We start from the raw sequence: 108,795 nt of genomic DNA, 5'->3' as shown, positions 1-108,795 counted from the left end.
AGGAAACTGAGGCCCACGGGGTTCAAGTGGCGTAAGTCACTGTCTATTCAGGCAGTGGGAATGGGAAGTGAATGGGTATTTATTAACTTACTATGCACCGGAAGGGTCAGCTAGATGGTGCAGTTGGATAGATCACCAGGCCTGGAGCCAGGAAGATCCAAGTTCAAGTCCAGCCTCGGATGCTTGCTAGTTATATGACCCTGGGTAAGTCATTTCACCCCTGTTTGCCTCAGTTTCTCATCTGTAACATGGGGACGCATTGAAGAAGGAGATGGCAAACCACTTCAGTATCTCTGCCAAGAAAAGTGTCGCGTAGAGTCAGACATGATAGAGCAAGGAAAAAACATTCCAGGAACTGATCTAAGTGCTTCACAAATATCTCATTCGATCCTCACATTAACCCCTGGAGGTAGGTGCTAGTGTAATCCTTATTTTACAAGGGAGGAAACTGAGGCAGGAATGCTTTGTGACTTGCCCTGGATCAATAGCTAGTAAATGTTTGAGGCCAGATTTGAACTCTGGTCTTCCTAACTCCAGGCCTAGCTATCTGTTGCTTCACCCACCTGTCTAAATATTTAACAAAATAAAAACACACTAGAACACAGCTGATGTTAATATGTGATTTTCTAAGTCAGTGTGTGCCCGGCAGGAATCCTCATGTATGGTTTATTGGCCCCTGTTTCTGAGCGATGCCATTGGTCTAGACCCGTCCTTCCGACTTCACAAATATGGAGACAGCCTTGGAGAAGGGGCTTGGGGGAGGTCATCCAGCTAGTAAGTCACCAAGCTGGGACTCTCCCTAGCAGATGGTGTGGGCAGCTTTGTCCTCAGCTTACAACGGTTGGCAAGAGGAGAGTCACTCTGAGGGGTGAATCAGGTAAACTCCCTCAGGGGTTGGGAGCGGCTGGTTAGGAGGGAGAACCCAGTGCCTTGTGGGAATGAGGACTGGCACAGAGAAAGTTCCCTGAGCCCTACCCCTGGGGGGGCAGGGAGTGGTCAGCCCTGCTGCTATCTGTGGAGCTCTGGAGCTGCAGACAGACTGGCCTGGCATCAGCTCCCTTCCTCCCATGGCTGGGTCCTCAAGACAACCCACTGTGAGACAAGAACCATTTCATTTCTTGTCCTTCTGTTCTCTGTTTTTTGTCCCTGATGTGTTCCTGTACGTACTAGTACCTAGCACATGGTAGAAGCTTAACACTTGATTGATAATACTTTGCGCATATATGGTGTTTTAAGATTTGCAAAGCACTTTTCAAATATTGTAACCTCACAACAATCCTGGGAGTTAGGCATTGTTATCCCCACTTTTGAGATGAGGAAACTGAGGCAGAGGTTGTGACTTGCCCAGGGTCACACAGCTAGCCTCTGAGGCCTGACTCCAGGTCCAGTAAGCTAAACCTTACCTGCCTATTATAGCTGGAAGGGACCTCAGAGATCATCTAATCCACCTTCATCACTTTACAGATGAGGAAACTGAGGCAGAGGTTAAGTGACTTGCCCAGGATCATGCAGCAGTAAATCACAGAGCCAGGAATCTGATCCTGGTCCTCAGATTCCAAATCTAGGGCTTTCCCCTGTACCCCAGTGAAACTGACTCTCTGACTCCAGTCAGATGTGCCTAGCCATATTTTTGCCTGGACTTATATTTGTGAGCTGTTAGTTGGAAGAACACAAGTCACTTGACAGATGTGGCCACGGGGGTGCAAAGAGGGGAAGCTCACAAAGCTGCTGAGAGGCCGAATCACTTTCCATGACGCCTCTGCTGTTTTCCTTCCCAAGGCTCTGGGCTTGGGGCAGTGGGAGGGCTGGTCTAGGGCTTCCATGTACATCGTCCCTTGGGGACATCAGTTTCCTCTTCTGGATGCTGAGTGGGTGAGAGGAGGCGATCTTCTTCTAGCATGATCTCACATGATTCCCCTCGGGGCCTTGCACACTCCAGCCAGACTAGACTGCTCTCTTGGCCTCCTGACCTCCATCCTGAGCTGGCGGCTCACGTCTCCCCACCTCTGTCAGCACTTGTGTTATTTATACCAAACAATGGACATTCCCTGAATTCCTTCCATCTCTTCTGTTGAATTCCGACCCATCCTTTAAAGCCCAACAGGGATGCTGCCGCTCCTCCTCCACTTAGCCTCTCCGGAACCCTCATTTTGAACACAGCCCTTGGTCCACATCTCTTTAATCCGCTTACTGTATAATAAAGCTGTTTGTCCCATCTCCTCCCTAGTCTGATCTCCAGGGGGACAGGGACTCTCCTATACCTTAGCAGGGAGCTTAATTAGTGTCTGTTGAATGGCATGGAATAATCTGTAAGATCCTTTCTAATTCTAACTTACCGAAGAGTCCAGAATCCTGAATCGCAGCTCTGGTTTTGTTACTAACTCTCCTTTCTGATCTGTTTCTTCAACTGAACTTTTGGGGGGGTGGGGGTGGGGAGATGAGGCACAATTTCTCCTCTAGTTCTTTTTAACTAGCTGGAAGTCAATAACTTCAGGTTTCAGGCCTCACACTAAAAATTTACTTGCGATATGATCCTGGGGTACGATTCTTCCTTTCTTAACTCATAGAAAATAAACATATCAGTGTCTGGGATACTCTCACAAAATGGAGAACCGAGCGGCGGGCTACACCCAGTGGACAATTTCCACCTCTATAAGATGTAGGCCGTTGGAGCAGATATTTCTCTCTGGTCCCTCCCAGTTTATGGTCCTGTGGGCTCCCTGCCGGATGATTGTCTTGATTCAAGCACTTAGATGGGGTGGGGGTGGGTAGGGAGGGACCTGAGCCATCTTTCAGGCAGAAGGTCAGAGCCCAGGCCCCCACACAGCTGTTCAATGATTCTTGGAGCATGGAGGGTTCTTTGTTCTGCCTCGGTTGTTTATTTTTGAGAGGGCTGAAGCAGGAGGACCAAAGAATTTCTCACAGGAGGAGAAACGATCTAATCCTTTCTGAAAACTCAACCAGGGAGGGTGCTGAGATGTGGGTGGTAGCTAAAGGGGAGGGCTTGAGCAGATGCCTCCATGGAATGCTTTACTGGCCTAATAAAAGTTCCAGAGTTGACCCCTCTAACTCTAAAGTTAAAGCATAACTTGGTAATAGGAGGCTCACCGTCTGGAAAATATTACTACCCCTGGAGACGGACCGGTCCCACAGCCTCCCTCTCCTAATAAAAATCTCTGGCTCAGCTTCTGGTTCCAGAACTGCTTACCAGGAAGGAATCCTATTACCCACTAAGATATCAGGGAACTGATTCATTCCGGCTTGAACCAGATCAAGTCCAGAAGACTTTTAACTAATAATTGGAGGCTGTGGAAGGGAGGGTGGAGCGAAGAACCAACAGACAAAAGAATACCACGATTTGGCAGTTTTGCGACATTTCCCTTCCATTATGGGAGGGCATGGAAAGTAAATTTATAGACTTTTTTTTCCTCCCCAGAAACCATTAATGAACAACTAAAACAATGAAATCTCACAGACACTCAAAGAGTCAACAGAAAACAAGCAAAAGCCCAGTTTGAAAGGAGTCTGGCTAGTTTTCAGTGACTGGGAAATTGTTACTAGAGGATTTGAATTTTTACAGGACCCCAAATTTAAGTCCCTTTCTCTTTATGCAGCTGGCTGCCTTTTCTCCATTTTACAGAGCAGCCGGTGAATGTTCCAACTTCCTCACTTAAGGATCCTACCACTGGAAACCTTACAACATGGACACACAAGTATGGCCTCCTTGCTGTTTTGGATCAGATGAAGAAAACCATTGAAGGCACACGAAACAGAAGAGAATGCCCCAGTAGGGAAGTGAAGCTTTCGGAGACCATCTCCTTTCTTGGGGTTACCCAACTCCTTTGCCATTTGCCCAAAACCACAATAGCTGATGAGCAAGTTGGAGAACGGTTTTAAACTGATTTTCCACTGACCACGTTAATAAGAGAAGGTAAGCTCAAATTTTCCCATGATCCTGTGTGGCCCAAGATGATGCAGCAATTTCAAAGAGCAGTGAGATGGATGGTCAAAAAAAAAATTCAAATTTAGATTGTAGGATAATTATCGCAGACTAGCACCAACCTGACTCATTCGAGTCGAGTCTAAAGTAAAGTCTCATTCTGCTATGAGAGGGATTCTCTATTAACCCTCAAAGAGAATGGATCGCAAGCTTCCTAGTAGAGTTTCTCCAGCCCAGTCTTCTATTGCCAATGCATCCAGTATGACAGTTGGTACCCAGATTTTTTTCCCCTTTCCCACAGATATGTATCTCTCTCACAGTGGTAAGTCTTCAGTTAATATGCCCCAGCCCACTTAGGCAAATGGAAGTCAGACTTCCAATAGGAGTTCTAACATTTGTCTCCACTCTCTTCCTGTATCCAAGAACATGGCCAATGCTTTGATGCAAAGATTGTGTTTGTTTTTTAATAGAGCATGCTGGAATTCATGTAAACGAAGCATCCCTGGTGGGGATGAAACAAGAGCCAGCTGTGCCTCTCCTCAGAGCTCCAATGGAAACACTATGGAACTGGGAGGGGCCCGAAAAGTATCATTCCTTTCCTCCTCAGCACACCTCTGCCCCTGGCTACCAGATGGTCAGTTCTCACGGTTATTTCAAGCCCACATAGAAAAGTGGAGTTTCAGAAATCTCATGGGAACAATTTACCAGCCTGTTTGTGAGCCCCAAGGGATTGAGATAAGTATCTGAAGTTACTGCCTCTGTGGTCCCTTTGAAGTTTATCCATCACTAATAAACCTGTCAGAAAGCCAGGGTTGGATCCAACTGAGTGACTTTCTTTGGAAACCCTTTTAGACACCAGTTATTTTTGCACAGGGCAACCAGCCCACTGGGCCAGAAGGATCAAGCATTTGGAAAAAATGAATGAGGATGAAGCTGGTTCAGGAGTGTTTCTATGCTGCCTTTTTTTGACCTGGTCATTGTACAGAGGCAGGCAGGAGTCATTTCACCAAACCCCATCGGATTTAGTGCATCAGAGATTCAGAAACAAAATCGGTAGTTCCCACATCGTCAGGGACCTCAATATGCCCATTGCAAGCTGATTTCCAAACCAGAGACTCAGGTTACCTTGTAAAAGAAACAGGCAGTGAGTTAGAATCCCAGCTGATGCAATTTGCAGTTTGGAAAAGGGGTTGTCAGAAGCATCTTTTGAAGACAAGGCTAGAGATTATCGCAGGCAGGAGGTTCCACCTCATCTCCCTCCAAGCGTTCCCTAGCTGTCTCTGCCAGGGATATACGCTTGTCCTTCTCCCTTTTGCATAGGCCCTCCATCATCAGCGAGTTACTGAACCGATGAGCAGGGATAACATGCCTGAAGGCACTGCCAGGCAGCCGAGTGTAAATGCGGGCATTCTCCAAGGTGCAGGGAAAGCTAAACAAGGCAGGATGTTGCTCACAGTCTACACCTGGGGATGGACATCCGGGCAAGACTGTTTTCAGGCAAGGGAATGAGGAGGGACCTCTATGAGTCAGAAGTGGCATTTTGGAACCTCCCTTCACCCAAAGGCTAAGCTAAGTTACTTCTCCAGGCCTCCTGAGGAACATCCTGAGGAGGAGGGGGTGAGAGCCTCAGAGACATTGTCTTGATGGAATAAAACTAGAAGAAAGAAAAAGGAAAAGAAACTAGAAAGAAGAAAAAAAACGAAGAGAAACTGCTGAAAAAAAAAAGAAACCTGGAGTCAGGAGCCATTACTGACCATTTCTGGCTTGAGCATAGATGACAAGGGATATTACCTCTCCTGAACCTGGAACAGGCCAACAGAGAACAAGGACAGACATGGGATTTGGAGAGCATGTGTGTCTGTGCGTGCCTGTGTGTGCCTGTGTGTGTGCTCGTGTGTGTGTGTGTGTGTGTGTGTGTGTGTGTGTGTGCATATGTATGTGTGTGTTTTGGAGGAGGTGTTTTCTTTAAAAAAATATCAACAGCAATTTTAAAAATCATTCACAACCAGTCAGAAGGACCACAGAGCTTTGGCTGTCCCAACAGAGTCCTTAATGCCAATGGTCAGCGCGTGGCTTCAACCAAATGGCCCCTTCATGCTTTTCACTGGTGGATACTGCTGCTCCATTGGCATAGCACTGAAGCAATCTGAAGGGTTACAGTGTCCGGCCTTTCCAGGCTGTCCTGTGGGGCCCGGGGGGCCAGGGATGCCAGGGATCCCCTGCTGACCCATGGGCCCAGTCGGGCCCAGCTTTCCATACCCTGGGGGTCCTTGGGGACCTAGAGTGAGAAGATAAAGAGGTCATTAGGAAACTCATCGCTTCTCCCCCAGTACAAGCACCTCCCCTACCTGATTCTCTGGAGAAAAACTGAACTCAAGGGCAAAGGGCCATGGACTTGATGTCAGAAGATGTGGTTCAAACCCTGGCCCTGATGCTTCCCATGTATAAGGATGGGTAAGTCCCTTCTCCCTGAGCCTGTTTCCCCACCTGCAAAATGGGCATGATTTCCCCTGCACTACTTGCTCCCCTGGCTGTGGAGAGGAGAGCATTTGTCAGCTTATTCCTACAGAAAGGGAAGCTGCTTTTGTTAGTCTCACCGTCCTCCTCCTCTCCCTACAGGCGGTCGTGGCACTTTGTACCTGCACCCTCATCTTTGTATATTTATTTATTTCCTCCATTGAGGGCAGAAATTGGCCATTTTTAAATCCTCCTTAGTGCATGGTCTCACCCTTAGTAGATATTAAATTGAATTGACTCAACTAGTAAGTGAATAAAGATGGCGTAAAACATAGTTTCATTATCCAAATGAGTCCGGTAAGTGGCCACCGCACAGGACAGGACCCTGGGCACTGTGGGTTCTCCATGAGCGTAGGTAGATGGATTGAGGTGTGGTTGTGTGCAATTCTACCGAGATGTGATTAAGGAAGCCATCTGATGGCTCTTCCAGGCTCATTCCCTGGTCAGTGCTACTGACAACTCTTACCTGGAGGCCCAGGGAGCCCGCTTTCTCCAGCAATGCCAATGCCAATGTCTCCTTTTTCACCTTTGGTACCGGGCAAACCTGAAACGAGGGAAGTGAAGGTAAGAAGACACACCTGGGCAGGAAAGTGTTATACCAGGCAGGCTGGCAGTGCTGGAACAGCCACACACACACACACACACACACACACACACACACACACACACACACACACGCACATACATGCACACCTCCTCTCACACACCTTACTCACATATACTCCTCAGACCTACCCACATACTCTCCATCACACACATGCTCATATACAATCATACATGTGCTCACAGAGTCACAGACAGGTATAAAGAATGCACCTAAGAGGCCTCTCGGTAGTAATACTGCAGAGAACCACAAGAAGTGTCTAAGGGGATCTGGCCCAGAGCAGGAGGGGAAAGCATGACCAAATAAAATCTGCAAAATGCTAACAAGTTGCCAAAGGGTTCAGGAATTGGGGACCAGCCATGAGCATCTCAGATAAGCTGTTCAGTGTTGCAGACAAAGCTACCTCTCATCCCTGGCAAGCCCTGGCGGCCTTCTCTGCCGATCTGTCCCGGAAGCCCAGGTGAGCCTGGAGAGCCTGGTCGGCCTGGAGAGCCATCCTTTCCTGGGGGGCCTGGTCTGCCAGGGGCTGCTGCCATCTCCACAGGGAACTGCATTCTGGATGTGTAGTAAGCCATCCTCTCTGCAAGGAAAGGCAGAGGCTCAGCACTGGCAGTTACCACCCAAGCTGCCCTGGGGAGCCCTTTGTCATGTGTGGTTGTGAACCCTGCAGGAGCACAGCAGACAGCTGGGAAGCGGAGATCAATGCAAACATCTTTAAAGGGGGAGCAGGAGAGGGAATCAAATATGGGAGTTGGTTCAGCATTATTCATTTTTCTCTTCTGGAGAAAGAGATGCTTGTTAGGCTCCCTCCCAGCTCAGATGCTGTGTGTTCCAAAGTCCTTTGTGCTCAAATTAGAGATCTCCTGGAGAACACTTTAGCCTCGCTCTTCTCCCAAGTCCCCAGACAACAGAATAAGGGACATAAAGGCGGCACAAAGGCCTTTCATTTGGATGCTAAGAGTAGAGGTGAACACTACAGGTTGTGATGCTTCTTCTTCCTTCCCTGGGGAGGGTCAAGCATAGGAGAGGAGAAGCTGGGGCCTGCTTGCCACTGGCCATCCTGCTTACAAAGCCTTACACTCCTTGGGTCTTCAAGAAGCTTTTAGGTGGAGAAGCCCAGGGAGGCATGAGGCTTAGACTCAGAGACCTGGCTTCCGGTCCTTGTATGAGGCCTCCTGGCTCGGTAACCCTGAACAGGTCTCTGGACCTTTCTGAGCCTGTGCCCGATGGCAAAATGGGAACAATGCTTAGACTATGTGCTTCGTGGAATTATGGGGAGGAGAGCCCTTTGGAGACTCTCGGGTATTGTAGAAGTTGGGGTTAACAACAAAGGAGGGGGCTCCTTGTGTGCAGGTATGTGGCGGTGAGACATAGAACACAATGATCCCTGAAGACCTGGAAGTGAGTGTCAGTCACACCGAGGGCCATGGAGAAGTATAGAGTGCATGGTGGTTGTGAACTGGCTGTGACATTGAGTGGGGAGCTCTGAAGGAGAGCTGGGGGGACCGGAGAGAGCCGGACTGAACAAAGAGGTTGGTCTGGTTGCCTGATAAGGGCAAGAGGCAGATAATGAGAGGGGAAATCGAGGAAGGCCCCCAGCACATTGGGCAGACCCTGAGGCAAGTGGATGGGAAGCCACGGCTAGGAGTCCCATAGGATGAGCAGGCATGGGCTGGGTGTGATTGGCATCCCAATCAGTGGGATCACACCTCCCAAGGAGGAGGAGCTGAACAAGGCCTTCAAACCAGGCCTACCCTCTCATTGGACGGGAATGCTGCTCTAGGCCACAGTAGGGTGGCTGGGGGAAAGGCAAAAGATAGAAGCAACCCCCGCCCACCATAAATGACCAGTTACCATCAAACATTTTGATGATCTCCTGTCTGATGAATCTCTTGATTTCATCATAATTCACCGAATCTGCCTGTGAGAGAGAGAGCGAGAGAGAGAGTGCTTCAGGCCTCTTTCTAAATAGAATGTTTTTCATCTGAGTAGCTGCTTTCCAGAGAAGAGCAACATTTCTTTGGGGGCCCTGGTTCCTCGCCTTGCTGAGAGCTTCTGGATCTTCTTTCTCTCAACAAAGTCCAGAAGAGCTCACAAGGTGCTTCCATGCCATACCTCCCATCTTTCTGAGGGACCCCGTCCTCTGTGTGTCAGCCGTCCTTCCTTCTTACCATTGTTCCAGGCAGTCCTGGCATCCCTGGGGACCCAGCAGGCCCTGGAGAACCCGGGTGGCCTCTCTCACCAGAAGGTCCTGGTGGACCAATAGGGCCCATGGAGCCACTCTTGCCAGGTCCTCCCGGCATGCCAGCTCTTCCCTTCTCTCCAGCCTCGCCCTTCTGTCCTGCAGATCCAGGGTCACCCTACAGAGGAGAGGAAGTGATTTATCAGTACTAAAGTTGAGGAATTCCTGTTCCCCTTCCAAGCCCAGGCCAATATGTATCCTCTAAGTGGGACTCAGTTAGCAGGACCTGGCCTGTGGTTTTTCTCCGGCCTTTCTCTCTTGTCTCTTGGTCTTACTCTATGGCTGCCTAGTGTCTTATACCCAGAGGTTCTGACCCCTCAGCTCTCCTCCTAGTCCAAATATATTACCCAGACTATGGGTGCCAGGGATTGCTCCTCCCCTCAGAACAGAAGCTAGAAGGGGTTTGATCTTACCTTTGGGCCAACAAGGCCATAAGGTCCTGGTTTTCCAGGAGGTCCCTAGAAGAAAGCAAAAGTCAGGAATCAATATCACAGGAGACAAAACAGGCTATCATGGGCAGAGACATTGCAGAGATGCGGAGGGCCTGGGGCCATGGCAGACTATGTTCTAGGTCTGTGGAGAAAGGAGAAGACCTTCTCTTTAGCTCAGAGTTTGAAGGCCTTGATGAGAAAATGAAAGCTGAGTCTGGACTCCAAGAAATGGCTGCACAGCAGGAGCTGTGGTTTGAGTATGTTGGCAGGATGCTGGTGGCACGTGGTGCGGAAGAGGGAGGCTGAGCAAAAGCGAGAGGAGGGAAGAGGGCAAGCAAGAAGCATGCACGTCGGCCAAGGGCAGGGAGGAGGAACCTTCATCATACAGTACCTCTTTGCCAGTTGCTCCATCGGCGCCAGGCTCACCCTGAGCATGATAAGAGTAAACAGAGTCAGGAGCCATGGCGTGGAACCATCCCGAGTCAGCCTTGCTCTGCAGCAGCCCCAGCCCACTCCCTGCCCTATCACCTGCCCACAACCCTGAGGAAGAGCTCAGGGCCCTGCATGCTTCCCAAGCCTGGGACAAAGATCCCATCACAAGATCTCTGGCTTTCAGACCACCCAGGATGGCTCAGTTAAGTCCAAAACCCTGAGCTCTACTGAGGAGGGTCTGAGGCCCACAACTGCACCCTCAAAGGAAAGAACGACCACCTGACTGGTTCTCCTCTGCTCAGTCTGTTGGCAATGATCGAAGGCAAATTACATTAATCATTGCTATTATAATAAATAACCTCTCATCATTTTTTCCCCAGAGAGAGAGCATGGCACAGTGGCATCTGAGTCTGGAAGACCTGGGTCCAGATCCCGTCTCTGACACCTACTGGCTGTGTGACCCTGGGCACATCATTTAACTTCTTGTTGTCCCGGGCAATTCTCTAAGGCTATGAGCTGCAGAAGTGACCACCTTACAGAGGTCAAAGGCGTTTCCTCCCTTAGAGTTCAATGCAATATGGGTCCAGACAAATAATCACCACCACCACAGCTCAGATTTCTATGGTTTTCTTTAAAGATAGGGATAGAGACAGGGTCTGAGGTTTCCTTGATACAGAGTACTCCTTCCCGGATGAGGCAATGCCTGCTACCAATGCAGGCTGACACCTTCTATGAAATGTCCAGGCTTAGAGAGTTGCCTAGCTGGCTAAGTGGTTAAGTGACTTGTCCAGGGTCACGCAGTCAGTGTGTGTCAGGGGTGGGCCTGAGCCCAGGTAACTTTCCTTTCTGCCTGCCTTACAGCCCATCTGCTCTGGCCGCCTCTCTAGGGATTACTTTACCATGTATTGATTATAGGATCAGAACATCATGTAGAGCTGGAGGGGATGTTAGAAATGATCAAATTTAGCCTCCTCATTTTTTGGAGGGGCTCCTAACTTTATTCTTTCAAAGCAAGTACCTAAATAACATTTTTTAGATTTTATTTTTGTTGCTGTCTTTTTACATTCCCTTCATTTTTGACTATATACCTCCACTCTTCCCAGTGAGTTGTCCTTTGTAACAAAGAACAAAGAGTCAAACTAACCAAACGTATGAACTGAATCTGATAGAATAGACATTCCATTTTTATGGATGGGGAAACTGAGGCCCAGAGAGGTCTAAAGAATCCTAGGATAATAGATTTAGAGCTAGAAGGGCCCCTAGTGGTCATCTACTCCACCCCCTCCAGTTTTACTGTTGAAGAAAACTGAGACCCACCCAGGGACACCAAGCTAGTATGCCAGGATTCAAACTCAGATTCTGTGACTCCCAATTCAGCGCTCTCTCCACTGCCTCCCTAATAATGGATTGCATCTTTTGCTTTCCTCGCAATAAGCCTTTGTGCTAGATTATACATTGTATTATGGTCCCTATTTACAGATGAAAAATTGAGGCTTAGAGAGGGAAAGTGACTTACCCACAGTCACAAGCTTTTAAGTACTAGGGCCAGGATCTGAACCCAGCCCTCTTGACTCCTAGGCCCATGTTCTTGCCATGATAGCACACTGACTTCATGTCAAAGGTGACGACATCTTATTATATTTGCATATGATGTAAAGTGGTCTATCTGCAGCATGGGTCTAGCCAGGTCAGCCACCCACCTGATAAACTCCCTATGGCCCCAAGCTGAAATGTCAACTCCTCCATTTGTCATTGAAAGGTCTCGCCCCTTTCCTATCTATCCAGTTTTCTCTCATACTACTGCCCCTCTGCTCCTCTTCTGACCCAGCCTTAGTGGCCATCCCTCGTTGTTCCTCATGCATGGTCCCCTCATCTTCCTTCTCTGCTGCCTTTCCCCCATGCCTGGGGTGCTCTCTCCTCCCCTCTGCCTCCCAGGCTCCCTGGCTTCCTTCAAGCCTCAGCTCAAACAAAGGAGGGCCTTCCTGGCCCCTTGATGCTAAAGCCTTCCCCCTTCAGATTGCTGTCCATCCCTACATAGATAGTCTCCACTTGTCTACATCTCTCCCCAGAGGAGATAGTGGAGACTCTATAATTTTTGTCTTGTATTCTCAACACTGACTGTGACAATTGGTACATTAAATGTTTATCAACTGCCCCAAACAAAGGAGAATATCTTCTTCTGCCCTGGTTAGAACTCAGCTGAATAACTGTATTTGGTGCTAGGTGCCCCATTTTAGAGAGGACAATGACAAATATGTTCAGAGGAGGGTGACAAAGGGCATGGCAGAGGGACTAGCAACCTCGCCATAGAAAGATCTGTTAATGGGACTGGGGAGATTTGGTTGGGGGAAGCCTTCAGAGGACTGGTTGGCTTGCAAATATCTCAGGAGCTGTTATCTGGAAATTCTTTGTTCTAGGGACATCAGTGAGGCCAGGCACATCGGTGAGGAACATAGGCTGGCTTTATGTCCCAGCGGCAGGTTTGACAGTTTGTGAAGCCCTTTCCCAACTCTATAAGGCAGGAGCACAAAAAGCCAAAATAGGAGCAAGGGAGAAAGATTTTAGGGAGACATTTCAACTTAATAGAAGAAAAAAAATTCCCAACCATTATAGCTTTTCAAAAATGGAGTTGGCTGCCTCAGGAGACAGAACATTAGACCATACAGGATGAATTTAAACAAAGTTTGGATGGTCACCTGTTTAGGGAGGGGATTACTATTCAGTGTGTGAGTCTATGACTCATTTGCTAAGGCAGGAATCCTGCCCCTCCATGGTTACACCCAAGGCAATCTTCCTGTCAGCCCCCTATACCCATTGGTGTGGTCCTAGTGGGATGTGGAACTGTAGGAGTGTGGGTCCATTCACGACAGTGGTGGCTGTGGGGCCTGCAAGGCAATGAGAGGGAGCAGTAGTACTGTACGCTGCCCTGCCCCCATGGGAAGATCTACCCCAGAGAGAAGCATCAAACTCCACGTCTTTTTACCAGCTGCTCCCAGTGCCTGGAACGGTCTTCACTTCTCACCTCAGCCTCTTGGTCTCCTTCAAGACTCAGCTCAGATCCTGCCTTGTGCAAGTGGTCCCTCCCTGCCCAATGGTGACAGCCTTCCTTCTGGAATCACCTCCTATTTACAACGTATGTGTCTCATATGTAGAGTCTCCACTAGCACATGAGCTCCTTGAGAGCAGGACTGGGTTTTCTGCCTAGCTCTGTATTCCCACCACTTAGCACAGTGCCAGGCACAGAGCAGACTTTTAATAAATGCTTGTTGACAGAGTGACTGATGGTTTGGTGGCTCCTTCATACACTGCCAGGCTGCTGTCCAGAGTGTCCAGCACAGGCCCCATGGCTTTCTGGGGCACTGTGTCCTAGCTCCTAATTCCCAAGGTTCATAGAACCACTACTGTCTTTCTGAAGGCTAAGTTCACTGATTGAAAGCACCAAGAGAGCCTGGTGGCCTTGAGGCCAGGAAACAATTATTATTATGTAGCCCAGGGAGCTGTTGTGACACTCCCATGTGTAGTGTTGGGTCATGGTTTACTATGTCCTTAGAGGTTTTCCACAGTTGGAAACAGCTGAACACATCAAGTGAATGTTCTCTCCCTTAGAATGGGAGCTGCCCAGGAACAAAAGAAAAATGGCTTCCTTGTCCTAAGTGACCAGCCCACCAGGCACATCAGTGAGGAACATAGGTTGGCTTTATGTCCCAGCAGCAGCTCTAGGTACTTCAAGGTTTGACAGTTTGTGAAGGCCTTTCCTAACCCTACAAGGCAGGAGCACAAAACTTGGAAACTGAGGCTCAGAGAAATCACTTGTGTGCTCTCACATGGCTAGGATATGGTGGCCCTAGGGTTTGTACCCTGGTGGAGTAGTTTTACTGCCTCACTCCACCTCCACTCTGCCTCTAACTTTGTAAATTTGCTTTTACTATGATGTATGTAAATGCAACCAATTATCGGGTATCAGTCCTAGCTGTCCACAAGACCTTGAGATCTCTGACAGCACAGGCCTTGTCCAGCTTCCCTTATTTTTGTAATAGCTGTTGGTAGGACTCTGTGTAAAACCTTCTGGGTATTGATCAAGAGATGGACAGGATCTTTACTTCCAGGCAGTCACATGACCCTTCCCCAGCCAGGTACTTACTGTGGGTCCAGGGTGCCCAGGCGCTCCAGGTTCACCTGGAAGACCTGCAAGACCCCTTTCTCCTGGGGCTCCCCGATCTCCTTTTAGTCCCTAGAGAACAGAAGGGGAAGAGGCAGAAGAGGGATAATGAGAAGAAGGGAGAGAGAGAAGGCCCATCATTAGTTTAGGTTGGCTATAAGACCTATCTCCACTCTTCCCACTTGGTATCTACTCTCTACAGTGAGATGGTGTGGGCCTCCACATCCCTCTTTTTAATTTTCTCTCAGGCAGTGTATGTATGTATGTGTGTGTGTGTGTGTGTGTGTGTGTGTATGCATGTATGTATGTGTGTGTATGTGAGAGAGAAAGAGTGTGAGTGTGTGTGAGTGTGTATGTGTGTGTGTGATGGCGTATATGTGTGTTGGGGAGCAAAGGTGTAGTAGGGGCTGACACCAGATGGTGTGGAATGGGGACAAAAGGTTTCTTCTTCCTTCCATTCATGGCTGAGCGGGGCAGGTCTACTAGGAGGCATAATGAACAAGAGTAAATGGTACTTACAATTCCACTGATCCCAGAAGGCCCAGGCTGGCCAGGAGATCCAGGGGGACCCTAAGGAGAGAAAGAAAAAGAATGAAGGCATGGAAAAGACCAGCTGGGAAGGCTCACGGGAACTCTGCATGGCCCAGCAATAGAGAGGAGGACACTGAGAATAATGAAAAGGATACCTAATATACTGAAAGCTTAAAAAAAATCTTCCTTCCCATTTCTTATAGTCTGGGACTTCATCCTCATTGTCTTCCTGGGAAGCATGCTACGTCAGAATTGGGCTGGGGCACTCTCCTAGACCACTCTGCTGCCATCTCACTCAGTCCTGAATGACTTCCCACACTGGAAGTGCCTTCAGCCCCCATGGCCTCTCCCTCTGATTAGCTGGTTCCTCCCAGAAGCCCCTATTCAAGGAGGTACCCTAACCAACCACGTCTTTTCCCCTTCCAGCCTGTACTTCTGCAGACTCATATCCACAGGACATTCACACTCTGGCCCCCATCTCTTTCCAGTTTTCTTTTATGTTCCATCTCTCTCCATCAGTGGGAGTTCCTTAATGACAAGGACTGCCTGTCTTGCTGTGCCTGGCACATAGTAAATGCTCAATAAATGCTCTCTGACTTGACTCCACTCAATGGGAAGTCTGTCAAGATCAGTCAGGTGACTTGGTTGTGCCCTATGGGACCTTGACCACTGAATTTGAATTATGAGGGTCAAGTGAGACAGCCACGCCCCTGAGAAGGAGTTTTGGGGGAATGAGGTGGACCTCGACCTCAGCTTCATTCTCCTGCTGTCCTTCCCACCCCTTGGCTGGAGGATTTGGACTTTTGGGAATGTTTATTGGTGTCCAACTGGATATGTTTGTTTCATCTCTTGTACTCAACTGTGAGCTTCTGGAGAGCAGGAACTGAATGTTATTCATCTGGGTATTGCCCACCCATTTCACACAGAAAAACAGCAAAAGTCAGTAAATGCCTTTGCACTGTGACCTCATCCACACTAACACAAACTTCCTGAGCGCCTGTCTTGTGGGTATCATTAACAAAGGGTCCCTTCCCTTCTCTGCTGCTGGGCCTAGAGGATAATGAGGTGCTTGTCTCACTCTGGGGAGAATGAGGAAGAGATGAAGCTCCCTTAATGACCACTGACTGCCTCAAAATCATCAGACCTAGGGGCCCTGGCACCACCATCCATTTTGACATTATCTTACTCTGTCTCTGCTCTAGTGTACTGACTCTTTCTCCCCTCCCTGAAGCTAGGGCTTCTCTCTGATAGGAGCAGCAGTCAAATTTCAACTCACCGCATGGCCAGGTGGGCCCGGTCTTCCCTGGGGTCCCATAGGGCCAGGATCACCCTATAGGACATAAGAAAAGGCAGAAACAGAAGAGCTGATTTGTATCTCCAGCCATTTCTTCTACTAGACTCTACAGCAGAGTGATGTGCTCAGGAGACCAGGCAAATTGTGAGGCCAACTTCTAGAGGCAAGACTTCTAGAAACCAGTGAAGGACCAGATGACATCACAAAAGAGGAGAGATTGGGCAAGGTGGAATAGTTCTTTAAGGCAGGTTGGCCACCATCTCTATGCAGCTAGATAAGCGTAGATGGCCATATCACAGCAGGCTACTGTCTTCCCCCATGGAAAAGAATCAAAGTGATAGGTCAATACCCTGCAATTGGGTACATGTTCTGATGGCCCCAGGGAATCTCCTCCCAGTAAGACAAGGAAGGAGCTGAGGGTATTCTAGAGCACCTTGTGATCTGTGGGGAGATTGCAGAAGTAGAAGAGACTTTAGGGATTATCAATCTAATCTCCTCATTTCATAGATGAGAAACTAGGCCCAGAGAAAGAAAGGGACTTTGCCAAGATCTGAGAGAGAATCGGTGGTGGAGTCAGAACAGGAACTCATGTCTCCTGACCCTTCCCATGCAACATTCTTTCCACTGCCCCATGCTAATATATACAGGGGGAGCAGAGAATAAGAGTCTTGCTCCTAATGCCTATGGATCAAAGATGCTTGCACTGAGGAGTCTCAGGAAGCTGCTGAGCCTCAGACAGCAGCAGGGCTCCAAGGCTGCTGGGAGCCTGGAAGCAAAGGTCTCCAGGTCTGGCTAACTGCAACCTTCTTGCAGGGTTAAACATATTCGATGCCTCCTGAGAATGTCAGCATTCAACAAGTTACCATAATGGAGCCAGGCCTTACCTCAGCTCCTGGCCGTCCACTGCTGCCAGGAGGGCCTGGCTTACCACAGTCACCCTGGAAGAGAAAAGAGCAGCTGAGGCCCCGGACCGCAGAAGCCACATGTCACTGGCGATGGTCAGCCCCCACCAGAGCTCGATGGCTACCTGCTATGCTCCAGGAGAGGACTCCTGTTGGCTCAGGCCAGTGAGGGAAGCAGCTGGGAGTAGGCCAAGCCTTAAGGCTGCACTTGGTGAGGACAAGGGGGGCATAGAGATCTTCTAGAATGCCTAAAGTGTGACAATGGGCATCCTTGGGGTGGCTGGCACCTCTGCTACACCGGGTCAGGTCACCATCCCTGGAGAGCATTGGGTTTCCAGGGAGAACAAAAAGGCCCCTGACAGGAAAAGAGACCCCGCTACTCACCTTGGGCCCAGGGAGGCCTGGATGTCCTGTTTTTCCCTTGAAGCCCTGGAAGAAAGAGCTAGAGTTCATTCTCAAATAAGATGAAGACCCTCTTATGCCTGCTCTTTCATTAAAATACAAACTCCAGAATCATGTCTTGTGGCTCTGAATGCAACACGTACATGACATAGAAAAGCCCGGGCCCTAAGAACGGACTCCATCCTTAGGAAGTCTTTGGATAGAGCCTCTTTCTGCAGAGTTGGTTCATTCTAGCTAAGTGGCCTGATTTGAGTTTGCTGTTCAACTTACCGGGATTCCCATGAGTCCTGGGGGTCCAGGAGGGCCAGGGTCCCCCTAAGGAAAGACAACAAGAGCATCAGGACAAAGGGCTGGTCCAGTTATTCCTTGACCATGTTCACTGAGGCCAAGCTCACCCCGCCCCATACTCCTGGATAAAGGGAACATGGACAGTTGGAAAAGAGATTCATGGAAAGTGGCTTGAGCCTAGACTAGGAATCAAAGGACTGGCTTTGCCACCCCCACACTCTGGCCAATCTCTTCTCTTGGCGGGGCCCCATCTGTAAAGGAGGCAGCTGGACTAGATGAATGCTGAGGTCCCTCGAAGTTTAATGGTTTAGAATTCCATCCCACTTCCCACTTCTCTGATGGAAGCTCAGTAAAATGAGACACAAGGAGATGGGGATTGTTCCAAGCCTTTGAAGCCCGCAGCCTGAGCTCATAATCCAGCCTCACTGCCCAGTTTTGTTGGGAACTTGGGCAGTCGTTCACTTTGCTTCTTGTCCTGGTTTCTGTGAGTACCAACAAGCCTCAGAGGAACAGAACCTTCCAGGTGCCTAAGAACATCCCAATCTCTCACCCTGGAGAAGATCAGCAAAGAGACAGGGGCTCTGAAGCCCAGGGCTTTGACAAAGGCAAGGTATTCTTGACTTGATTAAACACCAAGATGGGGGAGGGTGGTGGGGTTCTAAGGCTTTCTTCGTGGGGGCTGGAATGGGGCAGGAAGTCTGGCCATAAAACCTCCCTGGCTACCCTGATCCCACCATCTTACCCTCAAACCAGGCTTTCCATCCTTCCCATCTAGCCCCTCGAGGCCGGCAGGACCCTGAAAAGTAGAGAGAAGAAGTGAAGTATTCCATGTGCCTAGGACAGTGACTGGATTAGGGCCACAGGGAATAAAGCTTACCTGGCCCCCGTGTATCCTGGGGCAAGTGAGACCCTTACCTGTATGCCAGGGGGTCCGGGAGGTCCTGGGGGGCCCGGCATGCCTGATGGTCCTCGAATGCCTTCGCTTCCCTGCAAAATCCCGCCAGAGTCAATGGTGCCTGATTACCCTTGGGGGTGGAGTAGAGAGGAGCTGGCCCAGCAGCAGTGTGTGTGGTCTCTGACTACTGGAAACCAGGGCCCCCCCACCCCTGTTCTAGATAATGGATAATAACTACTCACATTTCCATATTATTTTACAGTGAACAGTCTTATCTTTTCTCAACACCACCCTGTGAAAAAGGTATTTTAAATAGTACTGTACCCATTTTACAGACAAGGAAACTGAGGACCAAAGTTATCCCCAAGTTCACACAGCTAGTGACATATGAGATGTGGGACTCCGGCTCAGGTCTGCTGATGGCAGATCCAATTCTCCTTCCACTGCTCCACCCTGCCTCCTTATATGAGCTTTCACTATGACTTGGACCCCTCCCCCATCCCCTGCCTTCCCCTAGGACGCCCCTCCCTCACCATGCAAGCAAATGGAGCACGTACAAACAGCTCCCAAGGCCATCTGGGACCTTGGACAAGTCACCTTCCTTCTCTGAGCCTCAATTTACCATCTGTAAAATCAGGGGTAGGGATTAACAGTAATATTCTTCAAAAGGTCCAGGGAGCAATTAAGAGAACTATTCTGAACCTGCTTCTGACCAATTGTGGGGAACTAACTGGTTGTTGAAGTAGGGATGGGGGCGATCGTCTGGGAGTTGGCGAGAGAAGAAAACAGAGCACAGGTTGGACTCATACCCTAGATTTAGGAAGAGCAGATTTGAAAGGTTCAAAGAGAGAATCAGTAGGTCTGGAGGCCTAAAAAGTCAGCACAAATTGACCCAAGAGGCATAGAAAGGTCTCAAGAATGAAATTTAGAAGTACAAATGGAAATGATATGTACGCAAAGGGAATTCATTAACCAACTCAGCTATGTTAAAGATGATAAAATGGAAGCAAGGACAGGTAACTGACAACATCAAACCACATTATGGTCCTGTTGAACTGGGATCCAGAACACCAAAGTCTGGAATGAGCTGAAGTTAGTGAGGAATCCTAAGGACAATAGAATGAGCTCTCTCTCTTGTTTTGTTTTTAAAGCTATGTTGGAGGAAGGAGAAAACTCCCAGAGAGGATAGCATCATTTCTAGGGATGGATGGTACAATAGTAATGGCAGAGAGAAGGAAGAAATACTCAATTCTTATTCTGCTTCTGTTTTCTCTGTTGACAAAAATGATCATTGTAATGAGAAGAATCGACAAAAAGAGAGTTGAGACCCCAGATAAACAAGGAAATGGTAAGACGGTTTGAGTCATTAGGCCCAGAAAGCCCACTCCCTGCAGTAGCAGATAGAATTGCTTAATCATTGCTAGTAATCTCTGAAGGATGGCAGACAATTGGGAGAGGGGCCACAGGCCTGGAGAAGGGCAAAGACTATTTTGATTTTCAAAAAAGGGAGGAGGAATAGAGTTTGAGAACTACATGTTACTTGACTTGGATCCCTGTCAAAATTCTAGAACTTATTATTAAAGGGATGGTTCATGAACATCTGGAAAGGACAGTGGTGATTACCACAGGCCAGCATAGCTTCATGGAGAACAGGTGACCAGATGACCCTAGTTTCCTTTTCTGATGGGATTACTTTCTGATGGAATTACTAGATTGGTAGATAAGGGGAAGGCTATACATGCTCCCAATATCTCAGCAAGGCATTTGACAGTCTCTTGTGATAACCTCGTAGATAAGAAAAAGGAACATGGACTAGATGACAGTTTAGCTAGTCAAGTTAGAACTAGTCGAATGACTGTGACCAGACACAAAGAGTATCAATTAACAAGCCAAGCCAATGTCAAATGGGGTGGGGAGGCCTTCTAACATAGCACCCCAGGGATCTGTCCTTGGCTCTATAATATTAAACACAATAAGATGAAAGAGTAGCTGGGAAGCTTATCAACTTGGCCAATGACACAGAGCTAATGCACGGGATAGGAAGAGTCAAGATCCAAAAGAAAGTCTCAACAGGCTAGGATAACACTGGGCCAAATCTAACGAGATAAAATTTGATAAAGGTTAATGTAAAGTCTTATACTTGGATTAAAAAACAATTACTGCAGAAGTGCAGGATGAGGCAAAGCGTGGCTAGGTAACAGTTCATCTGAAAAAGATCTGGGGGTGTTAATGAATTGTCAGTAGAGTCACATGGCAGCTGGAACAACTAATGTGACCCCAGGCCCTATTAAGAGAGGCCTAGTGCCTAGAAATGGAGGAGGCAATTGTTCTGCTAGACTCTGGCATGTTGAGACCCCACCCTGGAATACCACATTCAGTTCTGTGTGCCATGACCCAGGAAGAACAGCGAGTCACTGAAGCAAGTCCAGAGGAGGGTAGCCAGGAAGAAGAGGAGACTGACAAGCCTGGCACCCAAGGATCGGCTGAAGGAACCAGGGATGTGGAGCCTGAAGAGAAGGCCTGTGGGAGGTGGCCGCTGGCTTCAAGTACTGGAGGAAGTGGGGCAGGGGGGGGGGCAGGAACGAAGCCTCTTCTCAGGCCCAGAGAACAGGAGTGGGAGCAATAGGGGCAAGGTCCAGGTGTGGGCCAAGGTAGGGACCACTTTCCTAACATTCAGAGTGGTCTTAAGTGGAATGGGCAGCCTTGGCACAGGAGGGCTGCCTCCTCCTGGAGCAGAAGTGGGAAATAGTAGAGAAGTGGTTCTTTGTCAGGTATACGCTGGATTAATCGGCCTCTGAGCTCGCTTCCAAATCTGAGGTTTTGTGACTGGATGTTCTCCAAGGTCCCTTCCAGGTCTGACAGCATTCTCTATTTTAAGGCTCTTTCCAGCTCTGAAATTCTGTGTTCTACATTCCAAGGTCCCTTAAGTGTCTATCTAGTGCACTCCCTCTGTGCCTGTGCTGGCAGGCATTGCAATGCCTGCACTAGCTGAGAGGGGGCAGTATAACTTTAGAAATATCAGTGCTCGATTCCCCAAACCCCAGCCTACCCAGGGGCAGAGAGCAGCTGCTTGGGTTTCTCAGCAAAACTAGCCTGATTATAGTAGGAACCCAGAGAGGCAAAGGGAGCCACCAGCCCAGCTCTTTCCCTATACTAGACAGGCTCTTCTCAACATGTCTGAACGTGTGTCTCCTCCTCCTAGTAGGGGGGGAAGGGAGGAGGAGGGACCCCCAGGGCAGAATGTGCTGCTGTAGGAGGAGATGGAACAGTAAGGAAGCAAGGAGGAAATGCTCTTCTCTGCTGGGAAGGGGGAGCTGATGAGAGAAAGACAAGGCAGCCAGCTGCTTGGCTGCTTTTAAAGCTCTGTGCTCTGGGTGGGTCAGGGTTCTGTGCTGACAGGCTGGGAGGGACAGAGAGGAGAGAGAAGCATCGCTTCCCTGCAGTCACTATCAGTTTTAGCCAGTCTCCTCCAGCTTCTTATTCATTCTCTCTCTCTCTCTCTCTCTCTCTCTCCCCCCCCCCCTCGTCTCTCTCCTCTCAGTCTGTCTCTCTTTCTCTCTTCTCTCTCTGTTTCTCCCTCCTTCCCTTCCCCCACCCCTCCCCTCAGTCTTTTGCTCTCCCTCTCTCCTCTCTGTCTCTTTCTCTCCACTTCCAAACACCCGCCCAACTCTGCCTCTTTCCCAGCTGGCTCAGGGCCCTGACTCAGGAGCTTCCCCTGGTTACCTTCCTTCTCCCCTTACCACCGTGGTAGGGTGATGGCACCAGCTCCATCACAGAACCCCCGACTCTGCATTCCTATGACCATCCTCATGCAAGTCCTTGTTGTTGCCAGCTTGGGATCTGGCCTATACTAGCTCCTTAATGTGTCTTCCCAGCTCCATTCTCTCTCCATCTGGGCTACCCTCGCTGCCAAGAGTCTTCCTTGTGCACAGGTGTGATGAGTTCAATCTTTTGCTCAAAACCATTGGTAGTTTCCTACTCCCTCCCCAAGTAAAGGCTCCTTTGCCTGGCATTCAAGGCCCTCTATAACCTGCATGGCATCATCCTACCTTCTAGTTTCATCTCATGTCTCTTTGCAGACCTTCTACTTTCTAGCTAAACTTGACTACCTTCCTCCCCCAGAGTGGCCTGGTAGTTTTTTATTTGTTTTGGTCACACAGTTCCTTAAGCCTAGAATGCCTTATTTCTCTCCTCTCACCTGCTGATCTCCTTCCTACCCATCACATAAAACCCAACTGAGATACCTCTTCCTCCAATAAGTCCTTCCTGGTAATGACCTTCTGCCTCATCTAATCCTAAATTCGTGTTTTGCTCCTCTTGAAGGCACTGATGAAATTCTGCATGCCAGAAGTCAGCGATATTTTGGCAGGACATTTGGAGTTGGGAAAGAATCATATTCTTATCCTGACTCTGGCACTTACTGTTGTGTGACCCAGAGCAAACCATTTTACCATTCTAAGCCTTGGTTTGCCTTCTCTCTCAAATGGGGATAATCCTACTCATGACCCACCTATCTCACAGAAGCACTTAGTAAACCTGGAAGCACTATATAAATGTGAGTTGGTACTGATGTGTCATCCCTCCCTCCTTGACTGTAAGCGCTGGGAGGGCAGAGGCCTAGCTAAACTTCCTATTTCCCCTAGCACCCTACACAGGATGCTGTACACAGGAGGTATTTAATCAGTGTTGAATTGAGCCCTCCCCCCCTGCCCCCAAAAGCCAGACCAGGGGACAGAAGATCTAGAAGTTTAGATCACTGCTGCCCCATCTCTCCCCTTAAGGAAAGGCCTCACTGAGCAGGCCCCATTGCCCTCTGGGACCTAAAGGAAAAACAGGGATTTGCCTAGTCCCCTTCTTCCCCCTCCCCTCTTCCCTATTTTTCTCTGCAGATAGGCAGACCCTGTGAGAAGCCAACTGAAGGGGCACAGCAGCCAACTGAGAGGAGGGACTGAGGTTCAAGCCAAAGGGACCTCTGGGGGATTGGCTTCACTTTTTTACCCCACTCCCTTCCCTATGCAGGAGGAGAAGTCTTTTCACTCAGAATGTCTGTCCTTCCACTCCCCAAATTGGAAGCTACACAGAGGCAAGGCCCCTAGCCCATCCCCTTCCCCATCATCTCTCCCTCTCTTCCCACCCCAGAATCCATCTGTTTCTTCCATCCACCAGGGCCCTTCCCTGATCCTCCTTCCCTCGCCTTCCCTCACATACCACAGGGAAGTGTCTTGGTATCTGTTTATGCAACTTGGACTGGCTGATAGAGGAAATAAGCCAGATTCCTGGTGGCTCTGAAGAGAGGCTTAGCTCATAATTCACCCCCTCCTCCAGTTCTTCCTGCTCACCTTCTCAGCTGGGGGGCCAGGTGGGCCAGCTGGTCCTGCTTTGCCTGGGAATCCTGGGGGCCCCTATAAGAACAGAGGAGACTGACTTCAGAGCGAGATCTCTCCATGTGGCTTTGCTGGGGATCTCACAGCTACTGCTCAGCTCTTAGACATTATAATTCCATCTTCTGGAAGCAGGAAACCCTCTGCCCCAGGCACTAAGTACTCCCCTAGCATCCTCCGCCTGTGTCTTCCCCACCCCCTTGTTTGCCTCAGCTTTAAGCCACCTCCTCTCTTCCTGGTCATTCTTTCTATCAGGCAAATGCCCTTCTGCAACATCGTGCATCCCTTCCTGATTCTACCTGGGTAGATCCTTTACTCACCGGTGGGCCTGGGAATCCTGGCTGTCCCTGAAATCCCTGCAGGACAAAACAAGGAATGGTAAGCTCTGGAAGGGCAGGGACCTTTATCTATGTGAAGGATTGCCATGTAGAAGACAGATTCACTTTGTTCTGCATGGCCCCAGTGGAGTGAAGGGAAGGAACACTTCAGCTTGATGTAAATGAAAACTTGCTGATAATTAGAGATGTCCCTAAGTGGAACAGGTGGTTTCTGGGGGCAGTGAGTACCCCATCACCAAAGCTCTTCTGGTAGAGGCTCATGTCCTCTTGTCAGGGATGCTCTGGGTGGGTGGAGGAGGATTAGTGAGATTTGGGGACCCTACGGCCATGTCCTACATGCTCATCCACTTTGTATTTCTCTAGCATTGTCTTCTGGGAGCAGATTACCTTCTGCCCAGCCCCAGTGTCCTATCCATTTCTCCACTCCCATCCTGCTTCCAACACAGGGTAGGTGACAAAGGAAACCAGTGGGACTCAAGGGGACACCCATCCAGAAAAAAGAATCAAGACTCCCATCACTCATGGGCACCAAACTCAGTGCCATCTCCTCCTTGATCCATAAGAAATAATCAGACTCAAGTCATCTTTATTTGTGTTGTCCCTACCTACCTCACACATGCACATCCTTCACATGATAAAATGTAAGGTCCCTGAGGGCAGGGGCTTTTTCTTTTTTTGTCTATATGCCAGTACTGGGCACAGTGCCTGGCACATAGAAGATGTTTAATAAATGTTGATTGATTTTCCTTCTCCCCCTTCCCCTCCTATAAATACAGACCTGCCTATGAGTGAGCACACACACACACACACACACACACACACACACACACACACAAACACTCTCTTACATCCCTTCTCTTCCCACTCACCTGGTCTCCCTTCTCACCAGCACCACCTTGGGCACCTCTTTCTCCTCGGGGACCCTGTCACCCACAGAAAACAAAGAGCACTAGCACCATGCCCTTACCCTCTTCTTTCAGCCCCTCAAGCAGTACTAGCTCTGAGAGGACTCTGCTGACAAGTCAGCATCTCCCCACCGGCCCCCCAAGACCCCTCCCATACTCACTGCAGGGCCCATGGGGCCTGGGAGACCTTCAGCTCCTGGTGGACCCTAGAAACAGAGAGAAAACCAATGAGTGGAAGTGGGGAAGTGAGCTGTGACTGTGCTGAACTTGAAGGATTGGAGGTGGGGGCAGGGAGGACACAGTGACCTTGCCTGACCTGACTGAGGGTTAATGGTGACCAGGGACCACAACCCTCTCAGGTAGAAGGAGAATTCATACCAATTCTACTTGGACGAGGAGGGAAGACATGACCAGAGACCCTGTTTGCTTAGAGGGAGTAACTCAAAAATTCAGCAGGGTTGCAGGGTAGGGCTGAGGGCCAGAGAAGCTATTTATAGGCTGTCCAGGTAGGCCCAGAAGGGAAGAGTGGGACAAACCCTAATTGATTAGTATGCCAGTGTGAGACTTGGGGGAACAGTGTAGTCTCCTAGAAGGAAAGGAGACCCAGGAATTACAGCAAAATGTTCTCCTGCATTGCAGTGGCATGGTGGAGGAAGAGGATGCACACACACAGTCTTGAAGCCCAGAGTGAAGGAGAGTCTTCCCTGGGATGGAGGATTGCAGGATTGATCACTGAACATCAGAGCTGGAATGGTCCAAGGCCCTATTGACAGGCAGGGAGCTTGAGGCCAAAAGAGGCCTACAGAGAGTAAAGAGCAGGGCTGGACCAGGCTCCTGATTCCCAAGTCAGGGCTGGCTCCCCGCATCTCTTTTACAGACAGGGATGCACAGGCTGAAAACAGTCCAGAAGCCAAGGCAGGGCCAGAAGCAGCAGCTCCCAGCCTGGGCCTCTTCATACCAGCCCTTCCTTCTGGTCAGCTCTGCTTTTGAGGGGAGTGGAGGGGAAGAGGAAAGGAGGGAGGCACCTCGGCCATAAAGAGCTGCCTTTGTGAGGCTGCCAGCTTTCTGCACTGGGAAGCAGAAGATGTGGATTTCCATCCTGACTCTGGCTAGTAACCTGTGGGACCTGAGCTGCATGGCTTCATTTCCCTAGGTGAGGGAGTTGAATTCTCACAGGACCTGACAGATATCTAAGGCCAACCCCCTGGTTTTACAGGTGAGGATCAGACACTTGGCAGGTGGCCGGGCAGGTTGTAAGTGGGAGAATCAGGATGTGAACCAGAGCCCCAGTCTAGAAGGCTTTTTCTACCCTATCCCGTTGGTTCTCTCAGGTCCCTCCCAGTTCTAGACCCTCCCTCCCACATGGGCTGATCCCTCTATGATACAGCTGGGGAGGCCGAGAGCATGGCAGGAAGTAGGCAGGGGGTAGCATAGTCTGCTCTTCTCAAACTGCCAGAATCATCTTCCAATGTATTGGGTCGGGTGGGGGGCAGGGCGTGGATCAACAAACACCTTCCAAGGTTGCAACTCACCGACTCTCCCTTCTCTCCAGCAGGACCTGTGTAGCCACGCTCTCCCTTGATGCCCTTGGCAAATCGGTGGAAAAACCAAAATCAGTCCCATAGCCCATCCTAGCTGTCATAGGAGGGGGTGGAGAAGGCAGCTAGTAGACAGCCTGGTGCTGAAGCAGATGGTACTGGGGAAGGCTGCCGGTGGAGAGTGGGGAAGTGGGGGCCACTCCTTCAGCCCTTGCACAAAGCTGTCCTGAAATTGTAGGCACTGCCCCTGGGTGATTTCTGCCTCGATCTCCTCCCTCACATCCCATCAATTACCAGGTCAGTCAAATCCGTCTCTGGGGTATCTATTGTATCTGTTTCTTCCTCTCCATTCCCACGGCCAACATGGATCCCTGTTGCCCGGCATTCAAGACCCTTCACAGTGCATTTCCCTCAACATGCCCTGAACTTTCCTGCCATGCTGTTCCTAATACTGGGAGTGTCATTTCCCCCTAATGAGCTGCTCCGCATCCTTTTAAAACCCAATTCAAATGCCCACCACTCTGCTCTACAAACTGCCAGCAATGATCTTTCCCCTCGGGCCTCGAAGAACATTATGAATGCATTCTGTCCAATGCCCTTATTACTGCTGATTAGCTCCAGGAGGGCAGGGATTGTGTCTTATCTAAACTTTGCAATTCTCCTAGCACAGAAGCATCCCTGCACTGTGTAGGATAAGTATATGTTTGCTGAATGAATATATATATCTATATCTACATATATATATATATATACACACACACACACACACATATACCTACATACATACATACATACATACATACATACATACATACATATATATATATATGTTGAATGCCTGCCCAGACTGGCAATCCAGTCAGATCACTGCAGTGAGATGCCCAGGATCCCTGGATGTGGGATCAGCTACCTCAGAGAGACCCTCTGGGATGTCATGGAAGTGGGGCCTGACAGCTGGACAGAAAACCCCTCTAAGTCCCAGCTGCCCTGGCATCAATAAAACCATGAGATTCAGTCCGTAGGTAGACAATTGCAGGCAGAAGGGCAGGAGGGAAGCAAGTTGGAGGCAAAGGTAGAGAGGAAGAAGGGAGGATTTGAGGCAATCAGCTATTTCAGAAGAGGGACCTCCAAAGCTTCTCTGATGCCCATTCTGTTCGTGGCACTTGGCCTAGTGTGAGCCTATTCTCATTCACCTTCCCCCTGCCAGTCCCATGTGACTTTGAAGTGACTACCCTCTCCAGTTCTTACTCACAGGAAGTCCTGGAGGTCCCATGGCACCTGGGTAGCCTGGTTGTCCTGGTGGGCCCTGCAAAGGAAAGCAGGGATGATGCAGCAACTTCTCCCCAAATCCAGGCTCAGCTCTGAATTCCTGGCTGCCAAAGGCAGTGCCAAAACTTAAGGCTTTTGAAGCCTGTTGGCACCACACCACCAAACCATTGGCCTGGTTCCCCCACCGCCAGGCCTCAGGCTCAGTACTTCTGCTTCCACCCTCGTCCTCCTGGACATACAACTCTTCCTGTCTCGGCCCATGCCCACCCTGCCAGCCTGCCTGGCAGCAGGACTTAATTAACAGGACTCAGTAGCAAGTTCCAGATTGACTCTATCCTTGGGAACTAGGCTGGAGACAGCTCTGGGTGGGTGGAGAAAGATGGAAGGAGACTTCTAAGGTGGAGGGAAAAGACCAGGGCATAGGAAGGTAGAACCTCTAAAGTATGTGGAGGGAAGGCTGTGAGGCCAGGGAATCTGCCCTTCCAATCTAGAAGCGATGTGGAAAGCAACCCCTGAAGGAGCCAGGATGGAGCGACATGGCTGGGAGCTACCTTCCCTGCCCCCCACCCCATGACGCCCATTTACCTCTGCTCCTGCTGAGCCCCACTGGTTCCTGTCAGGAGCCATCTTGCAGGCAGTTAGTCACTTACACCATCCCTAGGTCCCTCCATCAGATCCCGTCTTCCCTTGCTGGATCCACCTCTTCTTACCACCTCCCTGCTCCTGTTCCTCCTTCCCTCTCCCCCTAGCTCCCTGGTTTTCGGGATAGAAGCTGCCCCTAATGATGAGTCCTTTGTGTGTCTTTATGGACTACAGGACAGTCTATCACACTGGTATTGTACACCCATATGGTGCGAAGTGGAAAGAGAGGCTGCCACGGTTTGGTTCCAATGGGGATTTTGTTCCTCGGAATTGGGGGCCTTTGCCTACAGGCCCATAATGGTAGGTCTCCTACCCTGCTCCCTGAAGCTCTATCCCAGATGAGCTGCATCCTTTGAATTTGGGGGCCCAGAATCTGACATCTTCAGGAGAAGACCCCAGGGGCCATCTAACTGAAAGAAATCCCTTCTCTGTCCCTGACAGATGGGTCATCCAGCCTCCGATGAAAGGGGAAAGCAGCAGCCTGTTTCACTTGGAAGGAGCTTATTGGGAGGGAGTCTTTTCTGGCATCAAGCTCAAATCTGCCATGTTGCAACTTTCACCAGTTGCTTTAGTTCTGCCCTTTGGGGCCAAACAAAACAAGTCTGATAATTTTGCCACATGGCAGCCCTTTAACTATCTGAAAGCAGTGATTATGCCCCCCCCCCACTTTCTTCTCCAGGCTAAACATACCTGGTTTAAACTGAGGCTTCTAAGGCCTGGCTCCCCGACTTTGGTTTGTCGGTGTCTGTCCTAAAGTGATGTATCTCCAGCCAGACATTCTCTCCTCCAGATGTGCTCTGACCAAGGGTCTGGACACTATTGGTCTATTGATGAGGCCTGAGGCACCACTGGCCGTTTTTTTGGCTGCAGCTTCAGGAGTGTCTCATACTGACTTTGCATGCCTGCTTTGCCCCATCTCCTCTCCATGCCTGCCTGCCATTGCTCTGGCCTCCATACCCTCCAAACCAGGCCCCTCTGCTCTGGATCTCCAGAGACCATACCCTGGCGAAGGAGTAAGCTCCTAATGTGGTGCCTGGCACATAGGAAGCAGTTAATAAATGCTTTTCTTTCATTTATTCATTTGCTACCTAGCCACATTTTCCCCAGCCTGCATTTATGAAGTTACTTTTGTGAACCTAAGGATAGACTAGACTCTTACTCCTGTTCAATTCTATCTTCTTCGATTTGGTCCATCCTTTCAGCATGCCAGAACCTTTCTGGTCACCACTGATGTCATCCAATGTGTCAGTTTCCCCCCTCAGCTTTGAGTCATCCCCCAAGTTGATACACATGCCATCTAGCACTATTTTACTGAGTCACGCTGATGAGCCATCATGGCCAAACATTCCCTTCTCCATTTTGGCCACCTGCCTGGTGTTCCCAATACCATGCAGGACACTGCGTCCCTCTTAACTTACCGGCTCCCCCTTGTCTCCTGTCAGCCCTGTGAGACCACGTTCTCCCTGGAGACCCTTAGGAAAGAACAGAAACTACTGGAGAGGGGCTCTCCCTCCCTCCCTTCCCCCCCGCAACATCACCTCCTGTCCCCCATTCCTCTGCCCATGGTTCATGCTGGTGCGTGCCTGGGCCTAGTCCACTCCCACCCACCCTCTGCGATTGGAGCCTGTCTTCCCATGACCATGGCCAGGGGCAGAATCTGGTGAGGTAGGTGCTGTACAGTGTTTTCTGGTCAGGAAGGGGTGACCTAGTTTTACATCCACCTAATGGAAGCTGTTAGGGACTGCAAGGCCAAACATCTGTTGGTTCCTGACACATCTGTCTCCTACAATTATACTCCACAGGCTGTCAACCCTGTCTGTGCTCAATCTGGGTGGCTCAGGTCCAGACCCTGGAGATCTGTGATAATGGGAGAAGTGGGAGAGTCCAGTTTAGGACTTAGGGCTTAGAGTCAGGAGGGCTTGGCCACGGCCAAGCTTTGCTGTTGACTGTGTGACTCTGGGCAAGCCATTTCAACTCTACAGGTCTCTATCTTCACAGCTATAAAATGGGGAGAATCACACACTTCCTTCCTCACAGGGCTGTTTGTAAACTACGAAGTCTTATAGAAACAGAAAGTGTTATCAATGGTGGAAGCAGAGGAACAGAAGCAACTGAAATACATGGGAGGTCAGTTCAAAGTCCTGTTTAACCTGTACAATTCAATCTTAAGGTTGTTGGGCCTATGTAAATTTGCACTTTTCTTCCTTGATGCCCTTGGGGATGGGAGGAAGGAAGTAATGAATGTGAGGAGCAGGGATGAGGGGCTGTAGACTTACTCTAGGCTGAAGCATTAGCCTTGATTTGTCCGGAGGTATACTCAACAGGTACCTCTTTCCCATTCCTCAACACCTGACCCCTCCCCCAAAACAGATATACCCGAGAGAAATCATCTTTAGGGGGAGTACTTTTCTCTTTCAAGTGTTCTGTCCAAAGGGGTGACAGTCCATTGGAAGTGGTGAACCTCAAAAATATGTGCCCAGAGAAATGGAATACAGTAGTATAGCCCCCTCGACTGTCTTCAGCATTCTGCCTTAAGAGGTTTAAATAATTGGAGAAATATTAATTGTTCATGGGTAGGCAGGGCCAATATAATAAAAATGACTCAAGCAAGATATCCTCCCCACAAAGAAGTGACAATTAGAAGTGTTCTCCTCCAGAGGGCTGGTTCTCATCAAGGAGCTCCCCTTAAAGAAGTGACCATCAGTGGTTATACCCCCTCCCCCCACATGACCAAGTGACGTGAAGCTCATTCCTCCTCCAGCTGAATGGCTACAAGTGGCACACCTCCCCCACCCAGATCCCAGATGAGTGGCTATCTGCAGCACACTCCTGATGCCCAGTACTTACCAGTCCCATCCCATAATACCCTGGGCACCTCCATTTTCAGGGCAGAGGAAAGGGAGAGACAGGAGTGCTCCCTCGGGAGCAGCACCTGACACTTTTCAAGGGGATAGCCAAAGTCTGGGTCTCTTCCCAAGCCCAGCTCTGCCAATGGCACGGTCTTGGATCACTGAAGGCGAAGAGTTCCAGCACTGCTTCTTCTCCTACTCTGCCCTTTCCCTGTGCCCTTCCCTCCCTCCCACCTGTATCCCAAGGTGCCCACACAGGATGACGACACAACATGGACGGATGGATGGGCGGACAAATAGATGGGCCCTTCACCCAAGCAAGCAGAAAGACACAAGGTGGAAGCAAGGGGACTTCTCACCAGGGACAAAGACACAAGGGCAGATGGAACCGTGACAAGGGGGAGGCACCCCACTCCCAGACTTCCCATCCCAGCTCCCTGGGGGGTAGGGTCAAGAAGAGGAAAGAGGTGGCTGCCACCGAGTAATGCAATGAAGCCTTGTGGAGTCAGACAAGTGCAAGTTGGGTTAGCGTCTGTGACTGACAGGCAGGGAGGGGCTCAAACACACTGGGGCTGATGGAGGCAGAGCAATTAACGACACCTGGCAGGTCTGCCAGGTGGGGGGAGGTCACATCCCGGCAATTTTCCAAAAATCCAAGCCTGATACCACGCCAGGATAAGGGGTGAGGAAGAAGTGGGAGAGGAGTGCCAGGTGCAGAGAAGATAGGGAGGCTACCCACGGTATCTCCTCAGGATCATGAGAAAGGCTGGTGTCGCTGGGGGCCACTGGGCAGCCCAATCACCCAGCACAGCACTGAGTCTGTGCCAACTTACAACAAGAAACCTGAGAGCTTTGGCATCTCTGCCAGACTCCTGGAAGCCCCCCAAGAACCACCTGGAACAAAGACATCCAGACCAAAGGAGGAAGAAAAAAAAGACAGAATAGGGAGGGAGAGTTGGTAGAGAAATGTGGCTTTTGTGGAGTGGATCGATGGATGGGTCAGAATGTGAGAATTGAGCAGGATGGATGGAGGAAGGAGGTGAGGTGAGATGAAGAAGAGGGTGAAAAAGAGATAGGGAACTCCTGTCAAGAAGAAACTATGGAGCTGGGAACATCCCTGTGAGGCCGGAGAGCTTCCTGATCAGAGATGGGCACCCACTGTCGTTAGCTACTGTGCCTGGAGTGGAACAAGAAACACGGGGTGGGGGTGGGGGGATAAGCTGAGGGGGTGGCAGGAGGGGAGACCAACAAGAACCACAGAGACCTGGGGTGGGGGGGGATGCGTGCAGCTCTAGGTTCTTACAGGCAATCCGGGGGAACCAACAGCGCCAGGAAAACCTGGGGGGCCCTGAGGGGAGAAACAGGCAAGTCATATCTCACAGAGCACAGTAACTTGGGGAGTGGGAGGGGAGACAAGGCCCAAGGCTGGGGAGAGCCACGTTCTGAGATGGCTGGACAACAGACACCCTGAGGATTCTGGGGCCAAGCACTAAGTCCAGAGGTCACTGCATTCATCCCCTTGTCTTCTGCCAAGACAAGAGATAATCCCCATGGCTCACAAGTCCTTCCTAAAGGCTCCAGGCTGCTCTCCTTGCAGCTGAAGCCTGTTCCCTTGGCCCTGTCCATGGTGGACATCAAGATTAGCTGTCTGTACCCTTCTGTCTTCTTAAAAGCTGCTTGGCCTCCCACTAGCCTTCTCATCCAAGCTAAGGGCCCTCCCTTGGCTTGTCAGGCCTCTTCTTCAGCCTTCTGGTCAGGGCCTCAGAGAATGGAAAGGGCCCTGGCTCTGGAGGCGGATGACCTGGGTTTGAACACCAGCTCTGCCGCTTACTACACATGTGACTCTGGGCCAGGGGTTTCACCTCTCTAGGCCTCAGTGCCTTCTCTGTTGGAATCGATGATCTCCAAGGACCCCACCAGCTCTAGCTCCTATGATCCAGAGGAGGAATGGCGACACTTTGGAACACTCTGACACCTGTCACCAAGACAGTCAGCCAAAGAACCTGCCTCTCATTCATTCCTGCAGGGATGGCTCTCACACCATGAGGGGTGGGGGGGACAGGCACTCTTTGGAAGGTCCCATTGCTAAGAGGGCCCAGCTCCCAGCCCAGCTGGACCCCAGGAAGCAAAGTTGACACACAACCCCAGGAAGATGAATGTGTCTTCCTGAGGCCATTTTGAGGAAGCCAAAGGCAGTGGGATACGAATTTGGGCTGTCCATTCCCCATTCTCAGTAGCACCCTTTGCACCTGAGGTCAGGCTCCCCAAGCAGATGACTGAAGACACTTACAACAGGCCCTGGGAGCCCAGGGGAGCCTCTCATACCAGGTGGACCCTATAAAAGAAGGCAAAAATAAGGCAGGGTCAGCAGACTGAGCTCCCACACTATCTGGCTCTCCCAGGGAAAGTAAACAGAGATAGTATCCGATGTCAACACAAGATGTTGCTAAGCCCAGTGGACTCTAATGTCATTAAGGACTTGAAAGGAAGATTGGCCAGGGATAATCTGCCTGCCTGTAATTGAAGAGTTGACACTAAGTGGCTTTGACGGTAATAGAGAAAGGACTTGCCTCCCCCATTCCTTGGAGTCCCAGCATATGGGAAGTCTCTGATCCCTGATCTGTGGTGGGGGAAGAATGCTGGACTTGGAGACAGGAGACCTGGGTTCAAATCCAGACTCTCAGAGTGGCTAGTTGTGTGACCCCAGACAAGTTACTGTCCTGGGTCTCAGTTTCCTCTTCTAAAATACTGAGATGGCTGAACCTGGATTCTCTTGGAGGCTCCTACCAATTTTAATGCTCCGTGATCTCAAAGTCAAGAAAAGCAGCAGCAGCACCAGGTAGGCCAGAAGAATCAGGACTCACAAGTCCTGGGTTTGAATCCTGATGCTAACACCTTCAAGCTGTGTGGCAGGGGGAAGGTCACCACCCTCTCTGAGCCTTATTCCCTTTTTCTATAAAACAGGGATGAGAATACTCACCCTGCCTATTCAGAATGTCATTATGAGGGATGGGCTTTGTAACCACCCACATGTTACAGACTACGTTATTCTCATCATTATGGGTAGGGTTACCTCTTCTCCTCTCTGTCCTGGCAGTCCTGGAGGGCCAGGCTGGCCTGGGCTCCCAACACATCCTGGGTCCCCCTCTCCGTTTCCCTAGGGAGAGAACAGAGACACAGACTGGAGAGCCCCTATGGTAACCCAGCAAGCACCCAGGAAGGATGTGGAGGAGCCATGGCCAGGGGGCTCCCCAGGGAAGGGGAAAATGGAGGTTTACTTACTTGGGCCTCCTCGGCTCGGGGGCGATCGCGTTCTAGGAAGCACTGGGGAAGGAAATCTGAGGCATTAGTTAGGGGAGGAGGGGGCAGATGGCTTTCTAGCCAGAGTATCAATCTAATGCACAGTCTCTTACCCGAGCGCAGTCATCAAGGCCTGGAACACCAGGGGTTCCCTGGTCACCCTTCTCTCCTTTCAATAGGCTCGGGGTTGAAAGGCTTGTCTGAGCCAGTGCACAGTCCCCACAGATGTTCTAGGCCAGGGAGAGGAGAGGAAGGCAATGGGGCCACCAGCAGCTGAGACCATGGGGACACCTTCCCCCAAGTCAACACCCAAGGTGTCCTCTGCCTGGCATAGCCTCCAGCCTCAAGGATGCACAACGACACACGGAAAGTCAGAAGCACAGAAGCAGGACAGACACACCCATACCCACCATGCTCAGGCTCTTCTATGGCATGGATCCAGGCATGGATGTTAGCTTCTCTTAGCCCTAAGGATCTTCCGGGGCGGGGGTAGAGATGTGGGAGTGGGGAGGAAAAGAAGCCCTATCCACCCAGAATCCCAATTCCTTTCCCAGGAAGGTAAGTGGTCAGTAAGGCTAGGCCTGGGGCTAGGGCCAGAGCCCAGGTACCACTGGTTATTTCCTTGCTCCAGTGAAGGTAGGGATGTCGGATCTGAAAGCCTCCCTCCACAGTCCAGCACCATAAGCCCAAGGGGTGCTGGGAGGAAGGCCGTTTGCCTACCACCCACAGGGCAATGGCCTAGAGACATCAGAGCTCTTTGGGGGCTCTTCTGTGGGGGCCACCCATTCAGCTTCACCAAGAGAGCCAGCCATACAATGATTGTCCCAACTGGTGCTGCCAGTGGTGGTGAATAAAGTCCACTGTTGGGAAGTTCCTTCGTGTGTCTGACCTAAGCCCGCATGGTGAACCCTAAGTGCTATCCTTTGGTGGCGCCTGAGGACCGCCCATCTCCAGCCTCTGTTAAGAACAACCACATCACTTCTCTGTGGCTTCTCTTCCCTAGAGAGGCAACTGTTCATTTAACCTTGTTCATCTGAACCTGCCCAGAAGTTTCCATTAAGAAGTCAATAAGATGAATGTAAACTTTGCATTTAGTCAAAAAAAAAAAAAACACCTCATTGCATAAATACAGGAAGGGGAGGGAGGGGCGAGGATAGGACTGGAGAGCAATTCATTGGGAGGCAAATTGACCATAAACTTAATACGAGCCAAAAGGGTGACGACGGCTGTCAAAGCCTAATGAAGCCTCATAAATCACAGACCATCTGAGCTGGAAGGGCTCCTGGGACACAGTCTGGAGAAGGCCGGAGCCACGAGGGAAGGACCCTCGCCCCATCTCAGAGCTGGGAGAAGCCTCTCCTTCCCAACCTCCCAGACAAGGGGTCATTCAGCCTCTACCACCTGAGGCCGCCCAGGCCACTGTGGGATTGCTCTGACAGTTCAGGAGGACATTGCTCCCAACATGTAGACCTTTTCAATGTCCATTCATTGGAAATTGGGTTCTGTCCTCTGGAGCCAAGAGGAACTAGTCTAGACCCCCTCTTCCAAATCACAGCTCCTGAGTCTTCTCTCCCAGCTAAACATTCTTAATTCCTTCAGTTGATATGCCCACGGCATGATGTCTAAGCCTCTCACCCTCCTTGACTTGAGAACCCAGAACAGGGAATTTCGGAATGGGAAAGGACCTTAAGATAAGAACACAGACTGTCAGAGATGAGATGAGAGGCTATTAGAACAGAGAGCATAGAATTCAGGAGCTGGAAGGGGGCTTAGAGCTCCGCTGACCCCATCCCCTCAGCTTAGACCTTGGGCTGCATTAATAGTTATCCAATGAATCTTTGGTTTATAAAACACTCCAAGCTGGAAGAGGCCTCAGGAGGTCATCTAGCCCAGCATGAAGCCCCTCGGTATGATTCTGCCCATGATGCCAACATGTATGTGATATCTGGGCAGAGTGGTATCTACTCCGCCATCTGTGTGTCTTGCACACAAGCCCCTAAAGTCTTTGTTGGGGTCTTAGGTCACAAGCTCCCCAAGGCTCTCCATCTGCATGCCACCACACTGCTTTTAGGTATCTACTAACAAGCTGATCACAGGGAAGACGGAGAGCACCCCAGGACCTCCCTTGCCCTCATAACCCCAGCACCTTCCTCCCACTCCATTCAAGCTCTTACCTTCAGAATATGTTTTTCAGCCTCTGCAGATAGGGGTCCCTGAAGGGGAGACACAGACACAGGGGCTCAGGGCCAGACTGGTGGGAGGGAGGGACTGAGGGGAGAACTGGAAACACAAAGTGGTTGCCGGCTTTCTGAGCCTTCTTCCCAGGCACTCCATCCATATGGGACTGAGGGAATTAAAAATCAGAGACAGCCCCACACCAAGGGACCGAGAAAGAAAAAGAAACACGCAAAGAGAGAACAGAGCCAATAGCTTAGCTTGGTTGGGTGGGGAGATGGGTATGGAGCAAGGAGCATCAGTCTTATACCTACCAAATCTCCAGCTGGCCCAGGCAGTCCCGGCAGACCATTGTGGCCAGGTATTCCCTAGAGCCGAGGATAAAAGGGGGACATTGAGTCCTGGAGTTGAAGCAAGAGGACCTGGGTTGTATCAGTTATTAGTTGTGTGACCTTGGAAAAGTCAATTCCCCTCTTTGAGCCTCAGTTTCCCCATCCGTAAAATGGGTATAATTACCTCCTTTGCAGGGCTTTTGTGAAGAACATACTGTATAAATCTTAAAGTGCAATAAACTGGGAATTGGATGCAATGTAAATAGTACGTTTCTCTTCCAGTGCCCTGGTTACCCTGCTTCCAGCTCCCTCCCTCTTTCTTACCTCTCTTTCCCTTTCCTCCTTCCTTCTTCTTTCCATCCTTCCCTCCCTTCTTCCTTCCTTCCTCCCTTTCTCCCTCTTCTCTCTCTCTCTCCCTCCTTCTCTCCCCCCCTCCAGCCTCCTGTCTGTCTCTGTCTCCTCTTCCCTTCCCCTCTTTATTTTTATTTCTAGGCAGAGCCCGGGGGAGTCTTCATTTTCTTTACCACAGCCCAGTCCGACCTTGGGGACCATGGGAAGGCCTGCTGCTGCTCACATTCATTCTTGGCATGGGCCTGGCTCCTGAGAATCTCCAAATACTTGGCAGGTGGACATGTGGTGGCCCGGACAGACACAGACAGAGCTGAGCTTGGGGTTTTTCCAGGCAAGACCACTTCATTCACTTACTCACTTATCCATCCATCCATTCATTCATTCAACAAACATTTATTAAGTGCTGATTATGTGCGGACACTGTGAGGCCCTGGAGGAAATAGGCCTGTTTTGAAAAGACAGTCTTTGCCCTTGAGAACTCCACAATCTAGTAGGGAAAAAATGAACTCAACTTAAGTGTTTTCTTGATAGCACAGCCCTGTCTGGGAGGACAATGAGGAGAACCTCATTTGACAGATGAGGAAACCGAGGGTCCAATAGCTGACACAGCTCACTCGTGATCCCTCAGCCCATGAGAGGCAGAAGGGCAGGGATCCTGGACTCCCCCCAGTTGGGCCCCAGGCCACACTCTCGCCCCTCTTCAATCTCAGAGGAATTTAGATCTGGCAGAGATTCTCGACTTCAACTCTTCCTTTCACAAAGGAGGAGACTGAGACCTGGAGAGGTAGGAAATGGCATGCCAAAGGTCCACACTGTCCGAGCCAGAATTCATACTCGGGTCTTGGGCCCATGCACTAGCTATGCTGCCTCTTCCACCTATCTGGCAAGGACCAGAGGAGACCAGTCGGGAGGGCAGGCGGCCTTCTGAGCACTGGAACATTCAGTGGCATACAAAGGAAGCATTCAGGCCCCATTTTCCTTGGCCTCTCCAGGTGTTTGACATTCTTGATTGTCTGATCCCCCACTTCCTTTTGACAGCTCTCTTCCCCTGGATTCCTGAGGCTGTGCTGGCCTGCTTTTCTCCTTTCTACCCCTCAGGTCAGTCCTTGGAGCTTCAGCCTTCCTCCAATCCACATTCCCCAAGCTTCACTCCTCGCCCTCTCTCCCTTGGAGATCCTCATCTTTCCAACCTCTCTGACAATAATAATAGTCACATTTATACAGCTTTTCAAGGCTTACAAAGCATTCTATGCACACTATTACATTTGCTTCTCACAATTCTGTAAGATAGGTGCTATTATGCCCAATTAACAGCTGAGAAAACTGAGGTGCAGGGAGATTGGGTGACTTGAATGCATACACCCTCGATCCCAAATCTACCATGTTTCAGTCAATTGTCTGCACAATCACCTTCTCTCTCCCTTGTTTTCAGTGTCTCCCCATCTGCTGGTTCCTTCTCTACTGCCCACAAGTATACCCATGTCTCTTCCATCCTTTAAAAAGACACTACTAGACCAACCACGCCCTTGAGTTCTCACCCCCCCTCTCTCCTCCTTTTTTTAGCCAAATGCCTTGAAATGCTGTGTCCCCCTCCCCACCACCTCCACATTCTTTCCTCCAGTTGCTTCTCAGCACTGCAGTCTGGCTTCAGACAACATCACTGAGTTGAAGCAGCTTCCTCCAGAGTCACCAATGGCCAAAGCCAACAGCCTTTCCTCAGTCCTCCTCCTTCTTCACTTCTCCATCCCCCAGACACTGTTGATCAGCCTCTCCCCCTGGTCCTTTTCCTTCATGCTGTTGCTCCGACCATGCTTTCTCAGTCTTGCTGGATGGATCATCCTTTCTATCATGGTTCCTCGTTGTAGGCATACCTCTGGGCTCCAGGCTCTCTCCTCTCTGCACACACTTTCTCTTGGGGACCTCATTATCTTCCATGGGTTTTGTGATCACATTTATGCTAGGTCACTCTTGACTTTAAATGTCCAGTCCTAGTCTCTGTCCCATTGTCTTTCCTCTCCAAACCCACCCATCCTTGTCAATGGCACCACCATTTTTCCAGCTGCCCAGGCTCACAACCTTGATGTCACCCCCAACCTCTGTCTCTCTACCACACATAACCAATCAGATGCCAGATCTTGTTGTGCTTCCACAACATTTCTCATCTCTATCCTCACACTTGGACTATTTTGAGATCCTGCTGGTTGGTCTCCCTATCATAAGCCCCTCCCTATTAAGCTGTCAAAGTGATCATCCTAGAGCACAGGTCTGACCATGTCACCCCCTCACCAACTCAACAAACTCCAATGGCTCCCTATTACCTCCAGGATCAAAAAGAAAATCCTCTGCTTGGTGTCCAAAGCCCTCCATGACCCCCTCTCACCTTTCTACCCTCACCCTTCCCGCCATAGTTGGCAGTCCAGTGACACTAGTCTCCTGGCTGTTCTTCAAACAAGACACTCCATCTCCAGATTCTGGCTATTTCCCCCCATATCTGCAATACTTTCCCTCATCATCTCTGCCTCTTGGCTTTCCTGGCTTCTGTCAAGTTCTAGCTAAAATCCTGGGCCATCTCCAGTTGTTCTGATCTATATCTGGCCACTGGACCCATATGGCTCTGGAGGATAAAGTGAGGCTGGTGACCTTGCACAGCCCTAACCCACTTAAATCCCATTCACTTGCATGTCATGGCATCACCTCCCTGATATCCTGGTCCTCTTTGAGAACAAAGGACAAATAACCAAATCCCACAGAAGCCTTTCCAACCCCCCTTCATTCTAGTGCCTTCCCTCTGTTGATTATTTCCAGTTTATCCTGTCTGCTCTTGTCTATTTGTACAAGGTTGTTTGCATGCTGTCTCCCTCACTAGATGAGCTCCTTGAGAGCAGGCACTGTCTTTTGCCCTTCTTTGCATCCCCAGGGCTTAGTACACGGCCTGGCAAATATTAGGTACTCAATAAACATTAATTGACCGACTGTCTAATTCTCTCCACTCATGTGAATATCCCTCTAGTCCAGGTCCTCATCACCTCTCACCTGAATTATTTCAACAGTCTCCTACATGGTCTCCTTGCCTCAAAAGTCTTTCCCTCCTCCCATCCATTGTCCACATAGCCCCCAAAGATCTTTTCCTACAGCAGCTTTCCCACTCAATAAACTCCAGTGGCTCCCTATTTACCTGTAGGAACAAATGATGATCTCTGTTTGGCTTTAATGACCTTCCCCTTTTGGCCTCATTCCACATCATTTCCCCTTTGCATCCAATACAGTCAGGTAGGATGGGCCGTCCTACTCATCCTCCTCATGCATGCCATGCCACCTTTCAGCTCTCCTCAGTCCAGGGGCCTGGGCTGGTTCTTCCACTGACTATCTGTGTGACCACAGCTAAGTCAGTCTCCCTCCCTGGTCCTTAGTTGCCTTGTCTGTAAAACGGCGACTGTCATACCTCACACTCACTCTATAAACTTTGTGATGCTATAGAGATAAGAGCTTTTACACCACTGCCGTATGAACTTGAATGGACTCACAACTGGTTGACAATCATTCCTGCCTTATCTCAAGCATATGGTTGAGTGTCTCTCATTTCCTGCACTAAACCATCTCAGGGCAAGGGCCTCAAGCGTCGTGGTTTAAATAGTGCCAAGAGCACTGATGGGGTATGGAATTAGAAGACCTTGGGGGTAAGAGGAACAGGTCCAACATTTTCTAGCCACATGACCCAGAATATGTCTTTAAATTCCTGAGACTCAGTTTCCTCATATGTAAAGTGCTATCTCACAGGATTACTGGGAAGATAGCACTTGGTGATCGTTAGAGTGCCATCTAAGTTTGTTGGGTGGATAGAGGGGTCCTACCTGTGGCCCCAGAAGGAGCAGCACTAAAGCAAGGCCTAGACTAAGGTTGCAGGAGCTCCGGTTGGGGCTCTGCAGCTGTGACTGAGCATGTGGGGCTCGAGGAACAATTCCAAAGTTGAGGAGCAGACGCTCAGCGCTCTGAGTCACTGAACGGGCCTGAGGCCAAGAGCCAGAATGCCAGGCTGCTGACGGGAGTTACAGAGGGTGGAAGCTCTAGGGATTACGGGGTCACAGAATTCAGAGCCAGAAGAACCTTAGAGAGCAAGGCCAATTTCTTTCATTCAGATAATGGAAACTGAGGCCTAGTGAGAAGTGCCTTGGCCCCTGCAGGAGGAGGAAGAGCCAGGCTCCTGAAGTCAAGTCCAGACTCTCTGCACAGCCTTCGTCATGTGACTGGGGAAGGGGCATGGGATTCAGGACAGGACCCCTGGCACATTCCGGAAAGCCTGGGCTCCCATGAGGGTCAGCAGGCTGTGCCGTGAAGGAGAAGGAATGCTGCATTTGGACTCAGAAGGTCTGGCTGTCAGGCCCACCCTCAACGTACTGACTGTCCGATCTTGGGCAGATTGTGTAACCTCTCTGAGCCTCAGTGTCCTCATTTGTAAAATGATACAAGTGACATTTGTATGGTCTTCCTCACAGAGATGCTGAGAGGACTAACACACCACTGCGATCTGAGTGATGCCCTGGGAAGTGGTCTGACCTAGGTGTAGGGTCTCTTACATCTGACCAGCGCAATCCGTGGGGTACCTCAGAGGGTACCATTTTCAATCTCTCCTCTTGTCCAGGGGGCATGTCCTTGGAAGGAACAGTCACAGGGGACTTATTTTGTCCCTAGATACCCCCTAAACCCTCCAGCTAACAGAGAAACTAGGACCCGGATGAGTTTGGTCAAGGGACAAGGAGGCGGCAGTGGGGCCCAGAAACCAGGACTCTTGCTGGCCAGCCCTCCTGTGTAACCCCTGTCCTCACCATCCTTATCTTCTCTCCTTACCTGCCGTCCAGGCATTCCAGGGGGTCCTGGAGGTCCAGGGACTCCTGGGGGACCCTACAAGAAAGGAGGAAGACTCAGACACTGGGCAAGGTCCCACCCTGTCTTGGTAGGGGCCGAACAGGGGCGGGAAGCTAAGGGCATGGCGGGATAAGAGGCACAGAAGCGGCACACACCTGAGGGCCCGGCTGCCAAGAGCTGCCGATCCAAAGTCCTGGAGCACCCTGGTTGGGGGAGGGGGTTGCAAAAGAAGGGGAGAGGTTATAGGAGACATCTACACACCAAGCAGGAGGTTGGGGGGGGGAGTGCAAAGGGAGGCCACTGGCTTGAGCGCAAAGCCCCACTGACCCCTTGGCACAGCGGGCACAGCAGGGGTGAGGCGGGCAGCCGGGCTGCTCCCCCGGGCTAGGGGGGCAGCACTTACCGGCATGCCAGAAAAGATGGGTTCTCCTCGGGAACCGGGGGGGCAGGAGCACTCCCCTGGATCACCCTGCAAAGAGAAGAGAAGTTACAGGGAGCAGGGGAAAAAGGAAGAGGGGGCATCCTCTGAAGCTTCAGGGAGGCTTCAGACCAGACAATTTCTAACATCCTGTGACCCTCTGGACCTGACAGCTGCTGGTCCCAAACCCCCTTCCTTCGCTGTCCCTATTCAGCTGGGCCCTACCAGCCTCTTTCCCTCTTTTCCAGTATAACTCCCACTTTCCCAGCATCTCCCCTCCCTCTGATCCTGGACTGCTTAGCTCCCCCCGCCCCTACTCATGCACACAAAGCAGGTAGGTTCTTGGTTTCAGTATCATGAGATGTCTACACCCCGGGCGGCAGGGGTGAGCGTGCAGCTGTGTCTCCACAGTGAGGGCTTCCCATACCTGTCATCAAACTGGCTGGGTCAGGCCTGCCCACCTCCCCAGTCTGGAAGGAACCCAGGGGAGGGATCCAACCAAGCGTCGTGGGGGAGGAGGGGAGAGGAAAATCTTGGGATAGTCCTGTCCATTACCACACTCATTCCTGCCATTGTTAATGGCGATAATAGCCTGGATGCATCAGGCGCTTTAAGGTTTACAAGGTGAGGCAGGTGGTACAAACATTATTACCCCCATTTTACAGAAGAGGAAACTGATGCTCCAAGTGGGGCAGAGCCTTGCCCACCAATACAAGATCGGGAGCTCTATGGGCTTTGGCAAAGCCCGTGAACACTCACCTTTTCACCACGGGCTCCTTTTTCCCCCTGGGGAAACAAACAGAGCGTGGTAAGAGGCCCAGATGGAGGAGGCAGCCCAACCCCAGCTCTGACCCTGGCCGAGCTACTCACCGGCATCCCGCTAGTTCCTGGCAGGCCTGGCTGCCCTCGAGGCCCATCTCGGCCCTGGAGGAGGAAAAAAAGAGCCGGGTGAGGCTGATACAGGCACCTCCCTCCTCACGTGAGGAAAGGAGAAGGTACATGGGCCCACTGGGGATTGGGCATCTTTGATGGCCTAGGAGGGAGACCCGAGGTTCAAGGGAGCAGCCCAGAGGACTCCCAGAACGGGAACACGTCAGAGGGGAAGGGAGGTCTCCCTGCCCTCTTACAGATGAGAAAACAAAGGCTCAGAGCAGTACAGAGACATGCCTGTGCCAAGGGTCCTCAGCTAGTCAGGGCCAGGGCCAGACTCTGAACCTAAATCTGCAGCCAGCCCCGTCTCCTCCTCAGCAACTTCCAGGAAACCTCCCCTCCAACCTCTTATGGCCCTTTGGATCCAAGACATTTCACTCAACTTAATATCTGCTGTGTGTCTCATAGGATTCAATCAAACACAGTTTGATGTAGCAGACAGAGAGCTGGACCTGGCGTCAGAAGACTCGAGCTCAAATCTGGCTTCAGACGCTTATTAGTTATACGACCCTGGACAAGTCACTTAACTGTCTCATTTTTCCTCTCTTGTAAAATGAAAGGATTAGACTGGATGGCCTCCAAGGTCCCTTCTAGCTCTGAGTCTACGATCCTACAAATATTTATTAAGCACCTACTACGTGCCAAGCTCTGGAGACACCTACTCGGTGCCAAGCTTTGGGGACACATAGACCAAAGTTAAACAAGGCCTGCCCTCAAGGAGCTTCCATCCCCCAACACACACATACACAAACAAGTATATACAAAAGACAAGGTGACAGTAGGGGATAGTGGGAGCCACCAGGGGGGAATCGGGAAAGGCCTCATGGAGAAAGTGGAGATTGAACTGAGCATGGTAGGAAACCAGGGATTCTACGGGGTGGCAGGAAGGCAAGGGGCCCAGCTTGGGCAGAGACATGGGGGAAGCAGGGGAGGGTTGTAGGATCACAGAAGCATCCTCCTCATCTTGTGGTTATTCGTCCTTCATTCACAAAGAGGACCAATGACATCACAAGGTCTGGAAGAGATCTCAGAGCCCGTCCGATCCAACCTCTTCTTTTTTACACATGAGGAAACTGAGGCCCAGGGAGGTCAAGTGACCTATGGCCAAATCTTGCCAGTTCTACCCTCGAAATCTCTCTCCCATCTGTCTCCTCTGCTCACACAGACACCACTCTGAGCGTCCAAGCCTGCTCACGTCCTGCCTGGACCAACAACTTTCCCTCCCCTCATCCATCCCCCCCGCTCAGCCGCCCGACGGTGGCTCTGTCCTGCAAACTCCAGCAGCTCTCTATGACCGGCCCTTTCCTACCGTCCTAGGCTTCTCGCCCCTCACTGCCCTTCATGAATTCTACGAGCTGTTCCTTGAACACAGCCTCCCATCTCCCACCTCCATGCTTGGCCCTCACCATCCCCTAACCCTGGAATGCTGGTGGGCTTCCTTTAGGATTCAGCTTCAGTCCTGCTTTCTTGCAGGAAGCCTAGCCCAATGCGGCCCTCTCTGAGAGTCCCTTCTGTCTCCTCTGGATGTACATTGTATGAACCCAGTTACAGACATGTCTCTCTCATCACGATGGGAGTTTATTGAGGGCAGGGATTGGTTTTTGCCTTTCTTTGTAACCTCAGAGCTTAGCACAATGCCTGGGATAACAACGTCTGTGGCCACAGCAGAGGCAACGCAGCATAGGAGAGAGAAGAGTGGCCCAGGAGCTCTGGGTTCAGGTCCTGTCCTTGATGTACCTTGGCTGTAGGCACCTGAGCAAATGAGCCTCTCAGCACTCAGGGAATGCTTACTAAGCATTTAATAAATTCTTGATAACTAAGTGACTATTGACTGACTCACTGATTTGCTCAAGGCCACTCAGGTTAAGTCAAAGGCAGGATTGGAACCCACATATTTTGACTCCATAGTTGGTGGCTGGACTCTAGAGGATGTGAAGGGGAGTAACGTACAATGAGGCTGGTTGGACTCAGGTTGGGGAGGGCTTTAAATGCTCAACAGAGTAGTTTGTAGCTGACCCCGGAAGCGATAGGGGGTCTCTGGAGTTGAGGGTCATATTTGGGCTTCAAGAAAATCACTTTGACAGCTGGGTGGAAGAGGGATGGAGGGGTGGAGGGTCTGAGGAAGGGGCTGGGAGGCCATCGGGCTGTCGCATGTGTGTGCGGCACTGGCACCTGGCCCAGCTCCACCAGATAGGCCTTGGCCAGCCCCACGAGCATCCTGCCCCCAGCCCCAGCCCCCGACCCTGGGGCCTCCCAGCCCAGCCTCCTCCCACTTCTACCCAGCTGCAAGACAGCCTGGCGCCAGCTCAGGGAATGAGGACTGTGCCCTTACCGGGGGGCCAGTGACACTGAGGCCTGTGAGTCCTGGGGGTCCGATGTCGCCTTTCACCCCAGAAGAGCCCTAGCAGAAAGGAAGAAAAAAGGTTAAAGTTCAGGTCTCGAGGCCCTGCAGCCTCCAAGTGCATCCACTTAAGTCCTCCTCTGAGGCCTCCTGGTAACAACTTCTTCGGCCACAGCAGAGACAGCACAGCAGAGGAGAGAGAAGAGGGGCCCAGGAGCTCTGGGTTCAAGTCCTGCCCTTGACACACCCTGGCTGCAGGGACCTGAGCAAATGAGCCTCTCAGTTCTCTGGGAAACTGAGAACTAGACTGCAGAGAAGGGGGCCACAGCTCTCCACTTCTCTAGCACTCAAAGGGCAGCCTGAGAGGAGGAAAAGGAGACTTTCAGGGACCAACACTTGCTTAGGGTCAGTTAACTGTCCACAAACTGCCTGAGGTGGGATTCGAACTGGGGCGATAGCCATGGACCATGGGTGTAACCCCTCTACCCGGTCAGACTCTGCCAGCAGCCCCTCCTCAGACTGGGGGCCTTGAGCCTGAGTCTGAGACTGCGACTTGAACCCAGAGGGCAAGTGGCTCATGACTTCCTCTGAAGGGTGGCCAGCCCAGAATGAGCTAGTGTCCATCCATACATCCTTCCTTTCTTCATTCCTTTCCTTCTTCCTTCCTTTCTTTTCTCTTTCCTTCTTTCCTTTTTCTTTCTTTCCTCTTTCCTTTTCTCTCCTTTTTCTTTCTTACTTCCTCTTTTCTTTCTTATTCTTTCTTTCTTCCTTTTTTCTTCCTCCTTCCCCTATTTCTTTTTCTTCCTCCCTCCCTCCCTCCTTTTCTTCCTTCTTTCTTTCCTTCCTCTTTCTTTTTCCTTCCTTTATCCCCCCTCCCTTCCTCCTTTCCTTCTTTCCTCTTTTTCTCCCTCCCTCCTTCCTTCCTTCCCTTCTTCCTTCCTCCTTCCTTCCTGCCTTCGTTCCTCCATCCCTCCCTTCCCTTCTTTGGCAGGGAGAGTTAAGCCACAATCTGCTCCCACACCATTGAAGCAACATAAGCAGCATCCAATCAGGCATGTAATCCTGGACGCTATCCCCCCAGGCGTCTAACCCTCTCCCAGGAGCCACTGTGCTCCCATGCCATCTGCCCTGGCTGTCACTGTCAGAGCCTGTGCACCAGTGACTGCCCCCAGGAGAATTTTCTACCAGGGACAAAGCTCACAGACTGTCTCGGCTTCAATCAGTTGAGGATCTATGGATTTGTCCTGGTGGGCATCCCCCTCCACCCATACCAACTGCACCATCTCTGCAAAAGTCGAAAGAGCTCAGCCCCCAGAACCTAAGCTGGTCCTTGGATTAAAGACATGGAAAATATGCCATGGAACCCCAGGGTGAAGGTGGCCTTCTGGAGTGGGAGGGTTGGCCAGAAAGTCTGTGCTCTCCTGGTATAATCAATCCTGCAGATCCAAGGTTACCTCCATGCTGAAACCAGGAGGGCTTTGGTAGAGAGAACTGTTGTTGTTATTAACAATTAATCATTAATAACAATAGCCTTTAATTATTATTTTTAATGAGGTATGATTATTATTAGTCCAGACCTCCTGTGATTACACCAGTGTGGGGTATTTCTAGTGTGGGAACCAGAGTACCAATTCATCTGTAGTTCGGCATCTCAGAGAGTCGCCCGGGGGCACCAAGAAGTTAAGTGATTTGCCCAGGGCCATGAGGTAAATGTGTGCCAGGAGTGAGGCTTGAACCTGTCTTCTCGAATCCAAGGACAACCTACCGTTCACTGTGCCATGCTGCCTCTTCAGCTATCAATAACATTAAACACACATTTAGAAGACGCTCTCCTTAAAAGACACTGTGAGTTAGCAAATTCCAGCGTTATTATCCCAATTAAGTGTCTTGCCCAAAATCACATCGCCAACAAGTGGCTCTCAGGGCACAGGTCCTATTAGAGCAGTAACTTAGCCCCCCTCTTCATTTTACACATGAAGAAACTGAGGCAGGTGAAGGGAAATGCCTAGCCCAAGGCCTCCCAGGCAGTAACTCTCAGAGCATCGGTCGTCAGCTCACCTTGGCACCTTTCTCACCAGCATAGCCAGGTGGTCCCCGAGGTCCTGGAGGTCCCTGGAGAAAGAAAGACCATCACACTATAACCCTAAAAGAGGCCCCTCCCCTCCCACTCACCCTTAAGGCCCAGGGGGCAGACGTACCATGGTGCCGGGCAAACCCCGATCGCCAGTCTCTCCCTGTGGACCAGAGCATGGATTACGACACGAGAAGGCCCCAGCCCAACACAACGTGTGACTGGTGGCTGGCTAACGTATTAGCCAGGATCAGAGCTTTAGAGCCGGGAGGAACCATAAAGGCCACTGAGTTTAGCCCCTTTCATTCTACAGATGAAGAAAGGTTTGGTGACTTGCCCAATTCACTCAGGTAGTAAGTGGCACAGATGGGATTTGAACCCAGCTCTTTTGACCCTAAATCCAGGCAATTTTTGCATAGCACTAAAGCTGCCACTTGAGGCTATTACCTCCCCTAGCCTTAATTCAAAAGAATTCCCAAAGGCCTCCAGACAGGGATGAGGACTTACACAAAGACACTCAGTAACGCAGAGCCAAGACTGGAACCCAGGACTCTGGCTCCAACCATCCCAGGGCTGCGTCCCTGAGAAGCCATGGTGGTCAGGCCTCTGCCTAGGACTCTGACAGGGGGTCAAGGGCCAGGGAAGTGGACCGGGGTGGGGACGAGGAACTCACCGGAGGACCTTGGACCGACAGCCCTGGAGGCCCTGGCTCACCCTGAAGAGGACAAGAAACTCTGGTCTCTGCTGCTCTCCCCCCCATACTCCTCCCCCGGATACTCCCCTTTCCTTTCTTCCTTCTTCCCCAGCTCTCTCATCCCTCCATATTCTTTCTTCTCCAGCCTCCATTTACCATTTTCCCTGGATCATTTCCCTTGGCCTCTTCCCTTGCCACTCTCCTTGGCCTCCCTCATTTCATCCTGGGCCTTTTTTCCTCCTTACTCATTCTCCTCCTTTCTTTGCCCCATGTATCCCCCTCCCTTCCGTATTACCTGCAAACCTTTCAGCCCGGGGGGACCTTGCACACCAGGCAGGCCAGGCTGTCCCTGAAAGACACGTGGCGGGGGGAGGGGGGGTGTCATCACAGAGCAGGCAGGGACACTAGGAGCCAGCTAGTGCAGAACATACAGGAACAGGACCGTCCCCTGCCCAGTACAATACACCCAATAAGCAGCTGCCCAGGCCTGGCTTGAAGACCACCAGGAGGAAGCGATTTGCCTGGGGCTGCAGAGCTCAATGTGCCAGGAGCAGAGCCCAAGGTCAGTCCTCTATCCACTGGGCCATGGGGCTTCACTCATTATTATTCATAACTAATAATAAATAATGAAACATGTGCATAAAATACTTTCCTCCTAGCCCAGGAGATAGAGCGAGCAATATCATCCTGGTTTGGGAAGGAGCCCATCCCATCTGGGGACAACGCTAAGCTTCTGTTGCCCCCAGCCACGCCCTTGGTTCTGCCTTCTAAAGCCTGGCTCTGCCCAAACAATCCTCCCCACCTCTGACCACAGCAAACAAGCTCCCTCTGAGCCTTCCCCACTCCCAGCTAAATATGCTCAGTCCCAGCAACCAGTCCTCTTCTCAGGTCCCCTCCTTATATGGGTTCATATGCTGGGCAGACACCCTCCAGACTGTCAATATCCTCCCTAAAATGGGGGCCAGGAACTGAAATCGATGCTCTACATGTGTGTGGCATCATCTCCTCCCTTGTTCTGGACATAGGCTTTGATTAATGCAGCCCACCGTGTCATGCTGTAAGCTCAGGTAGTACTTGTGGTCTACTAAAACTCCCAGATCTTTTTCAGATGAACTGCTGTCTAGCCATGCCTCTTCCATTCCATACTTCTGAAGCTGATTCTTTGAACCCAAGAATAGGACTTTACATTTAGCCCTATTATATTTCATCTTATTAGCTGCAGATCGTAATTCCAGCTCATCCAGATATTTCTCGATCTGGCTTTCATCATCATCTATTGTGCTAGCTTCTCCTCCCAGATCTGTAGCATATCCAGGTTGATAGACAGACTATGCATGTTTTCAAATGAGCAATTGACAAAAGTGGTAGATAGATCAGGGCCAGGGCCAGGGCCAGAAGTAGCTAGGTGACTATGCCATGGGGAAGGGGACGAAAGGAAGACAAGGACTCACGGGTTTGCCAGGCCGGCCCACGCCCTCAGGGCCCTGGTCTCCCTTGGCACCAGGTTTCCCAGGAATTCTGACGACGTCTGCAAACTCTCCTGGCAGTGTGGGGCAGGCATCGCAGGCATCTCCCTGAGCAGAGACGGGGCAGATGGACGGTCAGGCAGAGGGGGCGGGAACCTGAGAAGGGGCACTGTCTGGGCTCAGAGGGCTTCATCTGCCCCTCTCCCCCACACCCAGGTGCTAGTAGTACCAATAGACCTGGGAGACTTACAATGGTCCTCCCCACATTCAAGAGGACAGTAGCAGTTGAAGCGGCCCAGCACCTTTGCTATCCAGCTACATGACTTTGTAAATGAAGAAACCTGAGTGTGGGCCAAGATCCTCTCACCCCAAAGCCAGTGAATGTTCCCCCTCCTGTATTAATTGTCCCCCTCCTCACCAGTGCCCAATACTGTCATTGCTAGGCACGAACCCCAGGGCTCCCAGTGCCTGGCAGCTTCCCAGGCCTCTCCCCACAACCACCCTAAGAAGCAGCCTGTCTGAGCATCACCCTTGATTTGCAGAGAAGGAAGCTGAAGTGGGGGGCCAGCCACACACAGGCCTAGCCAGGGGCCATCAGAGCTAGGAATCCTACCTACCTGGGCTTCTTGGCTCCACGGTGCCCACCTCCCAATCCTATGTCTGGCAGCTCTCCAAGAGCAAAGCCCAAGGCCCAGCAGCCTTTCTTTTCTGACCCTCTGTCTCATTTAATTTACTTCCTGATTTTGCTTAGGCTCTGAGCTCTCTTAGGGCCCCTGGCCCTATTATTATAGAATATTTGGCATGACTGAGGTTGACTGGCACCCGGACCCAAAGCATGCACCTCAGAGAAGCCCTGGGTGATGCCTGGTGGGAGGGCCAGGCCTCCCCCATCTCCTGGGCCACTGGGAGGGGAAGGTGTTGACGTCCAGCACTTACTTTTTCTCCTTTGGGCCCTGGGCGACCCCTGATCCCGGGTTGTCCTGACAGCCCTGGCTGTCCCTCGATGCCTGGATTCCCAGGGTCTCCTGGGTTCCCTGCATCACCCTGTGTGAGATTGGGGTAGAGGGGAGTAGGGAGGGGAGGGCAGCCATGTGGGGCTTGAGAGCATTCCCCTGGGCAGACGGAGCAGGTTCCCCTCTAGGGGTGAGAGTAGGGCTGAACTTAGCACCTTCGGGGGCCAGAAATAGGGAGACAGGGGAAGGCAGAGAAGGTGAAAAAAAGATGGATCCCTGTGCCAAGCCGTGTCCGTGTCCGTGTGTGTGTCCATGTGTGTGTGTGTGTGTGTGTGTGTGCATGCTCGTGCAAGACCCGGACTTCCTAGGATCATTGGATTTAGAGCTAGAAGTGACCTTAGAATGAGTGAATAAGTAAATGAATGAAAGAACATTCTTCATTTTACAAATAAGGAAATTAAAGCCCAGATTGGGGCAGGGGCTTCCCCCAAAGCGTGGTGGTAATAAATATCAGAGCCAGGATTCAAACCCATGTCCTCTGACTTCCAATCCAATACCCTTTCTTCCACCAACACTGTCCCACTAGAAACTCTCCCCTGCCTCTGCCTGCAACCAACACACCCACAAAGCCCCAATTCTCACCTTCTGTCCTTTCAATCCAGGTTCTCCTGCTTTACCCTGAAGAAGAAAAGGAGCACAAGAAAGGAGAGAGCCTGACATCAGTCCTCCCTGGGAATCTCACACATGCACAGTAGGTCCTGTTGGGTCCCTAGCCCTTGGCACCTCTAAGTTCCAAAGTCCTCTGGAACACTGACAGGGGGTGCCATCCGTGGCCCAGCTCCTTCCTTCCCAGGGACAGAGGGGACAGACTCACCGGCTTCCCAGGCTGGCCACTCCCAGGTTGTCCTGGTTCCCCTCTCTCCCCAGGGGCTCCAGGGAGGGCCCCGTTATAAGTCTCTGACGTGGAAGGGCACTGCTCACATGGCTCCCCCTGGCAGCACAGGCACAGAGTTAAGTGGGCATGGGGGAAGTCCTCCCCCACGGTCCACTCCAGCCCAATCCCACTTCCCAGAGGCCACTCTTCATCCTGAGCTTGGCATGGGCTAGACAGATGCTCTAGACAAGCCAACACAAATTCTTTACGCTAAGGTTTGGAATCTGGAATTGGGGGAGGCTGTAATAATAACATGTAACGTGTACAGAACTTTAAGATGTGCAAAGCCATACAAATATATACATATATGTGTATAGAATGTGTGCATACATTTAAGATCCCATCTGAGCCTCACAGCAAGCCTATGTGTAAAGTAGGGCCTACAGTTATCATTATCCCATTCTACAGGGAGAAAAAGGAGTCAAGAGAGGGTAGGTAAGTTGTCCAAGGTCACATGGCTACCAAGCATCAGAATCAGGACCGGGCCCTCGGTCTTTCTGACGCCAAGGCAGCCCCTACAGCAGACTGTGACGCTGACTGACTGCTGAGGAAGATCCTGGGGGCAGGGGGCAGGAGATCGGGATGTAGAACTGGAAAGGACCTTAGAGACCAACCCCCTGATTTTATAGATGAGCATACGGAGGCCCAGAAAGGCTAAGGGGCTTGCCCAAAGTTACACAGCTAACCATATGTCCCATGCACAGGTACTCCGTGAGAACTGCCCTGGGCTTTATCCTCCTCCTCCCTCCCTCATCAGTACCTTCCAGTCTCACCTTCTCCCCTTTAATGCCAGCTGGTCCCATGGCCCCAGGAGTCCCCTATGAGAGACAGACTATTAGAGACCAACAGAAGTGCCAACAGGTACCCCAGCCCCCAAGCGCCAGGCCCTCTAGTCCACCACAGGTCGTCAAGGCCCTCCTGCTCTCTTTTCTTCCCTCTCTCTTTCCCTCTGGCCCTTGCCTTCTTCCTCCTCCGTCTCCCCTTCCTCCACTCCAGGAGAAGGCAGCTGGTTTTGGACTCCATAACACTGCCTGTCCCACCCCTGCCCGTTGAGACCCACTCACCGGTTGGCCAGCTGGCCCCATCTCACCAAAATTACCCTGAGAAGGAAAGCAAAGTTAAAAAGGGACTGAGGCAAGGGTGCTGAGTTCCCTAGAGAGATCACTATGACCTGTCATCTTCAGTTCTCCCTCCATCCAAATCATACTTTCAGCCTCTCCCCAAACTCTGCTCAGGACTTACCTTCTCTCCCTTCTTTCCTGTTGGGCCTGGTGCCCCGGCTTTTCCCTGAAAATATGCCAAAGAGAGAAATTAGGAGGCTCTTCCCCCTGATGAGAAAAATCCCAGGGCCATGGAGTCAGGAATGGCAGTCACCCCAACTCCCTGGAGGGAAGAAAAGTCCGTTCACGCGCCAGATGAGGAAACCGGGGCCCCAAGATGGGTTCGACTCATCCAGGGTCATATATTAAGCCAGATGCAGTGCTGGGATGAAGACCAAACAGTCTCATAGTGGGGGCCTCCCACACTGGTTGAGGGAAGGAGTCAAAGATCATAGGATTCCTGGGTTGCCCAGATACCAAGTCCAAGACTTTGGGATTAATGGGGAATTCCATAAGCTCTGAGGGGGTAGGGTCACTCACCGGGGGGCCAGGCAGCCCTGGGAAGATTATGTCTCCCTTGGTCCCCAACTTCTGAGCCTCTACACCTGGGCTGCAGGACAGACATGGCTCCCCCTGGAAGAAAAGCCCAAGGATGACAGAGGGTCACCTCACCCTCCCCAGGGTCCTTCCCTTGACCCTGCCCCTTCCTTAAATTGTCATCCTTGTGAAGAATCACAGAATTTCAGTGCTGATGGGGACACCGGGGAGCACCCAGTCTAACAGGTACCCAAGCAGGAATCCACACTATAATGTCAAACATCTCCAATGAAAGGTCATCCGATCTCCCCTTAAAGACCTCACTGATGGAGATCTCCCAGCTCCTCTTTTTGGAGTGCTCTGATTGGTAGGAAGATCTTTCTTACACCAAGACTAAATCTGCCTTTGTGATTTCTACCCCCAGCTCCCAGTTCTGTCCTCTGGAACTAAACTTGATAAATCTATTTCCTCCTCTTTACAGTATCCTTTAAGATATTAGAAGACAGCCATAAGGTCCCCTCAAAATCTCCCCTTTTCTAAACTAAACACCCTCAGTTTCTTCAATTGATTTGTGTAGGGCATAGGATGCATTGCCCACTTCCTACCCCAAGCCTGGCTGCCAGTCGGAGGGTGAGCTGCAACTCCTCAATGTCCTTCCTTCACAGCCTCTAATTTAATCTGATCATGTTAACATTGTTCTGGCTGCTTTGTCTCGTTCCTGACTCACCTGGCATTCACAGCAGCCCAGATCTTCTGCATATGAACTATTGTCTAGCCAGGCCTCCCCTATCTCGTACCAGTGAATTGATTTTTTTGGCCCAAGTGTAGATCTTTACATTTATCCTGATAAAATTCCATATTATTCGATTTGGCTTATTGTCCCAGTTCATCCAGATCCTTCTAGACCCTGAATCACCATCCACTATCTTAGTTGTTCCTACCAGCACTCGGTCATCTGTGAACATGGTACATATGGCATCTATGCCCTGATTTAAGTCATCAAAAAATGTTAAGCAGAACAGGGCCAAAGGTGGGGAGGGAGAGAGAGAGGAAGGGAAGGAGCCTTTATTAAGCACCGTGCTAAGCGCTTTATCCTCTCCACGGGGTACTCCAAAAGAGACCATTCTGCCTTCACTGCCAGACTTCCCAAAGTATCATGGAGGTTCGTGGCTTCTACTTCCTCACCCTCCTGCGCCCCCACTAATCCTCTTCTTTCTAAGCTTATCAGTGACCTACTAACCCAATCTATTAACCTTTCTCTCAATCTTCATTCTCCCTGACCTTTCCGAAGCTGCTGATGTTATGGATCACTCCTTCCTTTTTGATACTCTTTCCACCTCCGGCTTCCATGATATTGATCATGGCTCTCCTGTATCCTCTTTCCCCAAGGCTCTGATCTTTCTTCACTCTCTCCCCGGCCAGTCTTATCCATTCCCATTGCTTCAATGGGCTCTTCTGTGTGGAATGCCTCCCCCCTTACCTCTCCAGCCCTGATTTCTCTCTCTCTCTGGCTCCAGCTCCAGTTTCTCATCTCTAAATGCCTGTGGGGTAACTCCTCCTTAATGCTGCCCCAAACTCAACACATCTAAAACAGAACACGTTGATGTTCCTCCTATCTCCAGCTTCCTTATTTATGCACTTCATCACTGTTGTTTGGTCATTTTTCTGTCATTTCAAACTCTTTGTGACCCCGTTTGGGGTTTTCTTGGCAGAGATACTGGAGTGGTTCGCCATTTCCTTCTCCAGCTCATTTTGCAGATGAGGAAACTGAGGCAGAGTTAAGTGACTTGTCCAGGGTCACACAGCCAGTGTCTGAGGCTGGATTTGAACTCTGAAGATAAGTCTTCCTGCCTCCAGGCTCTATCAATTATACCACCTAGGCATCCTCTTTATGCCCATGGCACCACTATCCTTCTAATAAGCCAGACTTGGGACCCTGTCGATCATCTTTGATTCTTCCTTTTTCCTCACTCCGCCACCACCCCCCGCCCCAGTCAATCAGTTGCCAAGGCCTCTTCATTCTGCCACCACGATATTTCTCCCAATTGTCATCTTCTCACCACACACATGGCCTCCAGCTGCCAATATTCCTTCTCACCTGGATGACTGCAGTAGCCTCCCAGCTGGCCTTTCTGCCAGCATCTCTAATGCATTCTGCATGTGTCATCTGAGTGAGCTTTCTAACGCCCTAATGCCCATGTCACTCCCATCCAAAACTTTTCAGTATCACATCCCTCTTCCCTGTCCCAGCCCTACCAAACCACTCGCATTTGTCCCATCTCTCCCAGCTCTGTGACTTTGTGGCTAAAATGAACTCTCCCCATCTCAGTCTGTCGATGCTTCCTCCCTTCTTCATAGTCCAATTCAGATGCCAACTCCTCCATGGAGCCCCACCCCACAGGAAAAAGTGATTTCTCCCTCTAGAAAGTTCCCAGAGTGCTTTGCCCTTACCAGAGTTCCTCAGCCCTTACCTCTTTCTCCCTTGTATCATAGTTATTTGTATACCTGACATTTTATCATTAGTATCTTGAATGTAGAAACTATATCATATCTATTTTTCTAATTGCAAATGCCCCTAATATCTGTGATTTCATTAATTTCAATGTGCAAATCCACACCCCCCCCAATGATACAACCACCCACCTAAACCTTCATATAGAAGTCCTAGCAATTAGTTGTCTGAGGCTCAGAATCACTTAATGACTTACTGAAGGTCACCTGCACAGGCAGAATTTGAACTCAGATCTTCCTAAGTCTGACATACAACAAGCACTTGGCTAAAGCACCTACTAGATGCCAGCCACAGTGCTAGGGATAGAGACTGGCCTTGTGATTTTACTGGTATAAGGAATTCAGTCCCTCTTTTGCAACTAAGAGTCTCAGAAAGTTGCTGAAAGCACAGAGAGGCTGGGCAATTTGCCCAGGGTCACACACAGTGTCAGAGGCCAGGCTTGAACACAGGTCTTCTGGGCTGGGATGCCAGCTCCCTACCCACTCTAAGATGTGCCAGGGATATGAAGACAAGGTGCCTGCCCTCAGGTGATCTACATTCTATTGGGGAGGAGGGGGAGGACGGAGTGTACATAGTCAACAAAACATACACAAAGAAACTGGGGGTGGGGCCAAGTACCAGCAAGGAGGGGTGGGGATGGGGGTGGCCAGGAAAAGTCTCATGGAGATGGTGACTTCTGAGCTGAGCCTTCAAAGGAGTTAGGGATGCTCTAAGGCAGGCAGATGCCATGGCAGGCATGGGCATGAGATGACTGGGAGCAGGCGGGAGGCCAGTGTGGCTGGAACACACAGCAGCTGGTGGAGTGGAGGGAGCGAGGGCTGAAGTGTGTGAAGAGTAATGAGAAATCAATTTAGAAAGCCAGGTTGGAGCCAGATTGGGACAGGCTTTAAATAGAGCACTTTCAGATCTGCAGATATGTAGGTGAGAGTTGGGAGGGCTTGTGCTGAGACCATTTGTTTCACTGTGTTGAATTAAAAGGGTGGGAAGTCCCACTTACCTTTTCACCTTTCATTCCACCAATGCCGGGTTCTCCCTGCCCAGAGACAAGAGGGAGCTTTGGTTGGGGAATGGGACAAGGTTCAGATGCCCCAGATCCCAGCCAAGGTGGGGGGATGTGAGGGGCTCTGTCAACACCTCCCCCTTGGCACTAAAGTGGGAGTGAGAGATCTGATTCTCCCCCCTTTGGGGGCTATTCAAAGGATAGACTGGGTCTTCGAGGTCAGCTGGTCCAACCCCCTTGTTTTTATCAGACGAAGAAACTGACGCCGGAGGGGGGGGGGGAGTGATCTGCCCTGAATCCCCCAGTGACAGTGGCAAGGTAGGATCTGAACCCAGACCCAGGGGTGGGAAGCTGGAACCCCGCCTTGCTTGCCCCCCAATACCTACCCGGTCGCCCTTCCGCCCCATAGCGCTGCCCAGGTAATCCTGAAAGAGAGGCCGAGCTGGTGTGAGGGCAGGGCAGCCTGACCCATCACCCCAGCCTCCTTTCCTACCTCCCTCCCTCCCACCCTCGCTCTGCCCTTCTGCCCCGGCTCACAACGAGAGCCGGTTCCACCCCGGCACCCCCGAAGGGCATCTTGCCCACACGGCTGCAGCCGCCTCCCTGGAACAGGGGCCGTTGCCATGGAGATGCTGGAGGGCGGGGTCGTTGCCATGGAGACGTCAGGAGGGTAGAAGCCGACTCTATGGTACCGCCCCCCGGGAAATAATTGGAACACCTGGCCCCTCTAGCCCGCTCTGTAATCTATGGTTCTGCCCCTGGAGAGGGAGAGGATGTGTCTTGTTCGACTCTGTAATCTGTGATTCTGCCCATGGGGAATGAGGAAAGGTGGCCTTTCTAGGCCACCCCGCAGCAGTGGTCTTGTCCATTTTGGATAATGGAGGCACATTGTCCCTCTTGGAAAAGGAAATAGCAAACCACTCCAGTTATCTCTGCTAAGAAACTCCCAAATAGGGTCACAAGAATTGGACAGGATTGAAAAAGGACTGAAAGACAACAAATGGTCCCACCAGCCTACACTGTAACATGTGATTATGTCTGTGGAAAAGAGAAAAGTGTATGGCCCCTCTCTGCTCTCATTGGTGGTCTTGCCCATTTGGAATAATGGTGCCTACTAGCCCACAGCATAGTCTATAGATCTGCCATGGTAGATGGAGCGTACGGGGACTCTCTGGACTCCCCTCCCCCCCATCAGTGGTCTTGAAGAGTGAGAGAATACAGCCTCTCTAGACCATGCCCTAATACACCTGCCAGTGGTGGCACCCATGGGAATAGCCAGAGTGTATGGCTCCATGATATTCTGTGATTTTGACCCTGGACAGCAAGAGATCATGGGCCCTTCAGATCATCTCTCATCAGAAGTGCTGCCCATCAGGAATAAGGGGGGACATCTGGCCTCTGCTGCCCACATTATGGTTTTGTTCAGGGAGAGGCTGTGGCTCCCCCAAATCAATGATCTTGAAGAATGAGAGAATGTGGCCTTTCTAGACCCTAATACACACATGAGTGGGGGTACCCAGAGGGAATAAATAGGAGTATATGGTCCCATGAGCTCATACTTTAATCTATGGTTATAACCAGGGAAAGTGAAAGAGCATAGAGATCAATGGATGTGTCCATGAGGACCCTACTAGTTGTGTCCAATGAGCCCCCACTAGTTTATACCATAATCTATTGTCATAGACTTGGCGACTAATGGAGGCACATGAACTTTCTAAACCACCCAGAACTGTAACTAGGAAAGGCCATCAGAGTTTTGTCCCAGGGTGCAAAATTTAGAGGGTATCAATTCACTGCTCTGGGGTACCCTTCTTCCTCTGCCCATCCCCACAGCAATGATGATCATGTCCTGGGCAGGGATGAGGTAGGGGTTGGGGCTGGGGAGGGGTTCCTCACCATTCAGCAGATTCAAACCCTCATGGTATCCTGAGGTCCTCCTCCTCCCCCTAGTGGCCATACCTAGATGAACCTAACCCCAAATCCATTCTGCCCCCAGACACAAAAATGTTAGCTTTCGGAGGCCACTCTGCGTAAACAGTCACACCAATGAGTATCTGTGCGCTCTCCACTCTGCCCAAAAGCTTTCAACCCACCTGGAGCAGGCCGGGCACTCCTGGCTCCCCCTTTGGGCCCGGTTTTCCTGGCAGTCCCACAAAGTTCTGGAACCCTTCAGGCAGGGTGGGACACACTTCACAGGGGTCACCCTGTGGGAGGAAAGAAACCATGAAGGAAATCCTGGACCCAGGCCAGCCCTAGACCTGCCCCATTTAACTCTCATAGTCACTAGCCCTGCACAGCCTTCTTCTCCACCAAGACCAGGAGTCCTGGTCCCGGGGGTGGGCAGACAGCACCCAAGGGGAGCCTCAGCCCTTAGACCTTCCATCCAGCCCTCACCTTTTCTCCTTTCAGCCCTGGTATCCCTGGTTTCCCCTATTGGAAAAAGAAACATCAATGAACAGCAGTCCCATAGGGAGGCAGGTGGGTATGGTTGGAAGAGGAGCATGAGAGGGTAGATCTACAGCATTACCCACAGGTAGAGTTGGCCTCCCTTCACCCTCCAAGCCCTTGAGGCAATACTCACAGGCTTTCCCCCTGGACCATCCTTCCCTGGAGACCCAGAGCTCCCCTGCAGAAAAGATCAGCCAGGGGCAAAGGGTTAATGGTGTAAGAGGGATATTAGAGGAAAACCATGGATCACCCTGTCCAATCCTCCCCATTATACATATAGGAAAACTGAGATCCAGAGAGGGTGAATGGTTTACCCAAGGATACATGGCCAGCGAAGGGCAGAGCTAGGCCCCCAATCCAGGCCTCCTGATTCCTGGGCCAAGGTTCTTTCCACTGTCTTGTATACTTGCCAGGGACCTGAACCTCCTGGGAGTCCGGGAGTCCTCCTTGATGCAGTGGCTCAGACCCTTCCTCCCTGCTCCCTCACTAAACGCCCCTCCCTTATGGCAACTTCTTCCCTTAATCTCTGCTGCAGCCCAAGGGATATTATATAATATTAATAGTAAGGGACTTTATGTATACACACATATGTGTGCATATACTCACATACATGCATATGTATGTATATAAACATATACACAAATACATACACATATATTTGTATATATTTCTCTTCTTATGAACAACAAGGACAGCTAGATGGCTCAGTGGGTAGAGCTCCAGGCCTGGAGTCAGGAAGACTTGACTTCAAATCTGGCCTCAGACACTGACTAGCTGTGTTACCCTGGACAAGTCAATTAACCCTGTTTGCCTCAGTTTCCTCATCTGTAAAAGGAGCAGGAGAAGGAAAAGACAAACCACTCCAGCATCGTTGCTAAGAAAGCCCCAAAGGAGGTCACAGAGAGTCAGACACGACTCAACAGCAGTTCACATTTCTCTAACCCTTTAAAATGAACCCAACTCTTTTCTCACAACAACCCAGGGAGGTTCAGAGTGTAATTTCAGCACTGTGCCCGTTTTACAGATAAGGAAAGTAAGGCTTGGTGAGGGAAAGTCTTAGGATCACATAGTTCAGAGGATCATAGACTTATAGCTGGGAGGGACCTTAGTGGCCATTGAGTTCAACCCCCTCATTTTACAGAGGAGAAAATGAACACAGAGGAGAAGTGACTTGGCCAGGGTCACACGGCTAACTGAGGCAAGATCTGAAGTCAGGTCTTCCTGACTCTGAAGTCAGGCACTCTTATCCGCTGCTCGGATCTGCCTCGTGCGCTAGGGAATCTGAGGGCAGCACTCGATTCCAGGGCTCCTGACTCCTGTCTGGCTCCAGCCAAACACGCTCTATGCTAGTTTCATCCCCTCTAACTTACTTCCTGTCTATTGCATGTTCCCATTGAAACATGTCATTTCCCCCATTCGAGGAAGCTCCTCGAGGGCAGGGGCTGTTTTTGCTTCTGTAGCCCCAGTGCTTAGCTCAGGGCCTGGCTGATCATTGACATTGATCGATCGATGTGACTTGTGGCCTCCCCAACCCTGTGTTAGAGCAGAAAGAGCAATGGATCTGAAGTCTCTGACACACACTAGATGTGTGACCTTGGGAAGGTCACTTCTACTCCCTGGACCTCAGTTTCCACATCTGTAAAATGGCCGCCCCACCGGCAAAGACCGTGTGATGTTTATGTGAGACAGTGTTGGTAAAGGTGTCCGTCTAAAAGCCGGCTCCTCTTAGTAATCATGACAACCCCCATCATCCTCTCTCTAACTCAAATTTCCCTCTTGTCCTTGCTTCTTTGAGCAGGATCAGAGGCTCTGGGGGAGCCCCACAGGTAGACACTTGTCATGCAGTCTGACACCCTCTTGATATGGATGGAAAGACTGAGAAGGGGGAGCCTTCATTATTGCATGAAGTGACTTGAGGTCAGAGCCCAGAATAAGCTGCTTGGGGCTAAACTGGCCCATCTTAGACCCTGGACCATGCCCCCCCCCCCCAACAGCACCCTGAATACTGGGCAAGGCTTTGTGACTGTGAAGGGAGCCAGGGGCCTGGGGGAGCTGAAAGGCGCCGGGAGCTGGGAAGAGAAGAAAAGGAAAAAAATCCATTTTCTCCAGCTTATTACAGATTAATCTTCAGACTCCTGAGTCTCAGTCTGGCTGAGGTTTGGCCTCTTTCCTGAGAAGGAGACAGGGGCTGGGGGTGGTGACTGAGAGCTTGTCTGGGGTTTCCATAAAATCTCTTCAATCCTTTCCCTCCCATGTCCAGCTGTGCCCAGCTTAGCCCGAAGCTCCCCAAGTTTACCTTGTCTCCTTTTGGACCAGCTGGGCCACCAGGGTCCCCCTGTAGGCACAGGCAGAAATCAGGCTCAGCAACCTCCCTCCAAAAGCCCCTTCTCCTCCCTTCACCTTTAGACCTCTCCTCTTGAGGGGGCTGCAGTATCTCCCCCAGAAAAGAGGCCTCCTAAGTACAGAGTTGTATCTCCTCCTCAGAATTGGAGTCTCTGAGGTCAGAGTCATGTCTACCCCTTGGACTGGGGGTCCCCTGAGGCAGAGCTGTGTCTCCCCCTTAGAATGGGGGTCCCTGAGATCAGGGACATATGTACATTTAGAGGGAGGGTCTCTGAGGGCAGAGCTGTGACTCCCCCTCAGAATTGGGGTCTCTGAGGTCAGAGTCACATCTACCCTTCAGACTGGGGGTTCCCTGTGGTTATTTCTCCTCTTCCCTGTCTGGCCCAGTCCTTTGCTCTTGGGGTCTCTCTGGATAGGGTGATGGCAACAGACCACATTTGTGGGGCACTATGAGGGACTCTTGACCTGGACTACCCCATGTGTTGGGGGAAGGGTTGGAGGGCACTCACAGGTATTCCTGGCAGTCCAATCCCAGGGGGTCCTGGAAGTCCTGGGGGCCCTGGCTCTCCAGCCAGTCCCTCTGGTCCAACAAAGCCAGGGTCACCCTGGGACAAACACAATCAATCAACAAGCATTTATTAAATGCCTACGTTGTGCCAGGCCCTGCACTGGGTGCTGGGGACAAAAGTAACACACAAGTGAAATGTGTCCTGCCCTCAAGGAGCCTCCAATACACCTGACATGGGCAATGGGAGGACTCTTCCCATCATGCCACTAGCCCACAGAAGGGAGCCCCAAGCCCCTTTACCTTCTGCCCTTTGGGCCCAATGACACAGATCTCTCCAGGCCGGCCCTACAGAAAATGGGAGACAGGAGTGGGAGGCTAGCTCCAGCCTGAGCCTGGGCCCAGCAGCAGAGGAGCCCAAGTGTCCCTCAGCTGTCCCCACCCACATCCCCATGCGCCTTACATCTCGGCCGGGCTTCCCCGCGGAACCCTTGAAGCCTGCGTCTCCTCTTTCTCCCTTCTGGCCCTAGAAAGGAAGACATCACACCATCATAGGACGTAGACCTAGAACCCAGAGCTTGTTTCAGGAAGATTAAAAGAAGACCCATTGCGTCATCATGGAGAGAGAGCCGGCCTCCGAGCCAGGAAGGCCTGGGACACAGACTGGCTCGAGTGACCTTGGCTAAGTCACTAACCTCTAGGAACTCCAGGCGACTCTCTAAGACTAAAAGGTGCCTACTAGCATTGGTAGTGGGACCTTTCTCATCTGGGAATTCTATATAGCGGTGAAATTGCATGTCCAGTCCCTGCCTCAATGATAACATATGTAAAAAATGAGAATATTGGCTAAAAAAAGCTTTGCAAACCTCCAAATGGTGTATTAATGGCAGTCTTTACCACAACAGAAGGTTCAGGGGTGAGGACCATTAGGGAAGTAGGGCCATGGGTGACCAAACCTCCCGGGGGGCCCTGACAGCTTGAGGTTTCTGGGACTCAGGGCCTTCTTCCCCTATCCACCCAACTGGCTGCCATAGCTGGGATCAGAGAGATAACCAAGTCCAGTCAACTCCTTTTATAGATAGGGAAACTGAGGCCCAGACCTCAAGGTCACAGAGTGTCAGAGCCAGGACCATACTGGAGGTCTCTTGACCCCCAAGACCAAGGCTCCTCTGACTTCATTTCTAGTCTTCTATTCCCTAGAGAAGGTAAAGAAAGTTTACCTTCTGCCCAGTCGATCCGGTAATTCCAGTGGGCCCCTGGAAGAAGGATAAGAGGAGGAAAGAAGGTGAGCCTGTGTGCCCTGCGATGTGAGCCCCAGCTATCATACCTGGACTCCTTCCCCTCCCACCCTGACCATGCTCAAGGGACTGCCCCACTCACCGAATCTCCTCGATCTCCTTTTTCACCTTTGGGACCTTCAGCACACTGATAGGTAGGGGGGGAGAGAGAATGGGTGAGAGGGGTATGGGAACATACACATTACTTAGGCATCCAGCCTGGATCACCTCCCCTGTGTGGCCAAAGACTCTCCCTAGTGCCTCCAATTCCACTGAGCCTTACCTGGAGAGGGGCCTCTGGGGAGGTGCGGACACAGTCAGAACCCTGTGGGCAAGAGAGAATTCAGGAGAAGAGGGGCAGGGGCCAGAATTGTGGCAGAGGGGGTTGGAGACCAATGTTTGGGGGAAGAGAAACCAAGGGAGTTTGTAGGAAGCTAGAGATCTTCCTAGTTCTGTTGTTCAGTCCTTTTCAGTTATGTGCAGCTCTTCTTGACCCCATTTGGGGTTTTCTTGGCAAAGATACCAGAGTGGTTTGCCATTTCTTTCTCTACCTCATTTTACAGGTGAGGAAACTGAGGAAAACAGGGTTAAGTGACTTGACCAGGGTCACACAGCTAGTAAGACCGAGGCTGGATTTGAACTCAGGAAGATGAATTTTCCTAACTCCAGACCTGGCACTCTATCCACTATACCACCTACCTGCTCCATTCTACTAAGGGGAATTGCTGGGAAAAAGGTTCTCTTTGTTTCCTGGAAGATGGGGGACATTCTGGCATTCTGGGAATCTAGAGGACACCCTTTCTCAGAGCAGGGAGCAAATCTAAATTGCTATTACAGTAGCACTGCTCACTGCCTTGGGGAGCACTCACACATCCAACTGTGGGCACAGCCTTGGGGTGCCAGCCCCTCCACCAGAAGTAGGCATGAGTCAGGGGAACAAGCAGTAGGCATAGATAGTTACTTACCCGAGCTCCTTTCTCTCCCTTGGGTCCTTCAGAGCCAGGTAGACCCCGTTCACCTTTCCCACCCTGTGGGTAAGGAGCAGAGTGGAACTCAGCCTCTTAGCCCCAAGCTAACACAAACAAGAAAGACTGGGAGAGGTGGTTAACCCATCTCATATGGAGGTGGGAGAGGCACAGGCATAGCCTTTCCCACCTTGAGTCCCATGGTCCCTACAGGCACTTATGCCCAGTGATTCTGGGTTTATATATGTGTTTAGATTAGAGCAGCCATATTCAATCTCAGGGAAATCATTTCCTGCCCTGGTCCCTCCCCATACCTCTAAGCACACAGACATGAGGGGACGGATGTACATAAAGAGACATGTGTGGGATAAATATGACAAAGCCATATATAGACTGCCTCCCTGCCCTCCACCACACATACATGCTTAGGCACCATGCAAACACACATACACATGCATGCACAAAACCCCACAGTCCCCAATATAGACACAAGTATGCATGTCATGGTCATGCACCCCCATGGATACACATGCCTCGGATGTACATACACACCATCATGCATAGAGTGTGTGTCCCACGAGACAACATGCACACATTTCCATGAACCCATAGTCGCTTGGTGACCCAAAGGGTCATACACACAACCATAATCATATAGAGCTGAGGACAGCAGCTCGGCAGATGGGGGTGGGGTGGGGAAGGCAGAAGGAAAAGACCAGAAGGCTGTCCACTGGGGCTTAGGACTCACCTTGAGTCCAGGAGGACCCAGCGTAACCTGAGAAGACACAGAGCTGGATCATCAGGGAGACAGAGGAGGGAAGAAAACAACCAGAGGGGAATTCGGAGGCTCAGAGAGGTCAAGCAACTTTGCCAAGGTCTCACGGCAAGACAAGGAAACAAACTGACCCTCGACATCCTCCCCCTTCCTTTGCTCTTTCCACCAACCTGACTGGATTGTCTCTTCCCCCTTCAGAACGCTCTATTTCACCAGATAGAGAATGGGGCTAGTCTTTGGCCCCCCAGTTTATCTCCTCCTTCCCAAGCTGCTCATTTGCCATGGCAATCCTGCTGTTTCCATGGCAACTTTACACACATCTGGAAGCCATAGGCCTGCCAGATGTTACAGGCTAGTTTGGCTGGGAAAGGTATTGAGAGGGAAAGACGATCGGACAGGGGAGGGATAGAGTAATGCAGTCATGGGGGATGGAGAGTCAGGGAAAGTTGGGAATGGGGGGGAGGCCTGGGGCACTCCTCATGTCTCCCAACCCCAAGCCCTAGCCTACGCTATTCCCAATGTTCCTCCCCACCTCTGATATCCTGCTAGGAGCCAAGCCAAGTCTCCCTGAGCTCCAGAAAGAGTCTGGGGGTAAATAGGAACCCAGGCAACCCCACCAGTCAACTCCCTCTACAGCTGTGGGGAAAAGGGATATTCAGAGAGAAGAATGGCCTGGATTTGGACTGAGGGGCCCTAGAAGGGAGCACTCCCTGTGAGGTTAGCTGGGGTGGGGATGGGGATGGTCTGTCCAGCCCTCCCGCCTCTGTGCTCCTTTAGCCAAGGCAGAGCAGGGGTACATTCTGGGCAGGCCAACTGAGCGCATCAGAGCCGTGGGAGAGGGATGAGTCAGGCTGGTGGCATGGGGGGTACCCAACCACATGTGGATGTGGGCGTGGTGGGGACCCAGTTGGACAGCAGCTGCATACCCCCACTGGGGCCCCTTTCTTCCCCTCAAACCCCAAGGGATTGCCTGGGGGAGGGGAGTCTAAGGTCCCTGACACTCACTTTGGGTCCTGCCAGAACTGAGAGCAAGAGGGACCTATGGCTACCCAGGCTGGGGTCAGAGCTGTGATTTGGGAAGAGGCATAATTTTTAGCCAAGGTCCATAATATCTAGAGCCAGAATAGACTTTAAGGATTGAAGCCCTTTATTTTCCATATGAGGATGAAGACCAGATTGGGGAAGAAATGCTTCAGGTTTCCTGTCTACCCAGCAAGCCAGCAGCAGGAACCAAATTCAAGCTGCCATCTTTGATTTCTGGCTCTGTTCTCTAAGGGGGAATGTTAAGGGGACCAAAGAGGTAGTCCTAGGTGCTCCTCTCCCTAAAAGATCCCCAAACATGACACTTCACAAAAGAGGATCCATCTGGCTGTGGCTGGGGTGGACACATCAGAGCTTGGGGCATTGAAGCACCAGGGAAGGGAGGAGGAAGAACAAGCTATGGACAGCCCTGTTCTCAGCCAAGAAGGAGTCATCCCAAATAGTGACTGAGGACTAGAAAGGGACCTCAGGGGCCCATCTAGTCACCCCTCATTCTACAGGTGAGGGAAATGAAGCCCAGGGAGATTGCCCTGCCTAAATGATAAGCTTATCAGCCAGTCCGCATCCAGAAAGGGCCCACAGATGTGGCCCTGGGTTCCTCCCATCCAGGCTTGAGAGCCCTTTCTATCTTCTCCCCTACAAAGTTTTGGGACCCTTCCCTCCCACCTGGTGCACTGGCCCCCTGTGGGCTCACTTACGTTGTTTTCCATGGCATGACTGGCACAGGGTGGGCACTAGAGGAAGAAAGCCAAGTCAGTCTTGGGGATCCCGCATGAGAAGCCTCTCCCAGCCCCCCAACTCGCAATATCCTGAACATTCAACAGCTTCCTGGGAGCAGCTGTTCTGGCAGATCTAAGCTGGGCTGAGAATCAGGCCTCTCCCACCTGTGTGAATTTGTTTTTTAGAGAAAATAATAAGCTCATATAGCATGTTTGGGGGGCCAGGGATCCCTAGGAGCCCTAAGTGCACACACATGCATTGCCCAGTTAGTGCCCAGGGGCTTGCCCTAAGCGCCCAGGAGCTCGCTCCACGGTAGGGCACAGGGCATAGAGATGGATGGATCTCAGAAACCATCTAGTCTGACCTTCTCATTTTCCAGATGAGGAAACTGAGGCCCAGGGAGGGGAAGGGATTTGCCCAAGATTATGGGATTATAGAATTTAGAGCTAAAAGAATCTCTGCAGGTCATATGCCAATTCATTCATTTTACATGTGGGGAAACTGAGGCAGAGAGCAATTACATGATTTTCCCAAGGTCATATAGCTAGTACATAATGGAATCAGAATTTGAACCCAGACCTCCAGACTCCTAATTTAGTGTTCTTTCCATTATGCTAACATTAGGTTGAGAGGGCACAGCCAAGGAAGGGAACCTGTGACCCCATCCTCCTGGGCCCTAATGGCCCCCAGATGTGATTTCTCCTCTCAGTATGGGCATTGCACATGCAGGCTCCCAAGGGTCTGTCAGAGCAACTGGGAGAAGCTGAACTCTTGGCTATTCCCACAGTGGCCATCTCAGAGCCAAGGTGGTAACTTCTCCACAGGCCTTCCTGCTAAGCCAGTAATCCCTGTGTGATAGGGCAGAGTGCCCAGGGCCTCTCCAGGAATGCAGGGAGTCGGGCAGGCATCCGGCTGCCCCCGCTCCCCTTTTACTTCCCCCAGGCATCCTTAAAGACTTATTTCAGGGGCTGGTTCAGTCTGCCTTCACAATAGGCCTCTCTCCGTCCTCCCCAGGCAGCCTTACCTCATCCGCTGGCATAGTCTTCTCTAACCAGGAAGAGTCCTAGAGGGAAGGAGAGGCAAAGGGATATGAAGATGGAGGGGAAGGGAAGTGGAGGAACAGAAAATAGGGGAGACCTAGCCCCCAGGGCTACCTAGCTTAACTAAAACTTGGGGTCCAAGGGACCCCAACATCCCAAACTAGGCCAGTGTGGGCATCACAGTTGTAGTTCCCTGGTGAGGACAAGGATCTTAGTGGGCATCCCTGTGGTGCCCAGTGAGCCTTTCAGCTTTGTGGACCTGGCACCTCTGCCTATGGACCCTGGAGCTTTTGTAGGAGACAAACTGGATGAGACTTCAGAGCCCAGCTAGTCTTTTGACAGATTAGGAAATCGAGGCCCATAGAGAGGAAGGGACTTGCTAAAAGTCATATAGCTAGTAAATGGTAGCGTTAAGATTTGAACCCAGGTCTCGACTCTTGCCACTATGCTACTCCCGCCCTCTATAGGATGTGCTGCCTCCCAGAATGCTTCCCAAGCCCTGGGGTATTGTGGGGATTGGGACAGGGGGAACGCTAGGACAGGGTAGCCCAGGCACAGAGGAAAGGCCTGGGGGATGGGCTGGGGGGGCTCTACCTCACCAGCTCCACTCCTACCTTGTTTCCTTTCTCTTTCTTTACTCCAGCATTTCCTGAGAGCTGAGCATTCACCTAGACAGAGAGAAAAATGGGCTCAGGGAAGAGGCTTCAAGACCATAGGATGTCACACTTCGAAGGGAAGGTCTAGTCCAGGGGTGGGGACCCTGTAGCCTCGAGGCCCCCAGATTTGTTCTGTAAAACTTGGGCTCAGTCAAAAGGCTGCACCCAAGGACCTAGAGGGTCCCACCTTGGACTAGTCCAACCTTGTCATTTGACAGACTAGGAAACTGAGGTCTGGAGAGGGGAAGGGTCTTTTCTCAGGTCACACGGGTAGTAAATGGCAGAACCATCCCTCTGGCTCCCAGCTTAGGGAAGGCTTTTCTCCACGAGGACACATGGCTGGGCTCTGGAGGCTGATATCCCTCCAAGACTTGATCAAATCTACTAGGGCTCTCTTAGCCTTCCCCTGAAAGTGGGAGACTCTGATACTGAAGTGAGTCCCTTGGAGAAGGGTCAGGAATGTGGGAGGGGGCAGTTTATGAGGAGGCAGAATGATGACCCTGCTACAGGGTGTTCCTGCTCCCACTCAGAGCCTCTATCCCTAAAGAAAGGCTGCTTCTCCATCCCCCATCCCCAATCCCCCCATCCCTCCAGGCCATATGAATAACCTGTCTTTCTTCTCTTTCCTCTCCTTCCCAATTTTACTCCGTGTGGCCCGCCTCCCCCTTTTTGCATTCCTAATTCACCTTCCTCTATTCCCCCCTACTCTTTCCTCTCCCTCCCCAAATCCCTCCCTTTGCCCCTAGGATGCTGGAAAAACTGAGCCAGCTAATGAATGGAGCCATGTGTTCTCCAGAGTCAGAGCCTGGGCTGGCTGCCCGAGGTGGGTGAGGGGGGCACGGGCCTCCCCCCAACCCCTCTGGTCCCTGGATCTTTCTGATCAATGTTGTAGGGGTGGAGGAGCCTCAGAGTTTGATGAGGCCCAGGAAGGGGCATAAGGGAAGTAACTCCCTGCTTCTACTCTCAAGCACTATACCTTCTCCAGGTCCCACCCATGGGATGGGGACACACATGTCCCGGCATTACTCGGGGAGGAAATCAGAGGATCAGAGACTGTCAGAGCAGGGAAGGGACCTTAACACATCAAATGTCAGAGCTGAGGACAAACTTAGAACAGTCTCAGAGCAGGGAGGGTCCTTAGAACGCAGAGCATGAGAATTGGAAGGAAGCATAGAACATAAAATGTCATAGATGGAAGACACCTCAAAGATCTAATCCAAGCCTCTGCGGGGGCACACACAGAAAGGCAAAGGGACTTGCCAATAGCCCTGCAGACTGTAACTAGATCTGGGATTCAACATGAATTCTGCAGATCCCAAATTTAGTTACCAAGTGGAGGTCAACCTGATGTTTTTACTAGGTTGGACAAGAAAGTCCGCTAGTGCTTGGTGAAGCAGGGGCTTTGGGAAGCAATGGGTCCTCCTGATGCTTAATGCATGAGTGTTTGTTTGAGATAGAACCCTGCCCCTCCATACACACACATATACCTTCCCAGCTGGGTTCTGGGAGGTATCAGCAGGGTATTTGTGAAGCCACTGAGACAGATGGGCATTCTCTTTCTTTGTCTACAGGCAAGAGCCCATGGGGTTCAAGCAGCTTGGCAAACCTAGGGGGTACAGCTCACCACCTCCATGCCCTCCCATTGGGCTGTGAGAACTGCCTGAAATTTCCTCCTTCCCTTTTACTTGGCAAATTCTTACCTATTCTTAAAGCTCTTTGCAAATACTTCCTCCTCCAAGAAGTCTTCCTTGATTGTTCAGATAGTAAAGGACTGTCCTCTCCACCTTGGAAGTAGGTTAGGTTTCCCTCCCCTCCCTCCTCCCCCAGCACTTTGCATGTTTCTAATGCACTGATTGTGTGATGTTGTATATAATCTGTCTTAGTGTCTTATCCATACTAGAGTGTGAGTTCCATGACAGAGGGCACTGTGTCTTAGGTGTATTTTGCATCTTGCTAAGATACCAAGGATCCAAAGATACAAAGTCTAATGCTGAGAACATAAGAGATGTTTATGGAACATTTGAATGAATGAATGGATGGATGGATGGATAGATGGATGATGGGTGGATGAACAGATAGATGGATGGATGGATGGACAGAGGGATGGATGGATGAATGCCTGGCTGGGTGAAGAATGAGCACAGCTCCTGATATCCCTCTCTCAGAGGAGAAGCCAACTCCAGTGCCCATCAGTTCCCTTACCCCACAGGCCCTAAGGGCTTCACCTCTCCATTCTGTTTGGGGTCCCTCATCTCAGATTCACAACTCAGGCATACCACCAGCTCAATCTAACTCATTTTGGGGGGTTGCCTCTGGCAGGAATGGAGCATAAGGAGGAGTCGGGGTGGGGTTAGAACTTCACCTTGCTGCCCTGTGGCTCCTCTAGGCAGAAGCATCGAGTGTAGACCTTGCCCTCTGCCTGTGGACTGATCTCGATGAGTTCGTTGTTCTGGGTGTCCCGTCGGGCCTTGGAGGCCTCCTGAGGGCACTGCTTGGCAAGAGGAAGAAATTAGCTTTCAGGACACCTGAGCTCCTGCCTCTCCTCCTACCCACCTGGGGATAGCTTCCCTGGCCTGCCTATTCTGTGGCTGCCCCAAACCCCAAAGCGGACCAGCATTCACTTCAGTGAACCACTCTGTGGCCCCCAGGTTCCCACACTCACCCCATCCGGTGAGACCTCACAGCATCCTTCCTCCATCACCAGGGAAGGGTCACAGTAGATGTGGGCCTGCTGTAAATCAAACTGGCAAGGGGGAGATGAAGGTAAGAGGGGCACAGGAAACAAAGTGGGATCACCCCAAGAGAAGCCTCTAGGAACAGGAGGCCGTGCCGCTGGGTGGTACCAGCTACAACTCCAGGCCTCCCACCCTAGCAGACACTTACAGAGACAGGCTTGCCTTGCTCAGCATCCACACCCAAGAGGACATGGCCCTCAGGAAGCACAGCATGCCGGGGACCCAAAGGTTGGGAGGAGACAGAGGCGCAGTCCACATGGACTGAGACCACACGCCCAGTCACACTCAACACCAACTTGTGCCAATGCAGGTCAAAGATCTGCTCCATGGGGAAGATACAGGACACAAAGTCTCCGTCCAAGCCACGGGCCCGGAACTCCAGGCTCTTGTCATGACCGTTGACCTCCAAGGAGATCTGAGGAGGCAAGATGATAGAATTATGGGACTAGGAGCTAGAAAGAACTCCACAGATCCTAATGCTCCATGAGAAAAGCAAGGCCCTGAGAAGGAATGGGAATTCACAGCATCGAAGAATCTCAAAGTGAAGAGGGATCTTAGAGGTACCTAGTCCAGCCAAGACAGACACACCCAACGAATGCTTGAAACCTCAAGCGATGGGGAGTTCATTACCTCCCCAAACAGCCCCTTCTATTTTAGGACAGTGCTCATTATTAGGAAGTTTTTTTTTTCCAGACATCCAATCTCTATCTGTTTCTCTGTGATTTCTCCCCATTTTTCCCAGTTCTGGAACCAGGTAGAGGTTTATTCCATCTTTCACATGGCAGCCCTTTGCATAAATGAAGGCTGTTAGTGTGTTCCCAGCCTCCTTCCCCCCCTACCCCCCACTTGCCCCCAGTCTTTTTTTCCCCTGGCCTTATATTCCTCATCCTATAAGAGGAGTGCTCATAAGGAAGGCATGGTCTCCAGTCTCCCTCCTATCTTTGGGGACAACCTGACCTGGATGTCAGTACAAGTCAAATACTCTGATTTTACAAGTGACGAGAAGCCCATGTACAATTATTCTTTCTACTCCCCACCTCTTTGGTCAGAGAGGGGAGAAAAATGTAATTCTAGCCAGTGACAATAATAATGAATAACAATAATTAATAATAAAAATTCCCATTTCTACAGGAAAAAAGGAAACAAGCATTTATTAAGCTCCTACTGTGTGCCAGGCACACAGTGCCAAACACACAAAGCTCTTTGTAAGAGCTTTACAAATATCATGTCATTTGATCCTCACAACAACACTGGGAAATAGGTGCTGTCACCACCCCCATTTTACAGTTGAAGAAACTGAGACAAAAAGAGGTTGAGTGACTTGACCAAGGTCCCACAGCTATTAAGTATCAAGGCTCAAACCTAGGCCTGTTGAACCATTTTGTGCGTGGGGTGGAGAAGTAGAGATGAACGTGGGCCTGGGGTCTGGACTTGAGAATTCATAAATTACCAATGCAGCTCAGCAACCACCTTACAAATTATAATTTTAGAAAATTGCCTTGGGGCATTGCTTCTAGGGTCACCCAGCCAGTGGTACATGTCCAAGGCAGGATTTGAACCCAGGTCTTCCTGAATCTGCTCTCTCAGTCTCTATGCCCTGCTGCCTCCCATCTCTTGACTTCTAGGAGGCAGTATATTATACCAAAAATAGCATTAGATCTGTAGTCAAGTTCAGATTTGAACTCCTATGCTACTTAGTAACCCCATGTAACCACTCCGAGTCAAAGCCTTTCTCCTCCCTACTACTTAGTAACATGCTACTTAGTAATTCTGTGCTACTTAGTAACCCCGTGTAACCTTTCTGAGTCAAGGCCTCTCCTCCCTCTAGGCTGGGGTTCTGCTATAAAATGCGGGCTCTCTCAGATGGAGATCCTCTGCTCCCATCTGTCCTAATTCCATCCCCCCTTTCACTACCCGCCACCAGGCAGCAATTACGCATCACACTCACATTCCTATCCAACTAGAAGGAAGTTTTCTGGTTGGCCCAACGCTGTAGATTGAACCAATGAGCTTGGCCTTGTGGGGCTTGGCAGCCAATTAGAGGTTGTCTCGAGTGGAAGATGCTGTCCTCTTTGGGGACCATGCGGAAAGGGAGGGCGCTGGGCTGGTTAGGGAGTTAAGTGCCATCATCACCAGCCTGGGACTGGGGAGTTTTCTGTTATTCATACAACTGACAGCCTTCCCCTGGTGCCCCATTTCTGCATTTGTATGCTCTCTTTGTCCTTGCAAATAAGCCTCATAAAGAAAGGCACACAGAAGGCCTGAAATGGGTGGAGAGAGTAGCTGCCTTGTCTGTCACAGGAGGGCTGCGCTAATAGGTCCTGCCTCTGCCACTAAATCTCTATGTGACCTTGGCCAAGTCCTTTGCCTTCCTCTGTGTCTGTGCTACTCATGATTCGATGAGGGAATTAGACCAGGTGTCCCTTAGGTTTTCTTCTAGCTTTAACAATTTCAGTCCTTTTGGGGAGGAGGGTTATGGGGAAGCAGAGACCCAACTGGGGTGGCCTGTTACAGTGGCTTGTAGAATTGGGGAGATAATTACTGATCAAGGTCCTGTTGGTTTCTGAGTGCTAGGAGCCAAACAGATACAGAGGATGGAAAGGCCGCATGGCTCAGGGCTTGGCTTTGGGCTGAAAGTATAAAAAGGAATGAAAAGTGAAAGTCCTAGGGGGTGAATGCCCCTTGGATCTTCTCAGAGGAGCGGGCATCACTGGGTATCTGAAATCAGCCCAACCGAAGGATCCTTCATACACTACACTGCCTTCCCTTCAGGCTCTGTGCTCCAGTAAGGGGGCCCATGATGGGTGGTACCAAGGGAGCTGGTGGCCCTGTTGGTCAGGAATATCCTGAGGGCCCCTTCCCAGGGCTCTGAGTGGCCAGGACAGGGTGATGAGAAAGGATGAGGGCTGGAAAACTCTTGGAAGGAGGGGGAAAGAGGCAAGGAGGAGAGGGTAGTTAAATAGAGAGGTGGGGGGCAGAGTAGACAGGAAGTGGGCAGGGCAAGGGAAGGCAAAGTCTTGGGGTGTGTATGGACATAAACTGAAGATGATGCCCCAGGGCAGAGCAGAGAAGACAAAGAGGGGGGAGAAGATGGAAAATCTATCTAAAACCATAGCTTTAGAACTGGAGGGACCTCAAAGAGCATCATTCCAGGAGAAGGGCTCTTAACCTGGGGTCCATGAACTTGGATTTTTACTGTTTTGATAATGATTTTGACAGAATTGGTTTCTCTTGTAATCTTATGCATTTAAAAACATTATTCTGAGAAAGAGTCCATAGACTTCACCAGATTGCCAGAGGGGTCCGCGACACAAAGGATGTCGGGGGCCCTCCTTCTAGTAGTTCATCTCCTCTTTTTATCCATGAAGAAACTGAGGTCCCCAGAGAAGCAGTGACTTGTATTAGGCTGCCCACAGAGTAAGTAGCAGTACTGGTGTTAAAAATTGGGTTCTTGGACTTTGCATCCAAGGATCTTCCCAGGGCTAGATGGGGTTGAGACAGGGGTGAAGGTAGGTGGCTCAAAGGATGATCTATCAGGCCTGGGGGCAGGATACCAGGGGTAGCAGGTAGGAAGACTAGTGAGGGGTGAGGGGGACCCAGGGTGGGGAGAGGGTTAAGAAATCAAAGACCAGCTCCCTCAGTACTGTCCCTAGGACAGGGGAGTGGAAGAGACAAGGAGAAGAAGGATTAGGGCAGGACCATGTTAGTAGGAGAGAAAAAGGCTGGAGGGAAGGACAAGTGGATGGAAGGACCAAGTTGGTGGGGAGAGAAGAGAAGAAGGCCAGGGGAAATGGATGTAGGGTTAGGAAGGAAGCAGGAGGTGGAGGCTCACCTGTGGGTACCCATCCTTATCAGTCACTTGTAGTAAATACCAAGTGTCTTTGCTTGTCTGTTTCTTCAGCAGAAGAGTCAGCACTATTGCAAACTGGTCAGGGAGACCCCCAGGGAACACCTGACTGGAAGGAGGAGGAAGAAAGGACAGTTGAGCCTTGCCATCATCAGAAGCCCAGTCAAAGATCTCAGCTTAGTCCACTTAACTCAGAGTCCACTTAACACCACCTGTTACCCCATTGCAGGTCAGATATCTACTCTTTCCCCTGGTATCAGGATAATGCCAACTCAGCAAAGTGCCAGGAGAATGCCCATATTCCTTAGCGTCAACCTAGGGCCAATTCCTCCACTGCCAGTCAAGTGCCAGGTCCTTCCTGTTGCTAGTATAGCATTCAGGCCCTTTCCTTACCTATTTTTCCCCAATTCCTGCCTGCCCAGACCCAGGCCCATCTTCTTGAGATACATATACAGAGGCCAGGAGATCAGGATTGACAGTAAAGCCCTGCCTGCCTTCTTGGGCAGCATATGGATCTGCCCTCATGAAAACTCATCCTGTTCCTGGGCACTGAAATCCAAGCCGATCGGCATGGGGCTGGGGCAGTGGCAAAGTAGACCCAGAGGTAGGGGAATGGATGAAAAGACCTCCAGAGGTACCCTCCGCAGACACCCAGGGGCACTCACGCTGTGGGGAGAGCAATCTGGGTATTCCCCAGCCGCAGAATGAAGGGCCCTTTGGGGTTCCGAATCCTCTTGATGGCGGAGACCTTCATGAGGGCAAACCTCTTAATGAGATTGAAACCTGGGAAGAGAAGAGGGGTTCAGGTAGCTCAGCTGAGGGGTGGGCAAGAAGGTGCCTTGGATGCACAGGGACCAGGGTGGCTGGCGGAGAGCCAGGACTCACCTGTCATGTTGGTTGGGGAGTCACCACTAGTCTCTAGCCTTAATCCCTCTTCTTGCAGGGTGGGGCATTGTTCACCTGGAAGAAAGAAGACATGAGCTCTGGGCATGCTCAGGCTTAGGGTACCCAGAATGCTTACTGTTTCCAGAAGACACAGGTTTGATAGCATCAACCCTAACCACTGTAGGCACATACAGGTCCAGCCTTGGCATTGCCCCACCTTCCTCCTGCTCTGACAGCCCCAGGAGAACCAGAGAAGAGGGGAGGCAGAACAAAAGGGAGAGAAGAAACTGTAAGCAGTTTGAGCGTAACTGTCTCCATTTGACAGATGGGAACATTGAGGCTCAATGAGAACTCATTTGCCTAAAAGAGCACATGGAGTTAGAGGCAGAGTTTATTTTCTGCTGCTCCATCAGCCCCCCCTGGGACACTGGCAGGGGTGGTAGAAGGCCAGAGATATAGAACAAGGTGGTATGGTGAGCAGTTTCATCATAATCAATGAATGTGTGAAGGGGACTACCATGTATGATAACCCCACAGAACAGATTGAGTGACTGGATTGATGTTAGACACCAGAAAGGACATCTGGCCTCTTTGGCCAGATGGGTGGAAGAACCCTGTATGGGCTAGTCTGGGCTTCCAGACTCATCTGAGTGAATCCTGAAGGAGGAATAGATTCAGTGGCCTTTTCAGCTAAGTTTGGGGCCCAGAAGCTCTGGCACTCTCCACCCCTCACACACATATGCAGCCGGAGGGGCCAGCTCCATCAGCGGCAGCCTGTGTGACTCATCGACTGGCATGGTGCCCGGATTCCTCGGAGATGTTGAAATCTGCTGCCCCCACCCCCAAGGAGACTCATGGAGAGGGGAGTGGGTGAAACACACATATACACGTGTGCACATGTAGCCACATGAATCCAGGAACATACACACATCCAATCACAGGGACAGTGAAGTTTGGCACCAGTTCCCAATCACATGGACTCAGCCCACTCCCTGACTTCTCTGCTGCTGTCCCCAGGGGGCTTCTTGGGCCTGAAGGGAAGGAGGCACAGAACCCCAGAAGGAGCTCAGGGACCCTTGGCAAACTCAGGGATCCCCTAGCTGAACAGCTTCTCTACCGGCCCTTGGGCGGGCACCCAAAAGGAATGATGCCAAAGCTATTTCCCCTGGCATTGACCCTGGAAATAGTCCAGCCTTCTGTCTGGTCCTGGGTCTGGGCTCCTTTGTACCCTCCTCCCCCAAATCCTGCCATGCTGAAGCAACAGGACCTCCCCAGGAGGCTATGGTTGGACCAGGCCCCCACATGATATTCCACAATGAGCAAAGCAGGGAGCAGGAGGATTTGGATCCCCTCTGCAGTGAGGCTTCTCTTGTAGCTCCAATGGACCACTGGCACTGGAGGCATCTGCGACTGCAGAGAGGCTGGACTGGGGTTGGCCAAAGTCCATTTCCTCACAGACATACTCACAAGCAGCCCAAGGCACGGTCTGGGGCAAAGAGGGTCTGCTTACTCCCTCCCTCACCTCCATGCAGGAGGAGACCTAGACACAGTCCTACATAGACACAGACACACAGACGCAGACACACACACAGACACATACTCTCATATAGGGACCTAGAGCTACTCAGATGATAGTAAGAGCTGACATACATTGTGCCTTCAGGTTAGAGCACTTCATACTCAGGAGCTCATGTAAACCTCACAATAAACTTAGGAGGGAAGGATTATCTGTTTTATATGTGAGGCAGCTGAGACTTAGAGACATGTTAAGTGCCTTACCCAAGTTCAACCAGCTAGTAAGTGTCGGAGGTAGAATTCAAACTAACGTCTTTTCAACTGCATGTCCAGCCCTCTGGCTGCTTTGCAGGCTGCCCCTCCAGCACAAATATAGTTCCACAATCACAGATATAGGCACTTACTTATACATACTCACACACATTATAGAGATATACAATGATACAGATACTCTCAGACATGGAATCAAATACAAGATTGAGACTGCAGGACCCATAGTCATCCTTAGAGATAAATCCAAAGCAGGCCTCTCCCCCTTTAGTTACCTCCTGGGAACCTCTGCCCCTGAAATGGGAGTGGGGGAATGGAGGCTTAGGGATGGGTACACCTGAGTCCTTACCAGTCTCCGCTCCTCGACTGCCACAGGTGACCCAGAGGCTGATCAGCCACAGTCCTGGAGCCCAAGCTGCCAGCATACTGGACTCCAGACGTCACCTGGGGGCGGGGGAGATGGGCCTATGTAAGAGAGAGGAGAAGGGAGATGAGAGCTGACCTCTCTCATTCACAAAAGGAAACCACTGGGGTCTGAGTGGCCCCAAGAACCCTGACAAGAGACATGCCTCCTATTTCTGTGACAGTGCTTTATACTGATCCAGACCTAGCAAATGGTGCTGGGCTCCCATGCCTGTTCCATTCACCTGGACATGGACAGCCCTCAGCGACCACCCAAGTGGAAAGGGCCTATCAAGCTGGGACCAAGCCTAAATGGAAGCGCCAGCTATTGGCAAGGTGAGGGACCTGGGAGAGGCAGGCCAGGCCACAAAGGCCACTAGGGGGCGCAGTGTGGGCCACCTGTCAATGTCCCATAATAGATTTGGCCCTTTTAATTTGATTAAACCAAGATTGATGGGAGGAAATACATCAGCCTGAGCTTACCCTTTAAACAGGACTGACCCATAAAACATCCGAATATCTCAATCTCCCTCCCTCCTTTACCTGCGCAGATCCAGCAAAGGTCATTAAGTCCAGCCCCCTGTCTCTTGGCCAGCACAGGAAGAAGGGGTTAGTTGGAGGAAAGGAGATACCCCAACCCTTCTAATGCTGGAGCAACCTTCCCCTTGAGCTGAATGTCTGACCTCACTCTCTGCTGCTGTAGTCGCTTCACAGAATCACAGAATGATCACGAAGCTGGAGCAGACCTTGGATAGCACCTGCTCCAAACATTCCTTCCCCCTCCAATTTTACAGGTAGGGAAACTGAGGCTCAGAGAGGGAAAGAGACTTGTCCAGGGTGGTACATTTAGCATCACGATTTAAACCCAGGTCTCCTGACTCCAAGGACTGTGTGTGCTTTCTATGGCACCATGTTAACTCTGTAGGTTGAGCTCCGGGGGAGACAGGAGCAGTGGGACATTCTGTCCTCAATGGAAGTGAAGACCATTATTCTCCATCCTCTTCCTCCTCCCCTCAGTTTTTTCTTCCTAAGGTAGTCTGAGTCAATAGATTTTCTTCTGTCTCTGGTTCTCACCACTAGGGCCCCTCTCTCTGACATCTGGGAGCTTACAGTGCCGCTAGCCTATGACTGGCCAATGGAAAGATGCCATGACACTGGGAGGCATGTGGATTCGGGCAGCAACACGGACATGTATGTACCTGTGTGACCCTCTATCTCTGTTTCCTGCCTCTCTTCTAATCCCTTCTCCTCCGGGCTCCTTCCTCTCCCCTGTCCCATGGCCTTCCCCAATTCCTACAGTCCTTCCTTAGCCCTAAACCTGGCTTGGTGGCAGAGGGGGGATGGATGCTGATGCCACAGAAGGGGAAAGTCCTAAAGAGCTTTGGGATAACGGCCATGGGGAGCTAGGGAAGAGAGGACCCTCCCCCTTTACTCACTGAAGCTCTGGCTCATTCCTGCCTGGACACCCAGCCCTAGAGTAAGCATGGGAAGAAAGTTGAGAAAGAGCTGAGACTCTAGCTGCCTTGTGCTGGGAGGGGGAGGGGATTGGGGACCAGGGGTCCCCCACTTACCTGCCTGAGGCCTGACGGATGCCTGGGCACCCACCTCCAGGCCCTGTGTGGGGAGAAGGCTGGGAGTGGGGCCAAGAGTCTGGCTGTCTGGGCCTTGGGGACCAGGAGGGAGTGGGCAGGGGGGTCCCCCCCACAAGCTCTCCTGGGACCCGGGGTTCCCGTCCTACTTGTGCTGCTCTTGCTGTGTCCCCTTCTAGAGCGAGCCTAAGACTGGCGGGCCTGCCGGGCCCGCGGCTGAGAGGGGGAGACTAGGCGGGTGGAGGCTGGCCCCTCGCCAGGCCTTCAGCTAATGGGAGCCAGCTGTGGCGGGGCCGCCCGCCGAGGAAGGGGGCTCCGAGGCCAGCTAAGCTAAGCTGGGGTTTTGAAGGGGCTGGACCAAGCTGCCTTTCCTCCTGCCCACCCCCACCCCCTAATCTTCCCCTTTTTCTGCCAGGTGAATCCCCAGTCCACAATTCTAGGCGTGTCTCACATTGCATGGAGACAGCGTCACAGGAAGGGCCCCCCTGCAAAGGAGGCAGGAGTGCTGGCTTTTTAAGAACTTGGGAAGAAAACTTGGAAAGTCATCCCCAGTCCCCCTCTTCTCTCTCTCTACCTCTTTCCCACTGGCTCCTAGGATTGCCCCCTTGCTCTGGCCAGGCCCTGAGAAGACAGTTTCCAAAGGAGAACCCCCCCCCTCAATCCCCGCCCCCATTCCAAGCTCTATGGCTCCCCCTTCCCCCACCATGACGTGGCCATTGGCCTCCATCATCTGCGTTTTTCCAACCTCAGCATCCCAACCACAAACCCTTTCCCCGAAGGCTCCCAAGCCAGTTCCCAGTCATCTATTTGTCTGTTACACCCCCAAGCAGAATTTAGGGAGAAGAGAAATCACAGGATCAAGATTTAGAGCTGAGAGGAACTTTTGAGACCCCCTAGTCCAAATACCTTCTTTTTCCAGATGAAGAAAACTGAGCCCCAGAAAGGGAAGAGGTCTTACCCAAAGCACCGAAGAATCAATAAGCATTTAGACTCGAAATGAAGCAGCTTCTAGTCTCAGGGACTATATATATGATCCATAGATACCAAATAAATACAAATAAAAGCAAGGTAGTCAGAGAGGGAGCACACCAGAAGCAGAAAAGTTTTCATGGAGAAGGTCTAAGACTTTTCTACATGATAAGAGCTGAGTTTTAAAGGAAGTGGAGGATTCTAAGAGGCAGAGATAAGACAGGAGTGCATTCCATGCCTGGGGAAAGCCAGAACAAAAGCATGGAAATGGGGGATGGAATGTAGGGTGTGAGAAGCAGAGAGGCCCATTTGGTTGGCCTGAAGAGGTCAAAAAAGGAAGCAATGAATGACAAAATCTTTAAGACTGTCTCTGGGGCAGCTAACGGTGCAGTGGATGGAGCACCAGACCTGCAGTCAGGGAGACTCATCTTCCTGAGTTCAAATCTGGCCTCAGACACTTACTAGCTATGTGACCCAAGTCACTTCACCCTGTTTGCCTCAGTTTCCTCATCTGTAAAATGAGCTGGAGAAGGAAATGGCAAACCACTGCAGTATCTCTGCCAAGACAACCCCAGATGGGGTCAGACATGATAAAGAGTCGAACATGACTAAAATTATACAACAACAAAGGTTGTCTGGGGCCAGGTTGTTAAGGGGTTTTCTAGCCAAACAAAGGAGTTTATATATGATTGTAGAGGCAATAGAAAATCACTGGAATTTTCTGAGTAGGAGAATGATATGGTCAGGTCCGTACTTAGGGAAAATCATTTTGGCAGCTGTGTGGGAGATGGAATGGAGTGGCGAGAAACCAATCAGGAGACCATTGCAATAGTTTGTGTTAGAGGTAACGAGGTCCTGAAGTAGGGAGTCGGCTGCGTGAATGCTGGGAAGAGGGTGGCATTAACAATAACAAAGTGCTTTTGTTTCTGTATTATTTTGAGGTGTGCAAAGTCCTGTCTCCATAATAGCCCCCTAGGGTAGGTAGTGAGAATTATTATCCCCATTTTGCAGGTAGGAAACTTGAGGCTCAGAAAAATAAAGAAAATTGCCTATAGCTATGATGCGACTATAAGCTAGGACTCAAATCTAAATCTAGATCCAGGAGCCCTCCCCCCAGGAGGGCTCATGCTGTGGACTCTCAGGTCCAAATTCTCCCAGAGGAACCATCGCTGAGCAGTTCTCAACACTCCAATAAATCTGAATTTGCATGCAAGAGGAAGGGGACTCCAAGGGGAACACCTCCTGCCCATCTTCCACCCTCAGTGACACCAGGAAAGGGAAGTAATCTGGAACCCTGAGGCTATACTCTGTGCTTGAGGCTCTGGCTGAGCCCATATGGAAGGAGAAAGAAATAGCTTTGGGTGAAGAGAAGCCTGAAGTAGTGGCTTAAAGGAAGCTGAGTCAGTGGAAACCCAACCATGGTGTTCCTCGGGGTAGCCCTGAGGAACCAGTTCCCAGCCACAGTTATAGGGAAAGTGCTGAGCTCAGCAGAGACACCCAGCCAGGAAGGGGGAGGGAGGGAGGAGGGGTGATAGCGTGCAAGGAGGAGCAGTGAGTGCTGGAACCCAGATGTCTATTTCCCCAATTCCATAGCCCCAGGTGCTTGGGGTGGGGGGCAGAATGATGGAGTAAAACAAGATGGAGACTCTCATGGTCAGGAAACTGACTACTGGAGGATTGTGAAATGGGCATATTCAATTTTGACCTACCCCTCGGCATGAAGCTACGAGCAGAATCAAAGATGGAGTGGACTGGTCCCTGGAGCTCCAGATTGGAAGTCATAAATTCATAGACTGTTAGAGCTTAGATGGTCTTTAGAGACTCTCTAATCCACCCCATTCATTTTGTATATAGAAACACCAAGGCCTAGGGTCCCCAGAGTAAGGAATTAACTTGAAGGTCACACAGCAAGTTAGTGGAAGAGCTGAGACTTGGAACTAGGGGTACTGACTCCTAGTTCAGTAGTCTTCAGGAAATCTGGGCTTAGGTCTTAACTCTTTCTAGTCAATTTATCTTTTTAGGCCACCATTTTTCGAAGTTCCCTGAGATCAATATCTCTTTTGGCTCATTGTTCCCTCCAAGAGTTTATAGTTCATGAAGAATTGTTTCCGCAAATGTGGACAATATGTCTCTAGTTTATAAACAAGCACTCAAGATAACAAATGCATATCAGGCACGGGACAGCTTATTATATTCCACTCCACAGAAAGACTAGAGGACGTGAATGAATCATTGCAGTTCACAAAAAAATGCAGAAAACACAGAAAGGGAGTTAAAATAGCCCAGAAATAATCAAGAGAGCTTTTCTTCCTTTCTGATGGGTCCTACTTTTCTACCAGAGTCCTAAAATCTTTCTGACCCAGCACTACTCTATGGTTTGCACATCCCCTGTGAAGCAAATACACTATTGGAGAGGCAACCACCTTCCTATATTACCTACATAATCTGATTAGGTCTGGTTATATACCAGTCTTCTGCTTCTCCATGTTGTGGCTATAGTCCCTTACTGTCCTCCACCCCTTTCCCCACACACATACCCCTTATTATGCTCCAAAAGGAAGCATAAAGTAAAATGAAGCAAAAAAGGGCTGAGAAGGTCTGCCACCTTGTACATCAAGTCTAAGGGCGGCTCTTTCCAACAGAGTCTTTTCTACCAAGAGTCATAGAATTGGGGCAGCTGCCTGGTACAGTGAGTAGAGCACTGACCCTGGAATTAGGAGGACCGGAGCTCAAATCTAGCCTCAAACACTTGACACACTTACTAGCTGTGTGACCTTGGGCAAATCACTTAACCCCAATTGCCCTGCGTTCCCCCTTCCCCCCCCCCCCAAAAGAGTCATAGAATCATAAAGCTAGAACTAGAAGGCCTCAGAAGCCATCTGTTCCAAACCCCTCATTTTACATATGAGAAACCTGAGGCCCACCAAGGATAAGGGACTAGCTCAAGGTCACGTATGTAGGCTTTAAATTTCAGAAGTGGAATTTGAACCCAGGCTGTCTGACTCTGGACCCAATGTTCTACTGTATGCAAATCACCTTGATGGCCACCCAGTCACTGTAACCCACGTCTTAGGAGTCCTAAGAGCCAGCTGTTATCTGACCAATTTCTCTTGGGACAGTCCCAGTCATTGAGACTTGGCTGGGCATTATTGTTTGTCTCCTTAAGGTGCCAATGGGCATGTCCACACCCTCCATAGGGAGAGATATCGACAAACAAAGCTCATAAAAGTTCACCAAACTGATCGGAGAATAACCCCATGCATCCTTATCTGTCAACCAGGGTTGGCCATTCTTGCCTGCTTTCCTCCTGTGACTTTTGTAATGATGGGCAGGTGCCAACATGGCCTCACTGGATTTAGAATCAGAGCACCTCATTGGAGTTTCTATTCTACCACTTAATTCCTGTGTGATATGGGGCTCATGGAATCATCAACTGGGGTTTTAGCTCCCCCATCTACAGGATGAGGAGGCTGGACCACATGACTCCTAATCTCTCTTCCTCAAGCTGGTGGCACCAAACTCAAATAGAAATGGGGGCCACTAATCTATATATAAGGATCCCTGCAGGATGCATATTGACTTAGTTTTTAAATATAATTTTATCTATCTTTTATTGTATTTTTATTTATTTTGTTCAATATTTCCAAATTTCATTTTAATCTGGTTTGGGCTTCACTGGGGAATGTTGACAGATGAGGATATGTGGGGTTCTTCCCTGATCAATTTTATGAGCCTTTGTAACCTTTGCTCATCTATACCTCTCCTTATAGAGGGTGTGGACATACCCACTGGCACCTTAAGAGGACAAAAGACCATGAAGAAGGCCCAGGACAGCACCCTGAGGGCTGCCTCCAGTTAGAGGACATGATCTGGAAGAAGATCTAGAAAAGAGGACAGAGAAGGAGTAGTCAGATAGGTAGAAAGAAAACCAGGAGAGTCATGTCCTGAAAACATAGAGGGAAGAGAATATCAAGGAAGAGAGAGTCATCAGCAGTGTCAAAGGCTACAGAGAAATCAAGGAGAATGAAGATAGAGAAAAGGCTACTGGATTTGGCAGCTAGATCATTAATAACTTTGGAGAAAGCAGTTTCAGGGGAATGATAAGGTCAAAAGCTAGACTGAAAAGAGTTAAGAAGAGAGTGAGAGGAGAGAAAAGTAGAAACACCTATTGTAGCCTGAATTTTTGAGTTTAGCCACAAAGGGCAGAAGAGAAATAGGATACTAGTTAGCAGGAATGAAAGGACTAAGTGAAGGGTTTTTTCAGGATGGGGGGACATGGATGTTTTGTCGACAGTAGAAAATGAGCCAGTAAAGAGAGGGAGATTGAAAATAAGGGAAAGAGTGGGCACGACAGAGAGAGCATCTGTTGGATAGAATGGGATGACTTGAGCAAGTAGAGGGATTAGCCTTGGTAAAGAGTAAGACCATTTCAACACATGAGACCAGGGTGAAGGAGGAAAAAGCAATATAAGACATCTGTGTGATGGGGATGAGGAAGAGAGGTGAAGAGGGATCAATTTTTTTTCTGTAAAATATGAGGCAAGTTCTTAACTGAGAGACTGAGGACAGGAGCAGCCATGGAGGGTTTGAGGAGGGATGAAAAGTTTGGAAGAGCCACTGTGGAGTGAGCTGATGAGAAAAGTAAGGAAGGATTGCCTAGCAGCAATGAGGGCCCTGTTGAGGTTGTATAACATAAATTTGTAATAGACCCAATCAGAATGATTGCATGATTTTCTCTACCTCCATACAGCAGCACATCTGTAGGAGTGAAGATGAAAATGATGGGAGTGATTCAAGGTTGAAGCTTAGCTGGGTGTAGTTGGTTATATGAGAAGAGGGCTCAGGATTCAAGAGAGGAGAACAGTGTAGAGTTAAATTGGTTCCCCAAGGGGTCAAGATGGAGAGAAGAGCAGAGAATGGGTAGCCCAGGGATGGCCTGGGAGAGAATTGAAGAGTCAAAGGAGTAGAGGTCAACATATGGATAAAGAATTAGGTTATATAAGGGAAGGTAGAAGAGGTGAAAAGCCAATGGATTATGGTCAGATAGAGGATTTCAGAATTCTTGAACATGGAAGTGGTACATTTGAGGGTAATGGGAAGATCAAAGGTGTGACCATCTTTGTGTGTGGCTGAAGTGGGTCTCTGGAGGAGTAGCTCATGGGACAGGTGTAGGTTAAGGAAATGGGTGGTTAGGGTATTTGAGGAAGAGTCAATGTGTATATTGAAGTCCCCTAGTATGAGGGCAGGGGTTGGGGGGAGAGAAAAATTTTAAGCCAGGCATGGAACTCATTGAGGAATGAAGGGGAGTGACCTGAGGGTCCATAGAAAACAGCTACCAGCATCTTGATTGGGCAAATAAGTTTGAATAGCATGAATATCAAAGGAAGAGAGGTTACTGAGTGATGGAGTAATGGGGAGAACCTGGAAGTGGCAACAGGGAACAAAGAGTATGACAACTCCTCCAAGTCACCTAGTGAACCAAAGAGAGTGAGTAACGGTGCAGCCAGTATTGGAAAGGGTGCCCAAGGGAGGCTGCATCATCAGAGGAAAGCCAGGTTTCAGTAATATCTAGTAGATAGGAGTGGGAGAGGAACAGACTTAAGATGAAGGGAAGTTTGTTGCTAATGGAACAGGCATTCCAGAGGGCACAATGGAAGGGGCTGAGTGGAAATAGGATTAGGATGAAACTTTGGGGTGGGAGGGCTGAGGGGGATAGGATGGTAGGGGGTATGGCTAGGGGTTCAGATGATGACCTTCTGGAGTTCAGGGTCACAGAGATGACCAGGTGTGAAAATGTTTAACATAGAATGAAAGAAGCTACTCTCCTACCCTCAAAGGACAGGAGCAGTCAAAGGGAGGGTTACCCTTTGCAACGTATCCCACTTGGGAGATTGGGCTGGCAGCAGGACGTAGAAGAACCTTGGCCTCAGCCTCTAGCAGTCTTTCCTCGGGGGCCACCCTTTGCCCAGAAGGAGATGGAAGGCTCAGGGGGCTAGCTCAACTATAATCTGAGGTCTTCTCACCTGAGGAGGCTGATCACAAGGAAGCAGATTCCCTGTGCAGTTGGAAGACAGCTGGCCATTCCACAGCAAAGGCATCTAGATCCAGGATTCAAGGGCTGCAGGAACTAAAGGGATGGAAGCCAAGCATCTTTAATGGCCATGCTAATCATTTTACCATCCTCCGCCCTGATCACACCAAATCCAGTTCTGCCCCATTTTAGGAAATGAGCCTGGGGGCCATGCCATACAGAGATAGGTTGAAAGAACTGGGCATGTCTGGCCTGGGATGAAAAGCCTTAACCTGGAAGAGAGGCAGTTTGGTGGTGAAGCAGAGAGTGCTGGCCCTGGAGTCATGAAGATCAGAGTTCAAATCTTACCTGAGACATTTATTAGTTGTCTGGGTGAGTTATTTAACCTTTGTCTACCTCATTTCTAATCTGTAAAATGGGAGTAATAGCCCTATAGGGTGGTTGTAAGGATAATATTTGGAAGCACCTTCTAAATGCACTACCGTTATTGAGGACATGACAGCTATCTTCAAGGATTTGAAGACAAATCATGTGCAAGGTGGCTTCCTGAGGACAGGAGCTCATCTCTCTTTTTTGGCTTTGTATCCCCAGAGCCTAACAAAGCACCTGGTACATAGTAGGCACCTAATAAATGTTTATGATTTCATTGAAAATACACAGAGGCACATTTTGCTTTAAAATCAGGAATTATTCCTAACAAATTAGAGCCACCCAGAAGAAGACTAGGCTGTCTTGGGGCCAGACCAGAAGTGTTTGGGTAGAGCCTGCATGAGCACTTTCCCGGGATGTGGTAGAGGAATTCTTGGTTAAGTATGAGTTGGATCAGATGTCCCATGAGAGACACTGATTCTCTGGAGACCAATCTTATTTATCCCTGTGGTCCAGAGCCCTTGACTCTGAATGGGGCTTTGTTTTAGAGCTTTTTCATCTTTTTTCCCTTTAGGAGAGATTGTTCTAGAGTCAGACTCACTGGATCTTTTGGGAGTCTGAATTCAGGACATTTTGGGGAGGATCCTTTCCTTTGTCAGAGTCCTTGGGGTTTGGCCCAGAAGGATGAGCCAAGAGAACAGGGACTTCTAGAACCTTAACTAGGCCCTATGGCCTGAGAGGAGTGTATCTGCTATTTTTTATCAACACGTAATCTTCCATTACTCTTGTGGACTTATAGATGCACAAACACCCTCCCCCTTTTCACACAAACACATACACACATAGACCCCCCATGTCCTGCCCCCATCCAGTCTCAGCCCCACTCCTTTGCCTCTTGCTTCTAGTACCTCTGGGGAATCCCTGGGAGAATCAGTCAGGATGGGGGCCAGCTGCAGGCTTAACTTTCCCTGGCACTGGGCTCTGTGCCCTTACCCCAGATGGCATCTCCACGAGGTGATCAGAGCTGCTAATCACCACCAGCTGCCCCAAGAATGCCCACAGCTGGGGCTGCCAAGGTCCCCTGGGGCTCAGGAAAGAGTGATGCCAAAGTGTCAGGATTCCTAGACCAGTGTGGCCCCCAAGATTCCCCTCTCTTCCCTGTATCTTATGCCTGGAGGACAATGGGGAGAGGAGGGGAGGGGTGGGGGAGGGGCTTCTAGGTAGGCAAAAAGAGAACAGAGCACCTGGGTCATCCACACCCGGTCTGCTGTTCTAGGGCCATCATGGAGAATGAGGGTTGGAGCAGGGCTGGGGTGGCTGTGAATGGAACTCTGGATCCTGGGACAGACAGACAGACAGACAGACAGACACACACACACACATACACACACGTATATACAGTTACTCTTTCCACATCCCAGGGATTAGGAGACCCCCCCCCCCAGCATCTGGAAAACCTGCATAAAATTTTTTGGCCCTCCCTTCATACCAGAGAAGAAGTCTGAATTATTTTGGTATTAAAATATAAAAATGTGGACATTATACAATACTATATATATTTTATGCATTTCTGAGTTTCTAAACTTTTTCTGTATTGTCTCTTAACCTTTGTCTGTTGTCTGAGGCTTCTGCAAAACTCCCCCAAAATTCCTATTTAATTTCTTATGCCGATCTACAATATACTGAAACCACAATGGGGAAAGTCGTGATGTAGAAGGGATAACTGTATGTACATATATATACACACACATACACATATAATGGTGTACATGTATGTATACATACACACACGCGTGTACTCTGACACATGGGCACGGTGACATGGAAATATAGAGTCATGATAACAATGACAAAAATGATTCAGAATCATGTTGTATTTTCAGGTTCTATGGAGCACTTTCCTCTGCATTAACCCAGTATGGGAAGTAAGCAAGTATCATTAGCCTCAGTTTACAGTTGAGGAAGTGAGGTCTAGAGAGGTCATTTGCCCAGGATCACAGAGCTGGTTCCTGTCAGAGGATGGAGGTAGTAGATATGTGTGTATGTGTGCATGTATGGGCATATGTACGTGTATATACACACGTATATGTATAGCCACATACCCTAAATTCTCCAAGACTCAGACCCAGACATGGGGAAGCACTATCCCTGCCCACTGGGGCACTTCTTCCCCTCAGCAGACCCTTGGGGATTAGGATCAGAAATGAAGGTTGTTGGGGTAAGAGTTTATTTGGAGGGTGGGGTTCCAGGACAAGTAGATGAATAGAACTGGAAGGTCTGGAGGAAGAACATTAGAGCTAGAAGTGACCTTGGAGGTCATCTAGTCTAGCCCCATCATTTTACAGGTTTCCCAACTCCCAATCGAGCACTCAGTGCTATGCCAGATAGTCCTTTCCATCTCTCCTTGGGGGCATCTGGGGCTGGGATTAGCAAATTCTGAAACCTCCCCCAAATCTTCCTGTTCCCCCAAAATCTGTTCTTGCCTCTGTTGGGAAGGTAGTGCAGGTATTTTTATGCCCACTTCACAGATCGGGAAAGAGAGGCTTAGAGGCCAGGTGACTTACTGACCTATGGTCACTTAGCAAGTGACCAAAACCTCCTCTCTTGGATCATTTGCCCAGTAAAACATAAACTCACAAAGTTTAGAAATCATCTTTGTACCCCCAGCATCTCTCTCAGGTCCTAGCACATAGGCTTAATAAAGGCTTGTTGAATCAATTATCAAATTGAATGAGGCAGTTAGATGGCACAATGGACAGAGTTGTGGACCTAGAGTCAGGTAAGATCTAAGTTCAAATCCAGGGGGATTCTAACTCTCATCTCTTGTCTCTAAGTCTGGCACTCTTTGCTGAACCTTAGAATCTGGGAACCTGAGACACTTAATAGCTGTGTGACCTTGAGCAAGTCACTTAACCTCAGTTTCCTCATCTGTCAAATGGGGATGATGATAATACTAGTACCTGCCTCCCAGGATTGTTGTGAGGAGCAAATGCGATAATATTTATTAGGTGCTTGGCACGGTACCTAGCATACAGTATGTGCTATGTAAATGCTATCTGTGATGATGAATTGAATTGAGTTTGTGTCTCCTAACCTGGAAAATCCCTTTGAACTATCATCTCATTTTCTGAGGATCTTTCAGGGGAACTCGAGTCTAGTAGGTCTCCTTGTGTTGTGTCATTTGGCCCATCACTTGATCCCCCCGAGACTTTGTTTCCTCACCTGTCCAACTGATCACCAAGTACTTCATGGGCTCCTGCTGTGTTAATGTAACCCTCTTCCCTCTTGGCCCTCATTCAGAATGTTTGGTTGTTTGGTGCTTGAGTGTTCCTGAGTAACTTCTCTATCTCTCCTTCCTCCGACCCTAAGAAATGAACCAGGAAAAAAGGCTTCCCAGCCCACCGCCTGGGAAGGCCAATCTCCATGACCTGGAGAGGTCTAGAACTGGGATCTGCTCCAGAGGTGATTTTTAGAGCTCCAGTGGTTTGGGAGAGCCTGGATGAGCCACAGAGACTCTCATCAGGACTAAGGACTTTCTTCCTTCATAGAATTGCAGAGTCTTAGAAAGTTAGAATCTCAAAACTTTAATTATTTAAAATATCAGAACATTTCTTAGAATATTGATAACTCACATTCAAAGAATTCTTTAAAGTTTGCAAAGTTCCTTGCAAAAATCTTGTGGTGAAGGTATTTTTGTGTGTTTTGTGTGCAGGTATTTTTATGCCCATTTTACAGATGAGAAAAGAGAGGCTCTTAGAGGCCATGGGACTTGCTGACCCATGGTCACTCAGCAAGTGAAGTGTCTGCAGTGGGATTCCAAGCCTCATCTCTTGAATACAAGTCCAATACTCTTTGCTGAACCTTAGAATCTGGGAACCTGAGAACATTTCAGAACTTGGAAGCTTAGACCACCTAGAACTTTAGAGCCTTGGAACCTTTAGAATCTCAAAAACTTAGAATCATAAGATTCTCAGAGTTGAAAAGGACCCTGAAGGCCAAGTGGTCCAGCTTCCCACTCTGTCCTTGAATCTCTTGACACAGAATCTTTGTCTGGGTTCTTCTAATCTCTACTTTAAACCTTCCAGTGACCCTACCTCGAAATGCTTTAAATTAGAATTCATACCCTCGGTGCCATCTCCTTCCATCTCCTGCCCAGATGGACCACACGATCATTCCACGCAATCTTCAGTCTCTCCCTGTCTATTGCCTCTTCTCCCACTTTCTACACACACACAGAGCACATCCTTAAAAACCCTCATTCGACCCTAGCAGTCCCTCCAGCTATTGTCATGAGTCTCTGCTCTCTTCCCCTTAGAAGAAGTGTTGACACTTGTTTCTAATTCCTCTCCTCTCAACTCCTTGCAATCTGGCTTCTTTCCAGCTCCATCACTCAGCTGAAACTGCTCTCTCCAGTTACCAATGATCTCTTCATCTGCTCAATCCGATGGCCTCTTTCGTTTTTTTTTTTTCCAATCCTCAGCCTCCTTGACCTCTCTGAAGCCTTTGGTCTTGTTGGCCACCTTCTTCTCCTGGACTTTTTCTCCCTCTGGATCTCTTGGTTCTCCTCCCATTTATCTGATTTTTCCTTAATCTCTTTACTGGGTTATTATCCATATTCTGGCTTCCTAACTGTGGGTGTACCCCCAGGCTCTGTCCTGAGTCCTCTTTCCTTCTCTCTCTCTTTCTCCATTCTCTTACTCGGTAATCTTATCCTTTCAATGAGCATCTCTGCGCTTATGATTCTCCTATCTAGTCTGTCTCCTGAGCTCTATTCCCACCTCCATGACACTTTGCATGGACACTCCCATGCCTGGAATGCCCTTTTTCCTCCATTCTGCCTCTTACAATCCCTTACTTCCTGTAAAGCTTGGCCTAGGCACTCCAGTCTACTTGATGCCTTCCCTAGTGCTCCTAGCAGCCAGCGGCCCTCTTCAGCTATTCCATATTGACTTCATGTATGGCTGTAGGGATGTAGTAACAGCCGGCCCTCACAGAACATTTTTAAGGTGTTCAAAAAGGCTTTACAAATATTATTTCATTCAATACTCACAACAACTAGGGGAGGTAGGTGTTACTTTTATCCCTATTTTACAGATGAAGAAACTGAGGCAGACAACAATAAGTGACTTGCCTCAGGTCACGCAGCTAGTAAGTATCTGTCTCAGCTTCCCATCTCTAATTACCCCCCACCCTATGCCTAGAACGCTGTCGCCCCCCTCATTTTGTTTCCTTCAAGACTTAGCTCTAAATGCTATCTACCTTCTGCACAAAGCCTGTCCTGATTTCCTGCCGGTGCTAAAGACTTCCTCTTTGATAATTTGTACCCATTTTGTTTATATACATTATGTATATTTACATAAACATATAGCTCTAGAATAACACACATACATACACGCAACTCTATGACAGCTAGCATTTACAAAGCATGTGAAGGTTTGCAAAGCACGTTGCAATTATTATCTCATTTAATCTTCCCGACAACCCTGGGAGGGGCCATTATGAGCTCCATGTTATGGATGAGGAAACAGAGTGGAGAGAGAGAGAGAACAGATGACTTCCCCAGGATCACACAGCTATGGTAGGATTTGAACTCAGACTTTTAGACTGTGCCACCTAGATGCTTATATTGTATAGTGCAATATGTATTGTATATATTGCAATTTCCTTCTCCAGTGGATTAAAGCAAATAGAGGGTGACTTGCCCAGGGTCACACAGCTAGGAAGTGTCTGAGACCAGATTTGAACTTAGGTCTTCTTGACTCAGGCCCAGTGCTCTCTCCACTGAGCCACCCAGCTGCCAATAATAATAATAATAATAATAAAATATTTATACAGTACCTTCTATGCATCAGGCATTGTGCTAAGAGTTTTACAATTATCATCTCATTTGATCTTCACAGCAATCCTGTTGGGTAGGTCACATTATCATCTCCATTTTACAGATGAGAAAACTGAGGTTAAGTGACTTGCCCAGGGTCACACAGCTAGGAAGTATCTAAGGCTGGATTTGAACTCAGGTCTTCCTGACTCAAGGCCTGGTACTGTAGTTACTGTACCACCTAGCTGCCTAGGACATGATAGGTACTCAATAAATACTTGTTGTTTGAATGATTGGATATCAGGAAAAGGAGGGGTCAGATTTGTTCTTGGCCTTAAGGGCAGAATTGAGCTGGCAATCACAGGGAGATAACTCAGTGTAAGGAAAAACCTCCTAACGAAGAAAGCTGTACAATAATGGAATGGGCCCTCTTGGTAAGAGTGAGCTCCTCATCTGTGGGGGTGTTCATCAGATCATAGCTTTAGAACCGGACAGGATCTTCTTCTTGTAGTTCAGTTGTATCGACTCTTCATGACCCTTTTGGGAGGTTTTCTTGGCAGTGATACTGGAGTGGTTTGTCATTTCCTTCTCCAGCTCATTTAACAGATAAGGAAACTGAGGCAGACACGGAGAAGTGACTTGTTCAGGGTCATACAGCTAGTGAGTTTCTGAGGCCAGATTTGACCTCAGGTCTTCCTGTCTCCAGACCTGGCACTCCATCTACTGTGCTACCTAAGATCCCCAGAGGGGATCTTGGAGACCATCTAGTCTGACTCTTTCATTTTATAGATGCCTGGGTCACTCAACTGGTACCAGGCACTATCAGGCAGAGGCTGGATGGATCCACACTGGAGAGGGCTCCTATTCGTGTATAGGTTGCATTCTGTGTCCTCTGAAATCTTCCTTCCCACTCTGAGAGTCTGAATCTGTGGAAGGCCAGCCTCCCACTGTCGGAAGGAGGGGAGCCAGCTTGGCTGGACCAGGCCAGGGTGGAGTCTGGGGCTACTTACTGGGCACAGACATGAGAGGCTAGGCCAGCGTCTAACAAGGGGCTGATTGTGCCTGAGCCCAGGCTCAGCCGCCTGCCTGTAGAGATGGGGAGAGGCTGCTGGGGTAGGGGAGTGAGAAGGGGGGGAGGTTATTGGGGCAGGTGCTGGTGTTTTTCTCCCACAGGCCTCCCTGCTCCTGTCAGACGCACAAAAACAACCAAATAAATCTGGGGATGGAAACTCTTCATTCTCTCCATCAGCTACCTCTGTCTGTCTGCTCCCCCTCCCTGACTGGCAGCTCCAGGCCAGGGGAGGGGAACCTCCTCTCTTTTCCAGGCTAGGATTACAAGGGAGACCTAAAGCCCTCATCTCTCAGTGGGGAGAGAAGGTCTGCCCCAGGGCAGGGGGCATTTCATTTCCCCATTCCCCTCCTCACCCCCCAAGCTCTGGCCAGTAGACATCTCCCTAATTCATAAAACAGCTCACACCTATTTTTAGCCTTGCTTTTGGCCCTGGAGGGAATCAGAGGGAGAAGGCCTGATCCTTTCTAGTTGGGGGAAGAGTCAGGGACTGTCAGATCTGGTAGGGGATCATTAGAGACCCCCATCTTCACCTAGGGTTCCTCCATGACAAGTCCTCCTGCCCAACACACACTTGTATGCCCCGGATGTTTCTCCAGCCCTACTCCCGCCCCAGGAGAGCATCTGCCCAAGGTGATAAAGATGGTGGAGAAGGAAGTTGGGGTATGGAAGAGGGGGAACCATTAGGGTTGGGGAAGAGGTATAATATCACAGAATTAAGAGGGAGAATGGACCTTAGAGGCCATCCAGTAAAATCTCTTCACTACAGAATAGGCCCAGAGATGGACAGTGACTTGCCCATGGTAAGTATTTGGCTTCAGATTTGACCCCAAATCCAGTGCTTGTGGGGCTGGGAGCCCTATCCTATAGGGAATAGGGAGATGGGGGTTCAGTGGTGGAAGAATGAGGAAAGGGGCTTAGGGGAATGAGGTTTGGCAGAAGGAGAAGATGGGTCTGAAGACTATTGAGTTGGAGACATGGGAAGAGTTATGGATAGGATGGGAGCCGACACCTCCCCCCATCCCCATGACTCTGGGCAGACATCTCTACTGTTCCAAGGAGAGGTCCATAGCCAGGGCAGGGAGGGGTCTGCCCCAAGCATTCCCTGGGGAGAAGAATACTCTGTGAAGCAGAGCCAGGAGACGGACAGCTAACACACAATAACAGTTCTAAGGATGGAGTGTCCCACTGGGCTGGGGCCAGAGCCGCCCATCTGGCCCCCATGCAGCTGGGAATAGGGAAAGGCAGATGGGTGGGGGTGAGCCTTTGGGAGCCAGAGAGATGAGGGGAGTCTGAAAGAAAAAATGGACTGGGGTCAGGAAAGGGTTAGGAATGCCCTTGTCATCCTACAATGCCCAGGGCACGCAGGGTGTGAATTCCTCATCGGGCAGTTAGTGCTACTCTCTTCTGGGCCTGGCTCCCTTCCATTGCCCCCTGCATCACAACTTGGGCCCAACGGGAAGGGTGGGGTGGGCATATCATGTGTCTTCCACACCACCCCCACCCCATGACCAGAACAGGAGGGAGGTGGCTAATGACAGCCATGATGGAGAAATCACAAGGCTCTGGGACAGGGCTCACCCAGTATCTGGGGCTCTGCTTAACAATGCTAATGAGAGTCATAACCTCCATGTTCAGAGCACCGGGAAGGTTGACAGAGCCCTTCCTCACAACAGCCCTGTTTACAGAAGAGGAAACTGAGGCTCAGAGAGAGAGAGAGAAGGGATTTGCCCAAAGTTGTATTCTAGTGTCCAGGCCAGGTCTCCTGACTCCCAGTTTCTTCCAATGTGCTTTCCCCCCTCCCATATTCTAGGATCCAGCCAAGTTGGCCTCCTCTCTGTTCCTCATAGGCAACACTCCATTTCTCTTTGCACTAGCTGTTCCCTGTGCCTAGAATGCTTTCCCTCTTTACTGCTACCTTACAAAATTCCTTCCTTCAAGATCCAGCTGAAGGGCCACCTTCTACATGGAGTTTTTCCTGATCCTGACCACTGTTCTCCCAGTCCCCCAGGCTCCCAACTCCTATCCATATACAATGTTGCCAAGGCTTGTTGCTTTCGCTTTTGCAACATCTCTCATGCCCCCCATCTCTCAAATATGCCCCCTTCTGGCCTCTGACACTGCCAGCACCCTGGTGCAGGTCCTCGTCCTCTCACACCTGGACTATCACAATAACCTGCTGGAGGGTCAGCCTGACTCAAGTCTCTCCCCACTCCAATCCATCCTCCATTCAGTCACCAAAGGGCATTTCTTAAAGAGAAAGTCCATCATCTCAACCTCCCCCTTCTCCCTCTCAATAAACTCCAGTGGTTCCTATTGCTTCCAGAATTAAATACAAAATGTTTGTTTGGTGTTCACAGCCATTCTTAACCTCCCCCTCTCTTACCGTTCCAGACCTTATTCCTGTGATCCAGTGACACCAGCCTCCTTGCTGTTCCTGGAACAAGCCAAGCAGTATCTCGGCTCTGGGAATATCCTCTGACTGTCGTCCCCCTTGCCCGGAATACTCTCCTCTCTCATCTCTGCCTGCTGCCTCCCCCAACTTCCTTCAAGTCCCAGCTAAAATTCCACTTTCTAGAAGAAGCCCTCGTGGATCTTCCTTAATGCTTATGCCTTCCCTCTGAGATTATCTCCAATTAATCCTGTCTATAGCTTGTTAATTGTTTGCAGAAGGCACAGTTTTTAACCTTTCTTTGTATTCCTGATGCCTAGCACACTAGCTGGCATGCAGTAGGTGCTTAATAAATGCTTGTTGACTTGACTTAACCCACCGCTAATGCAATCCATTTGAAACATCCCTGTAGTGAGCTGCTTTATAATTATTCTCTTTTTGGTTATCTTTGTATAAACTTATATATGTGTCCATTGTTTGCTTCATCACAACCATGTAAGTTCTTCTCAAGTAGTGGTTGCTTCATTCTTTTTATTTGTATCTGCTTTGTATTTGTTGCCTTGTTCTTTATATTTGCTTGCCAGCACAGTATCTGGCACATAGTAGGTGCTTAATAAAGGTGTGTTGATTGATTGATTTTGACTGAAGGATGACTCAAGGGTCTGAGATTCAAGACTGAGATTCACAGAAGCCCAAAGTCAGGCAGTTACTTTGGATGTCTCCTCCAGGCTCTGGAGCAGGGGTACTCCCTACCCACTTGTCACTGGAGTTGGACTGATAGATGAAAAGGAGACATCTGACACTTTTCCTTCCTCCCCCACAACCTCCTAGGGCCTCACTATTTACTTACTTGTACCATGGGGCAGTCCTGGCCCCTACACACCCCCATTTAGCCTAACACACAGAGAGATGTAGAACATAGTGTCTGCCTCCCCATTCTCTGATATGTCTGCCTGTGTCCTATGATCTCATTATTGGGGTGCAAGGAGGAGGCAAAGTGACCTTGGGAGCCATTGGGGAAAAAAGCAGTGCCCAGTCCCAAGCAGGGAAAGGAAAGAGCCTCCTGGAGGGGGAAGTGATGTCAAGGTGGAGAATCAAAGGCCCTTCAACTCTCTTGGATGCCCATGACTAGGTTTCTTCCCTGCCCCAGCTATCCCAGGGCCAGCCCTGCTTGGCTTCCCCAAAATCTGATACTGAGGCTAAGCGTGAGCTGGGGAGGAATGGAAGTTGCAGAGGTGGAGGCAAGTTCTTGGCCACATCTCTATCTACCCAATGGAACAGCCTCCATCCATGCATCCATGACTCAGGCTCTTGTCTCAGTGACCTCATGACTTCCCTGCTCCAAGAATGTCTAAAGATCTTTCCAGAGATCCTTCCTGGAAAGGAGGAGGGGCTTGTTGAGTGTGCCCCAAGGGAGGGAAGGACCAAATGATTTGTGTGACTGACTCAGTAGATGAAAGAGTGATTGATTGTGACAGTGAGTCTGTGAGTGAGCAAATGGATGAGTATGTGAATAACTGAATTACTAAGTGAGCAAGAGAGTGTGAGTGTTGTGTTTGTCCTTCATTCTCGAAGAGGACCATGACATCAGGGAAATTATGACATGACTTGCAGTTGACTTTGATTTGAGTGAGGGAGGGCTGTGTAAGGTCACCAGACTCACTTTCTCCTCCAAAGCCATGTGAGTGTGTGAATTACTGAGTGAGCAGGTGAGCGTGAATGTGTGAATAACTGAATTACTGAGTGAACAGGTGAGTGTGAGTGTGTGAATAACTGAATTACTGAGTGAGCAGGTGAGTGTGAGTATGTGAATAACTGAATTACTGAGTGAGCAGGTGAGTGTGAGTGTGTGAATAACTGAATTACTGAGTGAACAGGTGAGTGTGAGTGTGTAACTGAATTACTGAGTGAGCAGGTGAGTGTGAGTGTGTAACTGAATTACTGAGTGAGCAGGTGAGTGTGAGTGTGTGAATAACTGAATTACTGAGTGAGCAGGTGAGTGTGTGTGAATAACTGAATTACTGAGTGAGCAGGTAAGTGTGAATGTGTGAATAACTGAATTACTGAGTGAGCAGGTGAGTGTGAGTGTGTGAATAACTGAATTACTGAGTGAACAGGTGAGTGTGAGTATGTAACTGAATTACTGAGTGAGCAGGTAAGTGTGAATGTGTGAATAACTGAATTACTGAGTGAGCAGGTGAGTGTGAGTGTGTGAATAACTGAATTACTGAGTGAGCAGGTGAGTGTGTGTGAATAACTGAATTACTGAGTGAGCAGGTAAGTGTGAATGTGTGAATAACTGAATTACTGAGTGAACAGGTGAGTGTGAGTGTGTGAATAACTGAATTACTGAGTGAGCAGGTGAGTGTGAGTGTGTAACTGAATAACTGAGTGAGCAGGTGAGTGTGAATGTGTGAATAACTGAATTACTGAGTGAGCAGGTGAGTGTGAATGTGTGAATAACTGAATTACTGAGTGAGCAGGTGAGTGTGAATGTGTGAATAACTGAATTACTGAGTGAGCAGGTGAGTGTAAGTGTGTGTGTGGATGGTATGTGTGTGTAAGGATGGGTGTATGGATGAGCTATGAGTAGGAGTGACTGTGTTTGATTGTATCAGAGTGTGTGAATGACTGAGTGTGAGTTCATGTGTGAACGAGGGAATGTATTGATGATTGATGGTATGTGAAGATATGTCTGTGCATGACTGAGTCTGTGTGAGGGTATGTGAATGAGTTCGTGTATGTGTGTGAGTATAATGCCTGAGTGTGATCAAGTGAGTAAACGAGTGAGGTTGGTTGGTTATTGGTTCGTTGTTGTTCTTCATTCTTGAAAAGGACCAAAATGACATCACTATGCTATAATCAAGTTTCAATGTGTCCAACTGTGGCTGATCAGACCAATACAAGCTCGGAATGCTCTCACACAGGTCAGGCACAAATAATCCATGGGAACATTTGGGGTGGATTCTCTAAATTTGTGCATCCTGCATTTCCTTTGAGCTGTTTCAATTCTGCTTTGCTCATAGATCACAGCACCTTCTCTGATGTGGGCCTTCCATGCTGAGCAGTCCTGTGCCAGTGTCTCCCATATCACACAGTCAATTCCAAAGTTCTTGAAAGAGACCTTCAGAGGGTCCTTGTATCACTTCTTCTGACCACCATGTGAACGCTTGCCCTCTGGGAGTTCTCCATAAAATAGTCTTTTTGGCAAGGGTACATTTTGTATTCAAACAACGTGGCCAGCCCATAGGAGTTGCACTCTCTGAAGCAGAGTTTGAGTGCTTGGCAGTTTAGTTTGAGTAAGGACCTCAGTGTCTGGTACCTTCTCCTGCCAGGTGATCTTCAGAGTCTTCCTAAGACAATTCAAATGGAAGCAATTCAGTTTCCTGGCATGGCCCTGGTAGACTGTCCAGATTTCACAGGCATACAACAATGAGGTCAGCACAACGGCTCTATAGACCTTCAGTTTGGTAATCAATCTAATATCTCTTCTCTCTCATACTTTCCTTCAGAACCTCTGAAACAGTAAGGCAATAATAACAACGTAGATGATAATTGTCAAAATGCCTACGTAGTTCTGTATCGCGAAGTATATGAGACTCTCCACATAGAAGGTAGAAGAAGTAAACCATTTATTCAGATACCAGAGAACCATATCCCATAAACAAATATTCAGCTCCCACAGCTAGTCAGTCCACTTCATCATAACAGCAAGGAACCCAAAACATTCAATACAGAAAATCACAACATGGAGCCTCAACATCCCAAAACATCTCTGACCCCCTGCCAGGGTCTTCCCAAAACAAACTCACAGTACAGCTAAGTCAGCCTGTTCAGCTCCAAACATCACAAGGGCAGCCCTTAGCAGCCACCAGCAACCATATAGTCTCTTTCTCTCTCTCAGCATTTTCTGTGACATAACTTCCTTTTCCTGTCAGGAAGCTCCTCCCACCATGTAACATAGGTTTCCCCTGACATAAGCAGGTCACATAGCCTATTAATGGGTGGGAAAGATCTTCAAATCAAAATCGCTAACACAGTCTCCCAAACACTGAGCTAGTCGTGGCAATTTGTGCATCAACCTCATTATCAATGTGCAGATCCCTAAAAAGTACACTACCAAGGTAAGTGAACTTGTCCATAGCATTCAAAACTTCTCCATTTGTTGTGACTGATGGTTCCACGTATGGATGGTGTGGTGGTGGCTGATGGAGCACCTGCGTTTTCTTGGTGTTAATTGTTAGGCCAAAATTAGCACAAGCAGCAGAGAAGTGATGCATACTTTGTTGTATCTCAGCTTCAGAGGCTGCACTGAGTGCTCAATCATCTGCAAACAGAAAACCATGCACCAACACTCCCTCTACTTTGGTCTTGGCTTGTAGCCTTTTCAAGGTAAAGAATTTACCATCTAGTCTTTCACAACATGAGTGTTGTGGAAGGGTTATACATAATGATACACATGTGGCCTATTTTGAATTGCTTGACTTCTTGGGGAGAGTGTGTGGGAAGGGAAGAGGGGAGAGAATTTGGAACTCAAAGTTTTAAAAACAGACATTCAAAAACAAAAAAAAAAAGTTTTTGCATGCAACTAGAAAATAAGATACACAGGCAATGGGGTGTAAAAATTTATCTTGTCCTTCAAGAAAGGAAGGGAAAAGGGGATGGGAGGGGAGTGAGGTGACAGAAGGGAGGGCTGACTGGGGAACAGGGCAACCAGAATATATGCTATCTTGGAGTGAGGGGGAGGGTAGAAATGGGGAGAAAATTTGTAATCCAAATTCTTGTGAAAATCAATGCTGAAAACTAAATATATTAAATAAATAAATTTTAAAAAAAAAGAATTTACCATCAGTGCAGTAGCTGACCTTGATGCCATGTTCATCCTCACTGAAAGCATTTAACAGTATGCTGAAAACATCATGCTGAAAAGCATGGGAGCTAGCCCACAGTCTTGTTTCACTCCGTTGGTGACTGGGAAAGCATGAGAGCATTGTCCATTATCTAGAACCTGGGCAAGCACGCCACCACGATATTGATGTACAATGCTGATAAACTTCTCCAGGCAAATAATTTTGACATAATTTTCCACAAGCCCTCATGACTAACATTATCAAAGGGCTTGGTCAGATCTACAAATGCTGTGTTCTGCTCCTGAAATTTCTCCTGGAATTGTCGGGCAGCAAACACCACATTGACTGTTCCTTGACCCTTTCTGAAGCCACACCAGTTCTCAGATAGATGACCATCTTCCAGGTAGATGAAGGATTAAGGAGGATCTGGCAAGAATCTTGCCAGCAATGACTGAGGGATAGATCTCCCTGTGATTGTCACAGGACAATCTATTTCCTTTACCTTTATAGAGATTTTAGTATGTGAGTGACTGAATATGTGGGAGAGGGAGTGCTAATGGTTGAGCTGATCAAGTGTGTGTCACTAAGTCTCTGTAATGTGCCCAAGAAAATGTGTTTGTCAGTGTGACTGTGAGTGTGCTGGTGAGTGTATGAATGACTGTGGGAATGAGAATGAACAGATAGATGGATGGATGGACAGACAGATGGACAAATGGACAGATGGATGGATGAGGTGGTAAGGTAGCAAAGTAAAGACTTGGAGTCAGGAAGATTTGCGTTCAAATTCTTCCTCAGACACTTAACTATGTGACCTTGGGCAAGTCACTCAATCTCTGATCTTCAGTTTCCTCGTTTGTAAAAAGAAGGGGGTGGATTCAGTGACCCTTAAGATCCATTCTATGATCCTGTTAATGAATGAAATAAATGAGTGATCCCTGGGGCTCCCTGCAGAGGCTCTTGGTCTGGTCCACTCCCCTCTTCCCCTCCAAATCTGGGTAGATTGACCCCAAGCAGGAGCTGGGGCCCTCAAATTGGGGACTGAACAACCTGATCATATTATACTGATCATTTGCATATTCATTAGCTGCCTCTAATCACAGCTCTTTTCTGTTCGGTGTTTCTGGGCCTTGAATTAGCAAAGGAGATGTGGCCCAGGGCATCCTGGCACAGAGAAGCTCACTAGCATGAGGAAGGCATAGAGACATGGTATGCTGGCACGGGGGGGGTAGGTTGGCATGGAAGGGGCCCATGGCACACTGACACAAAGATGGCACACTGGCATACAGAACCAAGATGCCCCTGAGAGAAGGGCCAGGTGGAGCCAGCCCACACTCAAATTCTCTTTCAGGGTGGTAGTGACTCCACCCCCACCCTCAAGCCATTCCAAGTCCTGGGAGATAAGATTCCAAAGGTCCCAAGTCAAGGTCGATACACTCATTCCTTCATTCACAGGTCAGTGATTGGGTGAATGGGGGAGCCACAGAGAGAGTTCATTCAGAAGGCCAGGTTTGGGGTGGGAGGGAGGAGCTATAAAGACCTCTTACCCCGCCCCTGCCAAGGCTCCCAGGGGCAGAGCCAGGAGGGGATCCAAGCATCCTGCCTCCCAAGTCCCTTTTTCAACCTTCTGTTCCCTTTCCCACAGGAACAGGGAAGCTGCAGGGCTGGGGTGGGCCCCAAGAGGGTGGGCTGGGGGCTCCCAAGATTGCATCTCCATCTAGTGGAAAATTTGGGAATTGCCTGCATGGGAAGGGGATGAGGAGAAGAAAGAATCCCTCTTATCACTTTCTGCTTGCTTACTGTGGAGTCTGGAGAAAAAACATATCTGGGTTCTAAAGCTGGCCTGGGGCCAGCTCAGGGTTACCTTCCCTTCCTAGGCTTTGATCCGTCCTATGGGATTGGAAGGGGGAAGTTCTGCTCTGACCCAGAGGCATTCTCCCAGAGGCAGGCACCCAGTAGAGGCTCAGAACCTCAGAACCTGAAGGACCCTTGGGGTCATCTAAACCTGCCCCCTTGTTTTACAGAACAGGAAAGTGAGACCCAGAGGGAAGGAGATGAAGGCCACACAGTAAATCAATGATATCTCTGGGACTCCCCTGTCTCCCAATCTAGAGCTCTTTGTCCTGGAAGATCATTTCAGTTCTGCACCTCACACACTCACATCTCAGAAACACCTCTGCCCTTCCCTCTCATTGGAGGACGGAAGGGTCCTCCCAGAACCTCCACTTGAAGAGTGCCCTTAGACAGAACCTCCACTTAAAGAGGACCCTTAGACAGAACCTCCACTTAAAGAGGGCCCTTAGACAGTATGCATGACTTCATATATATAACTGACATCATATTGCTTGCTTCTCAATGGATGGGAAAGAGGCTAGAGGGAGGGAAAGAATTTAGAATTCAAAAACTTTTAAATCAATATTAATCAAATAAAGTATATTAAAAGTGGGGAAAAAACAAAAAAATAAAGAGGGCACTCAGGCCAACCATCTCTTCTTCTCCCAGTAGGCTGTACTCCTCTGGATTTCTCCATCATGTCCCCCTTTCCAACTTCCTTTTATGTGTTACCTTCATTAGAAAGTAAGCTCCTTGAGGGCAGGGACTGTCTTTATTTTTGCTTGTATCTGTATTCTTAGTGCTTAGCATAGTATGTGGCACACAGTATGCACTTAATAAATGCTTATTGATTTGATAGAGCCACCTCCCTTCTATGAGAATATGTGCACACATAGGCTACCACGTGTACATCCTGGATATACACAAGCTTGCAAAGTTATGCCCTCATGGCATTCCTCATTCTTATATATGTGGGCAGCTGCCACTAGTTGGACCTGGGCTGGGTGTGAGTAATTCATTTGTTTCCTGCCCTCATCATCAGTCAAGAACAGATGCCAGGCCATGTTCTTTGCTTCTGCAATATATGATTTCTCTCTCTCTCTCTCTCTCCCTTTTTATTTTTTAGCCCATCAGAGTGTGGGAGGTAGAAGGGACTTCTCTCCGAGGGTATGCTGGTAACTGTTTAACAACCATCTCTGGGGGGTGGGGGGAGGAGATTGTAGACTAGACACACTTTTAATTTTAATATGCATTATTACCATTTTCTCCCTCATTTTCTTAAGTATAAACAATTAACAAAACAATAAATCAAGCCCTGATTTGTAATGTTTGCTGATTTCCAAGTTATAAATGCTCACACTGAAATTTTAATAATCAGCTTCCTGATATGAGCAGGCTCCAGCATACCCACAAAATTCTCTCCAGACTCCCCTACCCCTTGCAATCCCAACCCCTTTGCACCTCGCTCCTCAGTGTTTTTACTGAGTCAGAGAGTCAGGGCTGTTGAGCTGTGAGGATAGGAAAGCAGCAGCTGCCTCCAATACCCCCAAGAAGGTATCAGTTTCTCTTCCATATTGAGGCTGCTTATAGGGAGGAAATAAAAGTCATTGGATCAGTCAATGTTCCCTAAGCTAGTTCTTAGACAGTGGGAGCAAAGTTGAGTGTGTAGATGGAAGACCTCAAAGAGTCGGATGAAACGTTGTGTTCATTCATTAACCTCAACGAGCATTTTTTTCAACAAGCATTTATTAAGCACTTACTAATTAACTAAGCATTTATTAAGTTCCTCCCTGGTGCTGAACTCTGTACTCAGTGATGGACTTTAGATGAAATAGCCTCTGTAGAGACTCACAGAGCTCACAAACCAGTAGGAAGATAAACGATTGTAATGGTCTGGGCAAGAGGTAATAATAGACTGAACCACAGTGGTATCTATGTGAGTGGAGAGATGGGAAAACAGAAATGAAGAGATTTGGGAACTGGATACATGAAGTGTATGAGAATGAAGATCCGTGGGTGGCACCAAGATTGGGGGTCTGGATGACTAGAAGGATGGTGGTGTCCTTCAACAGAAATTGGGAAATTTAGAAGAGAGGAGGTTTGGAGGGAAAGCTGATGTAGTCACAGTCCGTTCAAGCCTGTTCATCCTTGGCTAGCTGCAATTTCCCATTGAAAAATGAAGTGTGTGTGTGGTTGATGGAATAGTTTACTCATCAGCCACTGCCCAGAGGGCAGAGCCCACTGCTGAGGGGTGCCTACTGTAGGCACAAGGTAATGGAGAGCAGGTATGAGGATATAGGGGTTGGGGGCACCACCAGGAATCTTGCTTGTAAATGTCAGTGAGGAGGTAGCCCACATCTCATGCTAGGCTAGAAGTAGGAAGAATGCAGCCGAGGAGTGTTTAAGAAGGTGATGTAGTTGGGAGTTGGTTGATCACGTGCCCCTTGGTGGTCATGTCACAGCCGCCATGGGGTCACAGGGCCCACTTTGTAGACTACCCATCTAGACCACATTTCTCCATCTTTCCCCAGAAAATAGCCTGAGTCTGCCAAATGTTTTGTTAAAATCTAGGTAGCTGTCCCAACAGCTTTCATCTAATCTACCAATCTAATAAAGTGAGACTCTGAACTCACTCTTCCAGAACCAGGCTGGCTATACGCACCCCTCAGAGGGGATTGGGTGTCTCTTCTCTAATGTCCCCATTCTGGTGTGTTCCTTCTACTGTTAACAACTAGCAATCAGTGCCCCAGTTTCATTTAACCAATTAACACCAATTCACTTTTACAAAAGAATCATTACCATGAAGATTTAGCAAGAGCAAAAGTTACAAACATTTCCCCCAATACCTAGGCATACACTCTGTCCTGTACCACCTCAAGCCCTAGGGAGAGTGGACTCAGACTCAATATATTTTCACCCCATTCACTCCATCAAATTCATTTTCAAATGTGGATGGGCCAGGTAGGTTCCCTGGAATTTTGCTCTTTACCGAGTGGCTTCTGGCATATCCTAGCATGGATTATGCCTCTGACTTCTGGCAGCCTGCTCTCCTGACTTTTGCTAGCTTCCAAGGTCATGGTCTTCTCCGATCTCTACCTCAGAGCAAGAATAGACAAAAGAAAGAAAGAAACAGGAGAACCATGTGGTCCTGGACTATAATGGCTCTCTCCCTACCAAGGGCTTTGTCTTCTAATTTCAACATTACCAGGAATGAGGACTCTCCCACCCCCTGCTTTGCTTTTGAAAGCACCCCAGTTCAAGCTACATAGCTAAGCAACTGTTCATTTTTTTCATCACATGGTTAGCCAGAATCAGTTACAGAATGTCTCTGCCTGCTTTAAATTGGGCAGCAGGGCACTTCTATGATGTGTCATCATACTTTTGGTGAAGCAGGCCCCCCAGTCTCTTCCACAGGAAGATTGCCTCCTATTACCCTAGTAATCCTGTCCAAAAGATAAATGACCTCAGTCTAGCATGACCCATTCTCGATGAAGTCAAGCTGTCTCTTGGAGATTCCTGCTTTCTTTTCTTTCTTTTCTTTTTAGTTTTCAGCCTTCACTTTTATAAGGTTTTGAGTTCCAAATTTTTCTCCTCCCATCCCTCCCCCCTCCCTAAGATGGCATGCAATATGATACAGGCTACATATGTACAATCATATTAAACATATCTCTGCATTAGTCATGTTGTGAAAGAAGAACCAGAACAAAAGGGAAAAACCACAAGAAAGAAAGAAAAAAAGAGAAAATAGTATTCTTCGATCTACATTCAGACTCCATACTTCTTTCTCTGGATGTGGATAGAATTTTCCATCATGAGTCTTTTCGAATTGTCTTAGAATCAGATGTGGGGTCCTTGGGTGCGGCCTTTTCACTGAGTTTGAGTTTTACAGAACAAATCCTTTTAATAAGGGGATTTGTTCTGTGAAGTTTCGATTCAGTCAAAGGGCCACACTTGAAGACCTCGAGGGCCACATGTGGTCTTGGGGCCACAGGTTCCCCATCCCTGTATTGCACTGCTGAGAAGTGCTAAGTCTATCAAAGTTGATCATAGTACAGGCTGGCCCTAAAGTCTGGATACATAGGCAAAAATGCATATTTTAAAATATTTGGAATATTAACAGATCTTAGCTCCCTTGACTTCTTTTTCTGGGGTATGCTAAAGGAGAAGGTGTGCTCAATGAAAATCACAGATGCAACACACTTGATTGAATGCTTAAAGAGTGAATGTGCTGAAATTGACGGCAATGTAGAGTTATTGCATCGAGCTCCCGTGAATCTTGCAAAGTGCATCAACCTTTGCATCACAAATGATGAAATCATATTGAAGATGTTATTGGTTAATATTCCAATTAAATAAAATGTTGTTGAAAATTTCATTCATTTCATTTCTTGAAAACATGCATTTTTGCCTACGTGTCCAGGCTTTAGGAACACCCTGTCCAATGTTGCTGTTACTATCCACAATGTTCTCCTGGTTCTGCTCACTTCACTCAGCATCAGTTCATGTAAGTCTTTCCAGGTTTTTCTGAAGTCCACCTGCTCATTTCTTATGGAACAATAGTATTCCATCACAATCATATACCACAACTTGTTCAGCCACTCCCCAGTTGATGGGCATCCCCTCAATTTCTAATTCTTGGCCACCACAAAAAGAGCTCCTACTTCCTTTCCTATCTATCCATTAGCCTTCTCTTCAATAGTACATTCTATGTCCATAGTAAATTTGCAGTTTCATGTGCACTCATCTTTTTTATTATACTATATTATGGAAATGCTTGTTTTCTTCCATAAATCAAGAATAAAATAAATTTTAAAAATATATTCTAGAATTTGGCAAGGAATTAAAGTCAAACTTGCTGGCCCATAGTTTATAGAATCTTCCCCTCTCCCCATTTAAAAAAATTGAGATATTTTCTCTT

General features: G+C 49.6%; 1 protein-coding gene across 2 annotated transcripts; it reads right to left on the bottom strand.

Annotated features, from left to right (window-relative positions):
• Window positions 1–5,878: 5,878 nt before the first annotated feature.
• Window positions 5,879–80,600, bottom strand: COL16A1 (collagen type XVI alpha 1 chain). Of its 2 annotated transcripts, XM_036744633.1 has the most exons (72): window positions 80,532–80,600; window positions 78,908–79,023; window positions 76,774–76,848; window positions 76,554–76,671; window positions 75,874–75,997; window positions 72,190–72,456; window positions 71,969–72,049; window positions 71,669–71,794; window positions 69,265–69,318; window positions 68,635–68,673; window positions 67,589–67,624; window positions 65,823–65,849; window positions 65,075–65,137; window positions 64,393–64,434; window positions 64,213–64,257; window positions 64,053–64,088; window positions 63,296–63,358; window positions 63,136–63,180; window positions 62,837–62,932; window positions 62,281–62,319; window positions 60,118–60,162; window positions 59,931–59,966; window positions 59,630–59,740; window positions 57,923–57,961; window positions 57,534–57,569; window positions 54,028–54,120; window positions 53,630–53,674; window positions 53,452–53,487; window positions 53,161–53,205; window positions 52,328–52,444; window positions 52,096–52,131; window positions 51,437–51,544; window positions 50,486–50,608; window positions 49,330–49,383; window positions 49,014–49,055; window positions 48,468–48,503; window positions 48,328–48,381; window positions 46,261–46,329; window positions 43,869–43,922; window positions 43,758–43,784; window positions 42,984–43,049; window positions 42,736–42,783; window positions 42,563–42,616; window positions 37,349–37,402; window positions 37,034–37,072; window positions 34,973–35,089; window positions 34,842–34,883; window positions 34,633–34,716; window positions 33,850–33,894; window positions 32,863–32,907; window positions 30,129–30,182; window positions 28,052–28,105; window positions 26,794–26,847; window positions 25,423–25,467; window positions 25,226–25,279; window positions 24,339–24,374; window positions 23,977–24,039; window positions 18,658–18,729; window positions 18,485–18,538; window positions 17,725–17,769; window positions 17,437–17,481; window positions 17,035–17,088; window positions 16,133–16,186; window positions 14,845–14,895; window positions 14,308–14,397; window positions 10,126–10,161; window positions 9,717–9,761; window positions 9,233–9,421; window positions 8,916–8,982; window positions 7,465–7,641; window positions 6,924–7,001; window positions 5,879–6,218 (listed from the first exon to the last, which is right to left on the bottom strand). In XM_036744633.1, the coding sequence occupies exons 2-72, from the start codon at window positions 78,981–78,983 to the stop codon at window positions 6,016–6,018; spliced, it is 4,872 nt and encodes a 1,623-aa protein (XP_036600528.1). In that variant the 5' UTR covers window positions 78,984–79,023; window positions 80,532–80,600; the 3' UTR covers window positions 5,879–6,015. The 2 variants fall into 2 exon arrangements, with proteins under 2 accessions (XP_036600528.1, XP_036600529.1); XM_036744634.1 differs by lacking the exon at window positions 42,736–42,783.
• Between the last annotated feature and the right edge of the window lie 28,195 nt (window positions 80,601–108,795).

Source organism: Trichosurus vulpecula, chromosome 2 (assembly GCF_011100635.1).
Source record: "Trichosurus vulpecula isolate mTriVul1 chromosome 2, mTriVul1.pri, whole genome shotgun sequence".
NCBI classification, from domain to species: Eukaryota; Metazoa; Chordata; class Mammalia; order Diprotodontia; family Phalangeridae; genus Trichosurus; species Trichosurus vulpecula.
This window is presented reverse-complemented; position numbering and strand designations above follow the sequence as displayed.

Bases quoted from the DNA above. Each gene is read 5' to 3' on its own strand.
- COL16A1 (XM_036744633.1), bottom strand. From the start codon at position 78,983: ATGCTGGCAGCTTGGGCTCCAGGACTGTGGCTGATCAGCCTCTGGGTC. The intron at 57,570-57,922 runs GTAGGTATTGGG...GTCTCTGGGCAG, and splicing joins TGGGGCGGAAGGGCGACCGG to GGAGAACCCGGCATTGGTGG. The intron at 14,896-16,132 runs GTGAGTTGAAAT...TTCTCTCCTTAG, and splicing joins CGGGCCCACCTGGCCATGCG to GGTCCCCCTGGATCTCCTGG.